The 144,179-nt window shown below is 39.9% G+C and overlaps 2 protein-coding genes across 2 annotated transcripts in view; both read left to right on the plus strand.

Moving 5' to 3' along the window:
• Positions 1 to 1,058: 1,058 nt before the first annotated feature.
• fat2 (FAT atypical cadherin 2) lies at positions 1,059 to 114,845 on the plus strand. The gene is given in 30 exon segments (XM_038699096.1): positions 1,059 to 1,299; positions 13,395 to 16,660; positions 17,834 to 18,145; positions 26,800 to 26,858; positions 27,276 to 27,587; positions 28,642 to 28,849; positions 38,843 to 38,982; positions 39,815 to 39,877; positions 41,073 to 41,285; positions 41,728 to 41,938; positions 42,964 to 45,039; positions 45,042 to 45,686; positions 45,689 to 46,626; positions 47,505 to 47,901; positions 50,340 to 50,539; positions 52,875 to 53,028; positions 54,149 to 54,382; positions 57,803 to 58,192; positions 69,968 to 70,179; positions 73,379 to 73,516; positions 73,619 to 73,762; positions 76,449 to 76,646; positions 78,120 to 78,720; positions 79,255 to 79,455; positions 84,351 to 84,508; positions 91,529 to 91,982; positions 95,572 to 95,725; positions 99,258 to 99,428; positions 100,914 to 101,194; positions 111,319 to 114,845. Coding segments are annotated over 29 exon segments (13,014 nt in total). The 5' UTR covers positions 1,059 to 1,299; positions 13,395 to 13,407; the 3' UTR covers positions 111,816 to 114,845.
• A 27,263-nt stretch (positions 114,846 to 142,108) lies between these two features.
• Positions 142,109 to 144,179, plus strand: part of mtnr1al (melatonin receptor type 1A like) — a 23,075-nt gene continuing 21,004 nt past the window's right edge. Inside the window, exon 1 of the mRNA XM_038700188.1 lies at positions 142,109 to 143,574. Coding sequence (XP_038556116.1) covers positions 143,277 to 143,574 — 298 coding nt within the window. The 5' untranslated portion in view covers positions 142,109 to 143,276. The remainder of the gene's footprint in view (positions 143,575 to 144,179) is intronic.

Here is a 144,179-nt window from a genome sequence, read left to right on the forward strand (position 1 = left end):
AGTACACACTGCTAACAGAAAATTGAACTATAGCCCAAATTATCATAAGCCGTAAGTAAAAAGTAGCCCAACTGGGCTGAACACTGGCCAAATTTGGCAACACTAATCTCTGGAAAACATATTTTAGTTAGGTTTTTCCAAATTCTTTTTGATTTTTTCAAAAAATCCAGTGGAATTACAAAAATGTAATTCCACCTGCATCCATTGTAATGAGGGGGCATCAAAAATATCAGTATCAGATGTCTCAGACACTCACAGAGAGCATGGAGCACATACTTGTGAACAGCCAGTGAAAAAGAGATGATTGGTTTTCTGTGTATGAAATAAAAAATGGACCTTTTGACTGTGTGCCTTTGTGACATTGGACATGATGTATGGATTGGCCATTGCTATTAAGTCTCAGATTACCCTTTAAAGGTTGTTTGGGATGGGGAAGTGGGTTTTCTGACTATGGTGCCAAGAAAGTTTCCCTCCACACTGAGATAATTCATCATTTTATTATTTGTTTGAATTTGAAGCATGGTTTGCTTACCAATTTTCTTACTACACATATACATACTGTACAGAAAACAAAACCATTTAATTTTACTTCTCCAACTGAATGCATTATTTGAAGCCATTGAGCTACTTAATCAGCTAACTTGTGTGTGTGTGTATGCGTGTCTCATACAATAATTTTGTTTTTCCTAGATCTAGTTGTTGCATTTATTGTGTGTAAAACCTTTTGGCAAATCACATACGTTTCGAGGAAAACGTTCTGAACTGTATCAGACTAAATTTTATTTAACGTAATGCAGATAGACCGAATCAAAAGATACCCCACACACACACACACACATGCAAACGCCCCAGAAGCAAAGTCCTGGCCAAGGCCCAAAGGCCTGAGCCCACAGGCAAAAGAGGGGGGAGCGCAGCCCACACAATCTGGGCACATTGAAGGCGTGTGTGTGTGTGTGTGTGTGTGTGTGTGTGTGTGTGTGTGTGTCCCAGAGAGAGGAGGGACAGTGTGAGAAGTGGGTGGAGATGAGACTCCTGAGGGAGTGTTGAGGTGTCTGAGCAGCACTTTAGTTTAGAGCCTTTGAAGGCACTGAAGTTTAAGTTAGCGGCAGTTGAATAACACTCCTACAACTCTGTGTTTTTACTGTATCTGTTCTCTTTTTTTGTTTTTGGACTTTACACCAAATCACTATGGGAGTACAACGGTTGTTGCCGTCCTGTGAAAGGAATTTTAAAGTTCCTGAAGTCTGAGGGGCGAAAAGAGAAAGATATTTCTGGAAGAGTCACCAAACTGGACCTGAGGTAAGTTTTCCTTGTCACTCATCATGCATGCTTCTTCAATTCACTTCACACTGCTGTTTATTGTGAGGAATAACACCATTGTTTATTATCACAATATTACTAAACACTGGCAAGGATTATGTATAAACAGAGTAGAAGTGCGCTAAACTATTCTTTCAACATATAAATCAGTCAGTGCATGATTATAATTTTAACCTAACAATGTGCTGATGAGGTTCCCATGGTGCTTTATAATGTTTTTGAGCTCCAACTGTTGCAAGAAACGCTTGAAATTTTAGAGAATCAATTATGTAATTAACTTTATTTTAGAGAAAAGAAAAACAGTGTGGGTGTGTATGGCTGTGTGCATGAGTTGTTCAGAGTTTCAAGAAGGATTAGTAAGCTTTCATTTCTGACAGTTTTAGCTCGGAGCGATTGCACGGGAGGGGAGGTAAAGAGCAGCAGTGGAAGCACATGTCAATGCATGCAGTTGAGCTCTTGATGTTTGAACTTTGGTCAAAGAGTCCCTCCCTTGTCTTAGTTTTTTGTCCTAGAGAGGATTTTCTCTGTGTGGAAATAAATTGCTCAATCAGATTTTTGTAACAGTGATGGCTCATGTACCCAAATCTTTGCGAAACGATAGGATGAGCATTTGTGTCTTTTTCAAAAGCTCCTCAGGTCAGGAGCTGGATTTTCTCTCCTGCTTAGTGTCCATTGAGTCCTGTCACTTCCCAATGAGGCCAGCTTGCATGACGCGTACTATGAAATAGAGGATGGCATTTGTGATGGATGGGAGCCAAGATAACCTTAAAGGACTGACCAATTAATTTCTGGAAAGGTGACTTAACATAATGGAAAGTCACACAGGTAGTTGCTTTGTTAACGTTGTGAAATGCAAATTGTATTTAGATGTTACTATCATTTGATGCTTTAATTTTAAGGCATGTTGGCGCATAATTGGGTTTCATGACCCTGGATAAATGCCATATCTCTGATAAGTCACTATAATTTGTTGGAGTATGATTAAGTGACTTTACTTACCTCATCAAGTAAAGTTTTAGGAAGCATAATTTCCACAGACCTGCTAAAATTTTACAGCCAGGCACATGCAAACCTTTCAGTGTGGCCTGAGAGCTTTTTAAATTGTAATTAGTCTGTTGACCTCTTCAGCTGTCTGAGCGTAAGCTGCAGAAAATCACCCAGATGAGTTGTCACATAGTTGTCACCTATTTTCTTCACTCCTTAAGGAAAGACTGAAAACTAGCAAAAGAAACAACAAGAGAGTGATAAGAGGGGAAAATGAGATGCAATGCACCCTAATGCGAACAACCGCATGCCAGTGCATCCCCCAAAAGACACTCACACTTATCTATCCTCTCCATTACCTACCCATCCCATACAGTCAGGTCCAATCGAACTGTCAGAATGCCTGACTGAAAGGATAGGCCTGCTAACAGGGAAAGCTGCTGACGCATTTCTGACCCTCCCTGCAATTATGGTATTTGTTGTGAGGCCTGAGTGACCCTCTGGGTGTGGGTGCGGGCGTCTATGGAGTTTAACTTTAAGGGACACCCCCAACCACTCTACTCAAACTTCCACCCATGACATGACCTAAGCCTGCACACTGTAGCTCTGAGAGGAGGCCCACAAAAGGGCGGTATTATAGATAACAACAAATAGTATGAATAATAGTAGAATTGAAATTGTGTTTTAATATGTTAGTTTTTCAAGCAGTCCATTTTTCTAAATGTTCTACTTTTATAACCCAAAATTAATGTAAAGCTCCAAATCTCTTAGTGTTTCCCACATTTACTTTAAATACCATCCCCAGAACATTTCCATGACTTCACACTGAATGTTTATGACTGCCCACAGTGGTGCACCAAGACAACTTGATGCTGTGACAGTAAAGATTGTGTTATTGTAGACTAGAGATGGAAGAATTATCCAGAGTCTTTGCTTAACAGCAACATATAAAAGTTATGGACATTTGGTGCAGGGTAGGGAGGAGCTTATTTACTGAGACAAAAAGCTTCCGTTTGCAATGGTCAGATTCAAAGTCTTTCACCTGGGGGATTCTGCTTCCCAGGCTGATGACCTTGAAAATGCAATGCAGTATTGTACAAAACTCCAGTATGAGGTTAGGATGAAAAAATATATAGTGATATAGTGTTCCATTAAAGGATGCTGTAATTTAACACAGAATAGTGTCATATGGTGTCATGGTATAGCTAAGCAAAGCATAAAATAATATACTGTATTGGGTTTGGTTATTTGGAGATATATACAGTAACACGCCATTATCTACCAATAACAGATTTTGTCACACCATTTATACTAAGGTATCCATCTTTTTAATATCTTTGGTTTCACTGGACCACTGTGCAGACAAATTAGTGGTACTGTGTCATGGCAATACAACAGTATAATGCAGTACTTGAGTTATTTCATTGGCTGAATTATGCAGAAATAGCACAGACATCCTTGCCTGGTTAGTTTACACAGAAAGAGTATCTTGAATGGTTTTCCAGAAAAGAGTATAACATCACAAAATAAATTACATATACCATAAAAGAGTTTTTTCCACAGATTTTGCCCCTATACTTTAGCATGCTATGGCTTAATGTTCAGTATTACAAAGTTTATTACAGCAGAGTTGGTAAAAGAAAGTCAGCATGAAAGAAAGTCAGCATATGGAACATCGAAACAGACATGAAGAAACAAGTCAGAGTTTACTGTGAAACCTCGAACATTACATTATGTGTAATCATGCTTGTATATTTTGTCCCAGTGACTGAACACTGATGTTTTTATTTATATTTATTTAAGAGAGAGACTCTCGCCCTGCTCTCAGGGCTTCTGAGTTTCATCAGAGTGCTCTGTAGTCCTGACAGGGTTAAGTACCTCCAGACAAGACCAGCTCAGGGCTGTTAGCTCAACCCAATATAACCACTCTGCTCCAGTTAAAGGCCTCCATGTCCCTGCTTCAAGCTGTGGGTGTGAGAGAGGTTAAATTGGAGGCCGCACCCTTCCCAACCTCTGAACCCTTCCAGACAGGGGTTAGGATCGTAACCCCACCCTTACAAAACCCAGGAGGTCTGATCTGAAAGTACATTCATGCAAAGGAGTTAGCTGTGAGAGTTTCTGCAGATGGCATTTAGTTTTTAGTAATTTATCCAGTGCTTTTATGTGGAATGAAAAAAAATAAAGCAAGCTTTAATTCATGTGAAAAACTGTCTCTTTACCATAAAACTCAATCCTATGGTAAATGGTCTGTACTTGTGTATCTCCTTTCTAGTCTTCCGACCACTAAAAGCACTTTTACACTACGTCACATATAGCCATTCACATACATTCATATACTGATGGCAGAGGTCCATCTGACCACTGACCTTCTGATAGTGGACAACCGCTCTACCTTCATGAGTCACAGTCGCCCCACAATTCTGATAGTAAGGTTGTATGAAATTTAGGAATAATGTTCCATGAATAATGTAGTCCAGCGCTAATGCATGGATCAAAAGAGAAGAATGGATTACATCCTCGACTAGAGACTGGCGTTCTACAGAGGTCAAGTGTCAGAGTCATTGAGCACTGGTAACAGTCATGCAGGAAGAAGTAATAAAGTGAGAGCAGAGTGCTAGGGGGCAGTTTCCATAACTGAGAACATGTCAGAGTGAGGAATGGGGAATGATGGTGACTCGTTCAGGCTTATTCAGGTCCTACCTCTAACCCTGCAATGCTTAGAACTGGATCTGGAAGCAGGAAGACATGTCAGGGAAAGTGTGGCTGCAAAAGTAAACGTTATTTGAATGTCAACACCAGTCCACAATTGTTATTTCTCTCATGGTGGTCTGGCAAGGCTCAGTGATGTAGGGATCTGATATTTTGAGTAGGCTGTCAGGGGGCGCCTGTCGCAAGGGAAGGTTTTCGACTCCGCCCAGCTGATGCAACACCGGCGATTTTAATCATGTGCACCTCGCACTGTGAGTCCAGACAACAATGTAACTGGTAGAGCAATTTGCAATATAAACATCTTAAAACTGAAGCGTAGCCTTGCTCTGTTTTGGACTGTGAGCCGCACTTCATCGGAGCTGCTGAAGTTAACGTGTGAATTTGTGATGAGATTTCTGCCTGATCAGTAGTGTTTTAGGTTGGTTTCGGTTTCACATGCAGCATGCTGTCCCAAACTGTGTCGGTCTAATAACGGTCTAAAGGGGATAGTCTATATACCAGCGGATCAATAACGTCATGCACAGCAGAGTAGAGGCCAGGTAGACTTTAAAATAATGAATTCACATTAAATGATGACGTTAGTCTTGTAATATTGCAATTTGTTTCTGGACATGTCATAGAACACTTTGGGAAAGTGAATGTGCAGGAAGTTTTGAACATGAGCAGAAAACCTGCTGAAACACATGAGCCATTAAAGTCCAGGAGTTTATAACTGAATTAACATTAATCAATTTATCATTGAGGTGAAAAGGTCCCACATAGGCCTATTAAGAGATTATTTCCCCAAACGTAGACTCAAAATAGAAGGGAAAGCTATGTGTACATGTGTACTGACAGCAGGGATTTTATTAAATTAGAAAAGTTGATCTAAATGAGAAAACATATTTAAAAGCAATAGATGCAGAATGCCTAAAACCATAAAATTTTAATATTTTTATCACATACTGCCTGAATATTGTGTTTCACTTTATATAGATGGAGAGACGTTGGTGTAGTTTTTTTCACCAGACTGCAGGAAAGTCTTTTCTGGGGGAGGACTTCCAGACCCTTCACTTTATTTTTCCCCTCCACTGTTTAAACTAAACCAATGCTCTTGCATTTCAGGAAAATTACCCCATATATTTACTACAATGCAAGAAAATAGTATCTGGGTCGACACACAGTTTATGTGGGGAAACATTCCCAGATCCCAGGTTAGGTTTGGTCTCTGAGTTTAGGCTATGATGTGGAGGTTGACAAGGCCATGTGGAGGCGGATCACACTTCTTCATTATGAACCATGATTACTGACTTGGCTGTTAATGCTAAAATTGTGAGCTTGGCCACTGAATTTTTTAAACAATTCCTGAGGATTGAGAAGTGAGAGAGGGGAGTGCAGCGCTTCACTGTGCTGTTATTAAAGATATGTCTTCAGCAGTGGAGAGCCATTGTTATTAAAAACACTGTATGGGTGCAAATGAAACAGACTGTGTAATAAGTTATTTTGTGTTGCAGAGTTGATCATTCTCTGCGGGATTGTCACTACAAACAACACCTCACACATATCCATTTTGTTCCATTGTTTATATGAAAATAGTAATACGTGTAGCCTAAAAACTCCGACTCTGCTCACCAAAAATAATTCATAAATAAATATGAGGCGGAAAATTGGCTGTGCAGTACAGAGTACAAAGGCCCTAAGCCACAACATCATGCGTACATGCCCCCATTCTTTGCCAATTGGTCCAACGCGAATCAATAAGGCTCAGTGAATTCTCAGTGGATGTTTTCTATCAAGTGGGGGGAGAAAGGATGCCATTATATCAAAACCTTACATTGTGCAGAGGATAATGCAAGGTATTCTACAGGCCACATGCAATTCAAATATCTGCTGACAATTTACAGAAACCCTTCCAGCTGAATAGGGATTAGTAGGGATGGTAATGTATTATTCTCAAGGATGAGGTGGAGGACAAAGCCCCTTAACTCACCACCCGGATAGATAAATAGAAACGTTGAGGCATTTTAGTTGTGAAGATTTGTAAAAATATAAGGAATAATTATATCTACCCTTTTCCGTCACATTCTGAAAACTTTAACCTTATTTATCTGCTAGTTTACTAGTTGTACCTGTCCTTTGATTGTTGTTTGTCATCACTTCTGCAAAACACTTTCCCAGACCCCAGAGAACTTTTAACAGAGCTTGAAATGCTAAAGACCTGCACGTCTCACAGAGTGTCCATGGCCTTTTATCTGAATGGGACCAGCTGCTGTAACACCGTGTTGTAGCACTTAATTGTCAAATTTGACATTTTGGGCTTATTTCACCATGTGAATCTTTAAGGAGGATCGAAACATCACTTCGCTTTGTCGTCAACAAATTTGGGGTGTTTTTTCCACCATGATACAAGATTGAGCACTTAATAGACTGACATCTGGTAAAGCCTCCCCATCCATCATGGCTTAATACTGCAGCACAGACTCATTACCGTGTCAGATTGTACCAAGGTGCAGACTAAGGATGTTGATGTTCTTTTATAGATGGGGAGAAAATTGATCTCCGCAATTATGCAAAGGAGATGTAGTCTGAAAATAAGTTTAGTTTCATGTGGAGGAAAACTTGTTTGCACCATCATGACTGGGCCATGAGAGTCAGATGAGGTAAAAGGGCAACATCCTCAGATGGAGCATTTCACATGCAGATTGATGCAGTATTGATAAAATAAATATTAAACAAATAATATTAATAAATAAATATATATATAATAATAATAATTAATAATTCAAAGTTAATGTTAATTTGAAATTGCCTTAAATCTGATACCATAGCAACTACACTGAGTTGTACTAAACAAATGTTAATCTTTTCATACTGCTTATAAATTCTAAATTGTGTGGATTTAAAATAAAGTGCTATCAGTTAGGGTGCACCGCAGGTGTAGAGGTGAACAGGACAAAACTAATGTCTGTAGATCGGGTTACTGCAAGGGTGTATAATTTCAATAAATGATTAGATAAACACGTATTTTCATTCGTTTTAAGTGATTCCTTTTGAAACGTCCAGATCCAAAATTGAACCTTAACGCAATTACCTCCTTATTATATTTCAGACGAATCTCGGCAGCTCCCCATTCTTTCCTTTCTTTTGGAGAATGGGGGTGTAATCACTTCACAAAAACCAGGAAACAGGTTAATGGGATGAAAGCAGTCGGAGACGGAGCAGGAGGAGGAATAATGCAGTATAGTCTTCAGTGTAAAAAGGAAAACCCTGAAATCTTTTAATTCCCTTATAAGACCACTTTCTACCATTACCATTTTACCACAATTTACTGGTAAAGAACCTTTGTACAAACATATGGAGATTATTCCCTTTATGCCACTGGGCTTGACAGGACCTGCTGTGTGCTGTTGGCTCTTTCAGATCAAACCATATTCCCTGCCCTCCCATTATAAACCGCCCCAGGATTTACAAAGCCAGATTGGCAGCTATATGGATCCGTGCTTCAACTTGTCTGTGTTGCAATAGTCATAACACAGGAAATGAGTGGCTACCTTCACACTGAGTGAAATAGTCTATGTGGTTAAAAGTAATTTGCACCAAAGAGTGGTAAAAAAGTGGACAGTGACTGTAAAATTATATAACCAAGAGCAGACAGCAGGAGCTGCACCTAAGCATTCTTTCTTCATTGATTTTACTATTACTACTACTGTCTAATAGAATTATTACATTGGCTTTAATTGTTATATAGTCAAACTTAGTCAATCAACTAATCAACTGAACTCAGTCAGGTTCACACTGACAGACAGGTAGTGGAGATGAGGAATGAATAAAGCTGCAGATACTGCTCTGTGTGCTGGGAGCCATAGGGATGAAATGCGATCCAGGAACATGGTGCAGGACATGTGGCTGCAGGTTGCTACCTGGAACACACACCGGTATGGAGGTGTGTGTGTGTGATGATGTGGGTGTGATTGAGATGGTGTGGGTCTGCATGTGTGAGCTGACCTCAGCGGTAAAGGCCTGAGGTTTCTAGCCTGCAGCACTGGATGTTTGGATGAAAACAAGAACATTTCCTTTCAGTGCAATTTCAGGTTCAGTCGAGATTACCGGCTCCACTGAAACTCTGAGGCCCCATCCACCCTATTGTATTTTTTTGCTGCATTTGCACCTCCTGTTCAGACTAAAATGACAAAAATGAAGACCTAAAACGAAGATGTTTGAAAACGCTGCAGACCCCGTTTTTCGTTTTAAAACTGCGGGTAGCGTTTTAGTGTGGACGGTGCAAAAACGGAGGTCTTTAGAAACGGTGACGCAGACGCTAATGATTGAATCTCATAAGTCACGCAAAGTAGAAACACGATGCTACTGACAGAGTTTTGATTTGGTGTTTTTATTCAAATATTCTGGACCGTAGTGTAAATAATACTAATAGCCTACACTTGTAGCCTACTGTGCATGTCACTGTGCAAGAAGGTTGCGAGTTCAAACCCCGTTTGCCCCGACCTTTCTGTGTGGAGTTTGCATGTTCTCCCTGTGTCTGAGTGGGTTTCCTCCTGGTGCTCCGGTTTCCCCCACCACCAAAAACATGTTAGGTTCTCCAGTCAGTGCTATTGACCAGACACTGGTAAAGATCTGGAGTTTGTCCCCGGGCGCTGCACAGCGGCTGCACACTGCTCCCTTGAGGGTTGGGTTAAATGCAGAGAATGAATTTCGCAACATATCTTCTTCTTCTTAAAAAAATAAAATCTTGCGTGGTTCTTCGTCTGTATATCTTTATTCTGAACGGCCACTAGATGTGCATTTTCTGTCGTTTTAATGTAGACGATCAACTCTGATACGCAGCTAAAACGCTGCTGTGGACGGAGATCGTATTCGTTTTAAAACTCTGTTTTTTAAACAAAAGCGTAGTAGTGTGTATGGGGCCTGAATGACATGTCAGTTCGCAGCTTTTCCACAAGTGGCAACTGGCAAACTTCTCATCTGTAGTAGTGACAGACTGTGGTAGTGACTGAAAACTAACAAAATCAATACAGTTTTGTTCATACTGATTTTGGATTATTTTAGGTTTAGAGGTGCACTTCCACGGTAGCTACCTCTATACGGAGTGTATGACATGAGTATGACTATTAATGAGTGTAACGATGAGGCAAGTACTGCTGATTTGTGGGTTCCATTACATGTCTGGCACAGTGTTCATTACATTCAAATGGAATTCATTATGTTTCTTGATTTTCAATCAGAGTGTAATCCATCCTCATCTCCCACGTAAATCACCCTCCTCTGGTTTATCACTAAAGGCTTTAGCCACCGATTTACCTTTGTGTCAGCCTCGCAAGAAACACTACAGGAGAAAATATTTGTGTAAGTATTTCTCCTATGAGTTATGGTGTTGCCAAATGGTGTTCGATGCTCTGTATCCTAAATTACAAAGATCATGGCTCATATGTAATTTCTTTGAATAAGACAAATGTTTTCAGATTTCAGAACCCAGTACTGGCCAAATTAGAGATCTGTTGTTCAACAGTGGCTGCACAACTGATTACAATGATTGAATTCCTTGAACAGACAAATTAGATATGTGACTAATTTCTGCATTGCTGCATTGCCTGCAGATTTTTCAGAAAAAGAATGATCTGTTGCCAGGTAAAGTTCCTGTTTGGTGATTTCAGACTGGTACTGTAGCGCACAGATTAGTTATCAGATATATCAGATGAAATTGGTAAAAGATTTGTAAAACCGATCAACAACTGTGTAAAAAAACGTGTAATTCTTGTGTAAAACTCAAAGTTGCACGCCTGTATACATAAAACATATGGAAAGAAGTTAACTTGACTTCCAAGGTGCATTTCTCTAGCTAAGAAGATTGTTTTATTAACTGATGTGTTTTTTTGCAATTTGGGTGAACTGTTTCTTTAAGAGGAACCTGAATTGCACTGCTAAATCCCTGTTTAAGACATTTGAATTTAGACAGATTTGTTCTGCCCACAGGGATAAGAATAATGAAGTGTTTTCTAAAGACAACATCCATCTTAAACCTGTCATTATTACACTGAGGATTACTTTATACCATTTTTTATAAAATCCCTGTAGATCCAAATCTTTGAGAATAAGAACAATAAGAAATTTGTATGTATATGCATGTATTCTAATCTAGGAGCCAGATACACTGTTGCACAAAATAAATAGTCCACTTGGATATGCATTCACGCAGTGAGACCTGCAGTCTATGAGGTATCTCATGATTCTTTAGACTAAAAAGAAAAACCCTCAAGTACCATATGTGTGGTGTCCCTGACTTAAAATACAACTCAGACCCTGGACTAAATTCTGCTAAAACTGTTTGCTTAACCTGGCCTCTGAGATAGAAAAGATAGAAAAATGACACTGCTGAAAATCTTGCAAGATTACAAGATTCCTTAAATCTCTTCCAAAACCAAAATAGCGACCCTTACTATAGCAATCTGATTATCAGTCAAGTGCCATTACTTGAGATAAAACCCCACATACCTGTCACCCTCTACTGGAACTCCCAGCGCCAGTCTATCTGGAGACACAGACCTGAACTTTCTGTGCATTCTCTACCCAGGGACAGTCGTTTTCATAAACCCAAATATAATTTGAGGTATTCATAACTTTGTGGCACAATATGAAGGCATCTTTTGTCTTGGCACTTTCTGTGTCGATGTTTATTTAGGACTCCTAATGATCTAATGATGTGATATGTCAAATGGTTTAGATTTTCTTTCATATCTGAACTAGCTTATCTTTGTAGAGTGAAAGGGGTCAAAAGCATGATAAAGATCTTTTCATTGCTGTCCTCGGGGGAACGTCACTTCTGCCCTCCAGATTGTTCTCTGCGGATTGCTTTTAGCTCTGGATGGGCTGTCACAGCACAGTGAAGGGCAAAGTGTTCTGCCCTCCAGTTCTCTCTACTGTCAGTTCTGGGTGTTGTGAATATTGAGCTGGCATGATGTGGCTGTGCATCAAATGGGCTCACGTTGGCTCATGAATTTTCATGTTTCTTATGTACATTTTGGTTTTCTGTTAAAGAATATGGAATCCACATGCAAAGGCTGGACTATTAAATCCTTTTTGCAGTTCATATGCTCAATTATTTTCATTCCCCTTTGGGTTACACATAGTTGTTTCCATCAAAATGGGGTTGATTTGCAAATTACTTGTTAATTGGTTTTATGTGGAGCCACGGATGATAAAGAATCACCTGCCCTGCGTTGAGAATGGTGACAAAAACGCCATTTGAAACAATAAAATTAACTGATTTTGTCATTGTAATTTTTCAAGCATTTGGGCTTCATGTACTTTTTTCTATTTACTAAAGATGTCACTTAGTGGGCGCTTTTACTGGGGGAAAAATGCCTTTGTAGTAGACACAAAAAATTTTATATAAATAAATATAAATAAATAAAAAAATTGTATAAATAATAAATTTAAATAAATTTGAGTCTTATGGGTGAGTCTTATACATTAATTTCAAGTCATTAAGATTTAGCAAGATTTCATCCATTCAGAATCTATTTTATGCATGTTTGGAATAACCTAAAGAAATGTTGCCATTAAATTAAATGCAGCATTCAAGACACGTGTTATTAGCAATGTAAATGTTTTAAATAATAAAGGCTTTGGTTTTCATCTATGACTCATTTAATGTACACTTAGTGATTTGTCTGTTTATGTATTTTTAATATTCCATGCTGCTATTTTGGCCATGTCACCTTCGTAAAAGGGATATTGAAATTTCAATAGTGTGGGATCCATGTTCTCTGTTTATTATAAAAAGCAGCAGTTTGCTGGCTCATGCCTACAGGGATGTCTAATGCACATACAGCAATCACCAGCTCATACGAAACGCAGCTGCTTACACTCAGATCAGGACCCACTGTCCTTTGCATGATACTAAGTCATCTATCTACAAAAGCCTGCTCATAACTTTGTGATGACAAAGGCTTAGAAGTAATATTTTTGATTTTGAATACTTTTTGCTAGTATTTAGCCACCAAACGAATGATTACATGTTTGAGCTGCCACCTGTCTGAAAAGACTTGAAGGCAAATTTCTGTTTCTGAAACAATGTGTTGTTACTCTTTTCCTACTTTTTTTTTGGTCAGAGCAAGTTGGTACAGGAGTCAGATTCTTTGCCACAGGCCTCCCCTCTGCTGTTGTTGTCAGTGTGTATTCTGTGTCCATTTTGAGCTTGTGGGAAAATCATTGGTCTAATTACAAAATAGTGGCGGTACAAGAATTATCAGTGTATTAAATGTTTTTCTGCAGATATACAAGGTGATACAGGCAAGGCTATTTACTCAAGGACAAAGGCTTCTCCTACTCCAGACTTATAGTATATTACATGGCATTTATTTGTGTCTTTTTTCTCTTTTTCACAGGTCTGAGGATTTCATGGAGACACTAAAGATGGCAGCTCTTGAAACAACTCTCCTTACTTTAGCAGCAGTCCTCCTACACATGGCGAGATGTCATGGAAATATGGGAAAAGGAAAAGACAGCTCGCCGCTGAGGTTCACACACCACCTCTACAACACCACCATCAACGAGAACTCTGCCCCGCGGACGTACATTGAGACGCCAGTGAAGATGGGCATTGAAGTGACAGATCTGTTCTGGGAAATCAAATATAGTGTCGTCTCAGGTGATGACGACGGCCTTTTCCAAGCAGAGGCAGTAAAAGTTGGAGATTTCTGCTTCCTCAGGATCAAAACACGCAGCAGTAACTCAGCTCAACTCAACAGGGAGGTCAGGGACACTTACACTCTCACCGTGGAGGCAACTGAAAACACTTATAACTTCCAGGCAAAGACAAAGGTTTTTGTCCAGGTGCTTGACACCAACGACCTAAAGCCTCTTTTCTATCCTGCCTCGTACAACGTGGCCATCAGGGAAGACACTCCACTCAAGTCCAGTGTGGTCAGAGTTAGTGCTACAGACGCCGACATTGGAAGCAACGCTGAGTTTTATTACTCTTTCACCAGCAGAGCTCATCCGTTTGTCGTTGACCCTTTCACAGGCACAGTCAGCCTCATCAAGAAGCTCAATCACACGCGCACAGAGAGATACGACCTTACTGTTTTAGCTGAGGACAGGACAAAAAAGATGTCTGGTGTTCAGAAATTTGGTAATGTTGCCAGGGTTACGGTAAATGTACAAAAGATATCCATGGGGTCTCCAGTTATCACACCTCCCCACACACCCACAGTCTCTACAGACGGCAAAATAACTATCAATGTCCACGTGGATGATGGAGTAAAGCCTGTGGAATCCCTTAATATTGTTGGAGGGGATCCCCACAAGTGTTTTGAGATAATCCCCTTAGGTGTGCAGGGCAATGACTTCCAAGTGATCTCTACAAAGAGGATTATCTGGTCTCAAACTCCTTTTGGGCTGAATTTGTCGCTTCAAGCTAAAGATAGGAGCTTCCCGAGTTTACTCTCTCCAATTGCACAAATACACATTCCAGCCGATCTTTACAGCCCTTTGGCATTTATTGAAGACACCTACATTGTCACACTGAGTGAATTTTCACCCCCTAAAGCTCATGTAGTTAAGGTTTCCGTTACCCCAGTCCCTTATAATGTTACCTTTGCTATCAAAAATAATCCAGACAGCAGTAAATTCAAGATAAATCCCAAAACAGGAATTATCATAACAACAGAGAAATTGGACTATGAGATAAAGGATCGGTATGAGTTTGATGTAGTAGCCAATTATGGTGAAGCCGAGACTCACATAGTGGTTGAGGTAACGGATGAAAACGACAACAGCCCACAGTTCACCCGCACCTCCTATCAGGCCACACTGGATGAAAACACCCCCGTTGGCAGCAGTGTTTTGAAAGTAGCAGCCACAGACAAAGATAAAGGCAAAAATGGATTTGTGACTTACTCTATTGCCAACTCAGGCCCCTTACCTTTCACAATAGACTCATTCACAGGTGTTATCTCAACTTCCGAACACTTAGACTACGAGCTGATGAAACGCCGGTACCACCTGAGAGTTTGGGCCTCAGACAGCGGCAGCCCCTTCAGTCAGGTCAGTGAATGCCCCGTGACGATAACCCTGAACAACATGAACGATAACATCCCTCTGTTCGAAAGGGTGGGCTGCAACATCACAGTACCTGTAGATTTACCCGTGGGGCACACAGTCGTTGAGCTGTCAGCCATTGATATAGATGAGCTGCAGCAGCTGAGGTATGTCATCGAGTCAGGAAATGAGCTCCAAGTATTTGGTATTGATCCAGTATCAGGAGCCATCTCCCTTAAGCAGCCGATTCCCCTGCGAGCGGGTTCGTTCACATTGAGAGTTCTTGCCACAGATGGCAAATATTCCTCTGAAGCTTCAGTTGTCAGGGTAACTATCACTAACAAAGGTGATGATGCAACGCTCCACTGCCAGGAAACAGGCGTCTTCAAACAGCTGACCGATAAACTGATAGAGTCAATCAAACCCATTTTAACCAATCTAGAGGAAGACAGGTTCTCAGATGTTCACATCACCAACCGACATTCTCCCAAGTTTGAGTTGAGCATCCCGAGTTCAATTGACGTCATTGAGGATCATCCACTGAATTCCACCATTGTTCAGTTCAAGGCAACAGACACTGACACTGGGTTTAATAGTAAGCTGGTATACGCCATTTCAAGCGGGAATGAGGATGGCTGTTTCTCCATTGACACTTTCTCTGGCGAGCTTTGCTTAGTTTGCCCGTTAGACAGAGAGAGTAAAGAGTTTTACATTTTGAACATCACTGTTTATGATTTGGGAACACCACAAACATCTGCATGGAAGTTCATCGCAGTCAATGTCATGGACGTCAACGACAATCCTCCTGTTTTTGATCAGCCGAGATATGTGATACGTGTGCCTGAAAACACGGAGGTGGACTCCATTATTTTTACAGCTCGTGCAATAGATCTAGATGTAGATATGAGCGGTAATGTCCAATACTCCCTGCTGACATCAACTGATATGTTCAGAATTGATGAACAGACTGGTGAGGTGACTGTGACGGGGCGTTTGGATCGAGAAACCTCTCCCAGGCATGACCTCTGGATCAAGGCCAGGGACCAAGCCAAACTCGGCCCTCAGTTGTTCTCCACGATTGACCTTGTGGTGGTTTTGCAAGACATAAATGACAATCCACCCAAATTTGTACCAAAAGTTTACAAAATAAAAGTTCCAGAGGATGTACCCGTGGGCACTCTCCTCGTCTGGGTTGAGAGCGTTGACTTGGATCTGGGCAGTGGAGGCGTCGTCACCTACAACCTTAAAAATACAGAAGGCGGGATCTTTCATCTCGACTCCTCTACAGGTGCCTTGACCCTCGAGAGGGAATTGGACTTTGAGAGGCGGCCAATTTACAACCTCACGGTCCGGGCCGTGGATCACGGCCTCCCTCGCTCCCTCTCCTCCTCTTGCTTTGTGGAGATTCAGGTTCTGGATGTCAACGAGAACGTCCACAGGCCTGTGTTCTCAAAGTTTGTGTATGAAGCCGGAGTGATGGAGGATGCAGCTGTGGGGACACCGGTGGTCACGCTTACAGCTTCAGACAAGGATCTGGGCAGAGATGGAGTTGTCAGGTACCACATCCATGGGGGTTCTGGTCTTGGAGTGTTTGCCATTGATGAGGAAACAGGTAAGAAACACTGTTTTACTTCTTTGTAGTATTGGTGGTTGTATTTTTGGTAAAAAGGAGGAAAAGGGAAAAAAAAAATTCTCTTGATCTACACTAATGCTAGAATTGAATCGTTTGTGGTGCTTCTGTTTGCATGACATGGATGGCTAATGGAGCTAATAGAAGTTGTTGTATTGCTGTTGCATTTTAAAAAGTTGACAAACAGCCTAACTTTATTTGTTAATGTATTGCCTGGCCGCTATCGTAGACTTCTGGAAGTCTTGACCAAGAACTAGTGAACTGAAAAAGTTAATTGTAGACTTCTCATCCATGTTGGCTTGAAAGTTGAGATTTAAGTTCACACTTGGAAAAAGCAGCTGGCAAAAAACAATCTTACCACAAGATCCATTAATAGCTGTTCTTCATGACAGCTGGGCAAATCTGCCGATGAAGATCATGTGCTAGGATTCAAAGCACAAGAAACAGCTACTAATGACCTTGTTTTTTCCGAGGCTGTTTTCAATCTAAACAAACTGTGTATTTTATAATTTACGATGTTTGAATGATCGGATTTTGAGTAAGTGGCAGCACTTCTAGGCAGGTCAAAGGTCAGATTCAGGTAGAGTCTGCATTAATACCATGATGCTAATGTAGCCCAGTGAAGTTTTTTATACCCCAGAACAATGACACACCGAGTTATCACAGAAAATCTTTACAGCAATCCATTTCCTCATGTAGTTTTCCTTAGCACAACACGATATTTCCTCTGGCGTGTTTAAGGCCGTTAGTCTATTTTTTCCATCGTCATATACTTTGCAGAGGATACCCTGTGACCTCTGAACATACCATTGTGCATTCCATTAGCTTGCTTCTGCACTTTAAGCCTGAGATAAAATCGGGGCAAAGAGAGTTCATTGTCATAAAGGAAAAAATGAATTTTTAACTCTCCCTCAGGGTATCCAAATTTAAACTGCTTCTGAATTCAACTATGTGCAGAAAACTACTCTGTGCTGTCCAGCTTTTCTTTTACTAAGAATATGAGTAGGTTTTAGCAACACAAAAGTGTCACCCATGTTGACGAAGTGTTTGTAATTCCTGGGGCACAGCAGCAGGTTTGAAACAAGTAAATACTGGTGTGCTCTTCACAAGTGAAAACAGTGAACAATTAATTCCCCACCCTTTCATGTGCCTCAGGTGTGATTCGTACAACAGAGACTTTGGACCGCGAGATGATGCCTAACTACTGGCTTTCTGTCTACGTCACTGATCTGGGGACTGAGCCCCTGATCTCATGGATTCATGTCTTCCTGGAGGTCCTGGACGTTAACGACAACGCTCCAGAACTTTCTCAGCCAGTGTATTTTGCATCCGTCCAGGAGAATGTGGACAAGGTCAAGTCCGTCGTCCAGGTGTTGGCCACAGATGTGGACACTTCTTCTGAGGGGAAGCTTTCCTTTCAAATGCTGGAATCTCACCGGACGTACTTTGATGTGGACCCCAAAACAGGTAATAAAGAGTGAATGAACAAACGTTATCTACTATAAAACTATACATTTCCATGGAATATGCAAACAATTGCCAGTAACTGATTGATTTGACTGCAAATCCAGTGGTATTGGATGTCACCTTTTCAAAACAGATGACAACACGTGCAGTTGAAACAAATTAAATCTTAATTTAATTGGTTATTTTGTGTTCTAAAAGATATAAACACACAAAAGGAATAAACATGATATGACATGTTGCCTTTATAATACAGGCTTTCATCTGCCTGCCCTCTACTCCTAACCTGTCTTGTGGATAACCAAGTCCCATTGACTTTCTGTCTGTAAAAGTGAACAAAATTTCTGTTATGATCCAAATTGCACAGAAATTGAGGCAATGTGCATCACGGTGCCTTTGGTGCAGGGCATCTTCATAGTTAAAGAAGGGGAAATAGTCACTGATGACCTTGAGATAACATTATCCTAGAAAATGTTTCTGCATCCTGTTAAGATATTTTGGTGAGTTAAACAATGTGTGCAATAGAGGAGAGAATATCTACCCACTGTGCCTCTGTTTTTGGTGTATTTTGCCCAGGGTAGAGGGTCTGCTTTATTACAAACAAACCTATAAAGGCTTTCAGATTAATCTGAGCCTGTACAAACATCATTATAGAATCTTTATCATCATTCAAAAACAACATTTTATTTTCTCCATGACAGTGCCTTTACAAGTTCAAGTTCAAGTTCATTTTATTTATATAGCACATTTTATAGCAGCCAATGACTGACCAAAGTGCTTTACATCTACATTATTTGTGCATAATAGTTAAGTTGCCTTAAAATTAGTGGGTCCTTAACTGAAATACCAAACTTTCAAACATGTAAGCAGGTGGGGTTTAACAGGTGGTTTAAAATTATAACATGTTTTATATAAAATAATATATATTTATTTCTTTGATTTTCAACATGATCCAACAGAAATAGTACACATTCCCTCCTTATCTAATCCTCTCCCCAAGCCTGTTTACTAAACTAAGATTATCTATGATGATTAAAGACTGCACTTACAAGAATAATATGCAGAATAAGAACATAATATAGATCTTGTTTTAAAATTAAATCCTCTACGCACCTTCCCTTTCCAGCTTTAATACTTCTGCATGACCCTGAAAAATGTAATTGAAACTTTTAGCGAGCTAACAAATGGGCAGACAGATATACAGTAACTCTGGGATATAGCATGTAATTGGAACAGCCTGCACAGTGTCATCCTCCTATTTCACAAGCAGTTTAGACAGAAATATAGGCTATTGATTGATTGATTTACATTTTGATTCAAACTCTCCTTGTAAATATAAGACATCTGGAGCACCTCTGTGCCTTCTCTTTCACAAATCGTTTCAACATATCTGTATTTGTCACCATTTCCCCATGGCAGATTGACATTTTAATTCAGGGATATTACTGCAGCTGTAAAACCTAACAGTGTTATTTCCCACAAGGGGTGGGGGTGGGGGACTGTTGCACGTCTGAGCAGAGCAAGCCATGCAGAACATAGGAGTGTCGCCGAAAGGGCAGAGCTAAAAATTAAACTTCATAATGAGAAACCCCTTCAGAGGTCATTCACAAACTCACTCATCCATGGTTTGAAATTATGTGCAGTTGTAGAGAAAAAAAAGTACTTTTACCTCCCTGCTGTTTTAGTTACCCCTCAGGTATGTGAGTGCTCATGTTTGACAGTTGCAACGGACTCTCCTGGTGAAGACTTTGATGTTCAGGCAAATTAGCGTAGCATTAGCTCTTTTGCTGCAAGCCACTGCAAGCCCTGTTGTCGTCATATAATCTTCAGGTAGCTCTGGTGTTTGTCCACACCTTAGGGCCAGTATACCAAAGGATTATAGGCAGAGAGGGCGAGTTGTGTTAATAAAGACACGTCATTCAAAGGCATGGAGGTAAGAAGGTGTTGAAACAGCTGGAGAGTGTCATATTTAAACTTGCCTTTTTGTGCAAAACCAGGTGTATTTGATATAACTTTACTCATGCATACAAACACAGGATGAAATGATGTTTGGTTGAAAAGGGATTTGTGTCTGTGTGTAGTTTTTACATGTTACATTTAAATTTTTCTGATATCATGTCTCTGCTGTAGACTGGGTTGTGTTTAATGTGGATAACCTAAATTCATGCAGAAAAGCTAGTGGAATGGGTCCTTCATTCTCAAATCTGATCTCCATTAGCTTCCAAAAGTTAGTCTTCCATGGGTCCACATAAAATAAAAATAGGAACAAAGAATCAATCACATGTAAGTGTCTGAAAATAACTCAACTGATTACAAACAATACGATACAAATGTCAAAAACAGCCAAATTAAACCAAGAAGCTATATCTAAAAATATTTCATAGAACAATTATGACAAAATTAGCATTATAAAACTTGCTCAGCATTACATGAACTGAAATTGTAACCTCATGGAAGCTCCAGAAAGACATTATCTTGCCAAAAGAATGTGGACAACCTGGTACAGAAATTGTTTTCCCAGATTGGTGTGGAAGAACTTGATGGCTTGTACAGAGCCATGACAACCCCATCTAACATCTTTGGGAAGAACTAAAAATAAAATATAAGCCAGGCCTTATCAGCCAACATAAGTGATCTCACTAATTCTATTGTGGCTAAATTGGAACAAATATGTTGGATATGTTGACATTCACACAGATAATGTGACCTTTTACTTAAAGGCAGCAACGCTTCACCCATAAGTGTCATGAAAAATCATCAGACAATAAACAATACAAGTAAAATCAGCATTCCCTGATCAAACAAGTCTGTGTAAATGAGGCAGATTGTGTTACCTTAAAGGGCATAAACGTGCTGCTGATACCTGATCTTTAGAACACGATACTCCTCGGCTTATTTTCACAAATGTTCAGGGTGACTGGTGTAGAAACCACTCATGCCTCGACTTGATGAAAATGACTCATGGCTGAATGTAGGTTTATGATTAAGCTGCTATTCTCCTGAAACTTTATACTGCAAAAACGTCCGTCTGATTCAGCCTCAAAGAATTAGTTGATAAAGTTTCAGCAGGGGAACGACGGAGAAACGCATATATAAAATCAGGTCCAATCTGCGAAATTGTTATTCCTTTGAATTCCTTTGAACTAGTTATTGTCTGACTTTGACAACAGGTTTGTGCAGGAGAAAGAGGGTGTGCCAAATGACCAAAATCAGTAGCACAATGCAATTTCCATATTGTATAGTAGTGGTAATAAAACAAATAACATTAGTAATAGTAATTGTAATACTAGTAATAATAAGAATAATAATAGTTTTGAGCAGGAACATGGATTCAGTAGGTGGCTTGCAACCACAGATCTAGACATTACAGCTCAGGAGGCAGAAACACCTGCCGAAAGTGACAGAAGGAGAGAGGAAAGAGACGTGGAAGCACAAAACTACGAGAGAGGAGAAGAAGCTGAGTGAGCAACATGGATTAATGGGATAAGAATGCACACAGCTGGAGATGGAGAGGAGGAACTCTTTGCATCATGGGAAGTCTCCTGGCAGTCTAGGCCTATAGCAGAATAAGTAAGGGATGGTTCAGGGCTCGCCTGAGCCAGCCCTAACTATAAGCTTTATCAAAGAGGAAAGTTTTTAGCCTACTCGTTAATGTGGTGATGGTGTCTGCCTCCCAAACCCAAACTGGAACCTGATTCCACAGGAGGGGAGCTTGATAGCTGAGGCACTGGCTCCCATTCTACTTCTGGAGACTCCAGGAACCACAAGTAAACCTGCATTCTGCAGTGTTCTAGTGGCTTAATCAAAAAAGCAGCTCCTTGAAGTTTGTTTTACGTGGGAACTCTACAGCCATATCCTGATCAAAGATAAGTCGGAGATTTGCTACGGTGGTACTGGAGGCCAGGACAATGCCATTTTGTGTTTTACAAAAAAGTTGTTTGTTGACAAGCCCTGGCAAGTCAGGAATGTGCATGTTCATTAGAATTTAGCGACGACAAATTCCTAAAATTACTGTAGAACCTTAAAGCACCTTGCTTCACAAAATATAAGATTATTTTAATTATTATACATTTGCACTGTCATACACATACAATTTTCACATCCACAAAGTGAGAACTAGTTATCGTTTAAGGATCAGTCTGGTGATATTCAGAATTTTCATTATTGCCAACAAATACATTGAAAAACCCAAATCAAGCACTGTGTGTTTATCAAGCCTAATATCTCTTCTTCCGCTGTGTCATTGTTGTCCAGAAATTATTAAAAAAACATCAGTGAGCCACACTGTTGCTCACACACTGTAGTTTATTTTGTCTCAGTCCCACATTCACCACCCTGCTGCTCCAAATACTCACTAGATTACCACATGTGGATTAATCGTTGCTGAAAATAGTCCCCAACAAATGCACTGTTTCCCTCTGTTTGAATAACATTGGCTAAATAAAGGTTTTTAAAGATTTACAAATTCATTACGAACCAGTGGGCTCAGAGTGTCACAGAAGTCCGAAGGTATTCAGAGATGAACTAACACATTGTTACTTCTTTTCATGGGATTCTTGACAATTAGAACAAAACACAGAAGATCGATATAATAACATTATCCTTGTTTCGCTCCTTTTCCTCCAGACTGTCATTTTTCATTCTGTCTATTTTGGGATAACTAATCACTGAACTGACCTTGAGAAGTTTGTCCACTCAGAATTCTTGCAGTGATCAGACATCATTGCTAGTAAGTCATGCAAACAAGAGTAGAGAGCTTTTCCATCTCAGAATCTTGGATCAGATAGTGATCTTATAATGAGGAGCACTTTGAGGCCCAGGGGTGGATATACTCTTGCAATTAGCAATGAATTGGGCCGTTTGCTGCTCTTTCCAGGGGCTTATTTACACACATGACTTGATTTGCATACATTTGTTCATGAAGAGGTAATTTTGTAATCTTAGTTGAAAAGAGAAATTCTCCTTCTAAACAAACCCGAGTGAATTCAGACTCCTGCTTTGCAATCTTAATATGTTCAACTGACTCTGTGAGCCTGAAAATCTTCTTCCCACTCCCTCAGTAATATTGCTGAAATGTTGCTCAGAAAGGCAGCATAATTTAAGACATATCCTTTCAATACGTGGGCTTGACACGGCTCACTGAGCGCAATAAAGGCTACATTTAAAAAAAAAAACAAGATGGGAATTAGCCACTGTGGAATAGCAGACTGGTAGTGAGTGTAGAGAGAAAGAGGAGCAAGCAAATAAACGGGGCCCTGGCATGCCAGAGAACACTGTTTATCTTCACGTGGTTTTGACAGCCGTCCAGCACGGCTGAGTGAAAACAGGCGGCGAGGGAGAGACGAGGCTTTACCCCTGATTCCCATGTCTGCACTAATGACAAAAACATACTTTCTAATGTGCCCCACCTGTCCTAATGATGTCCTCCCAGCAGGACTTGTTTGCACTGTCGTAAAAGACCTCAACGACCCTCAGCAGGGCTTTCACTTTACTTAGTTCACCAGCTCTGTCTACTGAGAACAGCTCCCACACCTCCTCATGTCTGCCTCCTTCACAGGGTCCTAACAAATAAACAGAACCAACCTAAATTACACAAATCTTAAGTGATTCCAATGACATATATACTATGCATGTAGTCTAGTGGTTTATTCATAAACAATTCTGTTCCGCTGATCTATCCAGCAGTAAACAAACCGCTGAAGTTTTTTGACTGATTATTGATACTGCTATTACTACTCAGATAAATTTTTTGTGACACAAAGAAGCTCAAGCATTGTGAAGCTGTAATTATGCTATATTACACTATATTTTGGGCAGTGGTGACCCAAAGGTTAAAGCTTGTGACCGGGAGGTCGCCTGTTTAATTCCCGGACCGGCAGGATTAAATTTGGGTGTGGAAAGTAAACCAAGCAGTGCTTGCCTCCCTCATTTACCATCACTGAGGTGCAAGGCCCATAACCCCAACAGCTCCAGTGGAGCTGCTTAGTGGCCAGTAGACCAGGCTGCGGTTGTACTGGGCAGCTTCCAGGTGTGAATGTGTAACAGTGCCTTCCTGCAAAAGAGAGGCTTCCTCTCAGTGAAGCTCACCTGAAGGAATAAATAAAGATTTAAAAGGAAAAAAAAGGCACTTCACTAATACATGCTTTACATAATCACAAAATAACTAGAATGACCCGTTGGAAAGAAGCCAAAGAGAGTAGAGGTTTTAGGACAATGTGGTTTAGAGTCAGTTGTCGAATCAACAACAATCAGCAAAAAAATACACAAGCTGATGTGGCTTGGGGCGTCAGCGCTTACCACCTCTGATTATTCATTTCTCCCAGGCACTGATTGAAGCCTTTGGTCGATCTCAGCTATGTGTTGCATATAATTTGTTGTAGCTGCTAGCTTTTGAACGAAGGGTTATGAAGTTGGTTGTTATTATAAAAGGTAGCAATTACAAAATTGCAAACTAGTTTTTGGCACATAAAGAGATAAAGAAGATATCTATCCAGGCCATAGAAACTAAAATGTTGAAAATACAGTGGAAGGTGCAATTCAAAGTGCTTTAGAGATGACCATTAGCTGATTATTGAACAGTAAAAATATGTACACAGTAAAACAGTTAAATGAAAATAGAAAATATCATAAAAGTGTAAAAATGTTATCAACCCTTTTACGCATATGATCTGACCATTTTAATCAAACTTTTAAAAATGTTCCTAATTTTGTTTCCATATAAAAAGTTAACTTTAGTTCAATCATCTTTATGATCAAGTGGACGTCTGTGGGGACTGGAGGTTGTACAAATGTCTGCTATAAGTTCTCTTAGTAACACCGTTGTAGAGTTATTGTTACTGCAGAACCCGATGTTTATCCTTTCAGAAGCTGAGAAGTGTCAGATTCTCATATAAATCTGGATGAACACTGAACATGGGGGCTTTGTGTTGCTGTGGAAGAGGATAAACACACACATCTCTCTTATCCACACACTCTGCCACCTAACCCCTCTTATTATGCTACCAGCAGCATTAGCAGTCATCACCTGCCGGTGTGTCTCTGGCTTTCCTATAGCACTACCAGCTGCCTAAAACACTTCACTTAATTTATTTAGACTAGATGAGATGAGGTCAAAATCCCAACTGGGAAATGAATTCAGCTGCAGGAAAAAGAGATAAATCCAAGTGATTTCTCTGACTAACTGATTGGTTGGATTAAGTAAAAACGTTTCAGATTTTTTCTCCATTTTTATTTCTTCAGTTTTGCCTTTTTTTTTTTTTGCCAGACTACAAAAATCTATTTGAATGAATGAGCCTGTTTGCATATTAGTCAACTAATCTACTAGAAGCCCTACAGTTTAAATTTAGCAAGTGTAAAACACGCAAAGCAAAAATATCTTTAGACATATTCAAGGTTTCTTTTCTTTTTTGACAAAACGTACCAGCAGACTGTTGAGAGTCCCTGGCAGGTTATAGGTCTGAAGTGAGTAGAACGTTCAGGTTTCCCAACAGCTTCAAACAAACAGACTCCCAACACACACACACAGCAGATGTGTCTGAATAACTGGTTGAGCCACATCTTTATATCTTTCATCAGAAACAAACACACTGTTCGAGATGCAGACGCTGATTCACCAAACTGCCAGTCAGACGTCGTTTTTCACTGAATCTGGCATCGCTGCTTCTAGTCGGCCTGTATCAAATGGTGCTTCTGCTGATTTAGCTTGTTGAATGGACGGTGAAGACTGTCAAGGAGAGAGAGCTCTCTGATTGGCTTTTTAGCCCAGTGAATCAGTGATTCAACGCATTTAGAATAATTCATGCCAATTTTCGTCTTCAGACTTGTCTTGTCGTCTTCCGCTCAAAAATAAGCACTGCATGGGGACAAAGCTAAAGAAAACTGTACAATGCCAGTGTTGTTCTCTATTTAGAAATATAATGATCATTACCTTTTCAACAGATTCACAGTGGTGCCATAAATGGTCTGCAATGTGTAGTTGATTATGAACATTTATTTAATGGTGTCATATTGACATTATTTGGTTTAATGTGCTGTTTTTTAAATAGTATTGGACACAGTAGTGTGACAAATTGGTCCATTTACTAGCTTTTTAAAAATCTCTTTTTCAACCGTAAGTTGAAATACAACACATTACGTAATACAAAAGTTCAAATACAATACAATATTATTTGATACAATATGATTTTTACATAGACAAATGCAATGAATTAAATATATAAACAAAAGTAAATGAAAAGACTAAATGTAGATATCAATATGAATGATGACACACACATGTTGATGAGGTAAAAAAAGCATTTTCCAAGTTCAAGTGTTTGACAGCTGAAAACTGGCTGAACAGACTCACAGAAACACTGACATCCACACTGATCCTGCATGGACCCCAGAGGATGTACCTCATACCGGGTAAACATACACAAACACACACAGACAAGAACAACAACAGCAGAAACAACATCCATAAACCAAAATGTGTTTGCTTAGGTGCAATCAGCTCTGTTACTGCTCTGAGACCTACACACACACGAACACACACCCCTAAAATAACAGAAGCAGTAACACTCCAGTCTGTTTTGTTGTTTACGTGTAATTAACACTTGTAGTTCCTGGGACTCGCACACTAACAGGATTGATTCCTTCTGTGTGTGTGCTCGCAGGTGTTATCAGCACTCTCTCGGCCTTGGATCGGGAGGACAAACCAGAACACACCATTGAGGTGAGACTCTTGAAAACAACATATTATTTTATTTTTTTACTTCCCTTCGGATTGATGCTGAAAAGGGGAAACAGGGAATCCAGCTGTTTTGTAGTGCATTTGAGGTTCAGAGTATCAATAAATTCACAGGAGCAGGAGATAGACCAGGATGCACTGCAACTAAAAGACAACAAAATTAAATCTGAAATTTCACATGTTGAGCTACAACAAAACGTTTCAGAATAAATATAACGTAAATTTAAATCCCAATGAAAATGAGATAAATCAATCATACATCATTCTTTCATCACAAAGTAAAGTCAAATTAACAGTTGAAGATCAGAGTTGTTTGTCTTTTATTGCCTACAGGGTTCCATCTAGCATTACAAAAAAAATGTAGAAGTTATTATGACATTAAACTCTCCTCTTAATTCTCAGGTAATCGTTGTAGATGATGGATCCCCGTCACTGCGCTCCACCGCCACCGTCGTGATCCGAATTCTAGATGCCAACGACAACCGACCAAAGTTCACAGACAAACTTTTCCACGTCAAGCTGCCTGAACAGCGCTTCCAGGCAGGTAAACAGGAAGTCTGCAGGATGGTCGCCCGTGATGACGATGAGGGCTCAAACGCTGTGGTGACCTACAAGCTCCAAGACAACAGGGACGAGCGTTTTGAGATTGACTCAGTGACGGGTGTGGTGACATCGCACGGCGATTTCTGGCCTGGAAACTACAGTATTCTCACGGTAGGTCTCCAGAACGTCATTTAGGGTAGTGACATCTTTTGCTGCCAAATCTGATCTGCCCACTTGGAGTTGTGTGGCTCCAAAGCAAAAAACGTGCCTCCCGTCTTTCAGCAAGAGTGATAATTAGTTTGCATTTCAATAAGCTTTAGGTAAATACGTTTTCTAAAGAGATGTGCTTCATTTGCGTCTCTGTAGAAGGTGTGGAGACTTTAAAGTCTTGACCGGGGCCCACCCACTCTGCTAAAGATGCTCAATTACCCGTGCTTAATACCCTGAAAGGCACTTCACCAAGACCTGCTGTAAAACCAATGAATTTTCACAGTCCTTGTCATCACTCTGCATTATGGAAGCCAAAGAGCTTAATCAGCAGGGAAAACTTCTGTAAGATTTTATCTTCTGTTGACATATATTGAGCAGCTTAAGGTTGGTGTTATTCTTTGTTTTTCTTATTGTCAACAAATAAAAATTGGTAAAAGGTGGATTTAAAGCCAGTTTGTGTAGGATTTGCACATTTTTGCTTTACGTGGTCATACAAAAAAAAGAGAAAACTTTTGCAGAATGCAAAAATATATATATATATATATGTCTGGGTGAAAATTTTATTTCACAAATACCATTTGCAGCACTAACTGTCTCTCTCTGTTTACCCTGAGGGCGTAGTACCAGCAGCAGAAAACAACATTTGTGTACAGTAACATAGAATCTTGCTTAAACACAGTTTAAACTGATATTCTTTTTTTTTTACACACCTGCATTTTTTGGTGGAACTCTGTAAATAAAACAAGTTTTAAATTTGGCTGAAAATGATGAAGAGAAGCTTGGTTATGCAGCTCTAATCTTACACACTTTCACACAGCTAACTGCTCTGCCCTCGCTCTTACTTGTGATGACATCATGCAGCCATTGATTGAAATTTGATCTTGTGGGCACCCATGCCACCTTTCTGTTCTGTGAGATAGGCAGAACCAGACTAACTACTCTGTCTCCAGTCTTCTCTTACAGCAGTTCAATTTTTTTTTAAAAAAACTATTAAAATGTTTAATTTAATTTCCAGATTAAAGCTACAGACCAGGGCACCCCGTCCCACTCGTCTACAGCGAGACTTGACATAGAGTGGATCGCCCGGCCACAGCCCTCTGCTGAGCCAATCACGTTTGATGAGCCCCTCTTCACCTTTGCTGTCATGGAAACGGAGCCTATCACTCACATGGTGGGCATCATCATGACGGAGACCCATCGGCAGAGGTGGTTTGACATCATAGGTGAGAGGAAATGAACACACGTGCACACACTCTGAATATTGATCAGAAGCTGTGCAGGTGAGGCTGAGGAAAACAGGAAAAACTTCAAGCTCTGTTAAAAACAAGCATGACACAAATTAGGGTAATGATCTCCAAAAGAAGACATGGGATGGATGAAAAAACTATTTATATTTATTTCCACAACATGCTCAATTTGACTAGAAAGGACAGAAAAGAAAACAAAAAAAAGCACCTGAAATCAGAGCTCAGTGATCACTGTGTAATGACTTCTCATAGATCACAGAGAGTCTCTCCGTCTCCGCTTCTGTGTGACGTTCAGCTCCTTTAGCCGAGGCAAAAAGCACCACATATTAGGAAATGATATCTGACATCCACCATATTGCCACTTACACCAAAGTGCTGACTTGTCAAGCGCCGACTCGCACCGGAGAATACAAACAGGTTACAAACATCATCCATCCATATGAGCCTCAGTATGAACAGAAGACAAGTTATTTTCTAAAGGTCAGCAAAGTCCTGCAACAGAGAATGATATTGGAGCAGAGAAGGGCATGGTTAAAAGAAGACAATTTACTCTCTGATATTTTTACGGTTTCATATAATCAATCTGTGAGTTTCAGTGTTTTTCCAAGACTTGTTGTGTGGTGATTCTTTTCAATGATTTCCTAAATAAGCCTCTTAAACTTCAGTTATTTCCTGTAAAAGTTCAGCTTGCCAGAACTTATGTGGCTTTAAGTGGAGATGGAGAAAGTGAGAAAGACTGCAACAGGGTGGGCAGCAACGAACGCTTCCAGGCCCCATGCCTGACTGAATCCCAACCTATTTTGTGGCTGCTTTGTGTACTTGCCTTGCTCCTGTTGGTATAGAATCTGGTCTCCATGCTTGTTTTCCAGTGGATTTTTCCCTGAACGCTCTTTGATCCCGAGGGATTTGGTTGGTGTTGATGTTTTAGATGGATGTTTTCTGATACCAAACTTCACTAGTAATGCAGGAAATATCTAGGTGTGACTTGCAGTACATCAGTGCACTAAAAACATGCAGAATGGAAAAGAAGATTATAATAGCATAGATTCACCAACATGGAAGCTGCCACGCTCATGGTTATGTTTGGACCATCTCACTTTCTGTTTACAGTTGTGTCTTGTTTTTGTTGGCTAAATCCGCTGTTCCGCCCTGTTATGCCTGGGAGAAATAAGTCAGGGATAAAAAAGCCCATTGCGCCGACCTGTGCACAGTGTCAGCTGGCGAGCAATTATTAAAAGATTATCATTTTACCTTATTGTTAGAAACAACACGAGAGACTATGGGTTTGAAAAGAGAAAAAAGACAAAACACTTTGGTGGTCTGGTAGTTAAAACACCTGTCTCTCACTCTCTCATCATTAAATCCATAGAAAAGAAACTGTGCGGCCATTAAAAAGAAAATCACAGGACAGACCCAGCTTTTCACATGCCTTAGAGAGGGGAATGTAAGGCTTAGTAGAAGTGGGCTGTAACGGTTGGGTTTGACTGACCTTGTTCACCTTGGATATCCAAGTTTATCCTAATTTTCTACTAATGCAGTGTACTTGCAGACACGTGCCCATTAAATGTCAAAAAAGTATGTTTCCTGATTAGTATTTCAGCCAAATCTTCACAATTTTGCTGTAGATTTTGGCATAATTCCTTGTTTGTTGATGTCTATGACATGTCTATGTCTTTTTTTAGCAGAAATATTAGTTTTTAGATAGATAGATAGATAGATAGCACTGCTTTTTTGTTGTGAGTTGTTGCGAAATCGATAGTATCTTATATTGTTTGGACTCCGCTCCTGAGTCTGAGAAAGAGCCTCGTGCTCAAACCGTCACCAGCAAAAGACAAAACATTTTTAAAGGAGTTATTTGGTGTGCAGATCTATTTGTTTTCAACTATTTGTTCTTTTGGACTTAGCACCTGGACAGAAAAGATGTGTGTGTTTTATACACAGATTGCTGAAATAAGACAATCTTGCCACCGCAGTTGTGATGGATGATTAGAGTGAAAAAGGGGGAGGAGGAGAGGAAGGAAAGGTCTTGGTGTCAGTGGTATCAGCAGGACGTTTTCTCTCTGTGAGGATAAATCAGCAGCATTCCTCCTCTCATCACCTGCCAGATCGCCACACGAGGGACAACTGGCCATTCCTCCTCTTCCTCTCTCCACTTTTCATCCTCCTTTCTCCTTTTCCCTCCACCCTGGCTTCTCTCAGCCCCGGACACTATGAGAAAGACTGTCACAGAGAGCATTATGAAAAACAAAAGGCGTTACAACATTTTAAGTTGAAGTGGAAATAAGCCCTGTGACTCCGGAGGCGTCTGTTTCTCATTCCCTTTGAGCCTCCCAGGAAAACACATCAGGGTTTGCCAGGCTGTTTCCTGCCAAGCGGGGCAGCGTGTGCAGAGAAAGACCGAGGTTCCTCCTGTTCACTTTGCTGTGCCAAGCTCAATCTGTGCCAGAACCCAACGGAACACAACAGACACTCTCTGCATCCCTGAGGGGACATTCGGTTGTCTCATTGCTGCTGACGCCGGATGTTACGTCTTGTGACATTCATGCGTTGTGTTGTGTCACGAAGCAGAGGAGTCCTGATCGACCTGAGGAATCTACACACACGTGTAGCAGTAAAATATAGTCTTCAAAATGATTAAAGCATAAAAGAGCCAGAAAGATTTATTATGGGTATTTTGGAAATATGTTTAACACTGATGATATATGCTAATTTGGTTAGAAAGCACCTAAAGGAATCCAAAACTGAACAGTACAATTTCCTAAATATTTCCGCCTCATTCACACATCTCGTATGAATCTGTAGCTTTTAAATTGTTTAGTGATGAGTGTGTAGTTCACCTCCAGTTGGGCAGCTGTTTTCTAAAGCAACTCATTTCCCGCCTGGTGTGTTTCATATGGAATAGCTCCTGCTTTGCAGTATATTTGCCTTGCAGTACAGTATGTGTTCTTAACATAGCATAATACAACCGATATGATCAGTTTTTCTTTGTGTTTGTTTAAAGCTGCGTAAATACATTCTGGTGCGGAGTTACAGGAGCGGCTGTGGCTCAGGAGGTAGAGCCCATTGCCTGTTAATCTGAAGGTTGGTGGTTCAATCCCCGGCTTCTCCAGGCTGCATGTGGAAGTGTCCTTGGGCAAGATACTGAACCCCGAATTGCCCCTGAATGTTTGAGCACTTATGCGGCATTCAGACCAACCGCGAATTTTCTCCTCGCGTGAGTACATTCCCTGCAAGTTCACACACAACGTGAGAAGGCGATTTTAACGCGATAACGTGAATAAACACAACTCGCCATTACTACAAGTGTATGAACCCAAAGTAAACATTTTGCTGTGATTTAATTAGCAATAAACGGATTAAACTGATGCCGAAATAACTACAACATGATGCAGATTTGTTAAACATATGAATTCATGCTGTCTTGTCAGCAAGACCAGGTAGTTCAACCTCCTCGCTTTCTTTTCTCCCAGCAATTCCCAGTTTTGTCCGTTTTTTATATAAATACGAAGTCGTAGTCCGACAGCGCTAACGACGCTAACAACAATACTGGTACCGGATATGCACAGAAGCTGCTGAGAAGCTCCAGTGAAGATAAATCAACGTTGTAATCCCAAAAACTAAAGTATAAAGCTAATTTAATAAAAGCAGTTAACTCAGAACAGAATCCGACCGACTACTGGTGTCTATTTCTCCAAAGGTTGCAGTGCTGCTCCCTGCTCCTCTCCCCCAAGTTTAGCAGCTCTCAGCCGGCCAGCAGATTTTCAATCCCCCGCTCTGCCCGGCCCTCTCCACACATCACTCTGAAGCTGTCTGTGATGTCTGGACAATCTCAACACTGATAGGCTATCGCGACTCAGCGTCACGCCACTTTGTTGCTTGAGTTGAAAATATTCAACTCACGCGAATTCCTTTGCGTTTCCTTTGCGTTTCCTTTGCGTTGCTGGCCCCGCCCCCTTCACGTCACTTCGCGCCGCCCGACAGGAAATTGCGGCTCTACGCGTCTTTGCATTGACTTGATTGTATGAAAACTCACCGCCCAAAACGCTCGCCTCGCTTTTGGTCTGAAAGAACCATTAGGCGCAGTGTATGAATGTGTGTGAATGGTGAATGCGATGTAGTGCTTGGTTGAGTCTTGGCCTCGGGCGCCAGAATCTGTCATTGTAAATGTGAGGTTAGGGTAGGTCAACTGAAAAAGTTGAAAGTACATATATCTTATGTTTTGTATAATTAGATGTGAAAGCAGTTATCGCATTGTCAGTGATGGAAGATCTTTTATTTATCTAAAGGACACAACGGAAAATTACTCAATTGTGAGTCAAATTCTTGTATTATAAAAGTATTAACTGTAAAAAAAAAGTCAGTAATAGTGAATAATGCCCCCCTTTAGGTCACTGTTTACTACTTTAAGTACTGATAAATGTATTTGTAAGCCATGTTATAAAGTTGTTGAGGGTCCAGGTCGTTCTAAGGCTAACTATGTAATACACGGTTAACTATTTGATTCTATAGCATTACATAATATTATGTAGTATATACATTACATTTTTGGGCATGTGCATGTAAGTACAATATTTCCCACTGAAATATACCAAAGTAGAAGTATAAAGTCTAACGGAATTGAAAAACTGAAGTACAAATTATATGGTAGTTGAGGTAATATATTAGGTGACTTTCCGCCTCTGCATTTTTATTTATTCCATGTGTGCAGTAGCTCTGACAGCTGTGTGTTCAATCAATCAGAGCTGAAGTGTTTGTTGTAGTGTTGGATAATTGTGCAGCGTTTTTCTCCCTGTGTGGTCTGTGAACGTAACATGATAATGATGGCCTGTCAACTGTCAAATCATCAATCATCTCCTCTTCGCTTCTCTTCTCTTCTCATTGTATTTTTAATTGTGAGAAACACAAGACATCACCAAATTTTTCCTCACCTAATTTCCATTTTACTTTGATGACTGCATGACTAGACAGGAGACTGTATTTTAATTCTGTTTTTTTCGATTCCATCTATTCCATCCCATTCTGTCCCCCACTTGTGTATGACCGACCCTCATCTCTGCGTTGGCAGATGTGGGAATGTTATGTCACTGGACTTCTCTCCCATGCAGATATGATCAGGTATTTATCGTCCCGCTTTACCTTCCTCCCCTCCAGCAGCAGAACCCAGATGCCTATCGAGCCTGTCTGGCCGTGAGATAAGTAACTTCCATCGATGTCTAAATAACTTCGACACCTCCTGTGAATCTGCACAAAAACTGCACGCTGAGTTTAGAGCCAAGTGGTAACACAAAATCATCGACAGGATATCAAAGAGCAGGCGAGGGGTGCATCTCTGCTGTTTGTGGATGGATGCAGCGTCCCTCTGACTTCACTGGACTGTGATCTGTGATCTCTGTGCTGGAGTGGGTCCCAGCTGGGTGTGATGTGGTCAGAATGAGGGTCAGCACCTGCAGGCCCGAGGCCGTGGCCCTCTGCTGGAGGATGAGGCTTGTCCCCTGCAGGGGGAGGTTTGAGCATCTGCTTTGAGTGGATGAGTTCAGGCTTCTCGGGGTCTGAATCCAGCAGGGTTTCCTGAGGAACACAGTGAGAATGAAAAACATTTCCCCGTCATTAAAGGATGGGATTACAATTTAAAGAAATTGTTCCTTTTGGGAAATATGCTTCTTTTCAAGAGTTAGTTGAGCTGGTCAATAGCACTTTGATACCTGTCTGGTGAATATACAGCTACTGCCAGCAATCAGCTTGGCTTAGCAGAAAGACTTCTTAGCCTGATACGCCTACCAGCACTTCTAAAGCTCACAGATTACAGATCACACGTTACATCTCGTTTGTTTAACCCAGACCAAACTTTCACATTTAAGAAGCTCCAATCGGAGAATGTTTTAAATCTTTTCTTGATAAATGATATATAAAATATGTATTATCATTTCAATTAATTAACCCCGTTCATCAACTTTTTTTCTCTTATCTGGTCACCTGACAGTGATCCCATATTTTATAGCGGTGGTTGAAGAGTAAGTGGCCAAGATCAATATGAGAAATGTACTATGGTGATGTGAAATGTCGTCAAGTGGACATCTGGCCTAACTTTTCTAGTGATACATAGTGGATGAGCATACACTGTAGTAATATTTTCTGATTCAAATTTACTGATAGAAGAACAAGAATCTATAAACAACGGTAACAAAATAAGCCCATTCCATCTGCCACACTTTTGTAGAAGTTTTTGTAACTGTACAGCACGGGGGGAGTGGGGTTAAGACAGAGTATCAAAGGAAAGAATCAATCGACCTTCATTTCTGACCCTCAGCTATTGTCTGGGTCTCTGAGCTGTGGCCTAAATCTGAAAAAATGAAGTTCTCTCTGTAGGAAAGTTGACCTGATTCTCTGTGTACAGGGTGAGGACACCGTGTAGCTGTTCTCCTGAGCAGAGCTGTGGAGGCAGGTCAGGTACCTGGAGGAGGCCCTGAGGCAAACACCGGACAAGTTGAGAAATTAAACCTCCTTGTATTATTGCCTTGGAGCAATTGCTGGAGGAAGCTGCAGTAGAAAAGGACATCTGTTTTGTGGTCATTTCAACCTCATCAACTTGCCCTGAGGGGAATGTCTGGCTCTTTGAGTGAGTCAACAATGCTATTCAACTCTGAAGCATATCTTGTTCAGAATACTCTGTATTCCGTCATTATAAAACATTTCATGTACTGATCCTACGTGGTGGAAAAAAGGATGGGGAATAATTCCTACAAGTCAAGTTGATTTGTACAGTGCAGTATAATATGAAATGGCTCACTGGATTTTACGGCACAATTCCTCAAAAAAAAGCAGTAGAGTAATACTGTAGGGCTGTAGTGCTCATTATAACCTGCAATACAAAGGTGACAGATAAAACAAACAACATGCTCTTTGTTTTTCTAGGATCCAACAGTACTGAGTTTCTGCTGAGGGTAGTGCTAGAGGGTGGGCTGTATCATTATTCAAACCTAAAGAAATTAAATAGTGATATCTTGATTACTGCCATGTAGATTTGGGGATTTGGTGGGATTTGGACTCGATGGTGCGCTTGAGGAAAGGTCAGGGGGTCACCTAAATGATTTAAGAATTATCATCTGAGGACCATTGAAATGGCAGTCTGGCTAGTATTTTTTTGAGATTGCTCTGGTTAGAAAGCGAAGATAATTTCTGTCTTGTATCATATGCGCAAATTTGACATCTGGAATATATGTACAGTCCATGTTTATTCACGGCAAAAAGCCAATGGACCAACTGTACAGATGTTAGCAGCAGACACACTGGCTGTGTGTTCGTGTTCAGCTCACCCTCTGACTGAACTGAGAACTAATTAAAGACTCTGGTTGTTACTTTTCCCTGCGGTCTGTCTACTCCTGTCTGTATTGACTTTGTATGCAGTTGTGGATCCTTTGAAATCCTTTGCGTTCTGTCTCAACACACAGTCAGATGGGCAGAGAGATGAGCCAACTACTTGGCGCCACCATTTTTGGACCCAGAGTAACAGTAGCGTTCAGTTGGACTCATGTCCAACACAAGTCCAAAGTTCAGTCTTCCTGAGAACAATATCTGGCTATGTAGCAGCTAGACATTCCACTTTCCTCACTTGCCAGTGTTTCATTTCGGCCTGCTGTTTGATGCTAAGGAGGTTCAACGGGTTTATCAGAGTGTGTTTAGCCCTGACCCATGTAAACATCCAGACAATGGATGGAAGAATGGATAGATAGATTAAACTCCTGCATAGATTTAGCATGAGTAAAAGATATTTTTTTGCACGGCTGGCCCCAGAGGGAATGGAACCTTCAACCTTAGCGTGGATATCATATCTTCCCGATGATCAGTACAGTGAAAAAGTGCTTTTACAGTACCTCTCTGTGCAGAGACATCTGCAGGCAATATGCGATGTTGCATCTCATTCAGCCATTTTTGTTCCATGAAAGGCTTCCTGGGAACTGTTCTGTGTCTTACAGGAAGTCAATTTCAGGACCTGTCAGTTAAACAGACCTGTCAATGTGGCTGGTTACCCTACTGTGCTTTCAACTCAGTCATTATAGCATAACTGACAGAAAAAGACCCCTGGATGACCCAATTATCTATCGATCAAGAACAAACGGAGAGAGTGTGTGTGTATTTGTGGTTGTGTAGAATGTTGAGATGGAACAGGAAAAAAGAACAAGAGGTAGAAAATTAGAGCAGTGTAGTAGTGCTTTATTCCACCTCTCTTTTTAAATAAATGATAGGTGATATAAATTAAAATGTGGCATAATGATGTGAATGCAGTCACAACAATCATGTACAGAAGTAGAAACATGTATAGAGGTATAAAGGAATGTGTGTGTGTGTGTGTGTGTGTGTGTGTGTGTTCAGCCCTTCGCAAGATGGACATCTTAATAATAAACACCATCTGGCTGAGCAGGCATGAGGTTTACCTTTCTCACATACATGCACACAACCTGCTGAGAGAGAGAAAGACTAAAGAAAAGAAAGCCATGAAGCAAGAAAAAGCACGGGGGTGCAGGATGAAGAGGAAAGAGTGGAGAAAAAGAGAGAAGGAAAGAAGGATGGAAAGAAATAAAAGGGAGAGAGGATAAAGGAAACAGATGGACAAAGTGAGTCAGTGTTACTGCGGATTCAAAACACAGTATGTCTCAAAATGAGGTGATTTCTAACAAAAGGAAGAAGAAAAACCAGCATGCAGTCAGCAAATAATCTGACAAAACCGGATATATAAAGGATAGAACAGAACTATGAGTACAGCAATGCATAAGAAAAGGATTTCTGAACACCTGCAGATTTAATTTTATTGGCAGCAACACGAACAGATAACTCAGCTTTCAATTCAAGGATTTAAAGGAATATTAATTTTTTTTCAAAAAAACAGTGAATCTCACCAGGATGCGTTATCTTACAAACATTAAATGCACTGACAAGGTTATTTTTCCACCGTAAATTTCCATTTATTTGCATCAAAAATGTTTCTTCATGTTATTACGTGAAAGAAAAACTAAAGAATCCCTGCTGTGATGTATCATTATCGGATTTATAAACTCTCAAATATAAATCAATAACGGCCTCAAACATCTAGTATCAGTCTCCTTTTCTGTGAAACATTTGCAACATTTCAGTTTTTTCAATGCTTTGAAAGGGCATTGACTTATAATTTTTTTATCCTTTTTTTATTAGTGTTTTGCTTTTGCTGTTTTGGCATCATCATGGTAGAAACAATACAAGAACCATCTCATCAAAACTTTGAACTTCAGCATCACCAGTGTTCACAAACTCCACAGGTCACCTTAAAGTCAATCAACTAAGAGTCCTTAGATGACAATGTCAGTCGCTGCTTCCCAAAACTCAATTCAGATAGACAGGAAGTAAGACAGGTGATCTGACAGACAGTATTGTTGCTGTTGTGGGAGGGTATTTGTGTCTCACTTGGTTTCTCAGCTCTGTCTGTAAATAAGAGGCCATGAAAAAGTCCTGCTGTGATGGATGGGTTCATATGAAGGGAAGAAAATCTATTTTATTTTTTTTTTTTACAAAACTCACACTTTCAAAAACCAGTTTATGCAATTAAGTCAGGATGTAGTGATGCATTGTTGGCTTGAATCCTTGTCCTGCACATTGGTTCTTAATTCATGACAATATTTGCAATGCGAAAGTACATAATTGGATATAATAAGTGTCTATATTATCATAAACAGTTACATTCAGAACATGTAGTCATGTAACCCCCCCCCCCCCCCCCCCCACACACACGGAAACTGCAGTTCTTCAGATGCTGGAGGACAATGCCAAGATGCATCATTCCTGCAACCAGTCAAAATCAGACCTGCAGAGTCTGAAACATCATCGAAGATATTACATCTGACAGCTGGACACTGCCTGATTCATAACCCCACATACTGTAGCATCAACACCTGATGGAATAAATTTCTCGTTGTCTCTCTCCATCTCTCTCTCTCTCAGGTGGCGATGAGGAAAAGGACTTTGACATCCAGAGAAATACAGGAACCATCTCAATTGCCCGCCGGCTCGATGCGGCTCGACGCTCCAACTACAACATCACGGTGCGGGTTACCGATGGCCACCACAACGCCACCACACAGGTTAGAAACATGAACCAAAACCATGGCTCGTACTTGCAAAAAGTATAAAAAAAAATATTTGCAAATATACCAAATGACAACTTTTATTTTCCTGATGGCAGGATTGGATAATTCTGATTTGAGTAGGAACTCTAACTGAAAAAGGCCTTTTTTTCACTCTTTTCCTCCAGGAACATGAACATGAATTCAGCATGGTTGTCAGATTATGATATCTACCTTGTTATTTTTACACCTTATCTTATTTGCAACAACTGATTCTTCTCTTGGTTTCAGTATATTCAGACAGCCAAAAGTCATTAACAGCTAAAATATATCCAACAATGACCAGCTCAGCTCACATTTTGCAGAACTACTACGTAGTTATATAGAAGTGAGAATGTAATCTGAAATAAACATCAGAAAGTGACAATAAAACACTCCACTGTATTGGTTTAAAGATAGAAGTAACCAAAACCCATTCTTCTGAACCAGCTACGGCACTTTATATTCATGAGACTTGTTCACTAAAGTTCAAGTTGTCTTGTAACTACACATTATGAACTAAAGCTGCTACAAAAAAAGCTACAAAATAACCTTTTCCATCACAGTTGAGATCAAAGAAAACAAACTATACATGTGCTGGTACCTTCATTGTGCAAATCAACCCACTGAGCTTAAACAACTATTTATGTCTTCATATGAAAATATCTGGTTTGAATCTAATCTTAAATCCTGTAGGCAGCTGCGGCTCAGGTACTGCATGTGAAGCAACTGCGGTACCTTCCATATTTGATGTTATTCATGCTGAGCATCCATTTTCTCAAACCATGTGTATTCCTTCTCCGAACTGCAGGCTTACATCCGTGTGCTGGACATGAATGAGCATCGTCCTGTCTTCCTGAAGAAGCTGTACGAGGTGAGAGGCAAGGAAATCCAGGAGAGATTCATTAAAATGCATAATTCAGAGTGGTAGAGCTCACAGGCGAGTTATTAGAGCAATAATATCGAAAAGGATTCTTTACAGATGATTATGTTTATGGTCAGAGATGAAACCCTGTGTGAAAAGCAGACAGTACTGTTGGCCCTCCAGAATCACAAGTAGTCCCTTAAACATGTTTTTAAAGGATTTTTCATTAAAACTATACCAGTATTTTTTTTTACTTTTTCTACCTTGTCCCTTATTGAAAAAATGATTGCCCCAAAATCCAAAACTATCACTGGATTACTTTGATACTGAAGAAATTTACAAAAGGTGGACACTTCTGCAGCCACAAGAAGTGTCTATTTTTGATTTTTTAGAGGATGTATGATTTATATTTGTTATCGACATCAGAGATAATGATATCCCTGAGACGTGTAAATAACACTGAATCTAAAAATATGTGCGTCGTGTCTGATTTGCTATTGATTGCGAGAATGAGCATGTTTTTGACGCAAATGGTGGCAATTGATTGCTAAGGATTTAATAACTTAATTGCCTCTATGAGCTGTGTTTTGTCTTCCCTGACGAGACTCGGTAGTGTTGCTGGCATCAGGACACTCGTGACTCAGACATCCAGATGATGATGCATTCCCCATTTCCTCCCATGAGGCCCCCTGTTGCAATTTCCCCAGTAGTTTGAGGAAAAAAAAGAAAAATCAACTCTGTGTTTGGATACTCAAATTATGATTGGTTATGTCTGAGCACATTTGATAGCCTATCAGGCTACCTGAAGTGTGTTTTTATTGTAGTTATATATCTGATGGTTACATGCAAGCGGACCAAACCCTGACCTTGACTTGTTACAACCACATTAGTAATGCATTAAAACTTATTAGTCCATGCTTTGTTTATTTCTGTTCAGGAAGCTAGTTAAAGATATTTACCAGACATTACAGACAAATTTAGACACATTGAGAATCACAAAAGCCACAGCAGGCATTCTTTATTGTGCTTATCAGGACATCCAACACACTCTCTGATCCTGTCTCTGGAATCATTGCTCTAACAGAACAAGTTCTTCTCCTCAAAATGTTTAGAATTCAATTTCCCATCCAGTTTTCAAACCCTGTTGTTTTCTGCCATTACTTAAAAAAATAAATATTCCACCATCTGTTCCTGTGTGTTTAAGGTGAGGGTTCCTGAGGATACTTCCCCTTGGAAAGACATCCTGCAAATCAGTGCGCACGACGCCGACACCAACAGTAAACTGGTGTACTCCATCCACAGCAGCCTACATCCAGACAGCACCAAGTTCTTCCATCTGGACCCAAAGAGTGGAGTCCTGGTGATGACAGAGGAGCTTGACTATGAGATGATCTCTGTTCATACCCTCATCGTTATGGTAATGACGCTCAAAACAAAAAAACAAAAACAATTGATCTTATGAAGATATCTGTAATGTATGTTACTGACACAAGACATAGTCCAGAACAATTACAGACAGGGTATGCTGTACTACAAATACATTTGTTGTATGTATTATATTTGAGAAAAAGTGGTTCAAGCTGATAAATGACAGTAATAAACGTTATCTATAAAGCACCATTCATACAATAAATGCAGCTCAAAGTGCTTTACCAATAACTTAATTATTACATTTGTCTGTCTAAAATAACCAAAAATTATCTTCATTGTGATAAATTGCATTTATCAATAAGCAAAACTGGTGCAGTATGCATTATTTTATAATTTTGTATGTTTATCAAGGAATTATTACTGTAAGAGCCTCGATTGTCTCTCATCACAGATACAAATACTTTTAACATTACTTTACTCCTCCTTAGGTGCGTGACCAGGAGATCCCAGTGAAGAGAAATTTTGTGAAGGTGGTGGTTCATGTGGAGGACTGTAATGACCACTCTCCGGCTTTCCTAAGCCCCCACTACGAGGCCAGCATCTCCAACCTGGCACCTACAGGCTCCGAGGTCATCCGAGTCAAGGCCCTGGACAAGGACATGGGCAGCAATGCTGAAATCAGCTACACTCTGCACTCAGGTGAGCAGCAGAAGGCTATTTTTATCTTTTATTTATGCTTGTTCCTTTTCAGATTCACTCTGTTAAATTCATTCAGTTGCACATATTCACACCTGAGAGCTGCCAATGTTTTCTAATGTTGACTGCTGGGATCTGCCCCGTACAACCACAGCATTGTGAATGTCGACTATTTAGCGCCACTGAAGGGGGTTCAAGGCCACGATGATGACACCTGAGAGATGAAAATGTTTCTCAGTTATCCTCACAGTCATCATTTTCTGTTTGGGATTTGCATTTGAACCTCCTAGTCTCAGTCCTCCTCTTGTGTCTATCGTTTCATCACTTCTGTGTTTTCTTCTCCCATCACGCATTACGTTGAAACATCTTGACCTTCTGAGAGATTTATGGAACAGCTGAACCCTACAACTTGCATTATCTTGCAGTAGTGTACGATTTATCAGGGGGATATTACCGATCATGTATGATCAAAGCAGTGGAACAGATTATGCCTGCTCAGTTTCTTTTATACAGCAAACAACATCCATCTTATCAATCAATACCATCACAGATTCAGCCTTCAAGAGCTGTTACTCTTCCTTATCACTGGGGTAAAATCAAGAAAATGGTACTATAAAAATGTTTACACAAGTTAATTTCGAAAACCATTCAAGTTATCTGAAACTATTATCAGATCAATTTTATTTTACTTTTTAGGAATAGTTCATTTTCCCTTTCTCTCAGCACAAAACCAAATTATATTCTCAAATGTCAAACGGTTCCTTTTAGGAAAATAACAGTTAAGGACTGAATAGTAGATAAATAGCATTTAAATGGTTTGTTATAATAACAAATATGTTATTATTAAAACTGGATGTGATCTAATGCAAACCTGTAAGACAGTTATGTAGGACATGAAATCAATCAAGAGTGTGGAATCCTGAACACTGTCAGCACAAAGCATCAAAGAAGGATTTCAGTTACAGACCTTCAAGTCTATGGCATGATAATTATTGTAACAAATTAAACAATTTCCTTTCTCTCTGCAGGGAATATCGACAACATCTTCTCCATAGATCCAGAGCTGGGCTCCATCAGTGTGTCTAAACCTTTGGACCTTCAGCCTCAGGACCAGTTCCACTTGACAGTAAAGGCCACAGACCAGGGCTTCCCTCAGCGCAGTGACCTCTGCTCCGTCCACATCCACATCCGCATATCCGACCAAACCCCACCTACCTTCCCCTCAGATGAATACCTAACAGAGATCAGTGAATTGAGCACACTTGGAACACCAGTGGTCACCATCACAGCCTCCAGCCCCGCTGCAGTGCATTATGGGATAGAAAGTGGTAATCTAAATGCAACATTCCATATCAACCCCTACAGTGGGTTGATTTCAGTCCAGAAGCACCTTGATTTCGAGAACTGTGCCTCTTACAAGCTCCAAGTTACAGCTTCCACCACAGCTGGAGCCTCGTCCAAGACTCTCGTTTACATCTACGTGATTGACGAGAATGACAACGCACCCATTTTTCAGCAAAGGGAGTACCTGGGGCAAATAAGTGAGTCAGCTCACATCAACAGCATGGTTATGGGAGAAAGAAACACCCCTCTGGTCATCCAGGCGTCAGATGCAGACAGAGATGCAAATTCCCTGCTGGCGTATCAGATCCTTGAACCGGAGGCCCTCAACGTCTTCAAGATAGACTCAAGTATGGGCACTATCTCTTTAATTTCACCAGTTGACTTTGAAACCAAGGCAGAGTATCACTTCACCGTGCAGGTGAAGGACTCAGGGGAGCCATTGTTTTATGCAACAGACCCTGCCAAGGTCACTGTTCGTGTTCTGGACCTGAATGACTGCCCACCACAATTCACTACGCCTGTGTATGAGCCATCCATCATATTCCCAGCTGTCAGGGATGCAGAGGTTGTGCGCGTCATGGCCCATGATGCTGACTCAGCAGTCTCATACAGCATCACCGAGGGGAATCGTCACAATGCCTTTTCAATTCACCCCAATACTGGAGTCATCACCGTGAGCAATGTGTCTGAATTTAGACCATTTTATCAACTGGTTGTCAAAGCCTCTGACGGCCTCTACAAAGACTCAGCTGTCGTCAAGGTAAACGTAACAAACCTAACAGCCAGCGATCTTGGATTTGACCAGAAAGCGTATTCAGTAAGCATTACAGAAAACCTAAAGACAGTCAAAACTTTGACGGCACTCAAAACCACAGGTTGTTATTTAAATGAGCCTCTTTTATATTCTGTGATAAACCCAATGGGAAAGTTTGCAATTTCCGAGACATCAGGCATTCTTGAAACAACAGGTATCCCTTTTGACAGAGAGGAACAAGATGTTTATGACGTTGTGGTGAAGGTACAAGACATGAGAACACCGCCTAGGACAGCTACAACCCAGGTTAAGGTTTTTATAGATGATGTCAATGACAACTTTCCACAGTTTCTGAACTTGCCCTTTTCAATGATGATTTCTGAAGCCTCTGAGCCAGGAGATGTTTTGTATCAAGCAACTGCGATTGATAGAGATCTGGGAGAGAATGGATCCATCATGTACTCACTGGAGGAGGACTACGACCTCTTCAGGATAGATCCTGATGTAGGGGATGTTTCCCTCCAAAGGCCTCTTGATTTCGAAGCTCTGAATAAGTATGTGTTGACAGTGTTGGCTATAGATGAGGGTCAGCCCAGTCACAGCACAATGGCACAGCTCAGTATTCAAGTGAGGAATCAAACCAACCCAGTTTTCCAGACCCTTCTGTATCCCCTGAAAGTTCCCGAAAATGTCCCCCCATTCACTACCATCTTACACGTCCAGGCCAGGAATCCAGAGGGCTATCGTCTCATCTACAACCTTGAAGAGGAAAATGCCTCAAAACACTTTCACATTGATTTCAAAACTGGTGTGTTGACAGTCACAAACCCCCTCGACTACGAGAGCCAAACCATGCATGTGTTGACAGTTCGAGCTACTGACTCTGTTACTGGAGCTTTTTCAGAGGCCTCCATTGAAGTAGAAGTAGAAGATGTGAATGATAATGCACCAGTTTTCTCAAAGCTAACACACTCTGTTAACATTGCTGAGGGGCTCCCAGTTGGCACCTTGTGATACAACTTTCTGCCTCTGATAGGGACTCTGGCAGAAATAGAGATCTTACCTTTCAGGTGGTGAAAACAGAGAGGAACGAGACTGATTTCTTTGAGGTAGATCATAGTGGGTTGATTGTCACAAAACAGTTGCTGGACCATGAAAACACAAAAAACTTTAATTTGAAAATCAGAGCAACTGACAATGGCACAGTTCCTCTTAGTAGTGAAGCCTATGTCTTCGTAAATATCACTGATGTCAACGACAACCCACCAGACTTCGTCAGCTCCCAGTATGAAGCCACACTGGATGAAATGGCAAAGTGTGGCCACATAGTCATCAAAATCCAAGCTTCAGATCCTGACACTGGGGACCTGAACAACCTCAAGTACAAAATTCTCTCAGGGAATGAAGGCCGGTACTTCAACATCAATGAATCCTCAGGAATCATCTCCTTTTCTAATGTCTGCAAGAGGAATCTGGATCCTTACTTCAACCTGACAGTGGCTGTGTCCGACGGAGTGTTTCAGAAAACAGCACCAGTCAATATTGAGATGATGAACAGCAATAGGCATAGTCCATACTTCAAGCAGAGCATCTATGAAGCAGAGCTGGCTGAAAATGCAGAGGCAGGAACCCGTGTGATCCGATTAGCGGCCATTGACCTGACGATGGGCCATATGGCAGTGTTGACTACACCATCATAAACAAACTTGCTGATGAGAAATTTGCCATTGACAATGGTGGGCAGATTGTTACGACACAACCACTGGACAGAGAGAACCCGGGCCAGAGAGTCATAGCTATCAAAGTGATGGCAAAAGATGGCGGCGGAAAAGTGGCCTTTTGCACAGTGAAGATTATTCTCACAGATGAAAATGACAACGTTCCTCAGTTCAAAGCATCAGAATACCAGGTTTCAATTCAGTCTACTCTAAATAAAGGCTCCCCTGTCATTCAAATCATGGCATATGATGCAGATGATGGCAAAAATGCAGACGTCACCTACACAGTAGATGAAGCCGAAGAGGTGACCGAAGACATTATCGAGATCAACCCTTTCACTGGAGTAGTGAGTGTCAAAGAGAGTCTTGTTGGCATGGAGAACAGGATCTTCAACTTCAAAGTCAAAGCTCGCGACGGCAGTCTTCCTTTCTATAACTCCACAGTCCCTGTTCAGGTCAAAGTGGTTCCTCCAGAGGTTCCTCTCCCAAAGTTCTCAGAGCCTCTCTACACTTTCTCAGCTGCAGAGGACATCCCCATAGGGACAGAGATAGGCTCTGTGAGGGCGGACTCTGAAATGCCCCTTATTTACAGCCTGGTAAATGGAAACACTGTGGAAAGCAACAAAGACAAAGTGTTCAGTTTGGACAAAGAAAGTGGAACTTTGCTGTTGCAGAAGACCATCGATCATGAAAAGACAAAATGGTATCAGATAGATGTGATGGCTCAGGGGAGCCACAATGGGACTGATGTTGCATCACTGGTGTCAATCAGCATCCAGGTCCAAGATGTGAATGATAACCAGCCAATGTTTGATGCAAACCCATACAAGGCTTTCCTGGCTGAAAACATGCCTGCTGGAACCACTGTTATTCAGGTGAGATAAAGAACTTCTTGATTCATTGGAATCTCATTGAAACTAGCTGATATTCAGTGTGGACTGGAGGAATATAACAGTGTGAGGTCGGTACTTTTTGCTTAAGCTAAAATAAAATGTGTTATCCAGCCTAAATTTAAGCAAAAGGTTAAATTGGTACAGATAGACAACATCCAACTTTTAACTGCTTTTACTAGCTGTGTACTGGAAGTGGTCAATACAATTTATTCATTATTTTCTTACGTGGAACATTGGAAAAAATACAATAATCAGAAGTTAAATAAAAGAACAAGATCAGTTTCATCTTTGTGTGCAATGAAAAGGTAACTTGACATGTAGGCAAGTAATTGCAGTCATTCAGGTGAGAAAAACCTTCTCGTCAGCCTCCTAGTTAGATCAGTATCAGTAATATCAGGAATTTCTGGTAGAAAGAAAACTATAAAAGTAACAAATTCGAAGCAAAGCCACCATTACTGGAAGTTACATGAAAATGAAATCCAATATCAGCACTTATTCAAACAATTTATGTAACTCAAAAGTTACATAAATTGTGTTAACAACCACTCAATAAAAATGAACTATTCATTGGTTGTGACGGCAAGGATAAAGGGATGACCCTGATGAAGGCCACAAGCCAAAATACATTTGCCTATAAATAATATATACAATAACGTTGTTCCGTATACTGTGTTGCTGGAGTTTTGACCTCTTCAGTCTTTTCCCCATCTCCATACACCTTGGAAGTAGATGAAGTTGTGCGAGAAATACCTGCTCTGCTATTACAGTGATTGCAAGGAGAGAAATAGGGATATCCATTTTAGACTAATTCGTGAAACTAGTAAAGTGAAAGTATTTTTCATATTCTCCTGATTTTGCAGGTGACTGCCAATGATCCGGACACAGACAGCAATGGTCTTGTGACCTACAGCTTGGAGTCTCTACCTGATGACACCACAGCGGACATCACAGAGGTATTCTCCATCGATGGAGACAGCGGCTGGATCACCACAATACAGGAGACGGACTGTGAGGCAACCAGGGTTTACAGGTTTAACGTGGTCGCCATAGACCACGGCGGCGACATCAAGCTGTCGTCCAGCGTCCTGGTGGAGGTGACAGTGACTGACGAGAACGACAATCCGCCAAAGTTCTCTGATGATGTGTACCGCGGCTCGGTGGTGGAGAACAGCAGCCCTGGTGAAGTCATTATCTCCATGACGACCGTTGATGCTGACGTGTCACTGGAGAACCGCCTTGTGACGTGTTACATCACAGGTGAGTTTTTCTAAATTTGTATTTATGAGTGTGTGTTCACAGATTGAAGCCTGTGAATGTCATTAGGTTTGTTTGAAACTTGCGTAACTGTGTGTGTCGCTCATATTCTCATTTGTGAGAATGTGAGAATCTTTATCAGCCAAATTACTGTCCCGTTGAAGATTTGCTACACTGTGGGATTTATCTAGACATAATGAGGGGAAATTAAATCTTTATTAATCGCCCTCAACAGAGCCATGATAGTTTCCTATTCAACCACAGATTGATCACAAAGAGAAGCAGGTTGACAAGCCGATGAGACAAGAGTACCAACTGGATGCCTTGCAGCTACAAACAAAAACAAAGCCTTAAATTAATGCAAATCCTCCATTTTCCTCCAGACAGTTAAAGCTGGACCGTTCTAAAGGAGCTTGCTGTCATAACATTGTTTTTGGATAGTGCAACAGAGGAACATTTGCATTGGAATTATTTATAAATGGTAGGGTTTGGCTGATGCTGATGCTGGCTTGTCAAAACGAAACAAAAACAGAAGCAAATGTTAGATATTAAAACCACAAGAATGATTGATGTGAGGATTTTATTTATTCAGGGTTGCGTGACACAACAAAATTTAAAATTCATGCTGTGATTTTCAGTAACTTTTCTTCAGGGCTGTAGCCAGGATTTTAGAAACACTAAGGTCTTGACCCCCCGATGTGACCTGAATTTTTTCTCACTGTGTGGTGATCTAAATGCTGTTTTATGGACTTCTCCATATGAAAAATGTGTGTGTAGCTGTGCAATGTAAACTCCTTCTCAAGTTTTGTAAACAACTCACATTCTCAACAATACAGAGGACATTTTGGCACACAATTTGTCTTTATTTTTAAGGTAATATTTGCCATATCATTGTGAAATTACTTCAGAAGATGTGAGCTTGTGGTATGTGGTTAATCTTTTACTTGGATTTCACAGGAGAAATCAATCTGAAAGCGATCATGCATACTATTTAAGACATTTCAGAACAACATGAAGAGAAATATTTACAACCCCTTTGATATCCCCCCCCCAGAAATTTGCCCGTGCATATATGAAAATGCAGCAACTTTCCTAATTATCTGACATAAATATGCAGATTTTGAAAGTGTCACTTTTGTTATTTCCATTTGGGTGAGCTAAATTAGGTTTCAGGGGCTTTTCTGCAATGCTAAGAGTAAACTTCTTGGGGGACTTACTACTACAAGTATCAGCAGCTTCACTCCAAAAACCCCAGAATCAGCCAACAATAATCTGTAAAGTTAATCTACATTTAATTTAGGTATATCAGCTATACATATCATAGTGCTGCAGGCTGGATGTAGTAGTCAATGAGTATTTTGTCACTGCCAAAGCAAACCAGCATCTCAATTGTGACTGACTTGTGATATCCGTTACAAGACTTCTTTAGCAACTTTTGACGAAAATAATTCAAACAGTTTCCTTGTGGAGGTTGAAACATTTGTTCAGTGAGCAGGCTCAACGTCTATAATGGCTCTTTCAGCTTATAGTATCTGATCCGGTCAAACAGGCAGTTGGCTGAGTGTAATGGAATCTGCTGTAACCTACAGACTCATGGTCATACTCACCAGCCAGTGTCAGCTGTCAGAGTTTTGTAATTTGTAAGAAAAGGAAGAAAACTATAACATGCTAAGTACCCAGGTGAGTCAGCCTAATGTTAAAACATAACCCCACAATCCAACATATCAGGATGGCAAACAGAAATTACTGAATTATTCATCAAGAACAACATGGCATCGAAACTCAATACCAAAGACCCTGTTGTATTTAATAAAATCCTTTATATTACTCGGAAGGTAATGGAATGTTAGTGAGACACTATAATGAGTGCAAACACTCAACACAACCAATAAGAAACTCAAAATGATATACGGCAGATAAATAACAAAAACAAGAGAGAAATCAAAGACATTACAATTTTGGGAAAGACAAAAACAAAGCAACAATTCAACAGACACACAACAACCGAGACAAACACACACTTTTTCATTTACATATTTATGAATGTATTTATTGCTGTAGGCCCAAAAGTAGTCAAAGTGTATTGATTGAGAAAATTGCCATCATTTTAAAGTCATATTTTCAAGCAAAACAGCAAACAATTGATGGTTCCAGGTTTCCCATCTTACATTATAGTAAATTGAATGTTTTGGACTGTGTAAGGACACCCGTTTGTGCTCTAGGATACCGTGATGGAAAGTTTTCACAGTGTTCTGTTTTACAAACCAAACGGCTAATCAATTTATCTAGAAAATGATCTTCAGATTAGTCGATAATGAACGCGATCATTTTCTGCGCTAGTGGAATACTAAAAATGTTTTCATGATTACCCCAAAAAATGCACAAGACATGACCTCAGAAAATGTATAAGTAGTTAACTCAGGTCTTCATCACACATGCAGATGGGGACCCTTTGGGCCAGTTTGCCATCATCCAGGAGGACGAGGGCGAGTGGGGTTTGATTGTGAAGGAACCTCTGGACAGAGAGACCAAAGACAGATACACACTCAAAGTCACGGCCACTGATGGGAAGTTTGAGGCTCCGGTTATGGTGGAGGTCCACGTGCTGGACATCAATGATAACAGTCCACTGTGTGAGCAGGTGAGGAAAGACACGGTTTATTTCATCCTTTCACAGATCATATTGATTAAAGCATCACATTGTCTTTATTTATCCATTGAAAGTTAACAGCTTGTGAAACACACTGCCACCAGGGAGCTTCTTCGTTCAATAGTCTTGCTGGCCACTGCAAACTGTTTCCCAAAATTCTATTTTGTCTTTAAACATTTTCGCACCTTTAATTTTACCGACAGTATTCCTCTGCATATTAAGTCTTCATTTACAAGCAAAACTGCACCTGTCTGCCTCACAGTGCCTCCTACTCTAATAAAGAATCTCATTAGTCTGGGTTCATTGAGCATTTTGGTGAAGAACAAATTAAGGACACAGGTTTTTTCCATTAAAATGGTTACATTTTAAAACTGCTATCAAATATTGGTCAACCTTCACTAACCTGTATTGTAAAGACTTTACTATCTTAATGAAGTAATTTTTTATATTTAGTATTCAGGATAGAATTCTTCCAAACTATAACCCCCCTCATGTACTGACCTATAGAACAGAACTGAAAACAGTACATCCAAATCTGCAGTGGCGGCAGTCAGACATTTCTCCATTCATATTTCATTCTGCAGCCTCCACACAACACAAAAACATGTCAATATCAATTCTGAGAGGAAGGCCTCCAAATAAGAAATGTAGCACTATTGTCATGTTGTCAAGTGTAAACAGAGTTTGTTTTTTCCTAACAACCAGGAATTTCTTAATGGAGTAAGACACAGACTTTTAGATCAAGAACCACCTGAACATTGTTAATGTACTGATTTCTGACAGCAAGGTTCAAAGATGACAAGAGGATAAAAAAACTAACCCCAGTTGAGGAAATTCTTGCATAAGTAATAGTAAAAAACAACGTACCTTTATGTAGTTCATTCAAATTTGACCTGAAATTGTAGTATACCTTTTAAAATGATCAAAATGTGATGCTGTAACGGCATAAAAATGCCATAGAAATGACATGAAAATAGTTATGCAAACATTTGCCTTCATAGTGAGATTTGATTTGACAGAAATTTATCTTAAAACTTAATTGTGGCCAATTTGAGTGGACACACTTTGAATTTTATCTGATGTCATAGTAAAAAAATAAGTTTTTAAATTTGAATAAAAAATAATATTTTAAACATGATTGGGTTTGATTTAGTTCGGATTTTCTCTTTTTGACAAACACCTATTCATGAATGAATATGTACCAAAAACTGACTAAGGGGGCTTTCACACCTACCTTGTATGGTTCGAACCAAAAATACAGGTGTGAAACCTCCCCTGGACCACAGTCCGGACCAAACAGATGAAATTTGGTCCAACGAAAAGTGGTAGTCTCGGCCCGGATCAAACTGAACCATGGTTCGGTTCATTTCTGGTGTGAAAGCATTTTTTAGATGGTTCGGACTTTCAGACCATTACCAGGAAGTCGGCGTTTGCCGTACAAACCGGAAACAAACAAATGCACGGAGAAATGACAACACAATTATAAATCTCCCATGACAGATCTTTTCAAACAGAGGGACATAATAGAAGCACACTGCCACCCATCCCTTTAGTCTCTCCTCCTGTCCTGTTGGCGACGTTATAATGTTCGCACAACAAGAACGTTTAATTGTGACTAGCCTTCAGTATAGTTGGTGCTGCAGGTAGTAATGCCATAATAATAACAATATAGTGGAGGCAAATATGCATATGTTAATTTTTTCTTCATTCATTCTTGTCAAAGATACCCACTGAACTGTTGAATAAACCAATCAATGTCAAGTATAGGGAGACTCAGCCCGCATAGATGATGACAACAGCATGCAAGTCTGTCATGTAAAGTCTTTAGTGCGGTCGCAGAAATGCAGTGTGAAACCAAAGTAAAACTAATCGAATGTATCAAAATGTATCAAAACATGAACCTTGGTGAGGACCTTGGTGAGGACTTTCAGGTGTGAAAGCCCCCTTACATTCATTTGGCACCTTCGTCCAAAGCAACTTAAAATATGTGAAAACATGGGAATTGAACCACTAACCTTATGATTAATGGCCCGCTCCGCCACTTGTGCTACTGCCACCCGGTAATGTTGACTACCTTGTGGGAACTGTTTTTCTGTTAGTGGCTCTACAGCAAAACTAAGAAAAATTGAAAGTAACCCTTGAGGTAAAGATCAGTTGCTTCTAATAATGAATTTTGACCGGCACTTAAATGTTTAAATCCCCTTTTTCTCTTCATTACTAGAGCCTAATAGGTGCGTCCTTTTATTTATCCAGCACTTAGTAGCTTCACTGAGAAAAGTGGTATGCAAATGTTGGCCTGATTATTGTTATTATCCTCCTGTTCCAGCTGGTGTACACGGAGGCGGTGATGGAAAACTCGCCCCCCAGCCTGTTTGTGCTGAAGGTTTCGGCTTCAGATCCAGACGTGGGAGCTAATGGCCAAATCTCCTACACCCTCCACGGTCCTGACGCAGACAAGTTCCATCTCGACCACAGGACAGGTATGATGGTGTCTGTTTGGGGTCAAACACAAGTGCTCCCTCTTAGTGAGCTGCACTGAGTGTTTGAGTTGGCGATATCATCGGCACGCCGCAGTTGCTCAGAAAGGCTCTGTGCTGAAAAGAGCCAAAAACATTTCTATTATTTCTTTTTTTCACATTTTCAGCTGCATCTCATTGACATCCCCTATGCTTTGTTTCTATCATAACATCTTTCTCTTATGTCTTCAGGGCCATCCAATTGCCTGGAAGATATTAGACAGTTTTTAGCCATACTAACATAGATGTTGTAGATACCACCAATGTAAGTCAGTTTGTTGGGGGGCCCAAAACTTTGGTACAGATTGAAATATCTTGACAACGACCAGATCCCAAAGGATGAATGCTCCAGCTTCATTTAGAGCCACAACAGGTCGAAATGTCCACCTGTCCAACACTTAACGACTAGATTTAGAACAGTCTTAGCTGGACTTTTAAAGTAATACTAATATAGCGGGGTGGCATGCTAAATATAATAAACAATAGCACTTTACACTTATTAAAATATGTTAATACCAGGAAGGCTAGTTAGCAAACTTCTGCTAACACGTCAACCAGCCAGGAACATCCTAGCGGTAGTCAGTCATAATAGCTTAGTTGCTCATTTATCAGAGACATTTTTGTACCATCTACTCTTGTCTAGAATCCATGCGTCTTTTTGGAGCTATTCTCTGGAAAAGCACAGTTACATATACAAAGTCTATGGTGCAGCACAGGTTTGCTATTGTCAACAGTGCATATTTACATGCTAATGGTGTGCATAATAGTCTATGTATTACAGGACAATAGGACTTGTACTATTTGTTGATCCATAAACTTAAATTTTAAATTATGTAACCTTAGTGACTTTCCCCTCATTCCTAAACTTGACATCTAAACCTAAATGTGGCATGCTAGCAAGCTAATATACGAAACATTTCATGGTAAAGATAAGATGCTAACATCATCATGATGCCAATATGACAAAGGCTCTCTCTAAGTATTCTTCTGATTATTATTGTGTTTAATTGTGTCATAGAAAAATTACAAATCAGAAGACAAACTAATTTTGTGGTTTATTATGGTGTCCATTTCCGTTCCCCAGGTGAGCTGTTTTCTCTGGCTGTGTTAGACCGGGAGAAGGAGGTTGAGTACAACCTGGTGGCCAAGGCTACGGACGGCGGGGGACAGTCATGTCAGGCAGACATACTGTTGAAGATCCAGGACATGAACGACAACCCACCTCGCTTCTCTTCCAGTCACTACGAGGTCACCGTGTTTGACAACACGACCGTCCGAACTCCCATCGCTGTCATATACGCCAAGGACCCAGACACTGGTAAGCTGAGTTCAAATCTCATTATGGGTGCTGCGAACAAGCAAATTTGAGTTACAACACAAAAAGACAAGAGAGAACATTATATTATTTCTGTCAGGTCAGAACATGTTGTGACAACCCCTTAGTCCTGGTATCAGCAATACTTAAACCTACTTAAGCCAAATGCACAGGCTTGCCTTTGTCTGTGTACAGAACAGTGTGTATGAATGTGGTATTACTAATTCTAGAATAATAAAAGACTAAGCTATTCCAAAGAGAGTTTTGCTGTGTGAAACGCCCACCTGATACCTCTTCACTGTGTCACTCCAGCACTGTTTGCTGCACATGGATTTTAACCCTTAACCCTGGCAGCAAAAGCATCTTGCTAGACTCATTAGGGTCACAGTAATTTAACATTTTCTGGCTTCTTCTGGATGTTGTGTGCGTAAGTGTGTTCAGTTGTGTCTTGTGTTTTTAGCCACACCAGAGGAGTGGCTTTAGAGATGGATTGCCATGAAATCTGGTTCTAACATTCATGTCTCCCTCAGGATGAATTGCATTCACTTAGGTGATACTCTGGCTTCTCATCATCACCATCAGGTCGAACATGTGCTAAACTAATTACATCACCATCGGTCTCATTTGTACTTTGTGCCTAGAGCTAATTAGCAAATTCTAGCATGCTAACATGATAAGATTTTCAAATAAATATAGCAACTTCTGATCAACCCTTATCAATTTCAGGCTGAAATTCTTCCAGTTGGTCCCTCCCATTTGTACTTCATCCCTACATTATGCAATTAAAACTGCAAATCAGTACGATGGTATTGTCATTGTTAGCATGCTGACAATAGCATTTACTTCAGAGTACCTCTGTCGCTCAGTACAGCCTCACAGAGCTGCTGTAACGTAAGGACAAACAAACATCGCCATCCCTAGGGACAGGTACTAAAAAGACAAACAATTACTTAGGATTACTGAACAGATTGTCCTTCGCCTGCATAGCATTTGCTTAGGTGTTACATAAACATTGAGACACACAGGCTTCAAACTCTCCTCACAATAATAAGAATAATGTCAGCTGAAATAAACTCACAAAGGCTCTTAGTTTAGTTCAGTAGTAGTGAAACTGCTGTTTTTTCTTCTTTGTTTCCATTGTGTTACTTTGTTTTTCTTTCTGTTTCATGTGATTTATAAAAGCTTCTTGTTTTAATCTCGCTCACAGAAATCCGTCATTCTGTCTGTGTGCGCAGTCACACTTTTGTATTACTTCAGCATTTTAGCACTGATCAAAAACCGAGAAAATCTGAACCATTCTCTTCTGGTTGAAGTTTGCTGACGCAGTTCGGTGTTTGTATATATTTTTTTCAATTATTGTCTTTCGGTATTTTTTAGGTGTTAGAACAGTAAAGTTAGATAAAAGTAAAATAAAAACAGACTGTATCCTCATCTGAAACCAGTTGCAGAGCTCAGTCAGTGTAGGCAAGTGTTCTCATCCGGACACACACACACACACACACACACACACTCACACACACTCACACATATTCACACATATTCACACTTGAATAGTCACAGTTCTCACAAGAGGATCAATTAAAAATGCACAAACACCCATGAATACAAACATTTTACCTGTACAAACACATAAAACACATACACACATTTTTGTATGCCATTCAGATAGGTAATATCCACACACACACACACACACACAGAGCTGGGTAGGGAAACCTGAGCAGACAGGTCAGCCACTCCTTCAGATGTGCAGCAGCTTGTCCTCTTTCTCTACACTGGCAATTTTCTCACAGACAACAATGACTAATAACGTTTTTTTTTGTATTTGCCAAAAAGAAAATCAGAAGATACATATATCAAACACATTTAGAAATAACACAAAAACACAAACTGCAGGTTTCACAAACACAGAAATAAGGATGATGCTGATTCACGCGCGGGGGGAGGGTAGTTTATCCAGGATTAGATTTTTTTTTTGCGTTTTCTCTCTAATGGACATTTCACAGACAGCATCAGGAAACATGAGGAAAGAGAGAAACATGCATTGTTACCACAGGTGCTCTAAAATGCAGGGTTGAAATTTTGGCCTGGAGCGCTGTCTTTAGGCCAGTTAGTTTGCTAAATACTGTGCAGAAGTGAATTTTCCCTCCAGGACTCCAGGTCAAACCATCTGTTTGTGGAAGCTTTGTTTGGGTTTGACCTATAATCATGGCACTCTTCCATTTATTCAGCGTAATTATCCTAAAACAGCAGTTGCCAAGTGTTTTATCTTGTGACCTTAAAACCTGACAGGTTATATGTGTCTCTGAGCTGCAGGGGCGTGTAGAATATTTTTAATGGATCAACTGGAAGAGGGGAACAATTGACCTGTGTGGCTTGTTATCATGTCTTTCCTCAACAATTTTAAATACTTGCCATAGTCTGATTTATTTTTAGGCCTGCTCTTTTATTGTTCTAAGATTGTTTCACCTGAATAAATATTAACAGGGCTGCATAAGAGATAAAACTAGATTTATATGTTGTTGTGACCCAGTTTCTGACCTCCAGGTTTAAAAATTGTAAATTAAACATCATTGGTCTTGTGTTACCAGTTGTGTATTAATTGGCCTCATGTCTGCAGGGCCGACAGATTGAGACGATTGTGTTATCTGTGTGACACTTTGATCTAGTGTAAAATATTTAATCACCTACTGACCAAATTGCCAATAAGTGTGCTCTGGATATTCATCGTTTTGAACAGATGTATTTTGGTGGTCATTTCCTCTAGCACCACCAGAACACCTTGGTTGTGCGTTCTGGTAGCACCACTCTTAAAACAAACCTTTTTTACTCCCACTGTAAGAATAGCAAACTAGTCACACATTTGGTGTTAATTACTTTTACATCTACTATTACAATAACATTTGGATCATGAAAATCAGGGTTCACAAGAGCACAATTCCCCAGAGATGCTTGTGGTGGACATAGTAGCATTGTGTGTAGAAACAGCTTCATCTACAGGATATGTTACACATTTACAGTGAATATTATTCATTGTTTGTTATCACTGTGTTTTTAGCACATGGGTAAAAGTTTCTTCAACATCAACAAGTCAACACTTTTTCATCCTTTAATGACACAGTTGAAAGATATATGATATGTTTGTGTTTCGTTTTCTGTGTTTTATCTTGTCTTCATAAATCCTACACACCCCTTTCGGGAATCCAGCTGTGGTTTTGACAACAGTAGCAATTTCAATGCTAAATAGTTTTCCCCCTCACAGAAAAGAATCCAGGTGTTGTTCAGCAGCACGTCTGTCAGTGCCAGTATACAACGCTGCATGATTGAAAACAAACTAAGTGACAAATTATAAGTGTTAAATTGGTCTTTTTTTTTCAACAAATGTACCGAATGTTGTTAAAATAAAATCATTTACATCGGCAGGTATAAACTCTGAGGTGAAATACTCCCTCCTGGCGGGCGACAGTGGCTACTTCTCTCTGGACGAGTTTTCGGGGATCCTGCGGCTGGAGCGACCTCTGACCTCCGACTCCCCGCCCACCTTTGAGCTGAAGGTGAAGGCCACTGATCGTGGCCTGCCTCGTCACCTCTATTCCGTTGCCTCAGTGACGGTGGATGTGGTCTCACTTGACGACTATCAGCCTGTCTTCCTGAACTCGGAGTACACCGCTCAGATCCCGGAATCCTTGGCAGTCGGGTCAGAAGTGCTGAGCGTCTCTGCCCTGACTAGGGATGGTGGAGGACCAGATCCCATTGTCTACCGCATCGTGTCCGGCAACGAGGGCGGACGGTTCCTGCTGGACTCACGGACAGGTTGGAAAAGTTTTTGTCAATGACATTTACACATTCCTGTATTTACAGGACCAGTGTGTAACATTTAGGAGGATCCGGCAGAAATAGAATATATTATTTATAAGTATGTTTTCATTAGTGTAAAATCTCCTGAAAATAGGAATCTGTGTGGAATAGGAATAGGAATCTGTTCTATTAGAAACAGCTATTTATACTCGGGAGGCGCATCATCTTACACGGAGTCCATGTTGCACTGGCATGTTTCTACAGTGGACAAACCAAACACTGGCTCTAGAGAGGGCCTTTAGTGTATTTTGTGGGTGAGGCGTATTCATTTGGTTGCAGCCTCACTGTTAGATGCCACAGAATCCTACACACTGGGCCTTAAGGCGTACTGCGATGATTTCACATATAATGGGGATTCTACTCACTCATCCTGTGAAGACAGTTGTATAATGTCTTCTGTGTCTTCATTTACTCCGTGTTAAGAGACAGTTAGTAAGTTATCTTTAAGTCCTTCCGCTATTTATAAAAGACACTTTCAGTGATAGTTTTCAGAAGCTCCGGCCCCTGCTGGATTTAAAAACTTGCAGAGTTTGGGAGTGAACTGCAGTCTTCCTTTTGCACTGTGTGCGACCCACTGCCAATAAATCATTAAAGGCCAGCTGGTCAGAAGAACTGCTATCAATGATCACTATCCGCCACATTAGGTTTCATTATTTGGGGAGAGCAGAGAGTTTAAATGTTTGAAAAGCAGAGACATGGTGATCACCATCTCGGACTGAATTCTGCAGCATTAAAAAAAACTAACCTGGACAAATAAACCGACACCGATAGGAACACCTCAGACTCTGCAATGTTGTTGAGATTATTTCATGTAATCAATCAAGAATCTGAAATGAAATTGTTTGGGTCTGATCGGAAACTAACCCAAACTAAAAGTAATCACAGCAGGCTCTGTCAGTTCAATGATTCATGTGGGGAAGACGTTAACTTTGCAATATAATATACATTTCCTGTTGATCAATAAATCCCCCAATCAGCGATGCACACATTGCTCTTTCTTTTTTGCACACCTTCACACCAGCTAAGTGTGTATAGAGTTTCAACCAGCCTGAGCTGCTGAGTCAGCATTTGTATTAAGACTATGTCAGTAATGGTAATGAAAATTCACACAGAAGCCATTTAAACCAGCACACACACACACTACTTCCTTGTACCTTGTTCCAGAAGTGATAAATCTCAATACTGAAGTATTCCTCTGTTTTCACATGGTAAACGTTTTTTTTTAAAAAATTTTATTTAAAGCTCCAATATGTAAGATTTGGCGTCCCTACTGTGGGTGTAGTTCACCGGCATCGTAAATAAGGACAGCTGCCAACACAGCCAAACAAGTGTGACAAGACACAGCAAGCCAGCTAATAAGTTATTACTTCATCAGCAAGAAAGCCAGCTTGGCCTCTGTCCTGCATCCTTTCAGCTCTTTGCGCTCACACCAATTACTCTTATTTGGTCTCTTGCTGATCACTCTCTCTTTTTCTCTTCCTCTCTTTATCCGACAACATCTTCTTCGGTCTCTTCGCAGCCTCTGTCGTGATATCCATACTGAGAATACCTAGCTAGCTTTTCCCAAAGAACTTACATTGCACATTATATACTTCATGCTTGTTCTTATAGCTTGCTGAAGAGTCGTGTTGGTGTCGTAAACCATTACGCCGTTGTTGTGATAGATTTCCTGCCCAGGATTTCAGTTTTTACATAGCACAGTAGCAAACGCTGCGACAGAGACGCCATCCACCCTATTACAAGTCAGGGTAAAATTACTACATAATGTTGCTTTAAGATGGATTTTTAACCACTTTTCAGAAATTAAACATTGCAAATATTGGACAGAATTGTAAGCTCTCACAAACACTGCTGAGGTTGGTCGAATTTGCGTTAATTCTTATGATCGCAAGACTGTGCAAATTCCTATAAAAACACTAAGTACTTGGCTTTTGTTACAACTTTCTTTGATTACTGCCTACTACACCGACTGAGCAAGCTGGATATGAACACAGGAAAGATCATATCCCTCCTCTGGGGGTTTGTTGAAAGTCATTCTGGGAAATGTAGGAAATCATTAACACAAGCAGAAGTATGGGTTACTAGTTGAGAAGAAGTGGATTCATCAGAAAGTTAAATAAAACTTAACTTTATCATATCTGAACAGAGATAACAACTGAAGTTCATTTTTAATGACAAACAGAGACTCACAGGCTTGTTGAGACCACTGTTGATAATTTATGAGTTTTGTTTTCTGATGCCCACAGAATGATTCAGAATTATTAAATAAATTATGGATGCTCTGTGTCATCAGTAAACCTCTCCAAGGATTCCGTGAAGGATGCAGCTGTAAACAGTAAATCTCACACTGATCCTGGATCGGGAGGTGTAGCGCAGTTTGTCATGCCTTACTGCAGGTGCCAGATGGACGGGCGTTTACTCAACGTGACAATGTAATTTGTCGGCAAATCACAGCGAAGTGTTTTACAGTCCACAGATCTCTGTGGTTGAATGTTAAGTGTCTGCAAGAAAGATAAACAGCTCTGACACACCAGAACCATAAAGACAGCACAGCACAGAGTGACACATACATCTTAAATTTAGTAATTAAATAGCAAAAAAGGTGTCGTGCATGGACTATGAATAGAAATGAATGAAAACAGATGCAGGTATATCGAATGAATGTAGGAATTGCAGTATTAGATATTTCTTTCTGTCAGTGTGAGATTTTACCATGAAGGGAAGACTTATTATCTACTCATGAGTGTTGAGACCCAGATATAGTACTTCATACAAAACGCAGAGATGCTCACATGTTGGACTTTGTAAGACTTTACATGGACACTCACAGCCTCGCGAATGCGGAATACGTAATGTGGGTTTTAGGCGTTGTTCAACCATAGTAACACCAAAACAGAATGTGAAAAAGCAGGGCAGTCTAGCAAAGATGTTTAACTGTGTTTGACATTCCTGGTAGAATTTTTTTGTAACATGTATGCAGTTTCTCAACTGTTCATCAGATCACGGTGCTAAAAGATAAAATAGTTGCTGCTGCGATAACTTTCCAGAGTCAGAAAATCCTCCCATATCAGCTTTACTGCCAAGTAGGTTTTCACATACAAGCAATTTGCTTAGGTAATTTGGTGCATAACAATAAACATAGTGTGTAGAAAATATTGGAACGATAAAGCAAGTACTGTAGGTTAAAGAATCAGGTCAGCAGGTCAAGAGTCTCGTATGCCTATGCAGTGCTTTGGCGTCTGATAGACCTTTAAACTGTTGGATCTGTTACTTAAACCAGACTTTCTGTGTTATACTTGGCACACCAGTACCTGAAACAACATGGCTGTTTTCAGTCTGAACACCTTATTGTGGTGTGCGCGTATGGGCTTCTTTATTAGGCTGTGTTTAGGCTTTACATCTTAAAAGTGAGTACGTTTTTTTGGAAAGTAAGATACATTTTGGTCAGTCCTCAGTTCTTCAAAAGGTTGCTTGAAAAACAAGATTTTGGATTGAAGACAAGGTTGGCCTAAGGCATGTCGTCATGGTTAAGATACGTTTCGTCATCTCAGTAAGGTGCCTCAAGGACTATCAGAGCACATTTATGCTCACTTAAGTATATTCCAAACAGCATGTGTGTCCTGTCTGTTTTGGAATATATAACAGATATTTGATGTTTGTTTGAGCCTAATTATACTGCAAGAAAAGCTTTAATTCATTAAATTACCTTTAACATTTAAAACATCATATAATGTCTTCTGTTTGTGTTTCCTGAAACCTGTGTGTGTGTACAATGAGATGTGGGAAACATCTCATTGTCATTCAGGTAGACAATGACAAATGACCTTCAACCAGTTTCGTCTTTCTTAGAAGTCACATCAAGCTGTGCAGAATGAGCTCAGACTGCTTTGAGCAAAACACAGATAGATAGAAACCCTTATTGACAGCAGGGAGCACGAGCAGCTATGTACAAGCTGCTGTACATAAACCGTATCACTGTTTATATTAAAGACGTGTAAAATTTTAACAGCAATAAGTCACTGCCTCACACATTTGCATAATTACCTCCACAAACATGATTGTTACAAAGAAGAATGTCTGCCTGTGGTTTCTGCACTGTGATTACGTTGTGTGACTGTGAAGGGAAATCTGCTGGATGGTGGGAATTAATTACCCTAACTGTACAAAACGTTTTTGTTTTTATAGAACGAAATGAGCTTTGTGAGCTTGCAGCAGTGGTAGATGGAGGAAGGAGTTAAAGATCAGTGCCAAGACTTTTATTCAGGGAAGAAAACAAGGAAGTTTTGCATATTTGCTAAAGAGGCACAGACTTGTTTAGGCTTATTAAAATGGAAATCAGGTAGAAGTTGTAAACAGCTTACAAGGTTCAACTGGTTTAACAGGAAGATTCTAGTTTTAACTCAGTATTGTTTGTTCTTTTTAACTAGAAAAGACACAACAATATGAACATAAGTTAAATACATTACCAACATCCCTTCAAAACCTACCCAATCAACAAGACAGCACAGACTCAATAAACGCAAAAACATACAATGAAGCACAACAATATTTAGAGATAAACTAAAATTTAAAAAAGACTTAGTTGTATCCACAATCCAGATTATATCAAGCTATAAAAACGAAATCATTGCAAGAGTATAAGGTCTGTCCCATCTGTTAGACGAGGTCGTACAGTTGACGTTGCTCCACTTGTTTCTGGTGCCTCCACTGCCTCGCTTCGGTCTCAGCTAGGTGGTTGAGTCCTGTTGTGGTTGTAAAGTCTGAGCAGTCTGTGTAAATAAACACGGTAAAGGTCTGTCCCCTGTGATGCATCATTAAAGCAACAGAAAGAAAGTGATTTCAACACGTACCATCTTACAGAGCAAGCTGCGTAACCTGGGAAAACCAATACTGATTGCAATCAGATGAGATGCATAACGTCTACTGATGCAGCAATATCTGTAAAACTCCAATAGTGCCATAAAGCGGTCCTCCTTGTTTGAATTGTCCACATTGGCCTAATACACCCACAGATAATAACAGAACTGCAAGTTGATTTGGATTAAAGCATCATAACTGTTTCTCAGATCTAATTAGAAATGTAGAAACCACATGTTCTGTTCTTATCAAGCAAGGTGCTCAAACTTAGTTAGTAGTTAGTTCCTAAACGTGTAGTGCTTCTTTGTGATGCAAAGTATAGATTGCGGATGTACTGGCTAAATAAGAATATATGCAAGAATATGAATGAGATTCAGGCATTGATATGAAGTAAAAACTGGAGCTCAGCCAACTTTCTCCAAGCAGGAAAGGGTAAAAAAACAAACAAATAAAACTAATGAATAAAAAAAAGCTTGGATCATTCTGACTCAGACTGGTTGTAAAAAATCTCCTTGATCTCAGAAAAATCAATAAAGTGAGATCTGTGCCGTGTGTATGAGGTACAAATAATTGACCTGGAGGTGTTTCGTGTGAGGGGGATGGTAGATGGTTGTTTTTGTTGGGTCCCGTTTTGTTTTATCTTAATGAAGTGTGGTTCACCAGACTGGCTGGCAGCCCAGGAAAAAAGGCTGCGTGTCTCACCCACACACTCTGCTGGATACGCCGAGCTGCTGCTGACAGATCCACTAACAGAGGTATCCTGTCTCCTCAGACTTATTCAGTGTAATAAACAGAAAAGGGTTCGCAATTTATGCTCTCCTGTCTCCAAACAACTATATCCATAAAAGCTGGCATTGGCTCATCAAAGCACAAATTACATGTTTAGATTTGGTTTGTTGGCAATTGAACGAGATGTGGTTTGGTTGGGTGTTAGGTTGTCTACTACAGGAAGGAGGCCGGCACAGAAAGACTGAGATGGGTAAAGCCATAAATATACGTAAATTTAAAATATCACCAGACTTATCCTTTAAAACCGCCTCAATAGAAACGTTTATCATTTACTCTTCAGTCCAAATCTCGCTAGCAGATGAGATTTAAACCAACAGCCTTCTGTCTTTGGTCATCAGATGTGTTTTTTGCATCATAAAATCTGCTCGTTAAACATGATATATCACTTGTTTTACCATGCAGGTGGTACGATTCTGATGAAACGCCATTTCAGTGAGATAAACTTGTACACTGCCGACACGAAGATTGTATTTTTCAAATCTTTTTTTATACAAACTTTAAAAATCACACTGGTTCATTTCAAAAAAGAAAAACTTGGAACACAAACCTGTTGTACCTTTGGTAGAATAAAACAGATTGTTTCTAGTAACGCTAAAACTAACTTTTATTTTGTTTAGTTTTTGATCAATCAAATAGTATCAAATAGTGAAAAATTCCACAATTACAATTTCTTAAAGCTCAAGGTGACGTCAGTGACAAACGCTTTCAATTAATTCAACATAAAAAGAGGAAAAGCATCAAATTCTCACAATTGAGTAGCTATAACTATGGAATATTTTTTGCTTATAACTTGACTTCAATTATCCAAATAGTCATCAGTTTATTATTTATCTTTTTCTGTAATTGATCAACTAATCTTTTCAGCCCTAGTAACTCACAAATCGATCTTTTCTTGTCTTTTACAAATAACACTGCAAAATCCAGTTTGGAGACGAGTCATTGAACAACCCTTCAATGACGAGGCTCTGTTGATGAAATGACCGGAGGAGGAGAGAGCAGGAGGGGAGAAGATCTGTCTCTTAAAGTGGAGCATGTGTAGCACCTCAGACAAATGAGGACTTCAAACTGTCTGAACCAAAAGGAGTGACTCAATAAACAAAAAAGTGGACATGGCACAGTATTTCACTCTTAAGGGCTCTGATGCTGCATTTTTATCGCCGCCGTAAATTGAGGTTAAACTTCACATGTGGTTGACAGCTGACACATGAAGACAGCAGCCAGCTGCGGAGAGCTTTATAGTCACAGCATCACTGAGCTGACAAATGTGAGAGTTCACTAGCTATGTCACATGGTAACACACACACAGTATGGGTTTGACTTATGGTGGAAATTATCATCCAAAGCACCTTGCCTGTACCGTAAGAACATTTCTATCTGTCACTCAACTTGATATATTTTCTGCATTTCAATATGATGTGCATTTTAGGCAGAGGAGCATCACCGTAGTTTTACATAGACAGGGGATGAATGGAAAAAGGTCTGAATAAAAATGAAGGTCACGAGTCACTGATCTGGACCAGATTTCTATGTTTTGCTAAATTCTGCTATGGTTAGTTGGTGTTGAAGTGCAACGACTTCCCCGAGTTGGTTGATGGAAAAGGACTTAGAGGAGACGAGAGATCAGATTCAGACCACACCTTTATTATTACTTTAATATTTCTAGTATGCCTTAAGGGCTGCCATGTGAGTGTGTGTGTGAGTGACTGTAGGGCCCGGTTTCCTGTTATTCAGCACAAGATTCTAACTGTCTTAACTGCTGAGTTACCTAAGATAAGCATGTCACACAATATTGAGTATCATATGAGCAATCATAAGTAATAAGTAAACATATAAGAGAATCATATTATGCAATATCACTGTAGGGTTGTGTTGTATATGCACATTGGTCATTCTTTTTGTCTCACATCACTTGAATTTTTATGTAGCGTAGTTGATGACAGTATACCTCTGAAAATAATGAATATATTCTGACCAGCCTCAGCTTGAGCGTAATGCTAACACAGCATTAGCACAATTTCCATTTTAATGCGGTAGCATTGTAACAAACTTGCAATGTCCCAGCAATTTTAGTATTGATATTACACTGCCATGCTTAACATTAGCATGTTACATTATTAGCATGAGCATGCTTAATGGTTGCATGTTAACAAAGTAACAGGCTCAGTGTTGCATGCTTAATGCAGGGCTCTCAAGTTTTATCAAAAGTTTGGAGTGAGATAACACGTGTTTGAGGAGGAGCCACTCAAATATTTGCAGCAGCGGCCCCTCGACCCAGCCAATTCTCTCAAGTTTTTACTAGCAGTTAGATTTTACCTGCAAGTAATAACTGACCCGAACAAATAGAAAGTATAACAATAGGTAGATCTGATAAATAAATAAAAAATTTACATATGTACTTTTATTTACTTACAAAAATACAAATGTATCAAAACTAAAAAGAAATTTGGCCCCAAACGAGCCCACTGAACAGCAGTGCTGTACACATAGGCCTACAGTAGGATGGCAGAACTTGCCCTACAATGCCAAGCTGTGTGTGCAAGTAGGCTACACATTTCAGCTCATGAATGGTGTTTTGTGTTGTGATGGTTTGTTGCACATTTTAATGCCTTGATGACAGCAGGGGTACGGGGCTCCCACTTGAAGCACTGTGGCTCCTTTCCTTAGTTTCAGGTGGCAAAATAGTACTTTACTTAAGTACACAAGGTATTTGTACTGAACTTGAGTATTTTCTTTTCATGCCACTTTCTACTTCATCACATCTCAAATGGAAATATTTTACTTTTTACTTTATCTGACAGCTTTAGTTACTCGTTACTTTAAAAAAATAAGCTTTTTACACACAAAACGTATGAAGAGATTAAAAAATAGGATATTTTGATGTAAATTAAATGACTTAACAGTTTATGCAAATCCAGCTAGTAGAACTACATCAGTTAGGCTAATTGACAGAAATTTAATTGGCAACTGTTTTGGTAATTTTTAAAAACCGTTTCATGGTTCCAGTTTCACAAATGAGAAGATTTGCTGCTTTTACTTGATTATTTTAATGTATTTTTAATCATTTTGAGGTTTGACAAAATAAGCATTGTGAAGGTCTCACTTAGGGAACTGTGACAACATTTCTCACTATTTTCAGAATTTATTATTATATCGATTAATGGAGAAAATAATCAGCTGATTAAAATAAAATCACTAATTGCAGTCTGATACAAAAAAGTTCAACCTCAACCAACTACATTAATGCATGAGGAATAATAATCTAATGATATAATAGTATACAGTTATATGCTTTGAGTAGGCTACTTTTATTCTTAATTGGCTACTTCTACATTTTCCAGCTTATAGCCTAATTACATACTTTTACTTAACTTTTTCAATGCAGTACTTGCAGAGTATTTTTACAGTGATATGGCCTATGTTACTTTGGTCACCACTGGCTAAAAAAGCCAAAGCTGGAGGTTGCAAAGAGTTTGCAGAGTTTCTGACCACATTTTCAATAATAATTTAGCATGCATGTGGCTATACTCTCCAAAATCTTCTGCTCTCACTATCTTTGCATTACATTTATTCATTTAGCTTTTATCCAAAGCGACTTACAATTGCTCTACATGTCAGAGGTCACATACCTCTGGAGCAAAAAGGGGTTTCTTTTCTTTTCATATTTATGCTGATGACACACAAATATACTTGCCCGTCAGATCCACAGACCCTGGAATGCTGAGTTCACTTAACAACTGCCTTTGTGAAGTTAAAAATGGATGTCAAATAATTTCCTCCAGCTGAACTCAGACAAAACAGAAATCCTGGTCACTGGATCCCAGCAGATGGCAAATACTGCCATCTGCTGGTTCCCTAGTAAATCACATTAAGCCTGTGGCAAAGACTTGTGTTTGGTTTGATAGTAATTTAAATTTCGAGCAGCACACCACAAAGCTTGTTCAATCATATTTTTATCAACTTAGAAATATAGCAAAAATTCGATCTATGTTAACTTTTAAGGACACCGAGACCATTTTACACGCCTTCATCTCATCACGCCTGGATTATTGCAACAGCCTTTTCACCTGTTTAACCCAAAAATCTATTGATCGACTCCAGACTGTCCAGAACTCAGCTGCCAGGCTTTTAACAAGAACAAAGAAATATGACCACATTACTCCTATTTTAGCTTCATTACACTGGCTCCCAGTTGTTTTAGAATTGACTTTAAACTTTTTATTGATCATTTTTAAAGCTCTTCATGGCCTCTCGCCTTGTTATATTTCTGACCTTTTAGTCCCATACGCACCAGCACGTACCTTGAGATCCTCGGGCAGAGGTCTGTTGTCTGTTCCAGAGTCTCGACTGAAAACTAAAGGGGACAGAGCGTTTGCTGTCAGGGCCCCGAGGCTCTGGAACAGCCTGCCCGAGGAAATCAGGTCGGCTGAGTCAGTGAACTCTTTTAAGTCCCTTCTTAAAACATACTTTTATAGGAGAGCCTTTCCCGATCTTACTTGACTTTATTTTATTTTATATTTATCTTAAACGTGTATTTTGATCTTTTCTGTGTTTACTTGCTTGTATTGTTTGTCTTTTGGGTATTGTATTGTTGTCTTTGCACTTGCTGAAGCACTTTATAACTTGTTTTTGAAAAGTGCTCTATTATTATTAAGTGTCTTGCTCAGGGACACAGTGGGGAATTGAACCCGTTGCACCATCACCACCCAGGCAAGTGATTTCGTCCAGGAATCGTAAAATCAAAATGCTGAAAAAAATAACTACAGTTACCGCAGCCATCGGTCTTGCGCTTCCAACTTCCACGCCATGTGTGCATGCGCATCCATGTTGCCTGGTAACGAACGTGCTTTCAGCGGGTTCACGGAATTCACCCGAAGCAACACGTTTTAATTTCTGATCGGCTTAACAGCTCTGCCGTTTGAGACTTGAGAGCCCTGAATTATTAATGTTAGCGTGAACATGGTAAAAGAATTAGTAGTCTGTCATTTTAGCAGAAAGCAATCATTTCATTTGTCAAGCAACAACGCCAGACACACCAGTTCCTGCCTCTTTAATTGAGGCATGTTGAGCATGAGTCTGATCCACATCCAGGACCGAATGTTGAGCAAGTCTGACGAGGCAGAGCTGCTGGCATTTTAAGGACAACTCACCCTCAGGCCAAACTTAACATTGTCAGCAACACTGGTGGTAAAGATGTAAACATGGAAAAGTTTCAATTTTGTTGTTATCCCTTTTTTTTATCCGTCAATTTGTATAATGTGTATAATGAGCATTACGTCTCAGTATTACACCTGCAGTTGTGGCTTCAAACTGTTTTGTCTAATAAGTAATTGAATCTATTGGAAGCTATGTGACTGAAACATTCACACCCAATATGCCGTGTTTTAAGATAAGATGTTCCTTTAGTGATCTCCTGTGGGAGAAATTCAAATTGGCACAGTAGCACAGGGGAGTGTAGTGCAAAGAAAGCAAAAATAGAATGAATGAGAATCAGAATTTATATGGCTTCACCATGACCTGTATATGTATCATATATATGTATCATTATATATATATATATATATATATATGGTAGTTTTCAAAAACATTGAGGTCTGTGTTCTGTGGTCAGTTCTGTGATTTTGAAGAGTATTCAACCATTCAACATGTATTTGTAATGATAGACCCAGAGGTGAGTCTGACGGGGGTGAAGAGTTTGTAGACCTACACGGAACAAAATCAAGACCATGCAAATGTTTCTTTTTAATCCCACAGTGTTTTGCTCATAAGGTGAACTGCGCCGCTGTTTACAGTTAGTGAACTTTGTACTTGTGTTGTTTATCAGAGGTAACCGTTTAAAAAGTCAAGTATTTCTTCACCCCCAACAAATCCACAGCGCATCCCGGTCAGTCTGTGATGTTTTATAATAAAGTAAACCAAAGGGAAGAGAAAGAGGTGGAGAAGATCTAACATTCAGTACAGCGAGTCTAGCTTTTTCTAGTTCTTCTGTGGAATTGATTTTTTTTTGTGTGCAAACAGGTCAAATGTATACTGCTTCTCTGCTACTCTTGTCACATTTTTCACTAAGAATGCCCTTTGGTCTTGCAGGACTTATGACCCTTATTGCGCCGCTGGACTTTGAAGTGTCCCGGGAGCACTTCCTGTCTGTGGAGGGAAGTCGTGGCAAGTCATCCCTCAGCGACATCACCACGGTTATAATCAACGTGACCGACGTGAACGACAATGCGCCAGTGTTTGGCCGAGGCGACTTCAGCACAGAGATATTAGAGGATCTCCCGCCTGGAAGCCTGGTAATGAAGGTAAGAGCTGAGGCAAACACGTGTAGTTACGCAGAAAGATATATGTTTACATACAGAAATACAGTCTTTTTAGATGTTTTAGAACACAGATGGTGTTTGGCCTAAATACAGGCATTTAAACGGTGTAAAAGCTCAACTCGTGGCCCTCCACTGTTCATCAGAACCACCTGAACCAACCCAGAAACTGAGCAAGTGAAACGACAGGTGAAGGTTACATTAAAGTCTTCAAGTATGCATGCATACACACAGAATATTGAACACATTCACGCATAATAGACTCAAAAACATCAGTAATCTTTAATTGAATCACATAATTGAATTGGGCTTCAAATGAAATTTACTGAAGGACATTTCTCTGTTATCTGTAACTTCAAAATATCCTCTGTGTGTGTGTGTGTGTTTGTGTTTACTTTTGTGACCTCAACAAGCACACACAGATACATGAATGACATGCATCAGCACACACATAACAAAGGTATAACATCCAAATATCTGTCAGTCATGCAAGCACATGCTCTCAGATTATCTTTTCACACACACTCACCGACACAAACGCATAGAATACACACTTGTCTGACATTTGGCAGTTTGCTTCCATTTAGGACAAACACAGATAATTCAACTCGTAAAAAAAAAAAAAAAATCACACACATTTATAATTCTATACTCACAATAACAACATGTACAGTATGACAGTAGGGCAGTATGAGACGATGCATGTGTTAAAAACAGATTAAACGCACACACACACACACACGCGCGTACACACACATTATCCGCGTACACACACATTATCCGACATGTCAGCCATTATCTGTCAGGCCAGCATCAGAGATAACGCTACAATAACACAGCTCAGTGGCTCGCCGATGGTTGGACCACGCCTGGGTGCTGAGTCTGTAATCATATTGTTTCATATTTGACATTTTTCTTCTTACATCCCCTGTTCCCATCTCTCTGTTTTCACCATTTAACGCCATCATGTCACTGTTTGAAAGGTTTTAACTGTTTTCACATAATTGGGGGATAGTCTCCTCTGTCAGCGGGTAAAATTGTTTGACTCATTACAATAAGCCAAAGCTGTGGCAATAGAGGAAAACAAGCACTGAATGAAATCAGAACATGGTTTTATTGGAAGATGAGTCATGTTTGTCTATTATTGAGGCCAAGAGTCTTTTGTACATCCTGTTTCAATTGTTTCATGAATTTTCAATTCACTATCTATATATTTATATCAGTGTCAATATCTAGAAACAAGACAGAAGGTAGACTTGAAAAATTCTACAAAATACTCGAAACAAAGAATCTTCTTGCTTTAAGAAAAAGAAGACTAATTAGTACTAATAGTAAAGTAATTATTAATTAGATTTAGATCTCTGTTGTGACAAAGAAGGCTTAAAACTAAAGCCAATTAACCTATTATTGTTTTCAAGTAGAAGAAAAGTGCTTAAACAAATGATAAAAACAAATGCTTAAACAAGCCAATAATGTATGTAAAACACATCAATGTTGTCATTAGGTTAAAATTAAGGCTTAATGTAGTTATCAAGTCAACCTATTGGCAGGAACAAACAAATATTGTCATATAATATTGGCTGAAATATTGTTGTGTTCTTAATTTAAAGCTATACCAAGCTAACATTGTGATGAAGCTAAAGCTTGTTTCAGTGCTAAACTGAGCTCACAGGCAAGACAAACAAAACCATGCTTATTCTGTAGTCAAGTTAAAACCAGGGCCAAAGTAGTTGTCACGTAAAGACTGAGGCCTAAACAAGCCAATATTGTGGTCAGGTTAAAAATGTGGCTATAAAATATTATAACTAATATTCAAGCCAAATCCAGTGCTGAAACAAGCCAATATCTTTTTTGTTTTAGAGGTAAAGACAATGCTAATAAAAGCTAGAAACTGCTCATCACCCTGTAAACAAGTTAATATATTGTGTTCAAGCTTAAACCAGAACTAAAACAGGCTAATGTGTGTTATTTTCCAATAAGACGATTGAGGAATTAATGTTCCTTTATCGCAACAAGCTAATGTGTGTTGTTTTCAAGCTAACAACAAAGCTAAAACAAGAACCATGAACCTGGAGCTGAATAAAAACTATGCTTAAACTTTAGACTTGGTTGCAGCAGGATCACGGAATTTACCCGGAAACAAGACATTTTTTTCATTTCTGATCGGCTTAACGGCTCTGGCGTTTAGTACAGAGAAAGCTTTGAACTCGGCAGAAAAATGATCGTCCATTAATTATATATAGCGGGACAATTTCGTGGGCGTTATCTCTTAACTTACTTCTCAGCGTGGGAAATACAAGGTGTGGCGTGTGAGCTGTGAACTGGCTGAAATGCGTGTGTCTCACAGTGAATGTGTGACTTGAGAGCCCTGATTAAGTGAAATCAATCAAATCTTCAAATGCGATTTGTGGGGTTTCTTTTATTGTTTTCCCACCTTCAGGGCTGGTAACTTTATGGGAAAAAAAATAATATACAGTTGCTCCAATGAAATAAAAAAAATATTCACTGCACAAAAATCACTACACATCAGTTGTGCTAACTTATCAAACATTTTAGCTCTTTCGTGTAACAAAGAAAACAATGTGTCCATACACAGATAAATACATTAGTTATACAAATAAAAACACCGTTTCTTCCACAAGCTTCGACAATTCTAAACGCAGAGTTTAATACATCGTACACCACTAAACCAACGCATTGGCATATTGTGTAAAATAACTCACAAGAACATAATATTATTCATAAATGTTCTCACCGATAACAGCAGCAGCCATTCCAGGCAAAATAGCGCAGTTTTCTTACTTCCTGTATTTTCCCGCCGCCCCTTCACCTCTCTGCAAGCACGCTGCTCTTTGAGCCAGCAACGCTATGCCCCCTGCTGTCTAAAGTCAACACCTGCAGCAGTCTCGCGACCGCAGAAAATTGCACAGAGGTTTAATGACTTGAATGTCCTCTATTTTTAAGGTTTGACTTTATCACCCGGTTGCATAAATATTGTCAGTCAAGACACTGTCCTTACACCCAAGGATCCACATTCAAACCTTTTACTGAGACATTGTTTATCAGTATAGCATGTTCCTTTGACTTCTGCCGGACCTCTATCATCCCTCTAGAAGAAGCCAAAAGAGAATTTCTCTACATAGGATGAAGTATTATTCCTCTCCTCCCTTTTCTTTATCTCCAGGTAACGGCCACCGATCAGGATGGTCCAATCAACAATCTGGTGCGTTACTCCATAGTGAGCGGAGACCCTCAGCAGCAGTTCTCCATTCACTCTCGTAGTGGAGAAATCACTGTCCGCACTGCGCTGGACAGAGAAGAGGTCAGTTTCTGCGTGTGTCAAATAAAATTAATTAAATTTTAATTAAATTTTAATTAAATTAAAAATCAATAATAATAAATTTCACCTCTATCTCCTCTCCAGATCCCTCATTACTCTCTGACGGTGCAGGCAGCAGATGAAGGTGATCCTCCTCTTTCCTCTGCGGTTCTCATTACCATCACGGTCGTCGATGTCAACGACAACCCACCCCTCTTCTCCCAGGTCAACCACAGTCTGCTGCTACAGGCAAGACAAACAGAACACCTCACACAACATGTCTACATGACAACAAGAACAACCGTTTGCAAAAAAAATATGTGCCCCTACAATAATTAGGAGTATGCTTTTTTGCCTTTAACCCTGTTTCATTAATTTATTTGACCATTGCGGGACATCATAGGCAAGTCTGAGAGATTATTTTCCAATGTGTTCTGGTTGGGGGGGGGAAAGCTTTGGATATGTGTTTAGAAACCAACCACGTTCACAGCCTGGAGCAGTTTAAAACTGCCTGCAGTAGAGGTAAACATCGACCTCACACAAACCACATCTGCATTAAGTCAACAGGCAATGTGTAAAAACAAACAAACAAAACAAAAATATATATATATATATATATATAAATTCACCCAGTAAGCTCCGGAAAAGAATTGCCGGCTCATCAGCTCCTGCATATAACCTCTGGTGTCCTGAGGGGGTGAAGCGGCAGTAGCATTCATGTGTGAAATTTGACAACTCAATGGAAAAATATACCACAGTATATAACACAGGGACTCACTTCTACGTGAATATGAGCACAACATGCAACTCCTCATGAAAGGCCAGTTTAGTTCATCTGTTCATGATGCATTAGTAACCTGAATAAGCTTGCCATCTGTGGGGCCAAATATTCCTCAGGCAAGGCTGCACACGTCTACCTGCTCTGCTCCTGACTGCCTAACAAGATGTTAATGAAGACAGATGAACAAATGACTGAAGATAATTCAAGAGAAACCACTAAAGATCAGTCATTCTCGAATTTAAAGATCTCTCTGCCAGCTCTCCATCACTCCACCTGCTGCAGCTCAGAAACTCACATCCTGTCACTGAATAGCTGGTTCACGAGCCGAAGTGTCTGCGCTTTGATTGCATTAACTCTGATTGCATTAAGCAGATGCATGTTTCTGAAACTGGGGACAGGATTTGTTTTGTTGTTTTCAGACAGGCATTGCAGATAAGCCATTACGTGCCTTTGTTTGACTATTTGTCACTGTTGGACGTCCACTTTAACAACCGGCACATCTGCTGTAGTGACGCCTCTGTGTTGTATTAGGCTGAGGTCAAATTTGAGTATTTCACTAAAAGCAGAAGATGCAGAAGTTCAACAACAGAGCCATAAATAAAAATAATCCATGTGAACGTGTTTCCCTCCTGTGTTTAACAGGATTTAACTCCACCGAAGTGATCTGTTCACTGCATCTGTCAAATGTTTCTGTTGGGGCAGGTGACCTTATAAAGCAATGGTTTTACATTTTGTATAGGCATTGATTTTGTGATTTGAAGGCCAAAAGACATGTCAAGATGCCAATGTTATAACTGGACTAAATTTAAGTTATTAAACATCTAGGTTACATTTAACTTTTTTACAGCATTTCAATTACTGTATTTCAACATATATTTAACCCCTGCTTCAAATAAAAATATAGCAATTTAAAGCTCTTCCTTTGACCCTCACATTTTCTTAACAAACAAAACAGGATGTCTGTGAAGATTCTCAGTCATCCAAGTCATAGAAGAAGAAAGAAGGTTAAAGTCAAGGGCAACTGGACTTGGTTGAAGATACTAGAAGCTGTTTCGTCCCTCATCCCTGGCAGGGAAACTCAGCTATTTAACCTCAGTGGGGTCGTTTGCCAGGATCTTCGATACAGCTGGTTCCTTAGTGCTCCTCCTGGCTGTTGTAACGACGTCGTTATGTCGTTATGGTTGTTAGGACTACCCGAGGCCAGGACTGAACGACCATCGTTGGTATCCTCACCTGAGGCCAATAGGTTACGTTTGTTGACTTTCCTGGGAAGTGATGAAAGGACAGCATTGTAAGTGGTGGCGTAGGCCCCCTCCTCTGTTTGCCAAAACAGGATTGTGTTTCATGATGCGTGCTCTAATTGAAATTAGAAAGACCACACCGGAGGTATTGCATGTTTCAGCCCATTAACTCCAAACTGTGTATATTGTATTGCTGCCCTTCTCCCAAAGCATGCTGTACGTTTTTAGATTGATATCCCATCTTCTAGGGAACCACTGGTTTGTATTCATTTCAGTACACTATGAAAATCAACACACAGGGCCTTTTAAGATGGCCTGGATAGGTAATCTATCATTGTGAACAATTTAAGGATTTTCCTTGGTGGTTCAGTATTTTTAATGCAGTTGCTGCCATAAAGTGTTGTATTGATGAGATACCTTGTTGGAAAGTGAAATCCATAAGATAAAATAATCTCTTGGATGCACCAAAAGCGAGGGCTTTGAAAAGAGACACAGCCACTTTAAAGCTACAAAATGTTCACTTTCATTGGTAACTTTAATGTGGCAGGGTTTTCACAGCATGCTGACATCACTGTAAATCAGTTGCAGCCTGGAAGTTGATCTAATAATTTAAGAAAATGCTATATAAATGATTGGCACTAATGTGACTGATTTACTCTTTAGTTGCTAGTTGATTAGGTCCTCTAAGTAACTACTGTTTACTTACTTTCCCTTCATCACACAGTGAGCTCTCTTGAACTAAAGGCAGCCTAATACAATAGGATCTTTATAAGATTAAAGCACAAAAAACTACAGGCTCCAAAATGACCAATTAAGTTGAATCAATACCTCTCTAATATTAAATTGGTAATAAGATAATAATAATAACTTAACGTTGAAGAAAAAGGTGGATTAAAATCTTTGTCCCCTGCAGGAGGGCGAGTCACTTGGCAGCAGCATCCTCCAGCTCGTGGTGACGGACAAAGACACGCCCAGGAACGGCCCGCCTTTCTCCTTCCACATCGTCAGTGGCAACGAGGACCACCGTTTCCACGTTGACCAGGGTGGCCTTTTGTCGCTCTCTGCTCCTCTCAGAAAGAAGGTCAAACCCCATCACCAGCTCAAGATACAAGTAAGAATGTTCACCTCAGACCTGAGTACAAGCTCCAGTTTCCCCTCCTGAACTGCTGCTTGCTCACAATTTTTTTCACTCTACCGTCTGTCACTTTCCTTCCTAAGCTGTTTTCAAACAGCGGGGCGAAAACATCTATTGTCATATCTATCAAATTCCATGTTCAACCCAGAGACACTTTAACATCTTAATGTTTTTGCTGGAATCTCATGACAACAAAAATGAAAATCTCATAAATCGTCAAAATGAAAGAAACTGAAAAGCACTTATTGTAATCTTGGTTCAGTGATAAAATGCTGATGCACTGCAGAGCGTGGCCTCTGTTGCTGTGTCGCTGACAGTGCTGCCGGGAGCGGTGGCAATCACACTGGCAAACAGAAGAGGAAGTGATGACAGAGTCATTTCCATTGTCTGCTGTGGCATGGGTTTGGTCTGATTTCACAAGCTGAGAGTCCTGTGTTGATTTCGGTTCACCAATGAACTAATGAGACAACTTGCTTTGGGTGGATGTGGGGTCACACCTTCTGCATGTTACATGAATATATAGATATATCATAGATATAGACGGTGGTCCTTTAGGGATTGTGAACATCAAGTCGTATTATTAAGAAAGTCTGCCCTGTGAATTTAGAATAATTGACTGCTAATAGTATGAATAAAAATGACAGTTCAACTAGAATCCTTAAGTAGAGCTTTAACAAAGTTTACTCCGTTACGTCTGTCCACTAGAAAGAAGAGGTTCTTATGAGGTTACGGCTTTCAAGGCTGTTCAAGATAGAAGTGGTTTGAGTTTAGCAGAATGTGCATATTAGTGGATTAGTGCATTGCATGGATTTTTGTGGGCTGGTACAAATGTTTGGGTTTAAAACAGCTGATTGATGATACTTTGATGCATTTTTTATTCTGACCATTGCCGTGCTTAAAAAAATGTGTTTTTAGCCTCTGGTCAGTGTAAAAATAAATTCTCATACACAGCATCGTGGGACGGAAACTGTTCATTAAGGATATAAGTAATAAAAGTTATCAAAACCACATCAGCATTTATTCAAAGTGTTTCAGCCCGTTTCTACAGATTGCAAAAATGTCTAAAAAGTAGACATACTGTAATCTTTATGTAGCAGAATTCAGTTTTCTTATTTCCTACTCTGCTAATCATCTCATGACCTCTTAAATTAAGGGTTAGACATTTTGGAAAATACTCCAAAATAAAAAAAATAAAAAATAGAGTATGAATTAGATGGATATGAATCAATATGAAGATGGAACCCGCAGCCAGGGAGCTTAGCCTGTGGACTATTTCATGTTAGAGAGCAGTGACTTACTTGAGGTGCGGCTCGGTGGATCTTATTACCTTTTGACAGAATAAAGCTTGCAGTCCAGTCCATTACAAAATCAATTTTAATAAAAAGGCAAATATGAGCTTTCAGTCTATTCTTTGTGTCATGGGCTAACTGCTATCCTTGTACCAATCAGGTGACAGACAGCGGCCACCCTCCCCTTTCCTCCATCTGCGTGGTCAACATCAACGTCACAGAGCAGAGTAAGTATCCACCCTCTGTAGTGCCTATGGAGGTCTTCATCACAACATCTGGCGGACTGTTTGCCAACCGAGTCATCGGCAGGCTCCACGCCTCAGACCAGGATCTGCAGGACGTCCTGACCTACAAGCTGGTATCAGAACACCCAGACAAGGGGAGGTTCTCGGTCGACCTGGCTGATGGCAAGATCTGGGCAGATGAAAACCTGGAGGAGGGCTCGTACTCCCTCAACGTCAGCGTGACTGATGGAAAGTTCAGTGTCTGGACTGGGGTCAGAGTACACGTGTGGGCGGCTGACCAGAGGGTGCTGGACTCCGGCCTGACGTTGCAGCTGGATGGGCTGTCACCGGAGGAGTTTCTGGGCGACCACTGGAGAGGCCTCCAGCGCAGCCTAGGACAAGCTCTGGGTTTACCCAGACAAGAGCTTCACCTGGCCAGCCTGCAGCAGCTGCCTGACTCCCAGGTCCTGGAGGCCCTGCTGATCTGGAGGCGTCAGAGTGGAACCGTTGAGTCTCTGCCAACCAACAGACTTGCAGGTATTCAATAAAGATACATATTGAGCCAGTTAAATTGTCACAAATTGGCTGTCACAATGAGGGCCTTAGCTAAACCTGGTGCATTCCATAAAATACCTCATCGATTCTCAGATTAATGTATAAGCACAACATAAGATGGAGGAAATATGATGTATGATACATTTTGAATTAAACTAAAAGTAACCCAAAAGGTACAAATCTAGAGTAACATTCTTCTTCTTGGATTTGGGAATGAAATGCAATTAAGTTCCAGATTTAAAACTATGACATTGCAGTTTGACATCATAGCTCACTTAGCCCCAAAACACATAGGTAATTAGCTTTATATAGAAAAATAATTCCATTATTGCAATAATTCATTCCAAAGATATCAACTAGGCTGAAATACAAAGCAATGGAAGTCAGGCACATTTCTTCAATAGAGAAAGACTCCTTTGGCAGCCATTCATTTGCACACAAGTCAGTCAGATAATCCCTGTGAGACAAAGAGTCTCTTTGAATGTGCTATCTGAAAGTTTGAACTCTTTGATGTAGGTATTATATCGGACGTTGAGGACTCTCTGGGTCTCAGGATCCTCAGGGTGAGCCACAATGGATGTCTGGGTACCGGCTGTCCACCGCGAGGCTGCAGGAACGCCGTCCGACTGACAGGAGAAAGACTGAACCATTTCACCACCGCCAGAGCTGGTTACATCACCCCACGACACACATGGGAGAGCATCTGTCCATGTAACGGTACGTCTGTCTATCTGTTCGTGTGTGTGTGTGTGTGTGTGTGTGTGTGTGTGTGTGTGTGTGTGTGTGTGTGCGTGTGCGTGTGTACCTGTGCTTTGGAGAAGCTTTAATGAGGGAGTGTGAATGAGTATTGATGTGAGCACGTGTGAACCCAAGAGGAAGCGGCAGCCTTTCATCTGCAGGAACAAGGCACAGCTCATCTCCCTCCTCTCTCCTAAAGAGCTGGACGAGTCTGCGGCCTCGGATGCAGCAGTGTTTTCCAGCTGCTCTGACAATTGATCCAGTTCAAATCTGCGGAGCTGAATAAGAAAACAAGCCGTACGTGCACTCCTGCAGAGCCGACTCTCTTAACATCCACACAGAGCAGAGAGTGCATGCTACCCACGACTGATATCTCATTCAACTGTGGTTGTATCTTAAAAAACATGTTGTAACTGAGGAAAATGTAGGTGAAGAAAGGTTTAATTTAACCTACATTTGTACATTTTATTTCTTCAGTCACAACAGAAAAATTGACATTTTTATGTTTTTTAGTTTATTTTTTATTTCTGCGTAAAAGTACAAGAATTATAAAAGATGTATAGTAAATTAAAAGAAAAACCACATGCAGGATTGGCCTGCTGAAAGCTCAAAGCAAGAAACGTTTATATTAATTAGGGGAAAATAAGGGAATAGAAAAGCAATTAGGGGACAAATTCTTAAAAGAAATGGGAAGAAAAAGACAGTTGTTTCTCATTAATGCTGTACAAAACATGGTCTTTAGTCTCTTCAATGTCTTTTGTCCAAGCATACTGCTTTTGGAGAGTTTTGACAACCTTTCATCCTGCCAAATAGACACTGAGATGTCAGTTCTGGGGTTGAGGTGAGTAAATAGTGTCTCTAGAAATGGCTGAATATGAGCATCAGTCTCTCTTCTGTGGTTTCCTCTCAGTTCTGCTGGAACTTCCAAGTATAAAGACCCAACTTCCATCACTTGCTTCAGATTAAACTCCATGAAGATATCTGTTGGTGCCAAAGACCAATGAAGCTTCTTCTTCTCACCTTCTTCTCAAACACAATGATCTAAGGGAGTAAATCCCCACAATTTCATATAAATCACTCATAGCACGTTCAGTGTGGATATGGGCCCTCAGTTAGTTTCTGTTACAGCCGACTGAACATCTAAAGCACGGCGCAGCGGTGTTTGCTCGTCCTCAGTGACTCAGTGGCATTCCTGTGAGGATTAGTGGTGTGAGGACAGAATAAAGTCACATAGGTGGTCTCCAGGACTTGTTTAGAGTCTTCTTCCCTCTGGAATAACTTCTGAATGTGTTATCGCCACCATATTTTGACTATAACGGATACTTCTTTGTTCTTAAGAGACTCTGGGGTTCGGCGATAAGGAGATGTGTGAGGAGAGAGAACAGTGGTATGACGGTGTTAGGTTACAGTTTGTGCTCCAGTGTGGAAAGTTAACTGTCGAGTGTCAACTTCTTTTTTTTTATTTTTATAATCAAAATCATACAAAGCATCATGTCACGTAGCCACGAAAAAATGTCTTTTGGGTGTCACTGAACCTTCTGTACTTTCGTCTGGAAAAGAAAAGCAATTATCCCACAATTCTGATAATCAAGTAAGTCCATTATTACTCAAAAATGCAAAAGATTTTCTGCTTCAAGCTTCTCAAACATGAGGATTTGCTGCCTTTCTCTGTAATATATCACTTGTTATTGTTGGATTGTTAAGACAAAATAAGACCTTTGAAGGTGCCACTTTCAGCTCTGGAATAACATTTCTGGCACTTTATGGAATGAACTTTTATTCAGTTAATTGAAGAAAAAATATATATATATTCATCTGAAACAACAGTAACTCTTGGTTGCAGCCCTACAAAATTCACAAAGAAAAGAACTAATACCATGAAGTGTTTTAACTAGTATACACAAATACACATTATTAAAGGTTAGCCAATTTGAAAATGTAAATGAACAAACTGGCAAAAGTCATACAGACATGCCTTTGAAGTTTGATTATAAAGTCGCACTTTCTGTATTTGTCATAAAATTTGAAATTTTTATTGGTCGTTTGTAAGGTTCTTTTTTATTTTATCCATTGAAAGTTGATTGACCGGTGAAGTGTTTACTGCAACAGCTGATCAACAAGACTCTCATTACCTTCCCCAGGAAGCCAGTCTGGGTTTTTAAACAGGTGACCTATTAGACACAAAAAAACTTCATCAAACAAACTGGTGTTTTCTAAATTTGCTTCAGAAAGCAGTGCGGACCACGAAGTCTGAATAAAAGTTACTGATTCAAATCCCACCTCAAAAAAAAGTTGTTTTTCTCCAAGTAAAGACTTTGAGAACGTGTTGTTACTAAACCTCCTCACAGGCATCATTAAAGATTCATCTGAGAACTCCTGCCAGACCAGTCGCAGATGACTTTGTTCTTGTTTGGCGATTTTCCAGTTAAAAATATCAAACTAATTTGAGAAAAACATTTCGATCACACATTATGTTCATTTTACACCATGTTTCATTTGCAGACTCAGCAGTCACATTTGGTGGAAAGTGAATGTGTCAGCGCTGCCTTGAGGATTGATAAAGATTAGTTGAAGGTCTTTTTTTTTCCTTCCCAAAGTTGTGTGACCTTGAGTTGGAATGTGAAAAAGGTTCAATGTTGTGGAATTATTTTGGAGTCATTTGGTGCCTACAAAAGCTTTGTTAACAAGAATTTCTGATTTTCTAAAAGGCTAGAAAGAGTCTTTAGAGATAAATAGAAGAGCTGGTTTGCAAAGAATTACCTGAGATTTATCACTTTGTCCAAGATACTTTATAAAAGGCATTAACCTGAGGACTTCAATCAATTAAAAAAAAATTTCAGTGGCAATAAATTATTCTAAAGTTGTTTCTTTAAAGCTGTGTGAACACATTATCCTAAGATTTCCAACTATTTAAATACACATTAAACCTATTTTTCTGCTCAAAATTTATTTATCATAAATATGAACAAAAAATTGTGAAAGTAGTACAGACACGGTTAAGTACAAATCACGTACTGTACCGATCCGGTCAGTCACGTTGCTTGACAAACAGTATTCATTTTACTGTGATGCAACAAAAAGACAACCATCCATTTAGATCCAAGACGCTGGAACGAGGTACTTAAACGATTAATTTGTACCAAATTAATTGATGCCAAGTAAGTAATCAACTAATCCCCTCACGAAAAATAAGTGCAACCGATGTAATGTAGGCATCTAGCTGAAGAATGTGTGATTACAGTGAGGGAAAAAATAATTTGATCCCCTGCTGATTTTGTACATTTGCCCACTGGCAAAGAAATGGCCAGTCTATAACTTTGATGGTAGGTTTATTTGAACCGTGAGAGACAGAACAACAACAACAAAAAAATTCTGAAAAAAAAACACTCAAAAATTTTATAAATTGATTTGCATTTTAATGAGTGAAATAAGTATTTTACTGGTAACAAGCTGGGATTAGGAGCACACTCTTAAAGGGAGTGCTCCTAATCATGTTTGTTACCTCTTTAAAAGACACCTGTCCACAGACGCAATCAATCAATCAGATTCCAAACTCTCCACCATGGCCAAGACCAAAGAGCTGTCCAAGGATGTCAGGGACAAGATTGTAGACCTACACAAGGCCGTAATGGGCAACAAGGCCATCGCCAAGCAGCTTGGTGAGAAGGTGACAACAGTCGGTGCGATTATTCACAAATGGAAGAAACACAAAACAACTGTTAATCTCCCTTGGTCCGGAGCTCCAAGCAAGATCTCACCTCGTGCAGTTGCAATGATCATGGGAACAGTGAGGAATCAGCCCAGAACTACACAGGTGGATCTTTTCAATGATCTCAAGGCAGCTGGGACCATAGTCACCAAGAAAACAATTCATGTAGCTGTGAAGGACTGAAATCCTGCGGCGCCAGCAAGTTCCCCCTGCTCAAGAAAGCGCATGTACAGGCCCGTCTCAAGTCCGCTAATGAACATCTGAATGATTCAGAGTGTTGTGGTCAGATGAGACCAAAAATCTAGCTCTTTGGCATCAACTCAACTCACCGTGTTTGGAGAAGGAGGAATGCTGCCTATGACCCCAAAAACACCGTCCTCACCGTCAAACATGGAAGTGGAAACATTATGCTTTGGGGGTGTATTTCTGCTAAGGGGACAGGACAACTTCACCGCATCAAAGGGACGATGGACGGAGCCATGTACCATCAAATCCTGGGGGAGAACCTCCTTCGCTCAGCCAGGGCATTGAAAATGGGTCGTGGATGGGTATTCCAGCATGACAATGACCCAAAACACACGGCCAAGGCAACAAAGGAATTGCTCAAAAAGAAGCACATTAAAGGTCCTGGAATGGCCTAGCCAGTCTCCAGACCTTAATCCCATAGAAAGATTGAAGTTGCCAAATGTCAGCCACGAAACCTTAATGATTTGGAGAAGATCTGCAAAGAGGAGTGGGATAACATCCTTCTTGAGATGTGTGCAAACTTGGTGGCCAACGTCTGACCTCTGTGATTGCCAACAATGGCTTTGCCACCAAGTACTAAGTCATGTTTTGCAGAGGGGTAAAATATGTAATTCACTCATGAAAATGCAAATCAATTTATGACATGAGTTTTTCAGATTTTTTTTATTGTTATTCTGTCTCACTGTTCAAATAAACCTGCCATTAAAATTATAGACAGATAATTTGTCAGTGGGCAAACGTACAAAATCAGCAGGGGATCAAATATTTTTTTCCCTCTCTGTAAACTTAACAAAACAGCTCATAACAAACTCGTGCAAGACCAACAAGATTTAGGATTTCATAGTGTTACTTTTGGTTCAAAGAATGATTGGTGAGCTACTCACTAAGTGCTCACTATCATTTTTTTTTAATGTCTCAGAGTCGGCGGTGAGGTTTGACGGTAAATCCTACCTGAAGTACCTTCACAGGATGGATGAGGACAACCAGGATTTCAAACTGTCACTGAGCTTCAAGACTCTCCAGGAGCAAGGCCTCATCATGTCCACCAACAGCACCAACGACTGGGGAACTTTACAGGTATTTAACTCTCTGAGCCTGCACTCATTGAGGAACAGATGACAGGACTTATATTTAGATGTGGCAGATGTACTACACTGATTTTTGTAAGCAGATGCGGCTTCTTTTTGTTTGTTCCAAAGGTTCAGCCTGTTACTGTCATTTCTATTCTGTCATTCTACAGCTGTTCTGTTACAGCTTGTGCTGAATACACATTTGGTATACGACGTGTAGTTAGTGTAGACCAACGGTTCCCAAACCTTTTAGGCAGCACACCCCCTTCTACATCTTGACCAGGTTGCTGCACCCCCTCTATTTAGTTTTTTTTTCCATATATATTGACTTATTTTACTTATTAATTTTTTTCTTCACTTATTTATTTGCTCAATGTCCCGCCCACAGCATCTGATTGGTGACACGTTGCGAATAATAGCTTATCCCTTTGCTCCGGTGAGCAGCGGAGCTGTGTGTTGAAGAGAAGGCAGCCTATATTACTGAAGGTGCAATAAACATCAAAATCTGAGGATCTGTTTCTGTGATTACAAGCAGCCCTGTCTCCCTGTTACACCAGTGTGAACATGCCCAAAGTCACAGCTACGGGGTTTCACTCGGTGACACTCTTGAAAGTGAAAGTAAATCAGTCGCTCTCCCCTTACACTCACTGAGCTTAAACACAGCATGCATCTGTCTTCTCTGTGTTTTCACTGCAACTCTGCATCGCGGTGTAACGTTATATATTTACTACTTTAGAAAGTAACCGTGCCAGTAAAAGTTTTTCCCCATACTGTGATGTTTAAACTTTGCAATCAATACATATTTTACCTGCGTGTCCAACCGTGCGGAGGAAGGTGGGGGGGTATTTTCATGACAAAACAAAACTGTTTCAAAACATCCCCCCTCTGTTTCTTTTACAAATCTCACCCTGTGTGTAGCCTCATAAACAGATAACAAGAGGATCTATTTGAGAATTTGTAAGAGGCCTACAGCGCGGGTGGCTCAGCCTGAGAGGGAGAGAGGGAGGGAGGGGAGAGGGAAAGAGGTGTGTGAGTAGCCATTTCCTGTCAGCTAACTATTAATAATAAAGTTTTTAATTTTAAATTAAATTTACAAAGGAAAGTTTTGAATTTAGGTTTATATTTTGTGAAAAATTCCACAAAAAAATAATAGTTGTAGTTATTACACGGACCCCCTAGAGACAGCTCACACACTCCCAGGGGTGCACGCACCACACTTTGGCAATCGCTGGTGTAGACCAGTGGTTCTCAAAGTGGGGTCCGAGGACCCCCAGGGTTATTTGAGGGGGCTCCAGGGGGTCCCCGGCAAAAAGGGGAACAATTTATTTTCACTACAATTCTATCCATAAGTAACATAACGACAGAGTATATGACTATTTTAGTCATGGGTTTCATACATTTTTCTGTAATAAAACATCTAAAAGCAAAAATACTATGAGACGGACAACCCTCAGATAAAATCTTATCAAACTGGGGACCGTGGTCTAATTTGTGTCAGTTTAGGGGTGAATAAGTGTAACTTCAAGTGTAAACACTGTACACTGTAACTAAGTAAATTTACTCAAGTAATCTACTTAACTTCTACTCCACTACATTTGTCTGCCAGATATAGATATTAGTTACAAGTTTTTACATCCAAATCTTATGACCAACTTGTAAAATATGATGCATTGTTGTACTGTAGACCAGAGGGATCAGGTACAAAGAAGATATTCTTCTTTGAGTCATAACTCTGAACATAAAGACATTTATTATGCAGGCATTTGTAGATTCAATGTGATTTACACGTTCTGAGGGTATCATCATCTTACTAATAAATAAACATATATCCTTAAATCAGAAAAGAATCATTTATTTGTAGTGAAAGATCTCATAATTTCGTTCATCACTGAAGTGTTTCATATTTATTATTTTTACTATAATTATATAAAAATGAAATACAGCAATTGCATTTCGTTTTCAAGTTATTAAGTTGTGAAGTTACTGCTGGTGTATTTGCATCAGAATGCGTTGGCTCTCAGCAACGCTGCAGCATTCATTTAAAAGTGGTCCACGGACAAACCAGTAAAGAAAAGACATGCACGTGACGTGTTTGTTCTGTTCACATGAGACGTATAGATCTCCTTGTTGTTGTTGGTTTGAAATGTCACAACAGCTCAGGGTGATAAAACAAAGGCTGCAATTCCAACTAATTGAACAAGAAAATCCTTATTTTCATTCATTTGAAGGCAGTGTAAATGTTTTTATATTCTCCCCTGAGCTTGCAGCTAATTTATTTTGCCCTTCAAGTGTTGCTGCTGCGGAGAGATTTAATATTTTACTAATTGTCAGGTGTTGTTAGTGTAATGCTGTTTGACACTAATTTACTATCAGAATGATAAAAACTGAGAGCTGCTGATTTCATCTTGGGGAGTTGTCACTGGGGAACAACGATGACGAATGCAGCTTTTCAATCCATTTTCCAGCTCTGATTCACAAATACTGCTGGATGTTCCACTTCAACTGTGCAAATTGAAATCTTTAAGTTCAATATTTTATTAGCTGTCATGTTATGAGCACAGGTGTCAAATTCTTTTAAATAATTGATATCTGGTGAGTCGTCGGTCTTAGAGTTTGCGTCTAACCTCTGTTTTCCCTTTTCTGTGTTTACTGCAAACACAGATCTCATAATAGCAGAACGCTGCTGTGAATTTGGGTCAACATTGTCAACATTACACAGCCCCTGTTGACACCCTGAAACTTGGGAAATAAAATCAACCTGATTTAAACTTGTTCTATTGTGGCAACACTGACATTTCAGACAACGTGCCCTTCTTCACGGTGAAATACCAGCTGTGTCCTGGGCCTTTTCATATTCTCTGTGCTGACAAGAAAAGCCAGCGTGAGAGTGAGACAGTTTGTTATTGAGTTAGTGTTTTTTTGTTTTTTTGAACTGTCCAAACCCTGCTGGTTCTCTCTCACCAAATCCTGTAGATTATCAAATTACTGCATATCAGGCATGCTCTCCTTTATCTGTGTGTCAGATTATATCACGTGTTTATGTGTGCTAAATGCCTGATTGAATATCAAAGGTGGCAGTAAACTCCCAACCCGCACACATTTAAATTCCACAAAGGTCTATGAAGCCAGAAATACACATTCTGATTTATTATTCCCCGCTTTTCCCACGTAATCATTTCATCAATGCCCTTTTAACTGGGGTTGTGACGACTGCTAGCTCTGAATGCAGCGCGTGAGCCACATGTTCCCTTTTCCATCAAAATGCACGCAGGGGGAACCAACTTCTGCAGGAGTTCTAATGAAAAACTCTTCAAGATTTATTAACATGGTTTTCTGGAATTGTCAAGGGAAAGGAAGATTAACCTCTGTGCTATAATACAAGGTCTACTGTACCATATTAAACGGGCACGTTGAAAGAGAATAATGAATTGTTGTGTTCCTTGAGAGACATGAATAATTCTCTAAACAGATAACCAAAAAAAAATGCAGCGTGATACTTCTCTTTGTGAGCTTTTCTCATACGTGACATCCATGAGGTCTTGGGCAGAATATTCAATCATTTTGATTCTCAGAAAACTTCAAAAGCAGCATTCAGTCTTTCCCAAGGTTTACCTCCTGGGTTTTGATTCTCGGCTCGCACATACAAGAATGGGTCCCTGACTGATTCATTGTCAGCAACAGAAAATGGCTTCAAAAGGAATTTCTGAACGTGGTCATCTGAGAAGTCCCTCGTCTGGTTTTTGTGATGACTTCAAAGAAACTTCTAGAAGCTACAAAACACTATTTACGTGCTTCATTCCCATGTGATGGGAACTGCCGTGAGTCTCAGTGGTTTCTTATAAACCACCAAGTCTCATCGGTGTGTTTTTGAAAGACCTATTTGCTGCTCATGTCTTAAGTCATCACCTTTTATAATGGAAATTGTAGCTGATTGACTGTCATATCAATTCAGGCTATTATTTTCCTACGAAAGAGGAAGAAGTTCAGTGTCTTACTCAAGGACACAGTGTAGGAGTTCAGATAATACAACATGTGACCTTTCACTTAGTAGACAGTCTGTAATGGTGAGGTGCCTTGCTTACAAAATTCCAGTAATGGGGGTCAGTTCCATGTTTATTTATGAATTAGTTTTTTGCCTTGCTAGCGCCTTGGCTCTATGGACGTTAATGTCGGCCTGTTAGTCTCCCTGTCGGTCCACCACTTTGATCCAGACTGAAATATCTGCTATTTGATGGATTGCCGTGACATGTAGTAATGAGTTGTGATAACTTTGGTGATCCTTTGGCTTTTAATCCGGCGCCTTCTTCAGGTTAAAATTTCATTATGTCCTTTGGTAATACAATACTGTACTGCAAAACTAGTGGCATTCCCGTCCGCTTGTACAGTGAACACAGTCAAAATGTTACCTGCTTAGCATCACTGATTTAATACCATAATGCCTGTTTTTACTTGTACATTTTATAATAATAATAAAAATAGTAGCAGCGGGAGTCGAGCAGGAACATGTGGGTAGCATGCGGCCCACAACCACAGATCCAGAATCCACAGCTCTGGAGGCATAAACACCCAAACAAAACGACAGAAGGAGAGAGAAGAAGGATGAGAAAGCACAAAACCACGGGAGACTGAAGAAGTCGAGTTTGTCAGTCATTAATGGGATAAGAATGCATATAGATGGAGTGGGAGAGAGGAGCTCATTGCATCATGGGAAGTCTCACGGCAGCGACTCTAGTGAAGTGTCTCTTCTCAATTTTAAATTTATTTGCATGTAAATGCATCCGCAGACAGCAAAGCTATTTTCATACTACCGAATTTTATTATGCACCACAACAAACAAGTGAGTGTGCTCAGTGAAGCTTTTATCACTGCAGAGGTGCAGCGCTGCCTCCTGCATGCTCTCAATAATACCTGTGATTGTGTGGGAGTATGAGTATACATCACATGCCAGCAGAATACATGAGTGTAGCAGCCGTTGTTGAATATTGTGCTTTGCCCAGCAGTATTTAAAGTATTCCCTGAAGGAAGGTCACAGCGTTTGAGCTTCGGGTTGGCGATTTCATAAAGCACCGAGGGTATAGAGCTTCATTCCCTGCGGAGTTTGCCTCGCGGTGCCTGCGCTACATCGACCGTGCTGATACTGTAAAATCCTCAGTGAATCAAACTATGCTATCTCTCTTCAAATATCCACCATAAATCACACCAGTAGTCATACCCAGTGATGTAAAATAGATTAAAAGACAAACAACAGGCGCCTCGGATGTCTCGAGGTTTTCACTTGTTCCTCTGCCAACACTTCAGTATCTTCCCATGATAAGCCAAAGCCAGAGCAGCCCTCATCTCCCTCTCCTCTCTCTGTGCTGTCATTGATCCATGTGAGGAATTTTACAGGTCCGTCCCTCCAAAATAAATCATTCCTGTTCGTATTTTTCATCATCCCAGCCACAGGGAATCAAACACAAACCTCAGGCAGGGACAGAAAGCAAACCAGTGTCGCCCGGAGAACAACCTGCGGGGCTTCATGCTCAGCAACCTGTCTAAACTATACTTCTTTATATAGAAAGCAGAAAATAAAAACTCCAAGAAAGAAACAAATAGAGAAATGCTCATCACCCTGCAGCAATTCAAGAAGCTGGAGCCAATCAGATTGGTATCAATAATGCATCACAGCTTTCAGGGTCCGATGGGGTGATGCTTGGAAATTTGCTAAATACACATTCCATCTGTATATTTAATAGAGAAGATATGAGGAGCCTTCCGTTACGTAAAGAAAACATGGATAGATAAAAAAAAAAAGCTGCTGGCTTGTTAGTGGGAATGCTGAGCATGCAGAAACACTAAGAGGCTCCCGCTGGTGTTGATGAACTGACACTGAGCACTGTGTGGTGTTGTACATCAGCAACATGGGGATCTGACAGTGAATGCAGATTGTATTTGAAACAAAAATACAGCCGTATTCATGTTCTTAATGCGTACAGTCTCCATCCAGGTTCAATGTAAAAAAACTAAAGTTACCTTAGTTGCTGGCACTGAGTTGTTTTGAGTTTATTATTTGAATCTATTGCTCAACTTTTACTTCAAGGCTTGTGTTATTATACATAGAAATTTAATCTACTGTTGAATCACAGTATACATTCCAGATTTTGTTATCTCTTTGTACTCATCACAAGGATTGCTATAGTGATTTCATGGTTAGACCAGTCCAAACAAAAAAACCAAAGTGCCAAGTTGACGATTGTAGGTTTAAACTTGGTTATGTAAACGTTGTCCCTGAAGATATCTAAGGGACTACATTTCAACATAAACAAGAAACAATAATTTATGTAAAATGTATGTGACCTTAACATCAAAAAACAGTCAAACTGCTTCCAGGGTATAACAACACTAGAAAATAAATTGTTATATTAATTATGTTGTTCAATTCTGTCAAACACACAAACACCACAAGGCGCACAATCACACAACAACGAAGTCTTTAATGCCAACTGAATGGAAGCAGATGATGATAAGTAAGAATGTATGTAAACTCTGAGTTTGCTTAATGTCTATGAAGATTTTTGACTTTGTTTTTTTTCCTAAATCCAAAGGTGACTGCTCCATTTCACTTTAATAAAGAAAAGTGCATTAGAACTACCTCAAAGGAATCCAGGCAGAAATTTATTGAAGTTGAAGCTAACAATATTACCTGAGAGATACCTCTCAGGTAATATTGTAATAGATTATTGGATTGAATCCATTTTTATCAAACATGAATAGAACTCGAAGTTTTCCTTCCCCTTCCCTCACACTGTCCTAGAAGCTCTTTATGATTAAAAGAAATAAGATCAAACCTAAAAGGAATAGACAAAACAGTTTATAGAAAGTCAAGGATAATTCCTGAGCCTTACATAGCTGATAAGAAGTCAGTCAATTTAGTCGTAACTTGAATGGGGACTTCTTCTTTCTTTGGTAAATTAAAAGGTTTTGTATAAATGCAGATTCTGAGCATTATTAACGTGTTGCTAACTGACCCTCACTTTCCTTCTTTCAGGTGATTGATGGAGAGCTGCAGTTCAGGTTCAGCTGTGGAAACAACTCCCCTGGTTCCTTACTGATTAAATCTGATCCAGTGTCAGACGGCAAGTGGCACAACGTCCTGCTGGAGGTCGACTCCACCGCCCTGAGACTGACCCTGGACCGGCAGCATCCAGCCTTCACCACCTTGACCGAGCCGTGCCGGATGATGCGCGCCCATGGTGCTTTGCTCTTCTCTTCTTTAGCTCAGGACTCTGCTCAGGAGGTCCAACAGCGCCCATATAATTTCATTGGCTGCCTAGAGGGCCTGGAGCTCAATGGGGAGCCAATTAGGGTGGGTGACACAGCGGAGTGGGCCGGGCTGGGGAGCAGGAGGGTGTTTGGCGTGTACCAGTGCTGCAGCAAGGCAGGAGCCTGTGTCAACAACCCCTGTCAGAACAAAGGAGTCTGTGAGGAGGACGCCAGCGGAGGTGAGTGCACTGAAGAGGTCATTTGACTCAAGTTTAAAGCCTCTGAAAACTTCAGATCTTACATATTTCTCTGTAGCATAAAATATGCATGAGCAAATAAGTAACAGTCGAAGTTAAACAAATACCTTAGGCATTATTTTTACTTCATCAGGGCTGTGGTTTGATGCGATTTGATTGACAGTTACCTAGCAACATGAGCAAACAGTTCCTAATTGAGTCCCGCCCACTTCAAACCAGAGAGAAAAGGTCAAACAGAAACACACATAGAAATCTCTGAAGGGAAATAGGCTAAACTATTCCAACTTTGTTCACAGTAAGAGGCTGAGTGGGAAAATAGGGTTTCACAGGCTTTAAGTTAATTTGCTGAATCTACTGCTTTGAAAACAAAACAATAACAAAGCTTTATGCAAAAGGAAAACATATCCACTAAAAATTTAGGACAGTCAGCTTCCAGCCTTCCTGACTCTGAACGTATACGTAATGTAAAGGTGTCTTCAGCAAAGGGAAATATCTTCAGGAAGACCATCCCAGCTTATTTCCATCACACCTTCTATATGTACTTTTTGCTACTATTAGGACATATAGACACACATACGCTAATTTAGTAAGAAACATTTATTAAAAGTTTAAATTAGATGTAAACCTACCACATAATAAATTACAGTTATATTAAACCTGCAGAAACATAATGTATAAAGCAGAGTTAAAACTGCAGTCATATGTGCAGGAATACAAATACTTTTTAAGACAACTCAAACAAATTTAGTTGATGTTTTGGTAGTGTCTGCTCCACAGTCGAGGGACTAAAAATGCAAACAAAAGACTTAAATTAGATCGATTTTAATCCTTGAAGGGCCAAGCTGACCAGTTTGAGATTTAGACTATAAATATCTGATTTCCTTCAATGATTTTTCCTACACCAACGTTCTGTACAAAGCAGCACTGGGGATCTCAAATACCTGAGACCAGATGTGGATTAACTGGCTGCTGAATTTCCTCCTGTTTTAGTAAAGTTTTGTCCAAAAAAAATGTGAGGCTTTTTAAAGATTTATAGAATCATATAGAATAACACCAGCCTGATCCAGCCCTTTATGTGATTGCTTGCTTTATTATTGCTTTAGGTTATCACTAATTGGCCAGATGCATCAGTTCTTGGCAAAAACACAAAAGATTTAAAAAAATGGTGTCTGAGAGGCTTGCAATTTCTTGGGGGGGGGTTTGAATTATGTATCACAAAAGAGGATGTCTGGCGGCTTACCTTATTCTTTACTTAGAATAGCATCTGATAAGCACACCAGCAATTTTACAGATAAAAGACCAGGAGCTTTAAAACAATATTATTCTCATGTGTCTTTGTGAGAGAGTGCAGGCAATATGTTCTTTTTCTAGTAAGGTGGATATGAAACCAAACATAAAGCTGTACAGCTGACGATACAGATCTCTGTGCTAGAGAACAGTGTAAACAAACAAACCCTATAGCTTTTATCAAAAAACTGCCATCTCTTTGGTATTTCCTTGCTGTGGGTTTACCTGTTAGGTCACTGAGCTGCATAAAATAAGAAAATGTCCACTATGCCCCCTGTGGACACAGGACACAAGGTTACAGCCAGGTATTACTTTTCTCGGGACTTTATTCATCATCATGCCAAATCACATTTCAGTTAAGCCTCAGGCACAAATTCTGGGGTGCGATGCCAACAACAAGAAGCAAATATTATTTCCCAAAAGATCTTTCCAGGTCAAGCAAATGTAATCAGACAGGCGGCAAAAACAATGAAGGCTGTGGATGCTCCTTTATTTTTACTGCAGAATATGAAGTCGATCCCCTACTGTTTTGTTTACTTCCTGAGTAAAAAGGGATGTCAAGTAAAAAGGTTTAACTTTTTTTCCCCTTCTTCTTTTGAGCAGTTTAGGCCTTTTAAGGTTTTGGTTTGTGTTAAAAACCACAAAAATATGTGTAACTCAAAGGTCCACGCTTTTGGAGCTTTAAGCCAGGAATTGGAGCTGTCTCAGGTGTCATCATTCGACTTGAGCATGGGCCTTTTGTAACGTGAAAACAAGTTGTCCTATATTCAATGTTTAGGGTCACATGATGACAACTGAGCCACTCCATTTGTTGGACATGATGGTGAGATGCAGTTGAAAGTGAAGAAGTGAAGCCTGACTCGATATATCAGACTTGTTTTTTCATAAACACGAAATGTAACCAGACAATTTAGAGCAGGAAGTGCTGTTGTCAAAGAATTCATACATAGTGGGACAAATTTACAATAACAAAAGGAAAAGGTCAGGACTCTGATTGACAATCTATGTCATGGTGTTTCTAAACTAAACAAACATATTATGACATTTCTGTACTGCAATTTTTACTTACATTAATGTTATACCAATGTCTCTGGTATATGGGTGGATACTGGATGTCTCTTTCTTTTTTTTTTTTATCTGTCTAGCTTCTGTTGAATACGCCGAAAGCCATTTAGTGGATGTTTTGAGCTGAGGCCAAGAACAATCGTTTGTGTTTTAATGTTAGAGGAAGTTAGGCATAACTTGCAGAGCTGGTGGTTTGATCCCTCAGGTCCCCCGTGTCAAAGTGTCCTTGGGCCAGACACTGAACTACAAATTGTCTATTTGGACCAAAGCATCTGCCAAATGACTGTACTATAATGACAGCAAATAAGCAGAAGGATCCCATGGACAGGTGCAATATCAGTGATGAAACTGTTAATAACCATTTTCATTCCAGCTACCACTGAAATGCTCCCTTTTGGAGACATTTTTGCTGCATTAACATCCGTTGGTCAAAATTATTTTACAGGAAAATTTAAAAAAAAAAGAGCTATGAAAATATGCTCGGGTGACTCATAACGGCAATAAAGCAATAATGTGCTTGTCTTAAAGTGTGAATATTGTCAACATGGGGATGTGTAATTTTAATACTAAAACATCTATGTGGTTTGCTTCAACTTTTAAACTAAAAAATCCACCTACGTTGCTCAACACCCAGGAAGTTACTGTGAAGGGCAGTGTACTTTTACAGTGTACAGTTGATGCTTTCTTTCACTTTCCAAACATTACCTTTAAAAACACACGAGAGAGCGAGTTATGTCTCTACCTCATACAACAGCTTCTGTCCTTGAAACACACCAGAATGCAATGCAACAAGTTCCTGTGGGTGTGCCTCGAGCCTCCACTTAAACCCACAATGGGCCAATTGAGGACCGTGACTTCGCTATTGGATCGATGTCAAACTTCATTTAAAACAAAGAAGATTTCACTTAAGATTGCAATCTGCCAAAAAACGTGACTTTTACTTTTGATGTTTTAGATCGGTGAAAGCATTTCTTAAAACAGACTCCTTTATGTCACATTACATTATTATTATTATCCACAGGAACAACAACAACTAAAACAGTGTTGAAGTTTTTAAGGGGTGATTTTTCCCTTTAAATATCAAACACACTCGCTCGTGTTTTCTCGCTACATCACTTTGACCTTTGCTTTGATTTTTTACTGCCTGTAGGGGGAACTGGCCGTGGCTTTGATCAGTCGCTCTTGTCAGACGTGTGGGTGTGTTTTATTTACTCTGCAGAGCCGCGCTGCAGGTGTGCAGGACTCTTCTACGGCGCCCGCTGCGAGCTGGCAGACAACCCATGTGCCTCCCAGCCATGTGCCCACGGCGAGGAGTGTGTACCCAAGGCTCCAGGTTACATGTGCAACTGCTCGCTGGACAATACCGAAGCAGGGTAAACCCGCACAAATTTTATTCATGCACTTTTTAACGAGTAATGCATTTGAAACATATTCTTTATATGCATGCAGTAGTTTTGTTACTGTTGAACTTCCTTCAAGAGCTGAAGGTGCTGTAAAAATTTTGATTAGTTTGGTTTCACCGGAGAGTTTTGGTGCCAAACATTCATTAAAACACCGTTTTAAAAGGTTTCACAGAAGATTCAAATCATGAGGTGACTTCTTTATAATCCAAATGTCTAAGATGTATAAAGATCTTCATTGTTCAAACTATCTCTTGAAGGGCCTAAAAACCTCGGCATCTGTAGTATCAGCCGTCCTCACTGCTGAAGTGATTTATTATCAGTCAACAAAATAATAATCAGTAGTTTATAGATTTATATTTTATAGAATTAATCTTTAAGTCATTTATCAATTAAAAATGCCAAAATATCATCATGTCCCGCTGTCCTCGCCATGTGATTGGTATAATTTGGGTTTTCTTAAAGGAAAACTATGGTTTATTACAAACTGGGGGGAGTGGCACTGTGCTGCTTCATGCTGGTTGGACATTAGTTCCACTCCATTTCTTCATGGCACGCAATTCATGCTGACTTGAAATGACAACTCCATGCAACACTTAAACAAAATATCACATGTACCAACAGCCTTGCAAACGATACAGACTGATAAAAACATATTTCAAGCAGCTTGTAGTGGCTGTTTGTCACAGCAGCTCCGCTACCTGCTGCTGATTGATTACAAGCTGTAGGAGAAACTTTCCCCGCTCTTGGACTGCAGCCACTGTGCTCATCAAGCGATTTCACAAACCCCATGTCTGACTTTGCACGCTGCTTCAACCCCAATCACTACTGCTCAGTCTCTGGCTCCAAATGACGTCAGGACTGCAGCACCCGTATCGGGGATATTTTGGCTTTTGTACAGTGGGAGGAAGTGGAGACGAGTGGTGCTACTCAATACCTTTATGGTAGAATTAAAACTTCAAAAATCAGTGAAAATCAGTACTTCATTCGATACTTTTTGTAGTCAGATCACAGCAAACAATGACTACTAGTATGGTTGTACGCAAGAAAAACACAGAAAGAAAGAGAAGAGCAAGCCTTTTTTCGCCCTTATGTGCCTGCACCATAGACTGTATGAAAAAAGGCCTGCATAACTGAGTCCTTGCGTGATTTTAACCGCCGCTCACCATTGGCTGTGATCTCAGGCATGTTCATCACTGTTGCAGGTTTATCACCACAAGATTGGCTTTTTGTCATTTTCTGGTATCATTTAACACTGCTCTGTACATTTGTACTTGCTCTTCACATCACGGCTGTGGCTCTGGAGGTAGAGCGGGTTGGCCGTTAATCGGAAGGTCAGCAGTTCAATCCCTGGCTCCCCCTGGTTGCGTGTCGAAGTGTCCTTGGGCAAGATACTGAACCCCGAATTGCCCCTGGCGGCTATTCCGCTAGTGTATGAATGAGTGTGAATGTTAGTTTCCGTTTGAGCACTTAGGCTCAGTGTATGAATGGTGAATGCAGATGTAGTGTAAAAGCGCTTTGAGTGGTCGAAAAGACTAGAAAGGCGCTATACAAGTACGGAGCATTTACATTTACATCACTTGTCACTGATCGATCGCTGCGTTCCATCACTTCAATTAAACGCTTTTGTGGCAGCTGATTTTACTCCAGGTGTAGTTGGTTTGATCGGCTGGACGTGCAGCCTCTCTTTTCCTCTTTTTGCTTCTTCAGACTGTTTAGTGTCTTAGTAACATGATAGCTCGTACACACTAGAGGATTTTCAAATCTTAACCAGTTTTAAAAACTCGGGATACCACAGACATAACGGGAATTTACCAATTTTTTTAATTTTTAACCTTAAGAACGCACACACCAGACGATTCAGTCAAGACGCACGATCACACATTTGGCGTTTATACTAAACAATCTACCTGTTTATATGCAGCATGTGTTCAGGAACAGACCCCTGCATTTTGGCAGATCTCCGAGCCCAATACACAATCTCAGAAGTTACACCCATAAAACGGGGAAAAAAATACGCTTTGGGCCTGTTACGCCGCCTGTATAGACAGCTGGATAGAGTGAAATATAAGCTTATCTGTACAGGCCATAAGAAGTAGTCAGACGAGGCAAGAAAGAAGAGCAGTCAGACAATCGGCTAGGCTGGAAACCAGAACTACGCCGAATGGTGCAACTATTACTCAAACTATCTATTGTACACATTCATCTCAGTTTACAGACCAGATGGAAAAACTGTTAACCGGTCTGACACAACCACATAATCATAATTAGATTCTCAGAGGTATTATTAAGATTCCAACAAGTAAATACCAAAACTAGCTCAACCTTCATTAGATGCAACATCACTTGCACTGACGTATGTTTGCGTTTCATTGCAAGGCCTTGAATATGCATGTATATGTGATTAGACACACAGTCCAACTGTAACACACACACACAAAGCGAACGTGTTTTTATTCATCACCTTACAACCAGCTAGTTGTATTCCCCTCACACAACCAACGGCTGTCAAAGGGAACAATCACATTTAAATAAAATTACAGCAGCATTTGCATATTCCTTCTTTCATTAAGACTTTGGAATTGCGTTGCTTCTCGCGGGTATTAAAAGCGGTTCATGTTCCAGGTGGGGTACTAATTAACTCAGTGAATGAAAAATGACCACCGGCGGATTGTAATTGCAGGACTGGGAGTTTGCTATGTGTTGTGTAAAACACACAGATAGATGTTTTATCATGCTGTGAAGGTTTTTGATGTTATCATGTGTGATCAGTCTGTGCAGTAGACAGCAGCACAATGTCCACTGTGTATTTTCATCGAATACCATCCACATGAACAAACTATCTTACCAATCAGCGTCCAATAATAAGAAAAATACAGAACTCAGCTCATCAAAAAACATTTCTTTTTCCAAAACAAACTCCTCGTCCAAGAAGAAAAAAGAATTAATGCTGTATTTTGCTCTGTAACTGCTAGAATATACTTTCAACGCGTGTAAGGGAATTCTACGCCTGGGAAATGAGTGGGTAAGGCTGAACACCAGGCAGTTTTATGTAAAACAAAATGATAGGTTCTGTTAGTATCGCAGCAGCGGCACTTAGCAATCAGAGCTCTGCCAGTAGGTCCTCTGGGTTGTGTATCGTGCCTGGGCAGGGAAGCTATGAGTATCACCGGCCAGATGTAACCTTCATTCCCGGGCCAAGGGTCTTTTATGCTGCTCTTAACTGTAACACTCTTGATCACACTCCATATTCAGACACACACCTTCTGACATATTCATATCAACCTTTATGAAAGTTGTTACACAAATACAGATTTGATTGATGTTTATTATTTGAAGTTGGAAAGTGGTGCATGTTTATTAGCAGAACCTTTTAATGTCAACTGTACTCATGTTACCACCTAACAAGCTAACATGTGGAATGTCTCATACTAAACATTAGTATGTTTACATGCTAAAGCCATCATGCATTCCTCTAAATCCAACTTCCTTTACTCTCCTACAGGTGCCATCAGGTAAAAAGTGTTGTATCTCCAATGATTGGTTATGTGGAAATCATGGAGATCAGTGCCAGCGTGCTTGGATTACTCTTCTTGGTTGGCGTCTTCGTTTGCATCAGGAAACGTTATGTTCAGCAGAAGAAGAAAAGGCCCGTCTGTGTCCAGGACTCCAATGGGTAAGAGCAAATGTTTCTGTCTAAAACGAAGGTTCGAGTCCCACTGTGACACATCGCGCCAATGTGTCCTTAAACATGACACTTAAGGTTAAAGTTGCTCCAGAGTAGGGCTGAACGATTAATTGTTTTCAAATCGAAATTGCGATTTGAAAGAACGCGATGAGCTAATCGTGAAGATGGCAATTGTAGTGTAATGTAGGTTAATTATACAGCGCATCTAACCCGCTTTAAACAGTAACACAGTTACAAATTCATTCCACTGTCATCCTTGTGTGGTGACACAGTGGGCACAGGGCGTGTACATTTTACAACAACAAACGAGGAAAACATGGGATAATGGCACCAGCTGTATCGACACAGGTGTGGGCATCAACTCACACTGTGAAAGTGTTTCAGCAGCAGAGCGTTTAGCCTACATGTTGTTAATGTGTTGTTAATTTGTCATTTTGTTTGCTTCGTGAGCCCGTTCCATTCCGCTCTCTGCAGGCTAACGTTACATATGCACATGGAGCATTTCAGAATAAGAGCGTTTTGCCTGTCTGATTTTGCTGACTTGTTCAGATTTTGCTTATTTGTTCAGTTGTTTTTGATTTTTGTGCTTCAAATATGATTAAGAAGGCTACGTAGTTAAATTGCTTCTTTTTTTCGCTGTTTTAACTGTGTTTATGATTTGGTTGATCTACGATCGGGAGTCTGCACAGGGTGTTTTATTTTGAAAATTGACCGGATTCTCCATGCCGTTCTGTGTCTGACTTCCTGGTTCATCTGGACACAGTGGTGCCTCGAACACCCTGTTGTGTACGCAAGCCCACTGCATTTTTCTGCCTTTTTAACACAGCTGTGTTTACACACTTGTCGCAGCTGATTGGGTAACACCTGTGTCACGCCCACCAAACAGAAGAAAACATACCTCGAAGCCCGTTGCGGAACGTTGCAAGGAAACATGTCATTCAATCCAAAAACATTGCAAACGGTTTTGAGATTGAACTCGCCCCTGCTCTGTTCTGCTTGGTCCGGCTTCCATCAATAATGGACTGGCAGAGAATGTGGAACTTTAGCAAAACTTAACAAATTTTTAACAAATGAAAAAATTCCTTTAACAAAACGAATCATAACCGCAACATCTGGCAATTAGAATTAGATTTTTTTCCCCCAAATAGTTCAGCCCTACTCCTAAGGCATGCGACCTCTGAGATAGAAGCTATTGTAAGACGCTTTGGATAAAAGCTAAAAAATGAGTGTAAATCAGTAAAAGTTCAAAATTCCACAAACAATTTAATCAGTCCAAGTTCTAAAAAACACACTATACAGTTTCAAATACAGTTTCAAACCTGTCACTGGTAAAACAAGGAAGTTTTGAATTTTTACAGTCGCACAAATAGCAGTATTACAGAAGCGATGTTAGAGGATGTTAGACTTTGGGTATCTGTAATTAATCCTTAAAGATATTAACTGAAAACAAAACATATCTTTTCACACCCACAGCTATTTCACGCCCTGTCTGTCCAAGAGCCTCAAAGCCAAAAACCAAGAAGTCAACCCTATTGAGATGAACACATTGGTCGGTCCCATCAACGACCTCGACCACACGCCATTCAGGTCACTTCGCCCATGCAGCCAGATCATTTCATCAGGAGGCGGGGTTTCCTCTCCAAAGACACAGGGACCGGTAGTGTGCAGTGTTGCCCCCAACCTCCCCACCAGACCGCCGTCCAGCTCAGACAATGACTCCATCAGGAAGAACCACTGGGATATGGACTACGAAGGTGTGTATTTGTGTGTGTTTGTATGATTTTAGGATGATGAGCACCGTGGTTTTGATAGATGCACACTTTCTTGTGTTTATTCTGGAAGGGTAATGCATACCAATGTTCACTTTTTCCATGAATATATTCACATGAGGTACACACAAATGCACAACTGTTCACTCAACTTATTATAGCTAAACCAATAAATCAGGCAGGCCATATATCAATTGATATATAACAAAACCGCAGTACATAAATGCTAAATACGTGTTTACGGTAATTTTGAAACTGTGCTGTCATTACATGTTTGTCCACCAGAGAGCACCGATAAGCTGAATAATGTGCTATGAAATATGTGCTATAAAATATGCTTATTTTTGCTGACTTGATAGTTGTGACGTGTGACACTTTAGTCGGACCCGTAGAGCGCGTGAGCTTAGAACAATGGCTGATCTCTTGCACCTCTAGTACCAGTAAGTACAAATCGCGGTCATAATTCTGAAAAAAATAAAAAATGCAAGGATCCTTGTCAAAGAAAGTGTGTTTGTTAGCAACAGTTTGCAGAGAAAATGGCGTCGTTTTGAAATATCATTAACCAAGTTTTCAAGTTTTCACTATAAAAACTAAATAGAAAATATCTGCCTCAAAATTTCAGTACTGGCCAAGTCATGGTTGTTACTTTACCATTTTACACGAATACTAACATGAAAATACTGTAGAAAAAAATAGTAGCTATCATACCTCTGTCTACAATTTGTTCCACTTTGTTCCAGCCATGAGTCGCTTATTATTATGGTATCACAGTGACAATCAGTCCCCTTAAATACCCCAGTAACTGAGATACAAGACAACTGTACTGTCTCATGTATTAAGGCGCCTTTGTTAGCAGTAAGTAGCAGAGTTAATTTCAAGTCAGCGTTAAAAAGAATCTAATTCCAACACTCCTTACAAAATCATATCTGTGAAATGTAAACTAAATCATCCCGGTGTTCTGTTACTGGCTACAAAGCCCCACAGTAATACAAAAGGTCAGGACAGGCTGAATGATTCAGTCATTCAAGGTCAGTGTAACAAGTATTTAATAGTCATGGGGAGTGGTGCATCATGGGAAACACCAGACAGCCTGTAAAGTCGTCTGTCAACACACGGCGCTGATTAAATTCTGAAAGACGAAACATTCTTAGACGAGGCCGACTGGACGATAACATCAGCAAATAAAGTGATTTCTCTGTTTCATCTCTCAGCATGTCTTTATTTCCCACTTTCTCTTTCTGTGATTGCTTCTCTCTCCAATCTTTCTCTCTCCTTGTCTTTCCTGTATGACTGTCTATATCCTACAGTACTCTCATTATACATTCTGTAATGCCCTCCCTTATTCACAGTCCTATTTTGCACCCTCTCTAAATATCTCTTGTTTCTCCTTTTGTTTTCTCTCCCTCTATTTTCTCCTTTACAATAGTGAAGAGGCGGGGGCGAGAAGTACAGTCTATTTTTCTCACCTTTTTTCAAAATCCCTCTCACTGGGCCTCATCAAGAACCCCCCCTCGGTGTAAATATGATGAATTGATCCCACAAAATGTATCAAAATTAAGTTTATAAATGCGCCTTAATTTGAAATTTTATAAATTACTGTGAAATAACATTCAGTCTCATTTTATATATAATTAGCCCCTTGTATATGTGAGTTCCGCACATTCTCACCGCACGTTCCTATTTTATTAGTGTCTGATGGGAAATGGTGTATGCATGGTTTGCAGAACTTCAACCTCCTGAAACAAAACCACAAACAGGAAGTTTTAAATATCAATTTGGGGAGGGGGGGGATTTGCGTTCCATCAAAATGGAAATGATTAATTTACGAAAAGTTTCTGAATCGGATGTGGAACATTTGTACAAGCAAACCTCAAAGAAAAAGGTAAGAAGGCTTTAGGAAAAAATATTCTCACTCTCTGCCCATCTTTCTTTTTCACCTTTCTTTCTGTTGCGTTCCTCTTTTTGTCGTTCTCCACCTTTCTTCCTTCATGTAAAACTCCCTCTGCTCTATTATTTCATCCTCCTTTCTTCTATCACACCCACTCAAGTTCTTTCTCCTTTTGTTCTTCTGTCATGCTCTCTCTCGGTCCTCCTTTCGTGTGCAGCATTTTTTTTTTCATATAACAAATCAATACACCTTAGCTGTGACTCATACACCCATGTTCAAGACAGATCAGGCGCTCTTCATACCATCGCTCCGCAGGCAACGCCCACCTGACAGGTCATTCATCTGCTTGACCTTATCACAGAGAATAAAAGGACATATACCTGAAGTTCTTCGCTTGTTATCCGGCTCGTTGTTAATGGGGACTGTGGCTGAATCTATTTACTTTTACTCATTTATCCAAAGCGACTTACAATTGCTAGACAAGTCAGAGGTCGCACGCCTCTGGAGCAACTAGGGGTTAAGTGTGTTGCTCAGGGACACAATGGTGGATGTGTAACAGTGGGGAATTGAACCCGGGTCTCTCACACCAAAGGCACGTGTCTTATCTACCAATCCTCTACACTCGATACACGTGATTCCTGTGTCTGAGATGCCTGAAATTGGTAAAGATTCCCGAGATATAGTCAGTATAAAAGAACTGCAGGCTGAAAAAGATAGTGCCTTCACCTTCTATCGCCATCATTATTATTATTATTAAATTGGTGAGCGCCCTATCAAACTGTCACTCATTACAAAGTGATGTACGGTTATCAAAAGACAGACAGCTTTGTTCAAAAACTGAAGAGGGGTTTCCTCACCAACCACATGATGTTATTTTCACATTGCTGCACTTAGAAAATACTTTAAAATAATGAGAAATTTTAAAGGCTAAGATTGGTGGGGGTTTTTTTGTCTTTTGTCTTATTGTCAAAATAAATCCTTTCTGACTTCCCTATTCTGACCCAAAGTCCACTGGCTTACCTCTATACCTCTAGAGGAATCAAATCAAAAATCAAATGCAGCAGAATTTCGGCTCTCAAATCAGATTTTTGCTTTGCCCTTGGTCAGCTCCTCTTAAAATGTTCAGTGATTTGCAAACCTTCATGTTTAGAAAAGAGAAATGTCATTAACAAATCATGAATTTAATTTTCTATTCTAAGTTCATATTTTGGGATTTTTACTAGAGCGTACAATGTTTAAGGGAAATGCTGGCGAATTTAAATCCACGTTTGCTGAACCAGTTGTTAAATCTTTCCGGCTCACCAGCCAACCAAAACCGAAATGAACCCCCTTGCTTCAGGCACAAACGCATACTGTGGTGAAATTTGTCACTAATTATGATTATATTTCCCCTTTTACGCACGGTTTCACTGATTAATTGAAGGGAGAGGCCCAGAGGCTGCAAACATCACTTTACAGGTATAATGCAAACACCTTAACAAAGACAAATATATTTGCCTAGAATACTATTTTATTTTATTATTTCAGGGCATTATGTTCCCGCTTGGAGCTCCTGGTAAAAAAGCCCCTTCTAAGTGGAGCCCAGTTTGGTGTAAAAGTCTTCAAGTGAACAAAATAATTATGCCATTTATTATCAATACTGTAGCCTGCAGCAGTGAGCTGACAGAGTCCTTTGTTCTCAGTAGCTTTAGAAAAAGAGCAGCTCTGTAAAGTTTGAATCTGAGCTGAATGCTCTGTTAGATGTCTATTGTTTAAGCCTCATTAGCTTCAGCTGAACTTGCATTTTTTCCACAAAAAGAGAGCTGTAGATTTTGTCCCTCATCTTTAACTGTTGAGTCACAAATGGAAGGGACATGGGTATCCAACCATGTCTCCTAGAAATTACATTCATGTAGTACTAAATTGTGTTGTCAAATAGATTTCGGAGAAAACAAAATTGCAGCCTGGATTATTTTCGCTAGAATGTTTTTTCCTCTCTAGGAAGTGTACTAAGTGTACAAATCATAGGACTTCAACTCTGGGGACTGGAAAAAAAATAAACACATCCTCATGTCACTCTAACAAGTGCTGTGAGTACCTGCACATTCACACTGTTTAGGTCACTTTGTCCGGCAGTCTGAACAAAGCCATATTGTCAGTGAATGTTTTGTAGTTACGCTCAGTAGTAACAATGATAAAAGAAAACGTAATCCAGGCGGCATCAAGTTTCTTTCAAGATATATTTATATTATTATATAAACATAATTTTAACCATATAGACTGGAGAAGAGGATTGATTACAGCAGTCATGTGTGACGAGTGCATTAAACAGATTCTGTCCTTTAAGTTAACACAGTACTTCTGCCATTTATCAACTCTGTTCCAGCCCCAAACAGTGATCTGAGACTTAGTCCTCTGTTCTGTCCAGCTTAAGAACTATTTATTGAACTGTGCAAGGTGTGGAAATAACAAGCAAAGGTTTTGAGTCTGAGCTGAATCCCTTTGATGTTGATTAAGTCTACAGAGAGAGAGATTTAAAGATGCTGTCAGTTTTTTTTTATCTCTTTCGACTGGAAACATCATTGTGCAAATACTTTCACGTTGTCTTTGTCAGGCCTCTCTTCTTTCTTTTGAGCTACCTGTCTCTTCTTTTGACCTCTTCCTTTCACTGTCTCTCTCTCTCTACTCATAAATGTTTACCCTGCTTTTTTCATGTTGTCATTTTTCACCCCTTCATTTTGTCATCTTTTACTCTATTGATTTGCCTGTTCCTCCACCATCTCTCAGCCTCTTTTTCTTTCCCTCCCTCTGAGTAGCTTTCTCTCCGGTTTCTCATCTTGTTTCCAGTCTCTCCTTGTAACTCCCTCTGCTACTTTATCTAATCTTCTCTCTCTGTCTCACAATACAATCAGCTGGCAGTCTGCTTAGTATTCTCAGTAACCAAAGTGACAGCAGGAGGCTTTTTTAATGTCATTTTGTTTGAACAAACTGTATAATGCGTCTGCCTTGTTAGTTTGAGATTTTGGGGATGTAGGGCAGGAATTTGAAGTGGTAATCCTCAAGAATGTCTATTTTGTTTTAAGATTTTGCCTCAAATCTTTTCTGCTAAGTGCTCATCGCTGCAGGGTGCTTCCTGTGAGTCAAACAGTGGCAGCTGAGCGAATAGGCGATATGATACCAGAGCATCTATACCGATACAAAAAGATACTTAATTTAATATCTTACAATATTTTTACGATTATAAATGTTAAAACACACACAAAAAAGTTTTAAATCACTAACTATCTGACAAAGGAGATGCCACAGAATTTGCTAGAATTTTTAGCAGGTAAACAAAAGTATTAAAGAGGTGGTATTATGCTTTTTTGTGCATGTAATAGGTAGTGTTGGGCAAGCTACCTGGGAAATGTAGTGAGCTAAGCTACAGCAACGTAGCAAAAGTAGTTTAGTTACATCAAAGCTACTAAAATTAGTATAGGCCTAGTTTATATTGAACTAACTTCATTCCACAGTAGCGATAGAAGAAAGTCTAAAAACCTGCTGCAAACAGTGTGTGTGCACGCAAGAGAGAGCTAAATCAGACACACAGAAACTCTCCTACTTAGTTCCATATCATTGCAGCTAAAAGTATTTAAAAAGAGAGAGAGTTCATCTCATGGAAACGAGTTTCTGCCACTACATTTCAAAGTTTCCTCCCCACTAGAGAAAGAGCTGTCCAGGCTGGACCCTGATCCTTCTCTTAAGAGGTCTTACAATAACTATCACAATATAAAGTAAACTCAAACGTGCGTGCTCTGAACTGCCTGAAAACAGCTCGTTTGTAGTCTAGCCGTTTCATGTACAGCTGAAACGAAGCCGCGTTTACCGGCTTCTCATTGGCCCGCCCTTCTCTGCTTCTGATTGGCTAGTAGTCCTTAACTAGGAACTGCGCACGTGCAACTCCCAACAAAGATGTTGTAGAGGCAAGATGTATCACTCCATAGGTAAAACGAGGCCTTCAACACAGGGTGAAAAGAGGAGCTGTTAAGGGTGTTTTTTGAAAATGAAACCATGTAAACCTGTTCTGGTACAACTCCTAAATAAGATTTTGTACCTGAAAATGAGCATAATACCACCTCTTGAAGATTCAACACCCAGTTGTAGCTAAATTATTGTTAATAACATCAGTTGGTGATGTTTATTTATTTATAACTAGTACTCAACACTCCACAGTTACCTAGTTAGATATTGAGATTTCAGCTACTACTTTATAAACTCTGCAATTGTCAGTGATTTTTGTAAAAATACTATTAACCCAGTATCAGAGCCCTAACGGATTTTTAATGGATTCTTTAGGGCGATATATTTATTTTCACAAATACAGTTCCTCATGAACTCATAGAATAGAAACATATTTGATTAGGGTTGCTTAAATGTAGTTATTAAACAATCGTGAGCCAGATATGTACTGTGACATTTTACAGTTTGTCAGTGCTCTCAAGAGGAAGAACTATGTAACGGAGACAGCGTTTTCTAAAAGGACCTCAAACATATTTCTGGCATTTCAGTACTGCAATTTCTTGACAGATGGAAATACAGTACATCTGTGGAATGTATTGGGTTCTATTGTTGGACAAAATAGTTAATTTATGCAGATTTGACAAAGTAATGACTTGTGTAAGTGTGTGCGCTTGCGTGTCCTTGGACAGATGTTCTCAAACGTCTTACAGATGAGATAGTAAGCATGATTAAGCTTATTGCCACATGTGATGCCACATGTGATGCCATTCATTTGTTCCAGTCAATAAATTGTTTGATGTGTAAAATGTCCGAATAACACTCCAAAATAATCAGTTGGGGGGGAAAAAATGCCTACCACAGTTTCTCACTCTTTATTTTTGTCCAGTCAAAGTAGGGCTGAACGATTAATAGTTTTCAAATCGGAAGTGCGATTTGAAAGAACGCGATTAGCTAATCGTGAAGACAGTGATTAAAATGAAGGTTAATTAAACAGAGCATCTGACCCGTTTTAAACAGTCATGCAATTACAAATTCATTCCGTTGTCATCCTTGTGTGACAGACCTGCTCGCCAATCAAAAGCGCCATGCGCCTCATGTTATGGTCCTACTCACCATTCAGCGGGCACAGGGCGTGTACATTTTAAAACAACAAACGAAACTAGAGGATAACATGGGATAATGGCATCAGCTGAACAGACATGTTCCGTTCCGCTCTCTGCAGGCTTCCTACATGGAGCATTTCAGAATAAGAGTGTTTTGCCTGTCTGATTTTGCCGACTTGTTCAGATTTTGATAATTTGTTCAGTTGTCCTTGATTTTTGTGCTTCCACCATGGTTAAGTCAGCTAAATTGTTTCTTTTTTTGTTGTGTTTATTGTTGATATATACGACCGGGAGTCTGCACAGGGTGTCTGATTATGAAAATCGACCAGATTCTCTATGCCGTTCTGTGTCTGACTTCCTTCCTGGTACATGTGCTCTGTGCTGCTTGACAAGGCTTCCGTCAGAAATTGACTGGCAGTGAAATTGAACTTACATACTTAAAACAAACAAAACAAATCATAATCGCAATATCTGGCAGAAAAATCAGATTAGATTTTTTCCCCAAATGGTTTAGCCCTAAATCAAAGGTTCAAACAAGAGATAAGAAGCAAATTCTCACATTGAAGATTCTGAAACAAACAAACTTTGCTTGAATAATTAAAACCATTACTCACTATCGATCAAACGATTATCAAAACAGTTGCTGCAAATATTTCTGTCTACATGTACATTTATTCATTTACCTGCCGCTTTTATCCAAAGCGACTTACAATTGCTATATATGTTAGATGTTGCACACCTGTGGAGCAACTAGGGGTAAAGTGTCTTTCTCATGGACACAGTGGTGGATGTGTTATAGCCACTTGAGAATGACTGAGTTTATGTTCATGAATACAGGCAGGTATGTGTCAACGGGTTCAAGTACCAACGGCATGTTTACTACCTCCCTCACTGACGCATTGAACAATGCTGATTTTGACCACATCGGCAACTACAAATGATTCAGTGCACAAAGAACACTGTCATGTGTACAGATAACACTCTGAGGGAAGGGAAATAAGTGAAGTATGAATCACTGCAAGGTTGTCAACAAGCTTTGTCCTCCACGATCAAACATAGAAAAACAAATGTTCACCTGCCACACTCCTGTTGTCAAAACCGCAGAAGAAGATTTAAAAAGTATGCTGGGTTAAACTTCTTATTCAGGATTAGCACGTCGAAAAGGGCAGGTTTTATCATCAAATAATTGTTTCAAGGTTGGGGACTTGAAATTAGTTTCAGAAAAATATTAAAGTGATAAAGTGTGTTAAGTGCACACACTGGGATGTTGAAGAAGCTGGAGGAGCTTATCATCAAGGTTGCCCTTGAATTGTTAATGTTAGTTGATTGTAATTCAGTTGACCCAAGAGGAGAAGATTATCCTACTTCTGCAGTCATTAGAAGTCTGGATCAGTCATTTGTATAAAGTAAATGTGGTGACTTTATGAGCTTTCTTTAGACACATCCCCACCTCCTGTTAAACTAGTCAAACCCAAATCTCTTCAAATCCACAGTGAAGGATTTAAAATGCAAATAGTCTGAGCCTTCTTAACCCCCCCGCGCGTCTTGCTCAAATCCATCCTGGACATCCCACACAGCAACCTGCCCCAGTGTGTATTAGTATTAATCTTTCTGGGATAATAAGTGAATGATTAAAGTTGCTTGTTGAGTCGGAGAGCTGATCTGACTCTGTGGCAGCTTTTTAAAACCAAGTGGTGAACTTGCAGAAACACTTGCATACAAAAGTGTCGATTCTTTAAGCACGGGAAAATCTTACCTAAAATGCATTTTGTTGCTATTTGTAGATTATGAGGTTGTGCAAAGCAAATGTGAGTTTAGAATATAATTATCCAAAGAGCTAGACCAAATATTCTGCCAGGCCAATATACCAGCAGATTCTATATTATTGCAGATATATTGTATGAACAAATATGTGCCGATTTATTAAAGTTACATTAAATGTCCCACTTACTACATTTGTAGGATGATTTCCGCGTTGTGGAAAATACTGGATACTATTTGACAATAAAAATTGAATCAACTATAAAACGGGAGATATAATATGTGGAATATGCCAAAATGTGGATGCAAAAAAAAAAAAATCCCACAGCGTTTAAGATTAAGGAACAGGAAAAACTATGCTGCTATGTTTTGGTGTCATTTATTATGTACTGATCTCTGCGTCAGTATTTCAGTGTGGACGGGACTCAGAGGCTCCTCCGACTCAAGAACACACTGCCATATCTATAGACTGATTAAAGGTAGTGGACATAGTCATCGTGACGTCATCCATTGGTTTCCGGACTGCAGTTTTGAAGCCTCAAGTTTGGCAGTTGATTTTTTGCGACCAGCGGCATCGGACTACACGATATTTGGACGAGTCGGTGAAGCCAATAACTCCATGAGGAGCTAGCTTGGTTAGCAAGATGCATCTGTAATTCACATTAATTGTCATTTTAACCGGGGTGACAATTTTTGGTAGAGAACAACAGGCTTAAAACTAAATGTACTCACTAGAGAAAGCAAACAGACAACTCCTAATAAGCTTTTTCAACAGCGCTGGTTAAATTTACACAGTAACGACTTGATGGTAACGACTTAACAAGATAATCCCGCCCTGAAGCATCCTCTGCTTTATGGTCTATTTTCCTCTAAATGTGACCATAATGTACTAAATGAACATCATGTTGTATTAAACAAGATATAAAACTAGCGATTGAGACCATAAACCCATTATGAAAGTGTTTACTGAGGTAATAAATCAGGTGAGAAATAGGGTAATTTTGCTATTATTTCTAGTGGAGCCGGACATCTTTTTGCAACCAGAAGAGTCGCCCCCTGCTGGCCGTTCATTAGATTTCAGATTTAAGGAACCTCACTTCTCAAACCCTGGAGGCTCGGTCTTAATTATAAATGATAATAATATCAGCCAACATATAACAAATATCAATATCCATTTTGGCCTCAATAATCTAATCCAAATGTCTTTCATCTAAGTATTAGTTTATGTTTAATAAAAGCATCATAATTCCTAATAATGTGTGTACAATGCACTTGGGATCCTTCATAGCATTTGACGACCAACAGATAAACTAGTAGATCTAAAGAACGTATCAGGACAAATTATTCTGATGTTTTTTCTTACGGTCTTCTTTCCTCAGTTTATCCAGCTGACCCAGACTACTATGGCCGCCCAGCAGTTCAGGAGTTCCCTCAGTTTGACATCGTAGAAGACACCTACTCCACCTCCACCATGGACTCGCGGAGGAACTCTCGATTCGGTGGCTTCCCGTTCCCGCTAGATCGCTGTGACCGTCGCGCTCCCCTACCGCCCTGCTACAGCAACCAGAACCTGGACGACTTCCTGGGTCCCGACGGGCTTCCTCTTCCCAGCTCCCAGTGCCCCAACGAGTACACCGCCATCAGCTATTACCCAACGCAGCACACCCGCAGCCTCGATAACGTCTCGGGAGGATACAAGAGACTCAGCATGCGTCTGAGTGTGGCTATGCCATCGTATGCAGAGCAGGCCAGCCCGCCGCCGCCGGCGAACTCCGCTCAGCCTCAAACGCGGCAAGCAGGACAGAACCCGCGCAGCTATGACGAGTCGAGCATTGTGGAGAGCGATTATGGGAGCTGCGAGGAGGTGATGTTTTAAGTTTTGTTTTGAAGCCTTGTTCTTTCCGGTGATTATTCACTTTTAGTTTCATATGGGAACCTAAGCAGTACAAGTACACGCCACTATGTTCTACTACTCCATTCTAAGGCAGGTTTGTGTAAAAGTACACTTCTCAGATGGGACTCTTTGAAACTAATGAAGAGCAGCTCAGCAGTCTCTCACTGTGAGAGTCTTTTTTTTTTTTTTGCCCCTATTCTGACAGAGATGAAAGCACCATGTGAAACAAAAGTTCAGATGTCTTTCATTTGTTTGACTTGCACCAGACTAGACCGGGTAATTTCAAGAACCCCTCGGTTACCTCCGCGGAAGAGGTTCAGCAGAAGTTCATCCCTTTATCTGAGAGACGCCGCCGAGAGCGCTCGTTAACTTGTTATGGGTTGTCAAATCGTGAACAGTATTACTGCTTGACTGCTTCAAATTCAGAATAAAGCAAAACAAGACGTTTTTTAAGCTTCGACGTGGGACAACCGACTTCTAGAGGAGGAATATGCCAAACACCTGCGTAGCAAACACACATTTCACTTCTCACCCTTGTCTAAAAAGAAAACCATTCCAAAAACATCAATTTCAGATAATGGTATGTTTCAGATAATGGTATGTTTACTACACACCATATGATGTGATTGAACGTGAGAATGCAGACACGAGGAAAATACAGTTGCAACTTGGCATTCAGACAACAGAGTACATACAGAAAGGCCTTTGTGATTAAATCCGCTTTGGTGAGGACTGTTGCAATGTATGAAATGTAAATGACCAATGGGGTTTATCATAGCCACATTCTGCTGGATGTTCATGTTTAATATGAAATGCGTTTCACAACCCTGTCATAAAAGAACTGAATATCAGAAAAACACACAGGTTTAATGTGTGTCTAATGTTGGCCTACTATTTCATATTTAAAACGTATTAAAAAAGACGCAGGATAAATATTTCATTGAATTTTAATCTGCTTACTGTTGCTCTTGTTTATTGTTGTTGTTTGTTACAATGAAACGGGGCTGGATCCTCATTTAAAAAAAAAAAAAAAAAAAAAAAAGTGGGACAAGGTGATGTCAGTCGTGAAATAGATGTGCTTTAACTTTGAGTGTTACTGGTATCAATGCCGTTTCCATTACTGTAAAATTCTGTAGGTAAGCATCTCATCGTGGATTTTAATTAGTGTGAACTAGATTACAGTATTTTCTTTGGAGGAGACACTGCAGTGTTGCTGCCCTTGATGGTAAAGGGAACACTTAATGTTGAGTAGTTTTTGCAGCTGTAAAGAAATGTCTACACAGCCATTTTAAAATGGGAAATATGCAAGCCTCAAAGAAATGCTTGTTTTGGTCAAGAGGTTGTTAAATATTAAAAAGTAAGTTTTATACTGAATAGTAGAGACGATGTTTAGCCTGAACAGCATTTCCTAAATTCAGAGTTGTGATATCACATCAGAACTTCTTTTACAAGCATTTAGAGCACCAACTATTATATTATGTGTCAATAATCTGCTGATTCAGGTGGAGCTGGCAATTGTTTGGCATTTTTGCTTGAAAGAATGGGTTCTTAAACAATAGTTGTATTAATTTCTGCTCACCGACTATTCATTTCACCTTTAATCTTCAATCTTTTCAGAAAAATGTATTAAAATAATGAAAACTTAACATTATAACTACAACTTGCTCCCAAATTAATTTTTGAATGTTAAAAAAGTATTTGATTTTTCCATGTGAAGTGGAAAAATGTTTTTCAGTTGTATTGTTGATCCGGGATCAATTGAATTATCAGTTCAGCTCCAAAATAATTCATGGATTTCTCAGTGTTTTCTAATTAACTGCACTCACAAAAAGAAAACTTACTGTGAAAGCCAAGGATTTCCCCTTTTAGTAAACTGAACAAATAGTGTGACAGTCTCTGTGCTTTGTTTAGGTATAACATACTGTATGTGTTAGTATAGCTCAACACTACATGCATTATGTATAAGTGGACACAAGTGTAATGAAAACATGTTTCAATTTGGCCACTCAGCAGCCTGGTCCTCAGTCTATATTCAGACATGAAGAGCAAATCCATTCCAAAGCTTTAACAACCAACATCAGCAAGAGATTGTACTGTCCAAACACCACAAAACCTGGATCAGGTCGTTTGTGAATTCCAGTGAAGATTGACTGCCTCAAAGATCACATCTGAAAGACAAATCGGTTTATCCAGCTGTTTGGACAGTTTGTGTTTTGGGAAACGATGGAGAACGTGTACACAGTGTTTACTGCTGCTTCCTCCATGTAAACGTGTTGGGGATGCAGATGATGCTTGTACTTGGAGAAAGACATTTGTTGTAACATACAGGTGTTAACGAACATCAGGGTGGCTAGATAGGTCATCATTCTAGTTTCGTTCTTAACGTCCTAACTGCCAAATTTCTCCCTAAATCAAATTTTTGATTTCTGAAGAAGGACGACAAATAAATTAGGCTTTGGAAGCAAAATTCGGGATGCATTCAGAGAGACTTGGAGGATCACTTCAGTTTATCTGATGCACAGAGGCCAAATCTTGCTTACAAACAAACTATAGCTTTCTGATGTGTTTAACCCAGGTTGGCACAATTTAACAAACACACACGAACGTATTTAGCTAAATCTGGGAATGTGTCACTAAATCCTCTCAACAGTTCAACTGCCATTGTTGTTGTGTGCTGTGGGTAAATGTCCAATGTGTCTATCACTGGTGGTTAAACTGTGAAATATATTTTTTTTCAGTCCTTTGTAGAAATAATCTGCAGGTATTGTGTTGTACATGCAGTCTGTATCTGTGTGTTGCTGTTGTAGGTTGTGCAGAATATGACTTTACTTGAATGTAAGTTACATTTGTTTTCATTCATAAAGTTTATTTTTGTATCAATGTGGGCCTCCCCATGTTTTGCTCTGTTGTTTCTCTGTGAGAGATTTTTATTAAGATGCCGTCTTTCCGTTTTTGTTTTTCAACATTGTAAAGAGTATATGAATAAAGATATTATCTTCTATGAACACTGAATGAAGATATATAAGACTACTTTCTGTTCTCAGCATCGGTCAAAACAGACATTACACACATACACACATCTGGGGGTTTTGTCAGAAGTGAAAAAATCTTTCCTTCTCCAGACAGGATTGGTGTTATCGGAGGATATGATGGGTAATTTGAATTTGCCCATGCACATCGATGATGTACGTCACCCAGACAGTAAAATCATTTTCCTAGGATTAGTCTTGAACACAGCAACTGAGAAATTTACTGTGCCACACAGTCAGAAGCCTGATCATTCAGGATTTCATCAGAAATAGTTTGTTTATTACTTAAATATGACATATTCAGGACGAGGTTTATTAAAAAGGTTCAGAGCTCCAGACTGCGACCAAAAAGGTAGCATATGCAACCAATTTTTGTGTGCGAGTACATGATGATCATTAGCCTGTTTCAGTGCCCAAATTTTAAATACATCCTCTAGAAATTATTGAAAGTCTATAACTGAATAATATAACTAACTTTTTAATTAGTTCAGGTAGTAAGTTACAAGTGAGTTTAGTTCAGTAGCCTACACTAAGTAGTGTGAGAAGGCTTTGTGTTTAGCTTAGCTATGGACTGGTGATGAAGAGTGGTGTCCACCTGTGTGAAATAATTAGATTACTTTTAATGGCTAAGAGAAAGAGTCATTGAGGGTACATCCAAGGGCTGTGCAATATGATGATATCTATCGTTTGATGATAGAAAAGCATCGTTTACAATTATGCTCTATCGTTTACTTTGTTGAGTTGCAAATTCCACATTTTACTGTAATATTTGGTGAGGGAACTGCGGTGAAGTTAGCTTTACGTTGGAATTTGACAAAAACGTTTCTTTTCCTTTTTTAGATATTGACACCATGTATAACCAATAAAAAGCATGCTGATATATATATATATATATATATATATTTGTGTGAAAGTGTCCTTGGGCAAGATACTGAACCCAAATTAAGGCCCATTTATACTCATGCGTAGGGTCTACGCTCGTAGCTAAATGGGGGTAAAATTGTATATGTGCGGCTGGTGTAGCCTTTTCAAATGTTACCGACCGACCGAATCACATTCTGATAGCGAAACTAGTCATTTCGCTCGGGTTGCGACGGTCAAATATATTGATTCACTTCTGCGTTCTTGTGGACTTGTGAAACGTCATAAGTCGCAGCCAAAGTACTGTTCCAATTCAAAAGTCCGCATCTAGTCAAGTAAAGTCAAATACCCGGATGTGTTCTCGCTCCGCCCGTTTTACTGAGCCTGCATCGGTGGTGACTGTGTGGACTTTGGCATTTTTGCTTGAATAACCAGATATCCCAGAATGCATTTCGCCGCCAAAAAGCGGAAATGTCGGACGAGAAAACTCAGAACTGTAACTTAATAATACTGCTGTTCTTGTGTCACATATAGTAGTTTTATGCGGAAATGTAGTTGTTTAAACTACAAATATGTGGTTGATTTCTCAAGACAGAGCTGATTTAAAAAATTGCTATAACGTTTTCGGAAATGTGAAGTCCCGCCCGCTAGCAGTTCCGGCAGTCATCAAGTCCGCTGCTGTTCCAATTGCTGAATGACTGACTGCGTGCTCCCGTTCCTGGGAGTTTGTACTCCCGAGCCGAACTTGCCAAGTCCGAGCTTTAAAGTACAGAAGTCCGAACTTGGCGAACTCGGTATTGAGAAACAGCCACCGTGTTACAGCCGCCGTTTTGGCCGCTAGTAAATGTTACTTCAAAGCGCAGGATACTTCCGGTCGGCTCGGAGGCATTGCGAGACTACACAGCTGACCAATCACAGAGCTTACAGTCCGCTACGACTCGACACGTAGTTACATTTTTGAGCAGGTGCACATCAAGCGACGGCGTAGCCTCTGCGTAGCCCCGTAGCCTACGCCGTCGATTTGACGTAGAAGTATAAATTGCAGGCCTGGTGGTTATTCCGCCAGTGTATGGATGAGTGTGAATGTTAGTTTTTGTTTGAGCACTTAGGCTCAGTGAATGTAGTGTAAAAGCGCTTTGAGTAGTCGAAAAGACTAGAAAGACGCTATACAAATACGGATTATTATTGGTCAACCATAGGTGTGGAAAGCACGTAACAACCCGCCCCTAACGTGGGTCATCAAATAACCCGGCGCTGAATCGAGCGGACTGTGGGAATACGTTTGTTGTAGTTCAAAATGAGTGAGATAAGTGGTTGTAGTAAAGGCGTCTTCACTGAGACATGTGCCTTCTATTCAAAAGGAGCCAGGAAGAGAATCAGGGTGAAGAAGTTGTGGAAGATGACGAACAAGCTAACCAGGGACCCGAGGAGCAAGTGTTAGCAGCACACCGTAACATCAAGCCCAGGCTAGCAGTGCGGCCATACGGTCTGTGAGCGCAGCGCAACCTGAGGCTAGCTGTAGCAGCAGCGCACAGTGGATTTATCAGCTGTCTGACCCGGTGTTGGGGGGAAAGTGGAAATATCCAGCCTCAGCCCGTGATGGGGTTCGAGGGGTAAGGTGCGCGCCCTCACCAATGATCTGCCGTGTTGAGAGAGTGGATCCCCTATTCGCTTTGCCTATACTTCCATCCATCCATCATCAACCACTTATCCTGCGCACAGGGTCGCAGGGGACCGGAGCCAATCCCAGCTGACATCAGGCAAAAGGCGGGGTACACCCTGGACAGGTCGCCAGTCCATCGCAGAGCCACATAGACAAACAACCAGTCACACTCACACCTAAGGACAATTTAGGGTCACCAATTAACCTAGTCTACATGTCTCTGCACGGTGGGAGGAAGCCGGAGCATCGATCAAGAGAGACCGGGATTTGAACCCGCAACCTTCTTGCTGTGAGGCTACACCGCACCACCGTGCTGCCCGACTTTATGTTGTATTCAAGAAAAATCTATATTTGTTGTTTTTCGATCGTGTGCGTGAGAAAAGCAAAGAGCACTGTTGTTACATGTTAGCACTGCTTCGGAGCTCATCTGTCACTGGGAATTAACCTAGTGCAACAGCTGGAGGGAAAGAAGCGGGAGGAGGTTGAGCGGGTTGTCATAAAGTTTTTAAGTGAAAGAGGGCTGCCTTTACGTGGCGACAATGAAGTAGCCTATTTACTGTATGTGCGTTTGTGTGTGAAGTATGGAAGAATTCATAGAACTGGATTAGAGGTGAGGCAGTATGTATGTGCTTGCATGATGTGATTTACAGTAAGCAGGGACATTTATTGATATTGTGGTCCAGGAAAGTATTGCTGCAGTCATGTGGTGTAAATCCTGTATGATGGAGGATGTGTACAAGTGTTAATCAGTGTAAATCCTGTAGAACCCGGTCTAATGGGTTTTGTGGGGGCAGATGCCGATATTAAAGTGAAAAAAGAGCCAATTTATAAACTGATATTTTGAAAATGATTTGGATAGTAGACCCGTTTCCTGTATAACCTACTAACCAATATTGAAAGCTGTTCTATATGTGGGCTATAAAATCTTTTCCTAAATAGATTATGTTAAAATTGCCTAAGATTACAGTCTCAACAACTGAACATGTGAACAACTGCACATCAATAAATATTTGCTGCTGGAAAGTGCAGAGAGAGAAAAGTAGGTGTATTTGACCTTAAATCTGTCATATTAACTATTTTCTATGTAGCATATTCACATCTAGTTTATCCCCTTACCATCCCTCCTAAATTCTATCCAAAGTCATGAGAAACCATTTCTCAACCACTACGACTTCAAGAAAACAGTTATATAACTCAGTAAATTCACAAACATGCAAGCATGCACAGGTTCAACACAATTCAACTCTGGCAGTGGGCAGGCGTGTGTGAAAGGAGCATGACCACAACATTTTTGTTGCGTTTTCTTTTAAAATGGTATAAAAGAATATGACCTTATATGTTAATGACAAACTTGGTGTTTAAATTAAAGTTGTCCGCACCTTGTGGGACTTTCGGATAATTGAAAGTCCCACAAGGTGCTGATGAACCAGTTGATGAACCACACAAAGAATATTTTATCGTTTTTAAACAGCCGGCTATTTGAAATAGACCCGGGAGGAACCGCAACGTGCATGCAGTTGTCGGCAGCACGGCATGCACGCAAAACTCTGCACAAGACCGGTGAATATCAGGCGGGAATTTACAGTGTAATTTGAATGAATAGAGAGCGCAGCTCTGCAGCTTCTCAAGATTAAGGCGATGATTGGACTATCAGTCGTCTATAGGCAGGACTTAACGATTCTGATTCGACTATGTAAATCCTTAGTCAGGCACAGCCCTAGTCTCCAGTCAAACCAGTACTTCATTCAATACTTTTTGTAACCAGATTGCGCAAAAAATGACTATTTGTATGGTTTTGCTTGCAGCCAAACACGCAGGCAACACACTGGAAGAGATAAGCATAATCGCTCACCTTCGGCTGCAGTCTCAGGCATGTTCGTCACTGTTGCAAGTTGATCACCATAAACTTGGCTTTCCATTGCTTGGCTTTTGTGGCACAGCAGCGATCATCTGATTTTACTCACGGCTGCAGCTGCGGCTGCTTCAGGTGTAGTTTGATCGGCTGGACGTGCAGATTCTCTTTCCCTCTATTTGTGTCTTTAGTGTAGTTTAGTGACTTTTTCAAACAGACGCCTTTCTCGTTTTACACTTGTGACTGTCCTTTTTAGAAGAGGTTTGCAGCTTACCAATAAATGGAAAAGCACTCCCGAGATCTTTTAATTCAGTCTGTTGATCAAAAGTTAACAAAATAATTTAGTACTTTTGTAGCCCACCTCACTCAACTATAATTTTGTCTTAGGGTCATGCCATATCAAGCATCTTCACATCTAATTACCTTTGCATGGGAGATGAAATGGTGAGAGCTACGCGGAAATTTCTCAGTGGGACTATGTCTACTTTAACAACATGCACTTCAGGTATCTGACTCTGACTAGGTTGCAAAGAGGCCGAACGAGCTTAATGCATAGCTATATTGTTACTGTGAGCTGGAACTCCCATGCACTCTTTAGCCCTTATTTCAACACATTATCCTTACATGAATGAACATTAATCAAACCACAGTGATTGATCGCAATATTAATTCACCTTTATTACCTTTGAAAAAAAATGGCTTGGTGACTCAAAACAATAAACCAAGTAATAAAACCCAGGATTTTTCTTTACTCAGTTCTCTGTTGGTACCATATATGTTGGCGCGCTGTTGGAGCTCAGTTAAACCTTGCAAATAATGTCTGTACTGTCACTCACGGTTCCTTAGGAAACCCTGAAAGTCGGGACTTCTTCTTCACCTCTCTCTCGCTCTCAGACCGTCACTCGTGTTTTGTTTTTCTCTTCCGCTCAAACTCCCTTTTAGGACCCGATAGGTTGCCAATAACATCTCTAAGTAATCACTGATTCGCTAATAACAGACTGACACCTGACTGTCGAATAAACATCCAACTATATGGACTTGAGAGATTCAAGAGCTACATAGAAAATTGGACATTTCAACATCTTACCAACTTTTAATTACTCCATATTAATGCACATGTTAAAATTATTACACAGTAAATGGTAAATTTAACCAGTCCATGTCTCAATTTACCCTGTACATTTGTTCTGAAGTAAACATTATATAAACCAAACTAGCAGGGTTCTACACTTTCAACACACGTATCAAAAAACGACCTTAAATTCATTCCCCACAACTTATTTGCTCACTATTTCACTCTTCCTCTCTCATTCAAATATAAAAAAAATTTGCAAGCTGTAGTCTTTCCCCTATAATACTACCCCTGAGGATGAATTAATTAGGATGAAAAGGGATCTGATACAATTTCCCAATACTTTTATGCAACTGTTATTTGAAACAAGAAAAAAAAAAATAGATAACATTGTTTGTCCATAACAACAATAAAAATAATGATAGGCTACCATTCAATTATTTTGGTACATGTATTAATCAGTGTGCAAGGTCACTGATTAATACATGTACCAAAATATAATAAGAGGGCACGTGATTTTGTCACACTCTTATATTTTGGTACAAGTATTAATCAATGACCTTGCAAGTCAGTGCTTGTCTGGAGCCCTGAAGTTATTGGTGGGTAAAATAATTTTTAATTTTTTCAGCTGGAGAGACTTAGTGGCCAGTTCCTACACGTCCTGAAAATTGTTCTCTTAATCACTTCCTACTATGAGGGATTTGGTCCCATAAACACATCATGTTCTGCCAAAGTTGGAAAACTCTTGCCCAGATGCCCCGAAAGGACGCATGCATGGGTGTTATGATTAGGCCTTGCCTCCTTCTACTTCCTAGTGTTCTCCGTGTGTTTCCCTCCCCTGCTGTCTCTGTCTGTCTTGTTTGTCATGTGCTCTGTGTGTGTTTGTGTGTTCATGGGCGTGTCCGATCCTGGCTCCTCTCCACCTGCAGCGTCTCACACCTGCGGCTCATCGAGTAATCAACCCGTGCAGTCAAATACTCCGGTTCAGCCCCCACTCTTCACCAGTTCGTCAGTTTACCTCCCGTGGTAAATTGCTCTGGCCAAATTCTTTGCATCTCTGTATTTTTGGATGTTGTTTATGAAACTTGCCTAACGTCCCGTTTTTGTCCACCTCAGTATCCACCCGAGCCCCGAGACGCTGCCCACCTGTCTACCTGTACCCTGCCTGTCAGCCTGCCAAGCCACTCTGCCCTGAACAGAACCGAAGGATGCCATTACCAAGCCCCGCGCTAAACCATTCGTTCCCTTTCTGCACTGTTAATAATAAATCAGATTGTGTGTTTTACATCTAATTTGTGTCCGCTTCTGAATCCTCCAGTGAACCCTTGACAATGGGGAGAAAAGAACAGGACATAGGATCATTTAGGAACCCTACAGAGCATTATAGCTGAGGATGGTAACCTGCCAGTATTTACTGAAAAGGTTAGTTAGAGGCTTTCCCATTAATACCAACTACATCATGAAGATTGCATGATCTACTGGATCAAAACTGAGGTACGGTTCAATTGAAGTAAGAAAGCAGCCATGTGAATCCAGGACCAAGAAAAGGTGGTTTTTCAGGTATTAAAGGACATGAAGAGGGCTAAATCAGTGCTGTACGAAGCCTAAACCCAGACTGAAATTCATTAAAAATAATGTGTCCCCTATGGGAGCAGCTAAGAGAAAATTATTTTCTCAAGAACTGAAGTTAAAATTAATTAGAAGTTAATGGCTTAAAATATTAAATGTTGATCCAACTGCCACTCTGAGTAAAAAGTGGACTGATTTAGAGGATCTAATTTTCTTTTGCTACCTAACTCATAAAGCACTAAACTGATTACAATGACATAAAACAGTGAGGGAAAGCAGGAAATGAGCCAGAAACTGCAATAATGATCTAATTCCTCAAACAAATTTCCAAAATGATGCTCAGCCCACTTAAAAGAGGACAGACGTGTGTGTGTGTGTGTGTGTGTGTGTGTGTGTGTGTGTGTGTGTGTGTGTGTGTGTGATGGAGAGAAAATAAAAAAAATGATGGCAGGATGACACAGCGAAGGCCTGCATCTGGCTGTCTGAGATTTTGTGAAATGTGACGGGATGAAAGAATGTGTTTGTGTGAAACAGAGTAACAGAATGTGAGAGATGCAGCCTCTAAGATAAAAGTGCTACAGTTTGTTGTCTGTGGTCCAAACTCTCATTACAACAGAAGCAGCTCTTATCTGACCCAGTCAGCAACTTTCTGCCAGATCCTGACGGTACCTGATAAGGAGTGTGTATTTGGAAGTAGCAGTTGTGCACTGCATATCAAATACTACAGACGCTTTCCACTGCTCTAATTTCTGTTGCCTGGTGGCCTGAAATATATCATCAGACTATAATTATATATTTTGTTTAAAGAGTAACTTATTTGTCAACGTTTTTCGTGTCTATGTGAAAAATTGGAACAACATTTTTTAAAATTAGTTCAGTGTTGAGCGGCAGTGAAACAGGGCTGTAACACTTGTTTTTGCCACTGACAGGCTCAGATTGTTATTACAAGTGGCTGACAAGATTGTGGAAAGATCCATAATGAAAGATGTTATTGTGTGAAGGGTTAAAAACACTTAAGTCACACAATAACACAAACTAACAGATCGAGGCAGCGGTAGACCAGAGACGTAAAATTACTTTTGTCAAGGGAGTCAGAGGTTTTGGTGAAAGTTAAATGTGTGTTCTGTCAGCTAGCTTAATGTAAATTCCAAAAACTAGGGCTGCTCGATTATGGCAAAAATCATTATTTCACGATTATTTTGGTCAGGTCAGGATTATTTCCTGCAAACTCAGAAGGGATGAGAAAGGTTTGAACAACTTTTTGCATTTATTTTTGCAGAATGGAACATTAACCTAAAAAATAAATAGGCAAGCTGAAAACCACCTCCCTTCAGTATTATTACCAAGCATTGATAAGAGTTTATTTTAATGATATTGTAATATTTTAGAAGTGGCGCTCATTCATTCAGCAGCCCTCTATCCTCCATATTTGTTTATTCTGAATGCAGATTTCTTCCCTGGATCTGGCATTTTGCCCTAAAGTGTGGAATTTGTGACACAACGCAAAAAAAAATGATAGAGCATGATTTTAAATGATAGACCTACACGTTTTTCTACGGTCAAAATGATATATAGATACATATATTGTCACATTGCACAGCCCAAGAACGAAACACATGGGCTTAGTAGCTTCAGTGACCCCGGGGTAGCTTGTGGCGAGAGAAAATCATGACACCAAAGACTTTAGGCTCTGTAGTGTTTCTACTTTCGTATTTTCAGTTTTATCATTTTCATCAGCGCCTTTCTGATCTCTCGCCGTCGACTACCTACATGTTTTTTTTCCGAAACACCCATAGTGGACCACAAGAAGGGGAGGGACTCATGTTCACATCTGCATTCTTTGACAGCTGTAGAAAACAATTTTCACACAATATTTTTCCTACCTTTTCCTGTGACAGATTATCATGAAAATTACACTCTTTTTCTTTTTTTTTTTTACCTCTCACACACACACAGCAAGCATGTGGTGCCAGTTCCTGTCTTTAGACCCCAGCTGTGGAGCTGCCTGTCCTCTCCAACCAGCTGTCGATCACTCTTTCCATCACTGTCATTCTTACAGACACTCACACATGCACACACACAGTGAAAATACATTGGACAGCAAGGGTGTTAGTATGTAGTAAGTCCACAGAGGAGAACCAACACTACATGTTTTTGCCTGTTGTGTCAATGCACTGACATGCATGTAGTCTGCACTGTGAGACTTGTGATTTTCATGTTAGACTCAGTGCTCAATACAATACTGAGATGCACTCAATCTTAAAGTGCTCAGGGCGGGACCCATGACATTACAGATAAGTAAAAGCAACATACTAAATAGCATACTGAAGTAAGTTGGTTTTCAGAATCAGAATCAGGTTTATCGCCAGGTACATTTTCACATACGAGGAATTTGCCTTGGTATGAATTGGTGCTTAAAGTACACATAACATAAATAGCAATATAAATATACAAGTATACAAAAAATATAAAAAGATACAATAATACTATAATACAAAGCTGACAAGTATGTGCAAAAGTTGGCAACATGAGCAGTGGTACTCACAGGTGGCCTGGGAATTATACATTGAACCAGCTTGAGTATTTTTAAGTCCATCAGTTAAAAAGAACAGCATATGATACACTGGAGGCATGCTTACAAATGCCACCTAACACCATAAAAATCAGGTTGAAAGAGTGTAAGTATTGTTACGTTTCTGTTCATTCCTCGGAATAAATCAGGGCATATTCAGAGGTTTTATTTTTTTAATCCCCAAAAAGTGGATTAAACCCAGTGTTAAGTCTTGGCAGGTTGATATGAGGATTAGAAAAGAAAAAGAACATATGTGTCACATTTGTCATTATACCGAAGCGCCTCCATCTGTTTTGCTACAGTATTATCAACAATATTTTCAACTTTATTCTTCCACACATTTTTTTCACAAGTTTATGTATTTTTTCTAGTGATTCTGGGACAGTCATGATAAATGGTAGAGGTGCAACGGATCACAAAACTCACAGTTCTGATCGCACCATGGTTTTGAGTCACAGATCGGATCATTTTTTGGATCAGCAAAAAAAAGGTTAGTGTAAAATTAATTTTAAAATGTGTCTGTGAAGATTCTCAGTCATCCAGGTCATTGTTATCCAAAGAAGGTTAAAGTCAAGGGCAACTTTTCTAGTATCTTCAACCAAGTCCAGTTGCCCTTGACTTTTTTAAAATGTGCTACTTTCGTTTTGATGTCGCCACCTCTCTGTGTCTGTAGTTGCCGCTCTGTTGTCTTTACTTAATGTCCCGCCCGCAGCACGATCTGATTGGTTACATGCAATAGCCTTTCATCACTGAAGGCTGCTGTGCTACAGATGAGCAAAGAGACCGAGCTGCGCCGGTGAGCAAGCAGAGCTGTGTGTCGAAGGGAAGCCAGCAGACATTACTGAAGCAGCAATAAACATCACAATCGTATGATCTATTTCTATGATGAAAAGCAGCCCGGTTTGCCACCAATGAAACTGCCTTAAGATGTTTTACTATGTGTTCACTCACCTTCCGGCTCTAGTTCTCTCTCTCGTGTAACTGTCCTTGTTAGGGAGACGACAGACTGATGAGGGAGAGACAGTAGCTCAGGCATCAGGCAAGCAGATATCAGTAGATAGAATAAGGTGGAATCTTCTAAGAATTTTTTTAAAGACCTTACTAGCTCCACAGATTAGACTGCAACTCATTAGAGTCTAAACATCATACAGATTTGTTGTTCGGGTTAGTGAAGCTGTAAAGATGACCTATGAGGAAAACCTACAAGCAATAGGAGGAAGACAGAAACATAAAAAGGACCTAAAGATGTTTTCCTTCAGTTGTGGTGTGGGCAATTTACACGTTGGATGCTGACACTGTATCTCCTCGGCAGAGTCTCATTAAACCTTGCTATGTTTTTTTTTAATGAAAGCATCTCAAAATTCATCGTCAAAATTGTGTGCAAATATTTTTTGGTTTCTTTACTCCTCCATGACAGTAAACTGAATATGTTTCTTTCCTACAGTGATCAACATTTTTTATAGACCAAACAACTAATCAATTAATTGATAAAATAATAGACAGATCATTTTACAATGAGAATGATCATTAGTTGCAGCTTTATCAATTTGTCAAATATTTTTCCCCCAACAACCATTTGATCAATAGTATGTTGATAGTTGTGTTAGGAAGACAATGAGAATACTTCGGCAACTCATATTTCTGTGACTTCGCATCCAACATATGGGAGGAAAATGGGGAGTATGGGAGTGATGTCTACTCCCAGATAAAAGACTATTTGTGCACTGTCAGCACATTTACCATAATTAACACATAAGATGCCGCTCTTATAATGACAACAAGTCACTTTGGATAAAAGCGTCTGCCAAATGAGTAAATGTAAACAAAATGTAGACAAGAAAGCAATGGCAAAACAAATGTGCTGTACTTCTTATCACGCATGACACACTGAACTGTAGATTCATTGAGGGCTGTGGCAATTAATCAATGTACGTCATTGAAAATACGTCTAAAGTTTGTGAGTATTTTTTAAAATATTTTTATGTTTCTATCCAGGGAGTGTGGACATTGTGGAGAATTACAAGTACCTGCGAGTGCACATGGACAATGAACTGGACTGGGCCATGAACACCCAAGCCCTCCCAGGAAGGGCCAAAGCAGTCTCTTTTTTCTGAGGAGGCTGAGGTCCTTCAACATCTGCCTGACATTGCTGAGGATGTTTTATGAGTCTGTGGTGGCCAGGGCTATCCTGTTTGCTCTTGCATGCTGGGGCAGCAGGTTGAGGGTAGCGGACGCTAACAGACTCAACAAACTGATCTGCAAGGCAAGTGACGTTGTGGGGGTGGAGCTGGACTCTCTGTCGGTGGAGTCAGAGAGGAGGATGCAGTTCAAGATACATGTGATCTTGGACAGTGTCTCCCACCCACTCCATGACGTGCTACTCAAACACAGGAGCACTTTCAGTGTAAGACTCATCCCACCAAAATGCACCACAGAGCGCCACAGGAAGTCTTATACTGCCTGTGGCCATCACGCTCTATAACTTTATAACTGTATAAATAAGTGTCTGACACACGTGCCCTTAGTTAGTTATTAAACTGGACCTTGTTTTGTGCAATACTATCTGTTTAATAATTAATGTTCAATATTCTCTGCTGCAATTCTGCTACTATTTATTCACTATTACTGTTCACTATTCTTTAATAATGTGAATATTCCACATATCCTCACTCCTTTATATGTTTCTTTATATTTATACTATATTTATGTACTTCTTTATCTACCTACTTTCTATTATTATTTCTATTCCTCATGCCTTGATGTGCAATGTGTGCAACTGTGACACAAGAATTTCCCCTCGGGTATCAATGACGTATTTTAGATTCTGATTTCTGATTTAGACAGACATACAAAAACGTGGTGCTCTTTGAGCTCTGTGATTTGGAAATGGCTTCACTGCAGCACAACTGCTGCGTACGAACAGGTTAAGAAGTACGAACACATGAAGCGAAAGTAACCCAGAGCACTTTGTCAAGATGGCAACGGCAGCAACATAAATCCTGTTTACTTTTTTCTCTCAACGATTAATCAAATAATCAAGTACTTGTCAACTATTAAATTAATCGCCAACTATTTTGATAATCGATTGATCGGTTTGAGTCATTTTTAAAGAAAAATAAGTGATTGCTGCTTCTTAAATAGATTAATATTAGATTTGATTAGATTAGATTAATATCTTAAATAATTAAATATTTTAAATATTTTGTGGTTTCATTAGTCCTCTACGACAATAAAGTGACTATCTTTCTGTTGTGGACAAAACAAGACAATTGAGGACGTCTTCGAAACAGTGATCGACGTTTTTAACAATTTTGTGACACCTTAAAGACCAAACAGGTCATTATTCTAATGAGCTTCGTGTGTCTTTGTCAAGATAATTGAATAAAATATTGAATTCTTAATGAGATGTTTTTGATACTTTTTTTGGATAAATTGTTATATTAATTGAATAATAAAAAAATCTTTAGAATAATAATTTAAAAAATGTGTCTAATGGCTAATTGAAAAATAATCCTTGGATTAATTAATTTAAAAAATAATAATTAGCTGCAGCCCTTAAAGAACTCTCTCGTGCACACAAGAGAAATCTATGCTTTTGGCAAGCTTGTCATTTTTTACATTTTATTTAGTTGGCCACGGGAGAGGCTGAGGAAGATAAGAGTCACTTTGAAAACATATTGGTGTTTCAGGAAGACCTGACTATTTGCCAGTGACCCCATTGTGTAAGAAGGTGATAGAGGACGGCTGGTGGGTGATGCCCTAAAGGCAGAAGCAAACACCTGCGCTCATGAAGGTTATGATGTCTTTAGGCACTATGTTTTCACCTTCACGCTTAGGGAAAAGAAACAGGAACACTGATGAATGTTTCAACATTGATACGATTACTAGTGCTAGCTGTATCAGTCTAATAAATCTGATTCAGCAATTTGAATGAATGCTTTGCATATGTTTAAAACATATAATTAATTTATATTCAATAATACTAACAAATACTGTGCAAATATTGACACACCTCTGAAAGAGCCGTCGAAAACCTGATGTCCTCTGCCTGGAGATACTGGGGAAATGATAAAGCATCCATAGGTTGATGGATGCGGATCAAACACTGAAACACAAACACTGCAGCACATACTGTAATGTGAGAAAAAGTTTGCTGCAGAATCAATTTGTAGAAGAGAGAAAAAAAGTTATGCTAGGGTGGGAATGAAAGGAGAAAATATTACTTATTATATTCTTATCCACGATCTAAGGGTTGAAAACATTGCTCTGATGCAAAACTTATTTGCCGACCCCTGCTGTTTATTATTACTACTTCTTCTTCTAACTTACATATTCAACATAGTGATGAGTGTCTATACTGCCTGAATTCTATCAGAAGTAGAACAAGAAGAACGTAGTGACAAAACACGATCTGTAGCACTGTTTGTCCGTTTTTAGCTACTGTAGAAACATGACGACGCAATGTGGCAACGTCCATGGAAGGGGGGACCCGCCACTATGTAGATGTAAATGTCTCATTCTAAGGTAATAAAAAAGTAACGGTTTATTATATAAGGTCTTTATACACCACTGAAAACATAGTTATGGATCTTATATTGCATTTCTGTTGATAAATCCTCAGAAATATCACACACTAAACCTTTAACACTTGAACCCTAACGCCCCGGTCCCGGGGGGAAGCAAGAGATTTCCAAATCTAGTATTACGTCAACCTATCCACGTTACACACCCCCGTGAAGCTATGAGTCTCATCTAGAATCTCAAACCAACCATTTTTATCCAAACCCAACACGTGTCAAACACCAAGCATCTAAATGAGCTTATATCACAACATATATCGCTCTGTGAACACTGTACATGCCTGCAGTTATTGCCATCCAGATATATCTCATCGTACACACGTGTCCGAACACTCTAAACAAAGCTGAGAGCCTCCTAGATCAGCTGTGTAACTCATATCACTCAATTACTAAACCCACAGACTTATTAGCCAGATAACAATAACAACAAATACAACAAAATACATATACAGTTACAACTGCTAACTTACTTTTGCTGTTTTTGCTGTTTTCGGTCCAAAAATATCACTTTTACAAAAAAACGCTTAAGTGACGCCATCATGGCATTGCGCAACACCTCTCTGAGCTCTGTCAGCTTCTTTCCTGCAGAGACTTCAGCAGAGGAAAAGTTTTGGAACAGACTGTCATTAACGCCATCTGTTGGCCGACTCGCAGTAGTTACACAGACATTCAATATGTCAAACGATTCGTCTGCTCGAGAAAAAGAGATATAGACCATACATACATGACTGTGGGATGTTCTGGTCTCAGGTTGTTAGCCTGTAAAGCATGGAAGTTCTTTCGGTCGTAGGACTATTGATCAATATTCACTGTATTTAACAATATTTCAATGTTTTGGAAGCTTTATGTTATTTCGAACGTGGTTGTATGTACATAAATAGTGTTTTGAAGAAAACTCCGAATAAAACTCAACATGTAAACAGTACATATGGCCAAAACATGGACATTCGCCTGGGTATATTTTAAAAGAAATTGTATAATAACTGTGTATTTTAGTTTATTTTCATTTCAATTTAAAGTTACAGTTGAATTCCAGGTGTAGAAGATATTCAGTTGCATTATAATCAGCAGGATGATGGTTTTGATGGTGATATTGCCTTTAAAATATAGATTTTATATCAGGCAATGATGATGAGAATATCATATTTTGTTTTATTGCATCTCTATTTAGTCTGTAATGGCAAAATAAATAGGTTCCTTTACAATGGATTCATATTCCTTAGCTTCTGACCTATCAAAGGAGAACATGCATCTAGGCTTAATGGTTGAGGAGTTACTGGAAATAGGTGGCAGTTTCCAAAGGGTTAAACAGTCGAGTGATTGATAGGCATAATATTTTGAAACAAGATAGGATTGAAAATCTTTATAGCTTGCCTACGTTTTTATTGCTTTATATATGACCTAGATAATTACTTTATCGTCTAATTTGTTTGCAATTAATTTTCTGTTGCACAACTAATCTAGTACTTAGGGGTGTGCCATATCATATCGGTATATTTTTTAATACGTTAAAAAATAATCTAATCGTGATAATGGCAATATTTCGACTTGTTGATGTAATGACATACCGTTACACATAGCAAAAACAAGCATTGCTGAAGGCAAAAGTAACATTGGTACCAACTCCGCAGTGTGAGGTCTTTGTTCCAAGAAAAGGGGAGCGACTTCAGGAGTGTGGAAGTGATGTGGTTACAAAAGATAAGATGTACGCAAACTCTTTGGAAATATGTTTTATATTTTTAAAATTCCTTTATGCCTTAGTTTACTCTTATTAACAGATGACTCATATAACGCTCAGTTTACAACAGAAAATCATTTCTTTCTAATGTCTTCCCTTATCTTGTGATGATAACCAACAAGCTCCCCACCGTGCTAACACCTTTGCGGCGACTGTCACAGACTTGAAAGAACAAAGTTTATTCCTCCAGCAAGACGTTTTAGTTACACCAAAATAAAATATGGAAAGTCAGCATTTTTTCTCGAGACACTAAAGTCACATTACTTGATCAACTTTTTAATTTTTTTCTCTGTCCACAGATTCAAACCATTTTCGCCAGAACTGGCCAACAGAGGGTGTATGCACAAACCAATCAAACAGACTGATGGCTGTAATGGAAAACGTTAATTAATCACTTATTAATTTTCTACTTTGCAGCATTGTCTGAATGTATTGCAAGAAAAATTATACTATGGACTCAAATGATTCCAGTGCAACTTCACAAGTAGTGTAGCCTATAACCGATGGTCACTGTGAGCTAACTACCATCATGCATTGCATAGACAGGGGGAAAGGGGTACATTTAGAAAAGCTGGATGAAAGGAATGAATGGAGTAATCTTAGAAATTTTTCACTTTGCTATCTGACAATATACAGTCTTCCCCTCAAGATTCCCTGAGTAGTAAGTAGTGAACAAATAGCGAACAAATATGTTTTCCCCTAAGGTAAAAAATAAATCTCCACACTCACACAGCATGGTTGTTAATTTAAACATATTAAAACAGCCTATGTTTAAATGCCAAAGCATTGTGATAATTTCATGGTGCAGTGAAAAGTTACAGGAATGACGTAGAGGAGGAGAGGGTGTCTGGGTGTTAAAAGCATTTGTTCCACATGCTTATCTATACATGCTGAGTGTTGCCACAATTACTGACGAGTCATTTCCTTTGTATTATAGTGTTTATCACTGCTGTTGCCATGGCTGGATTAATCTGCCAGAAAACCCTGGGGCAAAAATGAGCTGTGACCCCTGTTTTTCTCAGTGTCTGTACATTGTGTGTGTACCCATCAAATACACTGTACACAGCTTCATTAAATTCAGTCCATAGCCTCAAAACCACCCAGTGCTCTCAATACTACTTGGCCACAATTGATTCAGAAATATCCACCATGTAGGAAAATAAGATTTTAAAACTAGATTTTGACACATGGCGCCAGACAATGCCACAATAGGCTATTACCACCAAATCTTTTTAGTTAATATGGTGCCTTAGAGGTGAAAATCAAAAAATCTATTTACTGTAACACAACCCAATTGTCACACAGTAAATTGGGGGCTTTCAAAAGCAGAAATTGTCCATTCACAGCTTATTAACGGTAACAAGGCCTGTCCAGCTTTGGATATCTCAACATGTTGAAGCGATGTGCATGGGACTGTAAGAGTTACACAACTTGCATATAAAAGACTTTTGGTGCTGTGATTTTTTAGCCTTTCCAAAACCAAAAACCTGAGAGCAAAGGTATAAGCAATGGATTTAACAGTGTGTGTATATGTGTTTGTAAACTGCAATGGTATGCATGTCCAGCTAACCAGGTTAGCACTAATGTTTGCCAAACACATTGGTTACTTCTTTTTCCTCAAAACCTTTTCTCGTGTGAAATACACGTAAGCTCTGTTGCGTGTCATCACTTTGGCAAGACTGAAATATCTCAACAGTTGTTGTTTGCGCAGGCATTCATGGTCCCCAGATGATAAATCCGTGGGAATAGAATAGTTCAGTAACAATAACATACAGCACCAAACACTGGGTCTCATCAGCAATAGGAACAAAACAGAAGGCAGGTGAACCAACTGGCCATGTGGTGAAGGAAAAACATCTCCCTAAATGTGGAGAAAACAAAAGAGATTGGAGTCGACGTCAAGGGCCATATGTAGCTGAGAAGATCGCTGGTGTCTCACCAACCCCTCTTCTGGCCATTTACAATATTCACCTAGCTTTAAACAGCTTTATTCATCAGGCTGTCAGGAAGCTGAATTCCCTCCCCTCCATCTTCAAATAAATCGGACAGTTATTGGTAAATGATCTGTTTTTGGATTGCGCCTTTCTAGTCTTTCCAGCCACTCAACACACTCATTTACACTACATCACATTCACCCCATTCACACGCTGATTAGCGGAGAGTAACAACTACTCATCATAAACAGACTGGGGGGAGCCGGGGATCGACAGCTCTACCCCCTGAGCCACAGCTGGCCGCTCGTTATTGCAATATATCTGAAGTCTCCTTTTCAGGCACTGTCACCCCACACTTTTCAACTACTCCTGCTCATTACTCATCCTGTGGATGAATCATTACTTTGAGCATTGTACAGTCTCCCACATCCATTAAGCTATTTGCTCTACTTACTCAGCGCTCTATCTGGGTTGTGTTTTTCTTATGTGTGTACCTCCCTCAACTTCAAGGTTACCTTTCTTTCAGTACAATTATTATTATTTTTATTTATTTATTTGTTTTTTTTAAGTCATCATTGTTTGTGTGTTGTTTTACACTGGATGACTAAGAGAAACGACATTTTAATCCTGTCTATGTCCTCTACATATGGCAGAATTGAAGTTGACTTTGACAACTCATATATCATCATTTTTCTTTGGAAAATATATTTGTGAATCTCCACCTATTTGTGTGGATTCTTCTGAGACTCTTCTACTGTGCTGTTTCACACAAAATCCAAAAAAGTGCATGATTTTCAAAATGTCACCTGACTTTTGTCTGTAAAACTCAATTTACCAATAGATGAGTGCGATGTGTATCTGTAAATCTGGAGACGTTTCTGTGCCTCTATCCAACAACTCATGTATAATAATGTGCACGTCATCTTAGTATTTTTCAATGGAAATATATTTGTGAATCTCCACCTATTCATGTGGATCCTTTTGAGACTACCGCTCTACCTCCTGAGCCATGCCACCCCGATTACATCCAAGCAGAAAGCTTCCAGTCTGAGAAGCGAACGGTCAGCACGGGGCAACTCCTCTATTTGCAAAAAGAAGTCCAGCTCCATTAGAAATAATGGAAAAATGACCCTACGTCTCACCTGATTTATTACCTCAGTAAAAACTTTCACAATGAGTTTATGGTCTCAATTGCTAGTTTCATGTCTTTACTAAATTATGGTCCCATTTAGAGGAAAATTTACCATAAAGCAGAGTATGCTACAGGGCGGGACTATCTGTGATTGACAAGTCATTACTATGGCGACCCGACAATCAAGCTAGAGTGACTCATATCCACGTCACTGTGTAAATTTAACCAGCGCCGTTGAAAAAGCTTATTAGGAGTTGGCTGTTCCTTTTCTCTGGTGAGTACGTTTTGTTTTAAGCCTGTTTTTCACTAGACAAAATTATCATCCCGGTTAAGATGACTGCAGTTAACGTGAATTACTGATGCACCTACAGCGCTGTGCCGGAATTCCTGCGCGAGGCGTTTTTGTATTCGACACTATACATATGTCTGTGGAAAATATTCTGTCTGACGTGTGTTATGTGTGTGTGTGTGTGTGTGTGTGTGTGTGTGTGTGTGTGTGTGTGTGTGTGTGTGTGTGTGTGTAAAGCGCCGTTCCTCTGCACAATTCACAACACGAAAGAAAGGGGACTAGCACTTCCTGGCTACGTGGACACTCATTGGCTATTGTAGGCCGTGAACAGGGCATGGAAGTTTCTGTTGGGTCATTTAAGGTGTCACTCAAAAGGTCAACGTGTAGACGCGTTTTTTGTTTACATGCTAGCTGTAGTTAGGCTAATATAGGCGTTATGGACTAAATATTTTACTGGATTGGATCGTCTGGACCTTTGCCAACGTAACAAGGCCATTTTGTCGGAATGTAATCCACTGGTGGACTATGGCTTCACAGATAAGTGGTGTCAATTTTGATAATACGCAGTGCTTGATGTGGGCCACCGATACCAGTAAGTTAACATACCAGTAATAACATTTTACTCTTTGGCTCTATGTAGCGCTCATCTGTTCTCATTCTTGCCTGTTTGCTAATCTCTGTCGGTGGAGACGGAGCAGGTAGAAGCTCGGTGCCTTTCATGCAGTCGTGAGCCCCCGTGTGAATGGGGAGTACCAGCAGGGCTGGGCAATAAAACAATGATAATTATTGCAATGTAATTTTCCTCAATAACAATATAACAAATGTTTAATAAGTGTTTGATTTAATTAATTTCAGCACTTTAATTTGTTGACGAAAAGGGACTGAAAAAAGGTTACTTCATTGAAATTTACTTAATCATTCTAATGTTAATTTAGTTGTTCTTGTTAGCTAGGCTCCTTACAAGCTTGCAAATAATTTTTTTATAAGCTGGGTGTCCGACAGCGTTGTGTTGGACAGATTTGTGCAGCGGTGTTCATGAGGGAGAGCGAGAGAGACGGACGAAAGAGATGATGTGCTGTGCGAGTGCGCTACGGCGCTCTGCAATCAAACACGATTTTAAATAGGCCTAGTAAAAAAAAATAAAAATCAATATGTGGCGGTCAGCGTTGATACTGTGGCGGGTGGCCACAAATAAATGAACGTATGGGAAACACTGGATCCACTGTTTGGTATTAAGTGTTAGTTCTGAGCATAAAAATAGTTTGAAACCACAATTAACCATCTGGTCTCTTCAACTTTCACTCAGAAGCAAAAATCAGCCTTATAATGATTTGACATTTATCATAAGAATAATAAAATACCATTTTCTGCCTTATTGCCCAGCACTAAGTACCAGCAGCTATATTTTCCACTTCAAGCACCGATTATTGGTGATGGCAGAAAATGTTACCAGAATGCAGGAAATGAACTGTTTAATGCTCAGATCTTCTGGGGGAGGACCCCAGACCCCTATCATATATTTCCACATTGAACGTTTTATCAAACCAGTGTACAATTATCATCTTGTCCTCTTCTTGTGAACCCAGAATTGTGTTTCTACATGTTTCGTGAGCTAAGTGTATGTCACACCCCTAATCTGCGTCCCTTTGTCCCATCAGTTTTCAACACAAAGTTACTCTTTAGCGCCCTACCCTCCATCTTTGTCGTAAACCCCGAACACATTTCAGGCACAGAAAAATAACGACTCTGGTTATAGTTAATTAAATGAAATCTCAATGTTACAAGTCCTTGTTGTAGACAGTCAGCAGGTCACTGTAACATTATCGTAGACGGCATGATTTAGGAAAAGGTATTATAGGCCACCTACAGAACAGCTTTCACTATCAGCCTGTTCTAAGTTTAGTCTGGGCAGGAAAGGGGTCTACTATCCAAAATAATTTTCAAAATCGGCTCATAAATCGGCTCTTTTTCCACTTTAATATCAGCATCGGACACCAAAAACCCATATCGGTTGGGTTCTAATGATCACATCACATACACATTACATCTGCTTAATATCAGCATGTTAACATTGTCATTGTGAGCAAATTAGCATGCTAATGTTAGCTTTTAGCTCAAAGCACCACCGTACCTAAGTAGGCTACATCATCACAGAGCAGCTAGCATGGAAGTAGATTCTTAATCTTGTTTTTCACACTTTTGCCATACCACAGCTGATGCAAAGGTGACCACTAAATATCTAGAACAAAACACCACATCAATTACATATTGTCTTCTTCTTCAGCCAAAGCAACCATACTACCCCTCACCGACACACACACACACACACACACACACACTCCTGTCAGAACTTATTAAGTACTCATCTATTGAGCTTCCCTGAACATCAATGATCAGATATATTGACCATGGTTAAGGTAGTGTGAGTCTGCATTACTGATCCTGCTGTCATGTGTATATTTTACTGTTCATCATACTAATGAGGAAAGGTTAATGTGTGTGTGTGTGTGTGTCAAAGGTGTGTGAGTAATATTTGACGAGACATCAAACAGCTTCAATTATTTCAGCACCCCAGGTGTCGTCCTCATTATCCACTCAGTACAACCATTGCACGTGAGTGTGTGTGTGTTTTATGAAAGATGAGTTAACAGTCCCACTGCTGTTACACTGCAGGAGAAAGACAACCAGCCCTGTGAGTTCATTTTTAAATTGATCTCAGTTATCCATCAGGTAATGACTATAATGAATACTTCAGAAATGAATGGTATAATGTTCAGACAATATTTAAAAAAAATAAAAAATTACATTCCAATATCGATTCCAGGGAGATTTGAAGTTACTGATGTATTTGTCGTTTTTAGTCGATATAGCGTTAACAGTTACCAGATTTCATATGGCTATACAAAGACAATGCTGGTTAAAAGATATATGGCTGAAATATATTTTTCTTCCCTACCCTGTCTGTGGCACATTGGGTCCTACTGAAGACTTTAGAAATAGCACAAATATAGTTTCATTTTTTTGCTATTTCTAACCTGATGCACAAGACATTTGGCATCTTGGAGAGATTTGGCTTGAATAAAATGACTTGTGAAGATCTCTGGCTCGTACACACTAAACCATATTAAAACACAAAGTAAGTTTGAGTAGTTTATTGATCAAGAACTTTTATACTTTTACTTTAGTATTTTTTATAAGAGTAATTGTACTTTTATCTGAGTAGTACTCAAATATAGTACAGTGTGTGTGCCCATGGCAATGAAGTAACATGTTACCCACTGCAACACTATGACACATTGATGTGTTTCCTGCATATTATGATATGCAGGAAAATGTACTAAAACAGGGAAAATGTTCATGCATTAAGGAATCTTACACTATAAAAATAAGCAATACTACAGCATGTATACCATTCATCCATTTACTATACCGGGTTGCTGAGCAGAACAAGAAAGGGTTATATTCACAAATAAGTTCACCAAGAGCCTCTAGAAAAGCATCAGTGCGTCACAAATTATTCCGAGTTGTCTGGACTCTACTGGAGGGATGCCATTCTTCCAAAACATATTCCCTCATTTGATAGGGAACATATATTATAATGTTCTTCTCATTTATTCAGATTTTTACTTTAACTTGCCACTGGTATATACTGTACATGTGTCTGGTGTATAAATGTAAGAGTAACTGCAAACTGCAAACTCCTTATTAGGCATATTCAATTAAAATAGATAATGAATGGTTCATAGGTTGAGGCATATTCATGAATATGCAGATTTGGGGTTACATGTGCATTAAATCTGCCTATATTAATGAAAAGTTGTGAGTGTGTGTGTGTGTGTGTATCGTTGCTGCTTTGGCATTAGTGATATCCCTTGCTGTCTCTCATACACACACATCCCCCTGCATCGCACAGATTCCTGGAAATACACCCTCGTTGTGATCTGAGGGAGTGCTAATGTAGCCCACATGTCTCTGCAGCGGCATGTATGTGTCTGTGCACGTGTGTGTTTGTTTCCATGTGCCTGGACGTCACATGATGCCGAGCACCACTATGGTACTTCAGTAAATCTGTTTTGTGGAAACAGCAGAGCAGTACCATGCACAATTTTGTGACGGATATCCAATGATGAGCAGAAAGGACAGCGGGAGGTGTTAAAGATGAAAAAAAATAATAATTCACAGCCCGACACCTCTCATGCCAGGCTGCAGAGATTTCTAGGAAATGTGGCCTAAACTTACATATGATTTTTGTGCACCAATAAGACTGTATAAAATGGAAACAACCGCTGATTTACTGCAGCAAAATGGGTTAGAATAAATGGCGTCAATAAGAGAGGTTGCTAAATTTTTAACAGCACATTAAATATTTATTCATGACAAACTGTATTTATTGTTTGCACCTTGACACCTTTTATGGATTTGTAGGTCATACATAATACATGTTCTATAGAGCAGATATAATGGCTAATGTAAAAACCACAACGTGTGAATATTAGTTCTTTAAATTTCATGCAAATATATGTGCATAATTGCAATGCATAGTAAATGTAGATATTGACTCTTCCTGTAGAAGAGCAGAGTTTTATTGATGCCAGAATCTGCCAGTTCCTCATATTGATCCAATTTATATGATGGTGGTACTTGTTTCTAATATCATAAGAACATTTCACTGCCATTTTACTCTTGGCCAGGCTAAGAAACTCGGTGAAGTTCCTGCTGGGTGCCTGACAACCTCACAGTGACGACAAGACTCCAGCAAGTCAGAAAACCTAATAAGCACATTTCCCAAAATGTCAAACTGTAGATTCCTTTATGCAAGTTGGCTTTCCTTAAACCATGACCAGAAACTTTTACTAACTGTGGCCTAATATTAACCAAACTTTAATATTAGTGGGGTCGAATCAGTAGTTTTTAGAAGGCAATGACAAACAACTATTTTGTTGTTTAATTTGGAGAACTTAAGGTAAGAGTAGTAAGTGGCTTCTACATGAACAATGAAAAGAGAAAAAGATAACTTTTGGATTACTGTGATCTGAAAGTAAACTTTTTAATCAGTCCTGACTTTTGGGCTTAATTATGTTTTTCTACTTTTCCCAAGCACGCCCAACTGCTGATCATCAGACATCCATTTATCATTTTATCAGGTGTGTCTCTATGCTGTTTTTTGACTGAACTCAGCGAGTAAATGCCTCAGGGTCTAAATAAACCTCTCAGAACAAGCTGAGTCTGAACGTGCCCTGAAATTTCTGATATTATGCATAATGCACGGGGTATACTGTAGAATATGTAAAAAAAAAGAACAAACAAACAATTAGTGTGTGTGTTTCTTTACACATGAGGTGTTCTATGTCTCTGCGCATGAGTGTAAGTGCATGTGTCTCAGCTTGTGTGTTTGTGTATTCACAACTATGAATATAAAACATGCTTGTTGGTCAAACATCCCAAAGAAGCACAAGTGTATTTGCATACGTGTATGTGTGTGGATGCTTACATGCAGCCAACGCACTGAATCACATTATGCACAGTGGACACTCAGGTGATTTAAGCACCAACAAAGTGCATGTCAGATGAGGGAGAGGAGAGAGTATTTGCCCTGTTTAGATGAATAACCAAAGACTTGGCGAACATTGCGTTTGATGTGGATATGAATGATTCAAATTCTCTGGGCACTGTCTTGTCTTTTTATACCCCAGCCCCCACCTTCTTCCTCTTCTTCTACTCTTGTTTTGGACCAGTTCCAATGGTCTAGATCCATCTCCCTCTTCACTCCACCATGTACATTCGTGTGCTGAATTGTTTTAATCTGAGCTGCTGTGAAGCTATTTTCAGGTCTGCCATATCCCTGTTCTGCTATTCAGTCCAGGCAAAAATAGGTGATGTTAAAGATGGGTGAGGGGGGGGGGGGGGGGGGGGGATTTGTTTATTTGTTATCAAAGTTTTTCAATGTTAAAATGAATGATTGTAAATTGGCAGTTATGGCCCTTTAAGTTTGGAAATTTTGGGCCAAGAGGTGTAAGTTTTAAAACTCAATGTATTATCCCTAAGTGTTGCACGGCTGTCATCATGTAAATCAGCATTAAAGAACAACTAGCATCAGCTGAAAATTTTTGCTTTTGCTGATCTCCAGTGGCTACAATAATGTATAACTGTACAGAGGGTGTCTTCAGTGCACCTTCACATCACTATTGGGTGTTGTTGCAGGTACAAAAACGTACACAACGTTTAGGTGTTAAGTGACATTTTTTTTAAATACTGACTTTAAATAAAGTCCACCACCTTCGTTTAGCCAATCAATACAATTTGTAAGGACAAGTGTGTATGTGCAAACATTGCAGTGTAAGTTAATCGTATAAGATTCATGACTCTGACCTTTAGTTACAGCGCCCTCACTAGGCCAATTAGAGTAACAGTTAAACATCAGAATGTTTCAAAATGCTAAGCCTAAAGCATCATGTCTCACAATCACAAAGCCATCAAATTGCACTGTTGAAATGCCCAAATAAATCATCACCTCCACCCCACAAGTCATAAGATATCTGTGTGATAAAGTCCTCAAAATCCAAACATTCAGCTATATACAGCTCAGGGTCAACTGTGTGTGGCACCGCTGAGGGATAGTCGCTTTTCTGAACCTGTGATCTCATTTGTAGATCCTAAAGTTTTCAAGTTGTCAAGCTGAGTAGATATCTTAGTTGGCTTTTTTTTATATTCTAGGAGCATTTGAGTATCATACAGGGTGATGATTGACATCAAACCGTTTTTGATGTAGTCATCAGTCGTCAATTTTTCAAATGCAAATCAACTCATTTCTCACGAGCTCCTTCAGTATATGAAGCTCATGAAAGCAATTGCAATTCCAAATTTCTGCTGTCCTCTAGCTCTTTAATGCAAGAAAGGAAATTATGCGGTGGGTTTTGTGTATGGGGTTTGTTTAGAGTAAATAGATCAAGAAGAATGATAGGTATCAGCCCTGATGGCTACGATGGCTAAAAACCCCGTTCAGAAATTCAAGAATGTCACATTCCCATCCATACTAACTGACTGACAGGGGAACTACGAGGTTTTACCAGCAAATGTGATGACAGAATAAAAAAAATAATGATAAAGCAAATTTACATCCTTTGCTTTTTTGTTTTATGAGGAAAAGTTTTTTTAGAACTGATCTTTCTCACCTTTTGATTGGTCATAAACTGTGAAGGGTATTTTTAAATCTTTTTTATCTGCCATTAACTGACTGGCTGGCATCCAACAGCTAAATATCCTTTATAATATCATTACCCTATACAGCTGCATAATGTATCCAGTCACTCCACAGTGAGTTTAATTTATTATATTTTAAACCTGATTTGATATGACAGGCACTTAACACTAAAAAAAGACCTTTGGTAACCGTAAAGTAGATCAAATGTAGGTTAATAGAGACCGGACACATATTACAGCTAAAGTCTGAAGAGGTTGATATATAACAGTTTTTAATTGGCACGTTTTAGGAAATAAACTACAGGAGATAAGGAAAAGGTCAAGGTTAGTTCACTACTGGGAATCAAAGATGGACTGTGAGTTGTTCCACAGGACAGATATGATGATGAAGATGATGCTGTCAGGATGGACAGTAAGGTTCACACCTGAGGAGATGAGGGCACACGCACCATCATCTGGAAGAGGCGATAAGAAGCCTAAGCGAAAGAGAGCATCACTGTGGATGAAACTAAACCATTTTGCGCACAGGTGAGAAACCTGGAAAATGAACAGATGGGAGATGGAGACGGAGGAAGAAGAAGAAAAGGAGGAAAGAAAAAATAGAAAGGAAAGGACATAAACAGACAGCACACTCACATCTACACAAACCCACAGCAGCAAGAGAGGCAGAGAGAGAGAAGGAGGAAGAGAGAGTGAAGGAGGGAGAGAGAGTGAAGGAGGGAGAGAGAAAGACACAGAGAGAAGGAGGGAGAGAGAAGGAAAGCGCGTCATTATTGGATGCTATAAGGCGCGTAAACCTGGACACGGACTCGGACCGTCAGATTTGAAGTTGCTTTCCGCACGTTAAAGTCTGAATGACCGTGAAACCAGCAGACTGAGAGACAGAGCCGCATCTGAATCGGAATGAAGCTGGAATCTTGAGCAACGGAGCATTTCGTGAATGAAATCTCTGAGTGGAAACATCAATTATCCAGCGGCGCTTCAAGGACTCGATTCACAAAATGAAGCGGGCGACCAGAAAAGCTTCCGATCTGTAGACCTGCTTTATTTCACCAGTTTAAATGGGAACTGGAAATTACATACAGGAACTCGTGTCATTTTTTAATTTTTTTTTTTTTTTTGCGCTTTCTATCCTTGAATGTTGTTCACTAAGGATTCCTTGATCGTTAATGGCCAAATTAATCATCTGTAGGTTTTGTAAGTTCGTTTACACCGGTGACAAGTGAACGTACACAGGTAGCTATTATTATGAAACTACACTAGTTTCACAGAAAGGTTCTACGATGACCCGTTTGGAGACTTGGGCGCATGAAGGACGCGTAGCTCCGGTGCCATTGCGCGCAGCGATACGCACTGCTTCCCGGTGGGTGCGCCTAGTCTGACAGCCGCATGGACGCGGAGGTATTGGTGCTGAGGGGGTATAATTAAAACCCATCAATTTATTGAAACAACTTAAACCCTATGCAGTGTTTTCCATTTGTTTACTGGTACATGTGCTATATACACAAGTAGCCTATTTGTGGTGGGAAAGAGGATTTATTTTGGTTTTATCCGTTAATTGTCAGATGTATTAGTCCATTATTAGATTCCCTGTGATGCAACTTGCAGCAGGTCCGAGCTTTACTATTTTGTGTGAACACATTGAGGTGTTTTAAAGGAGTACTCTGCTGATTCCCTGTCAACCTTTTCATGGGTCACATCTCTCGCCCGCGTCCAGCCGCCTCCTCACGCCCTGTTCAGTGTTGTTGCCTGTGTAGTTGCTGCAGCTGCTTCCACATATAGTACGTTGGTGTTCCAGTGTTGTTAATAACTTTTAGATATAACTTATCCTAGACATTCAAATTACAGCTAAAAACGTGTACGTCACCCAGCAACATTTAGTATGACGTCATTATATAGACTGAGTTTCTCTCCGTACCCCAAATCTGACCGTCCGTGAACAGTTGTGCGTTATGTTGAATGGACCGACCTTCCGCGACCACGACCCGATGCGACTCGTCGACCCGAGGCACCTTCCGCAACTGATGTCCCTTGAGGACCATGAGCCCACCATGGTGGTAGGGACCCTGTGGCCCCGCAACTCCACGCCGGCAGAGGAAGAGGAGGGGGCTCCGGGTCAGCAGCACCAGTCCTTTCCCTGGGTGGTGACCCTGCTGGCCGGCGTCCTGATCACGACCATCGTGGTGGATGTTATCGGGAACCTGCTGGTCATCGTGTCCGTGTTCAGGAACAGGAAACTCAGGAAAGCAGGTAGAGCAGTGAATTTATACTCTAGTAGCCTACCTTGTATTATTCTGTGATCATATTCTAATAGATTAACCTTAAAAACCTTTGGTAAGAGTATTTTTACATCTATGTAGTTATCATATCAATTACATTTTAATTTCTTGCACATTTAAAAAAAAAGTATATTAAAATGTCACAACATAAAAACCCTGTATGAAACAGAAAGGACTGGGTTATACTACTATACAGATACTACTATCCTGTATTATATGAGGCAGATACAATGTCTAATTAGTGTCCATGGACAGCTGTCAAAGTGAACCTCTACACTACCAGCTTATTGATTATAATACATTATGTGTAAACTGCAGTTTTTGGCACCACATTGCACTCTCTGCTCACTATGAGGGTATGAATCAGGTCTGATCAAGCTGGAGAAGTTTTTACTCTTTTAGAGCTCAGTTCTCAGTAACTTTCTCCAGCTTGGCATTTGTCTGTCGCTGCCATGCTGAGCGACTTCAATAACTCAAGGACACTTTGACAGATTGTTTTGCTGCTGCAGACGATCATACGATCAGACACCAAACGCTGGATGACATGTTGTTACGGTTTTATAAAAATGCAGCGGT

Source organism: Micropterus salmoides, unplaced genomic scaffold (genome assembly GCF_014851395.1).
Source record: "Micropterus salmoides isolate LMB-PRFRI ecotype aquatic unplaced genomic scaffold, ASM1485139v1 Ms_hic_scaffold_5, whole genome shotgun sequence".
Taxonomy (NCBI): domain Eukaryota; kingdom Metazoa; phylum Chordata; class Actinopteri; order Centrarchiformes; family Centrarchidae; genus Micropterus; species Micropterus salmoides.